General features: G+C 44.1%; 1 protein-coding gene and 1 pseudogene across 1 annotated transcript; both read left to right on the forward strand.

Moving 5' to 3' along the window:
* The first annotated feature begins 32870 nt into the window (after positions 1-32870).
* On the forward strand, positions 32871-118538 carry HIP1 (huntingtin interacting protein 1). The gene is made up of 30 exons (XM_075263823.1): positions 32871-33325; positions 62331-62394; positions 65447-65589; positions 66380-66436; positions 67377-67457; positions 68706-68782; positions 71774-71835; positions 77809-77949; positions 82559-82616; positions 83451-83526; positions 84376-84519; positions 85579-85676; positions 87676-87748; positions 88765-88948; positions 91172-91260; positions 93200-93316; positions 94923-95024; positions 96948-97080; positions 97161-97247; positions 99646-99735; positions 101102-101238; positions 101947-102057; positions 106241-106299; positions 107056-107149; positions 107850-107950; positions 109583-109688; positions 109955-110078; positions 110212-110273; positions 111439-111547; positions 117398-118538. The coding sequence occupies exons 1-30, from the start codon at positions 33308-33310 to the stop codon at positions 117406-117408; spliced, it is 2808 nt and encodes a 935-aa protein (XP_075119924.1). The 5' UTR covers positions 32871-33307; the 3' UTR covers positions 117409-118538.
* LOC142196426 (U2 spliceosomal RNA) lies at positions 39772-39896 on the forward strand (annotated as a pseudogene).
* Positions 118539-144179: the final 25641 nt, after the last annotated feature.

The following is a 144179-nucleotide window of genomic DNA, read 5'->3' on the forward strand; positions in this document are numbered from 1 at the left end:
GCTGCTACCGCTGCTATGGTGGTAGTTACGCCACTGGTTCAGTCATTTCTTGTCAACTGTTAAGTGCAGTCTGCAGTGGTGCATGCCAGCACTGAAACTGGACTTCAGCGTCCGTCCATACAGCCTCTAGGATTGGAGTAGGCAACCTTCAGCACTCCAGCTTTGTAAGACTACAATTCCCAGCATGCATACTTGCTCTGCTGTTCTTGGAACTCCTAGGGAAGTGAATGTAGCATGTTGGGAGTTGTAGTTTGACAGCAGCTGAAGTGTCGAAGGTTCCTGACCAACGCTCTAGGAAAAGAGACTACTTGCCCCAGGCTCATCTAGAGAAAGCCCTGAGAAGGGAGTTCAGCTGTCTGGACTTTTGGAATCCATGCCAGGAGGAGCAGTGGAGAAGTTCACTCAGGTCTAAGCAAAGGTAACCAGTGCCCTGTCAGGACTCTCTGCACTACCATCCCCAGTATCTATAGCTGGGAGTGCAACGACAGTAGGAGTAGTTGGAGGAGCAGTTTTCCATAGAGCTTATAACATTCCTGGGTATCCTACTATAACCAAGGCTGGGGGATTGCACATTGTGGTACTACTACTCCCATTTGGGAAGCTGCCGTTTGTACTTATTCCAGTTGCTGAATAAAGCTGTTCCCTGTTCAGCTGCAATACTGGCCTCCTGAGTTGTGCCTACCGTAACAACAGGGCCCTTCCAAACACCTTCAAACTGGCTCAGAGAGCAGAGGTCCCCTCTCCAACCGGAAGCGGCCCGGGGTAAACTACTACCATAAACATCCAGGTAGTGCTGCAGGCAGGGCCGCCGATAGGGCAGTATTACCGCTACTGGTGTCAGGGGCCCGGCCAAATTGAAAAATGGGGGGGGGCCCGGTTTTGGCCGGCCCCCTGGCGCCCGCAGCAGCAATTGTGCCCTGGGCCGGCGTCACTATAGTATAGTCGGGCAAGTGCCGGGGCCCACAGAGCCTCTTGGGGCCCCCCGGCACTTGCCTGTCCCGATTTCAGCTCATCGGCGTCCGTCGGACGCCGTTGAGCTGAATACACAGGCGATTAAAGCAGGAGCTCAGCTCCTGCTTTAATGCTGCGCCCGGCTTCGGCGTGCGTCACATCATGCGTGACGTCACGACGTCACATCGCGCTTACACCTGTCAGTGGAGTGAGAGGAGCGTCAGAGAGAGGAGCGGTGAGGGAGCGATGAAGGAAGGGTGAGTGTAAATAAGTGTTTGTTTTGTGTTTAACATAATGAAGGGGGCCCATGAAACTGGGGGGCAAATGAAGGGGAGGGGGGGAATGGCATGACACTGTGGAAGATGAAGGGGGTGGGGAGAGAATGGCATGACACTGGGGCAGATGAAAGGGGGGGATGACATTACACTGGGGCAGATGAGGGGGGGAGAATGGCATTACACTGGGGCAGATGAAGGGGGGAGAATGGAATGACACTGGGGCAGATGAAGTGGGAGAATGGCATGACACTGGGGCAGATGAAGTGGGGGAGAATGGCATTACACTGGGGCAGATGAAGGGGGGAGAATGGCATGACACTGGGGCAGATGAAGTGGGAGAATGGCATGACACTGGGGCAGATGAAGTGGGGGAGAATGGCATTACACTGGGGCAGATGAGGGGGGAGAATGGCATTACACTGGGGCAGATGAAGGGGGAGAATGGCATGACACTGGGGCAGATGAAGTGGGAGAATGGCATGACACTGGGGCAGATGAAGGAGGGGGAGAATGGCATTACACTGGGGCAGATGAGGGGGGGAGAATGGCATTACACTGGGACAGATGAGGGGGGGAGAATGGCATTACACTGGGGCAGATGAGGGGGGGAGAATGGCATTACACTGGGGCAGATGAGGGGGGGAGAATGGCATTACACTGGGGCAGATGAGGGGGGAGAATGGCATTACACTGGGGCAGATGAAGTGGGAGAATGGCATGACACTGGGGCAGATGAAGGGGGTGGGGAGAGAATGGCATGGACACTGGGGCAGATGAAGGGGGAGGAATGGCATGACACTGGGGCAGATGAAGGGAGGGAGAATGGCATTACACTGGGGCAGATGAAGTGGGAGAATGGCATGACACTGGGGCAGATGAAGGGGGTGGGGAGAGAATGGCATGGACACTGGGGCAGATGAAGGGGGAGGAATGGCATGACACTGGGGCAGATGAAGGGGGAATGACATGACACTGGGGCAGATGAGGGGGGGAACGGCATGACACTGGGGCAGAGATGGGGGGGACATGAAACTGTGGGCAGTTGAAAGGGGGAGAACAGCATGAAACTGGGGACAGAGATGGAGGGGGGGACATGAAACTGGGGGCAGATGAAGGGTGTATATGAAAGTGGGGGAGAGATAGAGGGGGGACATATAATTTACAGGTAATTTACAGAAAAGCGGGCGGAGCTAAACTTGTTGCGGCGCGCAGAGCGCGCCGCACATTTTCTCCCTCTTTCTATTCTTCAAAAGTTGGGACGTAATTGGTATGTCACAAAATAAAGTGGTGTTAAAATGGGGGGGGCAGACACTTAGGGTGTATGGGGCCCCAAAATTCCTGGCGGCGGCCCTGGCTGCAGGACCCCCCTCAGCATTGTGGGGGTGAGGTCTGTGGTTGAGTGTGCTTAGCCTAGCAGATGACATATCATCCGCCACTACTACTCCCATCCTCTGGTTCCCTCCATCTGGATTGTGGTAGTTCTTCCTATTGTTCACTGGTATTGGGAAATGTTAGAACTTCTTGACTAAATATGCAACCTGGGGGCAACATGGTGGCTCAGTGGTTAGCACTGTAGCCTTGCAGCGCTGGAGTGCTGGAGTTCGAATCCTGCCAGGAACAACATCTGCAAGACATACTGATAGGGAAAAAAATGGGGCTCACAATCTACATAAAATGTAAATAAATATGTAACCTGAACACAATCGAAAGTAAGGATGTGAAACTGAGGTGATGAGTTCCATACACCATTCGGTCCCTTCCATGTTTCAGATGTAGTGACCTACTATGCCAGCAGAGGGAAGCAAAGACATACAGTGTGAACAGCTATAGAATACAGTATAGGATAGATAGATAGATAGATAGATAGATAGATAGATAGATAGATAGATAGATAGATAGATAGATAGATAGATAGATAGATAGATAGATAGATAGATAGATAGTAGAAGGGCTTTAGACTAAGTACTATAGAAAAGTATTTGAGAACAATGCTGCATCCATAATTGTTTTTGGTCTAGTCCATAGACTTGCACAATAAACAGTATATGCAACCCCAATTTGTTTTACTAAAGATAAACCTCATATACAGTACAAGACATGGGACTTTGCATATTCTCAAAATACATCTGAGGAAGTGTAATGTGTTATTAACCTTAGTTTAATGAAGTTTTAACCTTGTCCTGAGGACATTACGCAAGAACACTAGGGACACTTGATGAGTCTGACATTTACCATGTATAGTATAGCAATTCAGTAGTAAACCATTGAAGAATAATGGCAGGAGGGGCGGCGGTGGTGGTGGTAGGTGGAGGTCAGCAGAGACAGCCAGGCTTCTGGATAATCGTCCATTGTCTGTACATGACACTGCTGCAGCCTTTATTGTGGCAAATGTGACTGTAGCTCTAAATGACACTGATAAAATATGGAAACGAAGTAGATAGTCTTTAATATTATTTTTAAGAGGACTTTTCACTTTGTGTCGATTTTTAGTAAAAACTTTTTTTGCACCTCAAAATCGGTGCCAAAATTCCACCATAAACCTGTCTCCAATTACATTCAAGAGACGGAAACAGGCTGCTGAAAAAATAAGTGTCTTGATCCTGCTGCAGATTCCATAGTTGATTCAGTGACAGAACACACAGCACAGCCCCTACGCCGACTAGCCCATTACTAGAAAACTACAACTGCAAAACATATACAGTATGTGCTAATGCATGTTTTAGGAGTTTACAAATGGGGTCAGGTAATGCTTTCATGTAACTGTACAGAGAACTCCTATAATTATCTTTACTTGTGGTCTCTAGGAATTGCAATCCCACATTGCCTAAAATGGTGCCAACTAAAAATACAACTTGCGGGCTGTGTAAAACATAAGTCTTCATTCATCTGACAGCAAAATGAAAAAACATTATACATTCTGAAAGGTGGCGATGGAAAGCATGAAAACAGTAACTGCACTTTAACACCTAACTAATTGTGCCCTTAAGGGGTTAATCTATGGTAGCATGTGTTGTAGTGACCTTTTATTCACTGTTGGGAAGTTAGCTCGGTAGAAGCAGTGGTGCAGACCCAAACAGTCAAGACAGGGACACAAAATGTGCAGCAAACTGGTTTATTCAGAAATAAAAACAGGAACATAAATAAACCTTGAAATCAGGCACAAAATGAGCAAAAGAAAATACTGCCTTAACTTCAGGCAAAAACAAAATAAATGCCTGCTCGTCTGAGCCACTAACAAAACAGAACTGATAACGTAACTATACATGTGCTTTACTTACCAGCCACACAAACAAAACAGGTGCAATATAGTCTCACCTGACTCAGGGTTAAAGGACAGAACCACACACCTCCTTTCACCTCATGGAACTGCACTGGAATGGAGGATCTGCAGCCTTTTTCTGACCCAGTAATGAGCCAAGATGTTAGGAACCAAATACACTATAGAAGGGACAGTTAGTCCCAGGCAACCAGACTCCCCTGCACACCGAGGCAAAACATCACTGAGCATGTAATGCCCTCCAAACCGAAGCAGAACCAGGCCCCAGAGGTTTTCGCCAGAGCTCTTGGTGGTGGAGATGGACGTAAATTCTGGGACCCAGAACCGCAGCCGTCCAGAGGGCGTCACATGCACAGAACACCCCAAGTTACAGCGGGACCAGAAAACCTGAAAACCGCTCACCTAGGTGGGTGAAGTAACAGATGAAGCTGGTCAGTTGAGTTGAGTGCAATAACGGGAGTTCTCCAGGAGATAGCGGAAGCACCACAGAGTAGTCGTACAAGCCTAGTCTGTAGTTAGGAGGTCACGCAGTTTCCAGGGATGAGACAGGATGTAGTTGAACAAGCCGGGTCATACACCGGAGGTCACGTGGTAGAGAAGGGTGATGCAAATGGGTAATCAGACAAGCCAGGTCATACACTGGAGATCACAAGGTACAGAGTCACAGGTCAAGGAGAGGTGGTCTTCAGACAACCTGACACATACACTGGAGGTTACAAGGTTCAGAATTGCAGGTCAAGGAGAGGAGGTCTGGAAGGCAAGCAGGGTCATACACAGGGAGGCAAAGTAGCAGATACACAGTAAGAGGCAGGAAACTGTATCAGGGGCAGACAGGAATGCAGGGTGAGCTGATACCAGGAAGATCTGAATAACCAGCGGCGAGCTGGTGCCAGAGTGAGGTCTAAATTGCCTCTGGCTCACTGCCTGACCTCGGATGTTCGGGTTGTGGTCCCAGGAGGAGACCGGCAATCCCTGATGACTAATGCAGAGGTACCGGTAATCTCCCTGAGGGAACCTGAAACATCGGACTTGGTGCGGCTAGTAGAGAGGGCCAGCAGCCTCCATGCATTGCAGCGGAGGCTCTAGCCCGGCATGAACACAAGGATCTACACCTGGGCTGAGGCCTACTCGAGATTCGTCCTGGACCACACATATGTCGGAAACCTGGGGCTGATATATCTGGACTCCAGCACTCTGCCTGTCACCTTCTCACACCACTTAATGAACATTGAGATTTTTGTATGTTGCTGTGATCTCATCTGTATACACTAAGGGCCTTAAATGTTGGCACCCCTGAAATTTTTCCAGAAAATATATTCTCCCAGACAATTATTGCAATTACACATTTTGTTATACACAAGTTTATTTCTTTTTTGTGTATTTGAACAATACAAAAACAGAGATATTGGACATAATTTCACAAAAAACTGGGCCAGACAAAATTGTTGGCACCTTTTCAAAATTGAGGGTAATTAACTTTTTCTTTCAAGCAGGTGATGCTCTTTCAAGCTCACCAGTGGCAAGTAACAGGTGTGGGCAATGTAAAATTAGAACTGAAACCAGATAAAAAGGAAAAAAGTTGACTCAATCTTTTCATTGTGTGTCTGAGTATGGAGAGCAGATAGAGGAGAACTGTCTGAGGACATGAGAACCAAAATTGTGGAAAAATATCAACAATCTCAAGTTTACAAGACCATCTCCAGAGATCTTGATGTTCCTTTGTCCAGAGTGCGCAACATAATTAAGAAGCTTATTGCACCACCTCCTGAAATCCAGCTTGACTTTAAGACAACCTGGGAACGGAACCTTAACACGACCCTGACCCTGGCCAAATGTATTGACAGTTGTAGATCTATAACTAAAGGCAGTTGGTAGGTCACCCTTATGGAATCCTCATTAAAAATCCTCCATAGGTCCTACTCTTCCCTACAGTCTCTTCCCTTTGTTTTTAGGGGTTGCAATGCCCAAGGTACTACTTTCCCTATGTGGTGGGCCTGGCCACATGCCCAATGCTTCTGGCTCACCATCCAATGAATGGCACAATGCCTTTATGGATAGTCTTTTCCATTCTCGGCCCCCATATTTATTCTTCACCTCAAGCCCACCAGCTTCAAATACGCCCAATTTAAGTTACTTCAATACATTTTGATGGCACCCTTCAAATATGAGAGACCTGGAGTACTTTGTAAAAGAAGAGGAGTCCAACATTCCAGCTGAGAGGTGTAAGGGCCCCTTCACACGGAGTATACGCTCGCTGATTCTGAACGTGTAACACATTCCGTATTAGCGGCGTTAAAACAGATCCCATTGCTTTCTATTGAAAGCTATAGGGAAAAAAGCAGCCCAGTCATTTCTATGGGGAGCGCACGTATACCGGCTCCCATAGAAAGCAATGGGATCTGTTTTAACGCCGCTGATACGGAGTGTGTTACACGTTCAGAATCTGCCAGCGTATACTCCGTATGAAGGGTCCGTAAGAAGCTTCATGATGGTTACAGGAAGTGATTGATTTCAGTTATTTTTTTCCAAAGTGTGTGCAACCAAATACTAAGACGAAGGTGCCAGTAATTCTGTCTGGCCCGTTTTTGTTGTTTTGTGTGAAATTATATCATATTTTTTTGTGTTGTTCCAATTCACACAAAGGAAATAAGCAAGTGTATAATAAAACGTGTAATTGCAATGATTTTCTGGGAGAAATAGTTCATTCTCTTGAAAGATTTCAGGGGTGCCAATACTTATGGCCATGGCTGTATATATACACTTTCTTCTTATTTTGAGTATTGCGTTAACATTTCCTATGATAATATAACAATACTGTATCATACTGTGACAATCTTGCAACATGTCTATTTATTGATACCAAATGTCACTGTGTGCCTGATGCTAATGGGTGCCATTAAATAGTCATTCATCTGTTTTATTATTGACATTCAAACAAATCAAAGTCCATTAAAGAAGGAAATGCAACTTCCGAACAATATATCATAAAAAGCTGATACAAGACAAACAACCTTACTGACTCACTGGAGATTCTGTCAATTCTCTTCATATACAGTAAGAAGCTAAAGATGGACGCATCCTATCAGATCACATTTTCTATTTAGAACCAGGAAATACAAAATCTGTAATGGGGTCTCTGCCGACCTTGTGCATTTGGAATATAGGTATATTATGTGGTAGGGGGATTAGGGCTTGATAGTGACTACTGCCATGGCATCCCCTGTAGTTGCCTACAAATACTGAAACATATTCCGCCTGCAAAAAACTGTGTGTAAGCTTACCCTTAGTACCCCTCACACAGTACACTGCTCCTTAATGCCCCCGCCCCCAGAGAATATAACACTCCTGACTGTCCCATACACTGTAACCCTCCTTCATACCCCCCGCAAAGAAATGATACAACAGCTGTCAAGAGAAACGCTCATCTCCCAACTGCTGCCCCCTTACAATAATGGAAGTCACATGATCCATGCTGCCACTATTATAATGTATCATGGGTGGCGGGACAGACCAAGGTCATACAGTTGAGTGTCCCCGACCTAGTATATTTTAATATTAAATACCCGTTACAGACAAACCAAATACAGTGCAGATATGGAGAAAGAACTAATAAGGTTCTGTTCAGACCTAACATTTTCCTGTCCTTAATGTATACTTCTAGTGAAAAGCTATAATGTATGCCATGCAGTGATACTTATTTTTTACTTACTGCAACAGCCTACACTTTCCTATACAGTGCACGAAAAGCATGCTGATGGATATCTGCCCCAGAGAACGGCAAAATGCTCTTATATTTGTGTATGCTGAGAGCACACCGCACTATATATACATTTAAATGTAATGAAAAAACAAAGTGTGAACAGAGACTTATATTTTGATGCCAGACAAGAAAATAAGTGGCTGAATAATCCAATTGGTTTTATCCCTTATTAAAGCATGAAAACACCAGCTCATGCTGTCAGCGCATCCTGAGGCTCCTGTGACCTCTGCGGTCACATTCTGAGTCAACATTAGGTAATGCAGACCACTGGGACAAGGATAAAAGGCAACAGACGGTGTGTCATCGAGAGTGGGAAAGATATAGCATATCATCATTCTCATGTCACTGAAACAATTGCCGCACTGTGTCCTTTTCTGTGACTAATACTAAGGAATGATTAAAGCCCACAGTTTAGTTGAAATATATATTACCTTTTTTTAAGTTAGTACAGGAAAAAAATTTTTAATTGAAATAATTTTTTTGAAAAAAAAAAAAAAAAGCTTAAATGTGTAAAGGCATGTGTGACCATCAGGACTGGGCACATTAGTTGGATGTTCTGAGACAGAATCAAAAGAACCCCAGGGGGAGCTATAACAACCATGAAATATCTAGACACATCCGTATCTTTTTTATTGTATGAGACTGTCTGAGACAGACGACTGTAACTCTCCATGAGTCTCATTAAAATGAGTAAGGTGGTGGTCGCACATGTCACTACTACTATATTTAGAGGGAACTGGGGTTTTCTATTTTTATCATTGTTGGATTTCCTAGTGGTGGAACTCTTAAGGCAGCTTCACATAGTGGAATTCGGAGAAGAATCTGAGGTAGTCAAAATCCTCTCCAAAAACTGGTTCAACCCAGCCACAGATTTTTGTGTTGTTGTAGATTTTGAGCCCCATATAGGGTTCACAATCTACATTTTTCCAGATCAGTATGTCTTTGGAGTATGGGAGGAAATACACTCCAACATGGTGAGAACGTACAAACTCCTTGCAGATGTTGCCCTAGGCAGGATTCAGACCCAGGTCTCTGGTACTGCAGGGCTGCAGTGCTAACCACTGAGCCACTGTGCTGCCCCCATGACAAAGGTTTCAATCATGGTTAACCTCTACACATAAGGGCTAGTCAAGCACTAAAGCTTGCGCTGCGAGTTTCACAGTGATTCAGCTGCATAAACCCCAACAAGACCAAACATGATCCAATCTTTTTCAGCGCACTAAAGAAAGAAGTGTTCATCACTGTCTCCCTTTGAAAGCAATAGTAGCCAGATTTCAGTGGGTTAGAGTTCTACTGGGGGGCTTTTTTTTGGAGCCTGATTTTGAGGTGGATTAAGCGTCAAAATCCTCACCAAATGGTTTACAATTATAATTGTCAGGTGACTGAAATTGCGGTTTGGTCGGGGTCTCACCTAGGGATTTGATCTGGGGCCTCATTTAGGGATCTACGTTAACAGTCTGGTCTGTCTATCTTAGGGTCCATTCACACGGAGTAAAACGCACGCTCATTTGCGATGAGGGCGTCCCCACCGCTGCCCAAGAACAAGATCCTACGCCGCCTCCATCTTCTGCTGGATCCTCCCCTTCTTTCTTCGGCTTTCTTTGGCGGCTTCACCTCTGTCGGCTCTAACACTTGTAGAGCCGACTGCACATGCGCGGCCATAGCTCCGAGGCCGGAATTGTGCGCATGCGCAGTCGGCTCTACTAGTGTCTCAGTGGCAGAGCCAACTGCGCAGGCGTCAGAAGAAAGCCGAAGAAAGAAGGGGAGGATCCAGCAGAAGATAGAGGCGGCGCAGGATCGTGTTCTCGGGCAGCGGTGGGGACGCCCTTATCGCAATTTCAGCGCTGGGGCCCACCCCCATCGCTGCCAAAGAACTAATTTACATACCGGTAAAAACCGGTATTACTAAGGAACGGCGCGGCGGAGATCCCATCTAAAGGTAGGAGACGAATAGCCTTTCTAAAGGCTATTCCGACGTGTTAGCCACAGAAAAAAGGGTTTTAATGGTAGAATCCCTTTAAAAAAAGATACTTTTGCCGCGGAGACCACAAAACACTCACAGGCAGACACTGTCTGCTGGGTTTTTGTCTCCTTTCGGCAGAAGATGGAAACCTGAAAGCGGAGACTGGGCGCACATGTGAACCCGCCCTTAATGGGGTCCTTTCATCTGTTTTTGTCCCTCATTTTAACTATCCATTGCTGTGCACTCTCTGTTCTTTGGTTCTGAGACAGACCAGAAGAATGGATAGGAGAGTGCAAATGTAAACGCAGCATTGGCTGACAGTTATGGTCTTTGTTTACTTATAATATACTAGCAGTACCCGCGACTTCGTCCATGGAACCCTGACCCCCTTCCTTTGCCTTGTGTCCACAGTGGCTCCCTTTTCCTCATTTCCCCCCTGACGCCCACCAACCCCCTTTTTTCCTACCCACTCCCTCATGTGCTCGCTTCTTTCTCCTACACCGTGCCCCTTTTTCCCCCTAGCTCTGTGTCCCCTTCCCCCCAACCCCATGCCCCCTTCCTCCGTGTTACCTACCCCATGCCCCCTTTTTCCCACCACCCCATGCCCCCTTCCCTGTTTTACCTACCCAGTGACCCCTTCTCCCCCCCCCAGACCCTGTGTCACCTTTCCCCCCACCAACCTGTGCCCACGGCCGCACCAAACCCCGGACTCCCCGTGCACCGATGTTACAGGGGTGCCTATGAGGGCCCCCCTCCCACGGCAAGCCTTGTGCCCCCATTCCATCTGTGGGCGCTGTGGCGGCCCTGTCCCCCTTCCAGGGGCCCCCGGGTTTACCTGCCCAGGCACCCCCATTCCCGCGTCCCCCACTGGACCGGCAACTTCCTCACTCCCAACACCGCACCCCTCTCCCTTCGCAAAGTCCCCTAACTCGCCTGTCGTCACAACCCTTCTCCTGCGGCCGAATGACACTGTAGATAACTTTGAGCAGACATCGGCGACATCCCCGACGGACATGCAGAGTCCAGAGGCTGCAGCTGCCACGGGATAGCAGGCTGAACCGGCGTTCCAGACTGCGGCACAGGCGACCCCCTGTCCGGCCACGGCAGAGCACTGCGGTCCTGTGGTAAGCCCACACAGGCGGGGCAGCGTACGCACTTCTCGCTACCCCAGAGTACGGGTGCTGGTTCAGGACGCTCTGGACCTCTGAGAGCCACCATTTTCTTGTGGACGCCGATAGCTCCGCCCACATAGAGAAGCGGCACCCATCCAGGTGAGCTGCTGATGGGGCTGGGATGACGTCATCCCAGGTCCTACAGCATCCCAGGTCGTGCAGCGAATTCAAAAGTGAAAAGCAACGGTCACGGGAGTGAATTGCGGTGGTGTACAGGAATTCCATGTAGCCTATCGTTCAATCCGGGACCCAAGGTATGTATGTGCGCAATTTCAGGCAAATCCGTTCGTCCGTCTAGATGTCATTGCGTCCCCTTTCCAACCCCCTCCGCCTTTACACCCACCCCCGCAACCCCAGCCTCGGCCTCCTCCCCTGCCTGGGGAGAGGGCAATAGGGAGTTTGTGGCTTGCTATGCTAAAAAGTGTGTGGGATTGCAGAGCTGGTGGTTTGAGTTGTGGTTTTGTGGGGGTCCTGGCAAAAACGTATGTCTGTGATTGTGACGAAAAGTAGCCTATCGTTCAATCCTGCCTGGGAATTATGTTTGTTGAAAATTTGAGCCAAATCGGTTGAGCGTTTTTTGCGTGATTGAGGAACAAACATCCAAACATCTAAACATCCAAATACACAAACATCCAAACATATTAGTAGGATAAAATACCGGTATTTTTGCAAACCATCCAAATTAGGCTTCTTCATAAGTATGATTTCTGCAAAAAGAATTGATAACAGGATATACTGTGGTTAGTTCCTGGTGACTAATGCTTGGCGTATACGGCTTCCTTACTTACCAAGTGCTTTGGTTCTTCCATAGTAATATATTTATGATATGTTAACAGCAGGAAAGTGGAAAACAATATTAATAAAATGAGCCAAGAAATTATATTGAATGTGTTCATAAATAGCCTAGTATTTCTCCTTAAAGGGAACCTGTCACATGGAAAATGTGTATGATCTGCCAGCAGCATGTTACAGAGCAGGAGGAGATGAGCAGGTTGATATAAAGGCCGATCAGATTGTCTTTCCCACGTGATATATTTACTTAAAGGATAAGTTCACACCATAGAATTTGTAGAAGCTGAAAAATTCTGCTTCAGGAATTCAGAAGCAACATTTTTCTGCCAGACCAAATTCAGCACAGAATCCACCATGGAATTTGCAAATCCCACATCATATTCCGCCAGGTCAGGTGGTATTTCTCTTCCTCACATTCATTTCCATAAGAATTCTCAGGTGAATATTGACCATAATGCTTATTGTTTTCCACTAGCTGAAATGAACCGAGGATGATTTCAGGCAGAATTTGGAATTTGTAACATTTTAAGGCTTGGGGTTCCATGTTCCAGAAATGTAGCTTTTTGGCGTTGCAATTTTGACCCAAAGCCAGAAATGGATTGTGAAAAAGGTAAAAGTATAAGAACTTCCTATATATTTCCAATCCTTTTTGGAATCATTTGTGGTTTTGGTACAAAAAAATGATGACAGAATAACATCTTGCATAATATTTCATAATAACTATGAGTGACAAAGGCCTCTATTAGGCAACACCAGTACTACTTGCATAACGGAGCAGTCTAATCTTTCTAAATGTGCAGCATCTCTTATTAAACACAAAGAAGTTGCAAATAACCGGACTTAGGGGACGTTCACACTAACGTCAGTGTCCGACAGTTAGTGTCCGCTGCTAATGTCTGTGAAAAATCTTGTGCGGACATTAGCATCGGACTCTAGCTGTGTCCATGACATTTTGCATTGATTTAAATGGAGATCGGGTGCGTTCTTTTACAGTCCGTGTCTGTCCTTAACTGTCCGTTCCCAAAGATGTCCGACTTTTCAAGCAGACAGAAAAAACCTACATGTTGGGTTTAGCTGTCTGCTTCAAAAGTCGGACATCTTTGGGAACGAACAGTTGAGGACAGACACTGACAGTAAAAGAACGCACCTGATCTCCATTTAAATCAATGCAAAATGTCATGGACACAGCTAGAGTCCGATGCTAATGTCCGCACAAGATTTTGAACGTACATTAGCAGCGGACACTAACTGTCGGACACCGACGGTATTATGAACGCTCCCTTATAGTGATAACATATTAGGGAAACTTTATTTATGCAATTTTCAATGATCCAAGTGGTCTCAAATTAGATCTATACTCTACTCCAGGAAAGGTTCTACAAGCTCAGTCCCATTGACAAAATGTCTTCATTGAGCCCCCATCTTGTACAGTGGCGGCAACAAGGTGCTGTGGTTCTACATTTATAAACTGTGAGTATGACTGAACCGCATTATGTAAAGGGAGTCTGGTAACTAAATTATTTCCCTTTTATAGCGCGGACGCGTGGGAGGGGGGTGCCACGCGGGCAGGGTTTACTGCGCAAATACTGAGATGCAACACAGCCGACGCGCAGGTGCAAGCGCATCACTGCCAGCAGCAATTGTATACCCATGCACAGGTTGGCACCAGCGACAACACGCGGACGAAGTCGCGGGCAAATGCTAGTATGTTTTCATTTTGCAGTGATTCAACAAAATCGCTAAGTCAAGTTTAACTGCAGTTTATGAAAAATCTAAGCAAAGTCTGCAGTAATATCTTATCTATGAACACTTAGGCTGCGGTTCTGTCTCACCGCCACTGCTTTGTACTGGACTTGTTCAGAGAAGCTTCTATGCATACAGCAGTTATAATCAAGATTCTCAGTACATCAGTGCATGGAAATATGATCTTCCTTACAGCAAGGACAAAATGATTTTAACTACTAAAAGCAAAATTGCCATTGAGCAAAAGGAGATTATCAGGCTTTTCATGGCTGAAATGAGAACATCCAAGTCTCTGTCTGCCTGAGGTCGGTTGGGATTACGGAAACAGCCGAAGGTGGTTGTACATTGTTTCTGTAAATCCCATAGAACTAAATGTGAGTTACAAAAAAATTATAGCAAAGCGGGCTCCGTAATTCCTGGCCTGGCAGCTGGGATGTTAAACTGTGTATTCACATCTCAGCTATGACTGGCTAAAATAGGAATACCCCTTTAAGGAGTGGAAAACACTAGGGGTGTAACTTAACAGGGTGCAGATGGTTCAGTCATACCTGGGCCCTGGAGACTTAGTGGGCCCATAAGGTGTCTCTTCAGAAACCAGTACTTTAAATGATTTATTATAATTGGGGGACCTAATACAGATTTTGCACTTGGGCCCAGACACTTTATGTTATACTTCTGGCTAACATGTTATGCTATACCAGCTAAGGTGCCAGTACATGTTATATTTAGTGCATTAGACAGACCTATTGGAGGAAACCCACAGGCTGCAAGTAGTCAGGACCGTTTTAACATATTGGTGGACCCAGTGGAAAAGTTTCCACTTCCTAAAAGTGGCCATCACCAGAACTTAGACACACCTGACCAGCACAAATTCTAATGTACCCAAATAATATACTGCCCCCTCAGTGGTCCCCAGATAGTATAATGCCCCCTCATAGTATAATGCCCCTACAGTGGCATTACATATTAACCGGTCCCCCAAGACAACAACCTGTCCCCTCCCCAGTGGTCCCTCTGATATTAACCTGTCCTACCCTCAGACAGTATATTATAATTTTGAGTTCAGGTGAGCTATTATCATACTCTGGGGTCTCCACAGACCTCACAGTATAATGGCCAGAGGCCAGGGGAATGAGTTAAAGGTCCATTCACACGGAGTAAACATGCGCTCATTTTGGCAAAATACACGTGAAAAGAATACACGTGTAAAAATAAGACTCCCATTGACTTCAATGACATTTTACATGTGTATTTTGACGTGTATTTTGATGTGTGTTTTTACACGTGTAAAAAATTGTCATTGAAGTCAATGGGAGTATTTTGCCAAAATGAGCGTGCGTTTACTCCATGTGAATGGACACTGTTTCCTATGTTTAGTCACTTCACCAGGGTCACCGCTCATTATATGATATGACCCCAGAGTATAATAATAACACTTATGCTTTGGATGTGTTTGGTCTGAACCAAACCAATCTCACAAGATTTGCCCAACAAATACTCTCAGTGCCATCCCCTCAGGAACTCGGAAATCTGCTGCCCGAGGCCTCATGACAGATACAGCCCTGGGACTTCTCAAGGGGCCCCCTGCTTACATAGGGACTGGTGCAAGTGTAAAGTTTGCCCTATGATATGGGAACGGTAGTACTTAAAATAGTCACGGAGACTTGTAGACTCACCCAGTCTGTTCAGCTCACCACTTGGGTTGGTGCAGTGCTAGGGATCTGCAGTGTACCACTGGGTGGTGATAGTCTTCGTTCCCTTCCCTTAAAGAAGAAGATCCCACCATAACTCACCAGCAGCTCCCACCTGACTACCCGACTGCAACATTGTATCAGGGACAATAAATAGACCCAAGAGAATTCCATAAATTGCCTTTAATTTAGAATCTATTCTCCAAGGTGTGAAACTGAAAGTGTGACATCGGGCCAAGATCTATAACAAGGCACTAAACCACCAACTCCTGAAGAATAATCCTTCAGCACTTACGAGAGGAAAAACCCCTGTGGAGGAAACCTCTCGGGAACCATGGCTGACTTCCCCTGGGCTTAGAAAGATGATGCCAAAGATCTAACTCAACATGGTGTTTTGTTTCTTTTTAAAATAGCATATATACAATAGCAGAAAAATAAAGGTATGTAAAAATATAAAATAATATATTAAACAATGCAACGAAACAGACTAAACAATAAAACCAAAAATTATACAACAAGGTACAGGGCGGGAGGGCGTCAAATGTTTCTGCCATTTCTTCTGATGAGAGAAAGAGGAAGAGACAGACAGGACATGACGTTACTTTATATGGCCGACCCTCCCAACAGTAACCCCCATTCACACAGTCTCCTACTGATATAAGGGGAACCTAATAATTACTCTGGGAGTTGTAGGACCCCCAACTCCCAAAGTAATGTTCCCCCTTTGCTTAGTACTTTGGGGAGGGGGGTTCGGTATGTGCCAGCCACAATACAAAAAGGAGCATGGCTGCCAAATTTTTGAGCTTGAGGCCCCCCACAAAGAATGGGCGTGGTATTGTGGGAAGGGAGTGCGGCTGACCCAACTCTCTATATTATCCCAGACAGATGCCAGCAAATATTCACAAGTAAGAATAAAAATTCCAAAGACAACAAGATCCCTGAAATCAAAACCACTTGTTCTTAGTCACACTGACCCACATTATACCACTCCACTCTTAGGCAATGCATCTTAGGAGTTAGGTATCTATCACATAATATATCGAGGCCGCCTTTACAACCAAAGAAGAAAGTATGCTCCCCCTGAAAATAAAGAAGACAGGCAGACTAAGAGCTTCTTAATGGTCCCACCGGACAGACTAAATCCGGCTCATCGAATGTCCTTTAATAATTCATCAGAAGAGCTTAGGCAGCATCCTGTAATAACAATGTATATCAGTGTCTCTATTAATTCTACAATCTCCAGCTCAGCCAGTTCCTTCATTGTTCTGATGGTTTTCCTTTTTCACTCTGTCATTCTATGCTATGAGAGCTGACCTCTCGCGTGGGGAACTCTCCCTGGCACTCAGAAGACAGTTTGGGAGATACAAGCAGCTGCAAGTGAATGGGTTCTTAAAAGTGGGGTAGCCCCCCTCCTCCACCTCCACACACAGCTCCTCAGTATCCAACATGCAGCTGGCAAATTATTATTCAGCTGAATGTAAAGGCCGGAACTGTGGGTTTAAAGCTCCTATTGCCAACAACGGCAGATCTCTTTCCTGACACGTTAACACTGCGCTGCCAAAAAGGAGAGAGCAAGATATTATCCCATGAAATACATTGTGGCGTACCGTCACAGAATGGGTAGTGTACCTGTGGCATTGTAAATTGCATGTGTATTTTTGCAGTGGCATCTTAAAGGGATCCTATCATTGGATACCCTTTTATTCTGACTAACACGTCGGAATAGCCTTAAGAAAGGCTATTCGACACCTACCTTTAGATGTCTTCTCCGCGCCGCCGTTTGGTAAAAAAAACGGGTTTTCTTTGGTATGCAAATGAGTTCTCTCACAGCACTGGGGGCGGGCCCCAGCGCTTAAACAGCACTGGGGGCATCCCCAATGCTGTGAGAGAACTCTCCAGCAACGCCTCCATCTTTTTCAGGAACTTCACGCGTCTTCTTCCATTCAATTTTCTAGGCCTCAGGCCTCGGGCAGAGCCGACTGCGTGTGCCCGGGCCACAAGAAAATGGCCGCTTACATAGCTTACAGTGTAAAGACATCTAAAGGTAGGAGACGAATAGCCTTTCTTAAGGCTATTTCGACGTGTTATCGAGAAAAAAAGGGTATCCAATGATAGGATCCCTTTAAGCAGATATCTGAGGCTGAGCCTCAAGTTTCTGTTGCTGTTTCCAGGTCTGCACTGGCCCAGTTCTAGATTCTGATCTGTCCCATTTATTGGGGCACATCTGTGTGTTTTTTTGGTACTTAAACCACAGTAATAAAGAACATACCACTTTTTCCACTTCAGGGTTTAAAAACCTCATGCAAAAAAAACTTCTACAGCTCCTGAGACAACCTTTTCTATTTTCTTGGCCTTAGTTATTCCTTGTCGACATGACAGGTGACTAATGCCAATAATCACGTGGTAATATCCTCAATGTGGTCGACATGCCATGCCATCACGTAAGCCCAGCAAGACAAGACAGTTAAGAACAAAGAAATCATTGGTATTGGGGCAGGAGGGGATTGATAAGGTAGTAGTCTTTTTATACACAATTGTAAGCAATTTGTAAAAAAAAAAAAAACAAAAAACCATGAGGTTGGAAGGAATGTTGGGTTGCCTATCTGCAAATCCCTATTGGTTTGCAACAATGAGGCAGCAACTGTCTTCCTAATTACATCATGGAAGGCAGATTTGCATATTCTTCCCATAGTTCCTTGCAAAGTGGAGTGCTAAAGGCTTAACAAGTCTCCACACACCTATATGGTGGTCTCTCCCTAAGGAGTGACAATATCCCCCGAACCCTGTCTAAGCCTCTCACCTCTACCAGGTTATAGTCCTCTCTACATCGGGCTGATGAGATCCAACCAGATCGAAACAGCTGTCCTCGATTGAGAGACTATACCTGGTATTAATCCCAGCTTCATTGCTAAACAAAGGCCTCTTGGAAGGTCGGGCATGAGGCTAAAGGGAGCAGCCATTATTGGGTTATTTCACTGGAATTCTGTCTTAAGACAGACTTGCACATTCCAGTGAGTGCTCTCTATTGGTTTGCAACAATGAGGCAGCAACTGTCTTCCTAAGTACATCATGGAAGGCAGATTTGCATATTCTTCCCATAGTTCCTTGCAAAGTGGAGTGCTAAAGGCTTAACAAGTCTCCACACACCTATATGGTGGTCTCTCCCTAAGGAGTGACAATATCCCCCGAACCCTATGAAAACCCAGACAGACTCGGTGTTGACATCAGGGCTCTGCCATCACTTCCAGGACTCCTCCTTTATAGGGTGGTTATACAAAATATTGATGTGATTTCTCTTTTGCTCATTCACTTCATGTTAAGTGACAAAAATAAATAAAAAATGGCCGCTACAATTGTTATGCGGACACATGAAAACGGGCCATGGAAAAAAATTGTAGTAGCGACCTACTACTGGCACATGTAAAGCTGGCCATATATGTCTATTGGCCAGCAGCTTTTTAAGCCAATAACCCATTGTGTGTGTATGCTTGGCTGAATGTGTAATAAAGTGGCAGAATGTCTGCTGACTCATCACAATCAGAACAAGGCCTGCAAACACACAGTAAAGTACCACAGGGATACAGTGTGCAACCAATACACATGCACATAAGCAGTACACACAGCGTGCATAGCCTTATGAGTGAAGACCAAAGGGTATGCACATAAGGGTATGTTCACATGGAAGAAATGAAATAAGAATTTGAAGCAGACTTCCACATTAAATCTCATTTTCACCCTGCTGGTTTTCACATTCATTGAATACAGGCAGAATCGGGGCAGAATTTGGTGCACATTTTGAGGTGGAAAGAAAATCAGGGCTAAATTCTGCTGTGTGAACGTCCCTAACAGTCGCCCAACTCAGGACAAACCTGTGAAATGTGATGTCTTCTACCACCTTACAATCTGATTAAACTTACTGAACTCAGTAATAACACAGAATACAGTAATCTCCTTCTAGTGGTGGTTGCAGCCAGTGAAGAAGACTTGGAGCTGTGTATCACTCCCTTAAAGGGGTTTTTCGGGCAAAAATAATTTTATTAAAAAAAAGGTCTGTTAGTGCTATCAATGGGTTAATAAGTGCACCCATATAACTTTAGCAGAGTTTTGAGTGATTTCTGGGTTTCTCTGGGAGCTCCTGGCATCTTCTGCATTTGTTTACTTGGTGTAGTTTCCTATTACGTTAGTTGATGCAATGAATTCTGGTAGTTGTAGGTTCTAACACTATCTCCTTCTCACTCTTCCCCCTTCCTCTCTAACACCCCTCCCTGTCTCCCTAGCTATTCTTGTCACTGTCAGCACTTCCTAACCCTGACCACCCCCTACCCTATTATACTTTACCTGTCTTCCCCCTATCTTTCTTTTGCAGGAAGCGGCTCTGCCCCTTTTTTGACTGCAAGTGCGCAGCATTGTGCCTTTGCCTTCAATACATCTCTATTGTGCAGGCTCCCAGCTTGGGTATGTATGGTGGAGTGGATGGGGAGGGAGTAGTAGTAACGATCCGTTTTTGGAAATGGGGAAATGGATTGTCACCGGTTAACAGAAAATGTCCCTGGGGCATGCACATGACCGCCCCTGGATATGGGTAACTATGCATTTTTGATTATGTAATTTATAAGGTAGGAAGGTGTTAAGATTAGTGTAAGGTTTTATAGTTATCATGGACAACCCCTTTAAGGTTAAGACCCCCATAGTGGGCTGCAGCAAAAAATTGTATCACAGTGTACAGCTTTCCTCTGCAGACTTTCAGCTTCCATTATACATATAGGGAAATTGCCAGCGTTTCCATAGGTATAATTGACATGCTGCGAATTCCAAATCCACAATGGTTTTGGAAATTGCAGTGTTTCTGCTGTGTGTATCTTTCTGCAGTTTGTATATGTGAGTCGCCATACAGTGGCTCTAAAACACCGCTTTTATTGCTGCAGCGCTTCCTCCCGGCCTAAAACTAGAGCCTTCTCATATAAAGCCAGTCATTTTCCTTGTTAGAGTGGCTATTATTATAAATGGGATTTTGGGTAGGTTATTTCATTGCTTTTTAACAGTACAAGCCTAAGGGCATTAGAAACAGTAAATTTCTGGCGAGAACCAGCAGATCTAGCAAGTCAATGGGGATCATTGAAAGGGCCTTTGACAAGCTCCAATGCAAAATGTATAGGCACAAACTATTGCTAATACAAATCTCTGCCCCATATAGTTTGCATATTATGGTTTACACAAAGAAATGTGCCACCGACAACAACGGATCACTACAAGATCCGTTCTGTCAATATACAAACATCTTTGTTCATGTGTCAGCTAATCGTGGACATTTTACATGGGGCAATGATCAAAATACGGCATTCCTACGAATACTCATTGAACCGATCATCAGTTTGTATAAGGCTACATGTGTGAAGGGGGTTGTGATTAAACAGTGCAGACAGCAAATGGATAACATCTGTGTGCTGCCCATGGCTCCATTCAATGAAGTCAGTCAGCACAAGCCGCCAAACGGACAGGAATAGGACCTGACTCATGTATATGGGGCCATAGAAATGAATGGGTCACACACAGCTAACACACTGATAGTGCATGTGCTCGTGTGCATAAGGCCTAAGGGTGAAGATAACATATGATGAGACCAGCACTGCATACAAAGCGATGCTCCCAACAAGTGGTCAATGGCTGGACACTGAAACTTTGTGACATAAATGACCAATTGCAGATATCTCACCAAATGTTAATGTACTGTACTGTATTGAAATCTGGATAATCATTTGTGCCAAAGTTGGGCACCTCATCCGCAGATGTCTAGTCCTGGTCATGGAGCAGGCAATGATCCATTGTAGGCTGCAATGTCAACCAGGATCAAGATGTTCAGTCCACCTAAAATATCTACTATATGGACAGTTTTATATAGCTGTAGCTTAATACTGCATCGATAAAGACAAAGGACAGCACGGACATCAGCACATAGAGAAATGTTCATATTGTGGGGAATCGCTCAGTAGCAGTGCAGGAAACAAGGACACAGACACTGGGTTGCATACAAGTTCAGGCTTTATTCACTTGTGGTGCATTAACTGCCTTTGCAAAGGCACAAATAACGAAAACAAAAGCCTTCTTGGCTGAGAACTAACTAAACATAAGAAAACTTCCCTAACTATACAGGAGCCTGGCTACCAGACAACAACAACAGGTGGCACCTTGGCAACAACAACAGGTGGCACTGTAACTGCTTTGTAGGTTCAGTCTGGACAGGTGGTGCCACACTTCCTAGTCCTCACACACAGACTATATTAGGCATTAATTACACTGCTGACCTCCCTGGTATGGGTCTTACCATACACCCGGTAGCTGACTGGCTGGGATATACCTGTCCTCCCACACCACACCCTTCACTTTCTCACAATATGTAGAGTTTTACATTCTGTTTTATAGACATTGGGGCGTATTTATCATGCCTACTATATTACAGTAGTTTACTAGAGTACATGGCATGAAAAAGTTTGGAGAGGGGTTGGTGTAAAAATTGCAACTTTTTCATTTTGCGCTTTTCAGAAAAGTGGGTGGAGCAATGTGGGAATCTATGTAAGGGTAAGTTCACATGGGGTTTTTTGGATCGAAACCTGAGGCGGAGGCTGCCTCAGGTTTCGATCCAAGAACCGGATAGCTGCGAATGAAAGTCGGTGCACTGCACTGGCATCCAGCCGCGCACTCTGCTCCGAATTAGGCCCAATGAATGGGCCTAACCCGGAGGAGGGTGTATCTTCAGGCTGAATCGCGAGGTGACTCGGCCTGAAGAATGAGCTTCTTATTTTCGGGAGCCGGAAGTAACAGCTCCCGGAAAAAAGACCTGAGCGGCTCTCATTGATTTCAATGGGAGCCGTCTTTTTGATCAGGGTTTTGAGGCGAATACGGCCTCAAAACCCTGACCAAAAAACTCAGTGTGAACTTACCCTAAGTCACAAAGCCTTGGCCCATCAGATTTGATATAACTCATGCCTGACTGGCATAGGTTTCATTTCTGGCATACGGGAACTGTCACAATATGCCCAAATCATTAAGAGCCTGGAGTCTAATGATAATAATTCCAATACACAAATGTGATTAAGTCCAGCACACAAAGCACTAGTCTTTTAGTGGTTACCCACTTTCTAATATGGATGGCCTATCCTTAGGATAGGTCTTTAATATCAGATCTGCAAGCGTCCAACACTGGGACCCCGCAGATCTGCTGTTTGGGAACATTGTGGCCCCTGGTAATGCTTACATGCTGCAATCCATAAGATTTCCTACGATTTATAGTGACAAGTTTTGGTACTGCAGTGGAGCCCCATATGGGCAGCACTGCACTTCCTAAAGCCATTGCTATAGTTTGTACGGTGAGTGAGCAGCGTGACATCCTGCATGTAAACTTTATTGGGTACCACTAGATAACCAAAATGGATAACCCCTTTAATAAATGAGCCCTGCTGTTTTTGAATGTAACAGATTGCATGTAATATATAGGTGTCCTGCAGCATGGGCCCCATGCGTAGCCTAGCAATTATATATTGCTATATGGATAACTAGAGAAATATCAGAATGGTTTTTGAATCAGAAAAAACTGCAATAATCTTCATTTAACGTGTTGGCTGATCTCATTTCTGTTAGTAAACACAGCGAAGGAGTTTTCCTCAGGCGGCAGATACAAGCACATTTATAGGCTGTATGGAGCATCTGGTGTGAATGTTGAATTATTCATGTCATTCATATTGCTAACTGCACAGCCATTCAGTTCACCATTGTGATGATCCAGACAGGAAGCAGGAACTCTACTTGTGACACAATTCTTGGAATTAGGTAGTATATGGGTTGACTGCTATACTAGTGAAAAATGTTATACAATTACATGAGGATATTACATAATGGCATATAAATGACATAAAATAACAACATAAACATACTAGTAACTCTTATCATTGCATCCTCCTCTTCAGTACCGTGGTTCTGTGCCATATTCCAATCAAAATAATGATTAATAATAGAGATGAGCGAACACTAAAATGTTCGAGGTTCGAAATTCGATTCGAACAGCCGCTCACTGTTCGAGTGTTCGAATGGGTTTCGAACCCCATTATAGTCTATGGGGAACATAAACTCGTTAAGGGGGAAACCCAAATTCGTGTCTGGAGGGTCACCAAGTCCACTATGACACCCCAGGAAATGATACCAACACCCTGGAATGACACTGGGACAGCAGGGGAAGCATGTCTGGGGGCATAAAAGTCACTTTATTTCATGGAAATCCCTGTCAGTTTGCGATTTTCGCAAGCTAACTTTTCCCCATAGAAATGCATTGGCCAGTGCTGATTGGCCAGAGTACGGAACTCGACCAATCAGCGCTGGCTCTGCTGGAGGAGGCGGAGTCTAAGATCGCTCCACACCAGTCTCCATTCAGGTCCGACCTTAGACTCCACCTCCTCCGGCAGAGCCAGCGCTGATTGGCCGAAGGCTGGCCAATGCATTCCTATGCGAATGCAGAGACTTAGCAGTGCTGAGTCAGTTTTGCTCAACTACACATCTGATGCACACTCGGCACTGCTACATCAGATGTAGCAATCTGATGTAGCAGAGCCGAGGGTGCACTAGAACCCCTGTGCAAACTCAGTTCACGCTAATAGAATGCATTGGCCAGCGCTGATTGGCCAATGCATTCTATTAGCCCGATGAAGTAGAGCTGAATGTGTGTGCTAAGCACACACATTCAGCTCTACTTCATCGGGCTAATAGAATGCATTGGCCAGCGCTGATTGGCCAGAGTACGGAACTCGACCAATCAGCGCTGGCTCTGCTGGAGGAGGCGGAGTCTAAGATCGCTCCACACCAGTCTCCATTTAGGTCCGACCTTAGACTCCGCCTCCTCCAGCAGAGCCAGCGCTGATTGGCCGAATTCCGTACTCTGGCCAATCAGCACTGGCTAATGCATTGTATTGGCGTGATGAAGCAGTGCTGAATGTGTGTGCTTAGCACACACATTCAGCTCTACTTCATCGGGCTAATAGAATGCATTGGCCAATCAGCGCTGGCCAATGCATTCTATTAGCTTGATGAAGCAGAGTGTGCACAAGGGTTCAAGCGCACCCTCGGCTCTGATGTAGCAGAGCCGAGGGTGCGCTTGAACCCTTGTGCACCCTCGGCTCTGCTACATCAGAGCCGAGGGTGCGCTTGAACCCTTGTGCAGCCTCGGCTCTGCTACATCAGAGCCGAGGGTGCGCTTGAACCCTTGTGCACACTCTGCTTCATCAAGCTAATAGAATGCATTGGCCAGCGCTGATTGAAGCAGAGCTGAATCTGTGTGCTTAGCCAACTACTCCACCGGTGTAGTTGAGCTAAACACACACATTCAGCACTGCTTCATCACGCCAATAGAATGCACTGGCCAGCACTGATTGGCCAGAGTACGGAATTCGGCCAATCAGCGCTGGCCAATGCATCCCTATGGGAAAAAGTTTATCTCACAAAAATCACAATTACACACCCGATAGAGCCCCAAAAAGTTATTTTTAATAACATTCCCCCCTAAATAAAGGTTATCCCTAGCTATCCCTGCCTGTACAGCTATCCCTGTCTCATAGTCACAAAGTTCACATTCTCATATGACCCGGATTTGAAATCCACTATTCGTCTAAAATGGAGGTCACCTGATTTCGGCAGCCAATGACTTTTTCCAATTTTTTTCAATGCCCCCGGTGTCGTAGTTCCTGTCCCACCTCCCCTGCGCTGTTATTGGTGCAAAAAAGGCACCAGGGAAGGTGGGAGGGGAATCGAATTTTGGCGCACTTTACCACGCGGTGTTCGATTCGATTCGAACATGGCGAACACCCTGATATCCGATCGAACATGTGTTCGATAGAACACTGTTCGCTCATCTCTAATTAATAATGAAAAAATAGGTGAAATGGGGCAAATATATCTAGTTTGTGTTCCATATCTACTCACAGACCTCAGGACAGTGCCCTTTACAGCACCAGAAAAGTGAATGAGATTTTAGTAAATATCACGCACACATTGCGGAATCATGAGTGTTTTCTCTAGACTTAGGCCCCTTGAAGATCACTGTGTGCTAAGTTACTGTTCTATCTGGACATTCATTTTGTGGGCCTGTGCACATAACTGTGCATTATACGGATCAGTGTGCGGGATTGACAGTCTAGGCCGCAAAACTCAGGACAGGTCCTATTCTTTCCCGATTTTGCAGCTTTTTTTCTGCAGCCCCTATTCATTGAATGACTGGGGTTGCAGGAGAAACGGCTGGAGGCAGACACACGGTCTTGTGCAAGGGGTCTTAATAGGCGAACTAAACAATGAGAATGGAGAGGATGAGCAGCAGACTAAACTCTTATGCGACTTTTATTTTATGTGAGGCCTTATTTTGTTAAAATTCGCAAATTTAGATTTTTTTTTCTGCTGCAGTGCTCACTGCATAGGATATTTGGCAAGGATAAATAGTGGGTAAGACTTGTTATGCCTTGTGTGCCAGTTTTCATGTTTTTTTACCAAAAAATGGCAACTTTTTACTTTCTGCTCCACCTTCTCCACTTTGAAAGAAAGGGGGGCGGCGAGGGTGCGATAAGGGCAGGGAAGAAAGCTGTTTACCGTAATACGTGGAAATCTATGCCAGTTATGAACCCACTGTCAGGCTGTGCACCTGTGGGGGAAATCTACATAAAGCCACCTGCGCTGATGTTAAAAACACCATTGTTCATAAATCTGCGCCAGTATAGCTTATTTTTTTTTTTTTTTTATGCATTCTACGAAAAGTGGATGATTTGAAGTTTTTTTAAACTTTTTTTTAGCTACTCATAGGAGGCTTTAACCTGCATTCAGTATCTAACTTGTATATGGTGTCCCACTTTTGAGTACAACTTTAAAAATGCGCGTGTATCATCATGCAACAAGGTTCAAAATATTCCTTATTTAATGAAGCATTGATTCTGTGTCATAAAGAGGCGGGCACTATAGCTGGCGCCGCTACGTCGGCCTGGAGTGACGAAAGCAAGCATACAGTATACAAAGAGTGCTCATTGTGAAGACCTACTGGGTCACCTGGTCAGCAATACTGTGATAGAGAGAATATGTGAAGAAATTTGGAGTGAGAAACCCACCTACCTTCAAAACCATCTTAAAATTGGCCAAAAAGTTGGAGGCGATGCGAAGCCTGGTTGATCAGCATTCTGGAGAATGACCTCAGATATCAGATGAGACTGTGCAAGATGTTACGGACTGTTTGAAAACTTCCCTGTAAATGCTATAGTGCCCGCCTCTTTATGACAAAGAATCAATTCTTTATTAAATAAGGAATATTTTGAACCTTGTTGCATGATGATACATGCACGCCTTGCAGAGTAATTCGCATTTTTAAAGTTGTACTCCCGAGTGGGACAAACAGTGCCGCACCTCCCATGAGGCGACCTGAAGCGAGCGCTTCAGGCGGCACTATGCCAGGGCCTCAGGGAGGGCGGCATTTCTGCTAACCTAAGCCAGTCCAGGACAAGCTGTCCTGGACTGGCTTATCACCGAGCGGTGGTTTGGGGAGGCCACTGGAGCAGTGCTGCTCCAGCAGCCTCCCCTTACGCTAAGGCAGAGAGCAGGCAGTCTCCGGGCCTACTCTCTGCCGGCGAACGGGACTAAGCACCGCCCCTTCACTCGGCCACGCCCCCGATCCACCCGGCCACGCCCCCGATCCGCCCCCTCCTCCCGGCCGGGGGGGGGGGGGGCGGCTTTCTGCAGTTAGCTCGGGCGGCGAAAGGGGAAGGTTCACCCCTGGGGACAAACAAAATGTTAGCAACAAAATGTAAGGGGCAGAAGGAGGAATAAGTGGAAGGGTGAAAATGCAAGCTGTATAAAGAGCTAAAGGGGTTTTCCGAGCAAAAAATGTTTTGTTTTTTTAAGAAAAGGTCTATAAGTGCTATTATTGGGTTAATAAATGCACCCAAATACTATTAGCAGTATTTTGAGTGATTTCTGGGAGCTCCTGGTATCTTCTGCATTTGTTTACAAGGTATAGCTTCCTGCTATGTAACTTCCACACTAGCTGTCGATCACCTCACTACCCTCTTTCCTGTCTCCCTGCCTCCCATACACCCCTCCTTGTTTCTCTTGCTATCCTTCCCACAACTAACCCTTCTAAACTAATTCAGCCGCCCCACACCCCATCATACTTACCTTTCTTCCTTACAGACTTCCTCCTGCAGGACGGCCCCTCCCTCTTTTCTGATTCTATCAGCAAGTGCAATAGTCCCAGCGGTGCTCTGCAGCCAACAATCCACCTCTACTGCGCAGGCGTGGGAGCTGCACCCATACCTGCACAGTACAGGTGGATTAACTTTGCAAAAAAAAAACGCATCGGTGTTCAGAAATGTATAGGGCGTTTTTTTTTTGAGCCAAGTGTACTTTTTAGTTATACCATTTTAGCGAATGTCTATTGCTTTGATAACTTTTTATTCAAATTTTTATCCAAAGCGAATCAGTGAAAAAGCGCGCTATGGAATTTATGATTTTTTTTTCCTGCAGTAAAAGGAACCCATTGAAGTCAATGGGAGGCTTTTTTTTTCAGCGCTGACATTGCACACCAAATTCCTTACCATTTTCCTCTGTGTGAATGGACCCTAAGGCTAAATTCCCATCGGTGCCGCAGAAACCACTGAAAACCGATGGAGAGAAAAGTCCTAGGACTTTTTTCTCTGCCGCTTTAGGCCGGGGCCCCATGGGACGTAAACGCCGCGATTTGCCCGCAGCGGAGACACGCAGCGGCGTTTTACAGTGCAAGCAAAGGGAATGGGATTCATGCGAATCCCATGCCCACTTTGCAGAAAAAAACGCAGTGCGGACACACTGCGATTTGCAAAGCCGTTGAGGCTTTGCAAATCGCAGCATGTCAATTATATCTATGGAAACACCGGTGGCTTTCCCATAGATATAATGGGAAGAGAACATCTGCAGAGGAAAACTCAGAGAACTTTCTCTTCAAAGCGCTGCGGAAAGAACCGCAATGCATTCACATGGGGCCTTAGCCTTAAGGTGTACACCTGGATGACCACTTATAGTCAATGATGATGGAGGGCCTAGAGCTTGTGTGAACCTAGTGTCGGCTATCTGATTTGGGGAGAGCAGCTTAGTAAAAAATAAATACATTTGCTCTGAGTCTGCATATATAACTAAATTCAGACAATCATTCCAAATACCTTTATTTTCATCTGACTGACAGACAAAAATTTCCAACACAAGGAAGGTGACTTTTGCTTGCCGTTCACAAGTGAGCCTAGATTTCCAAGTGTGCTAAACTACTACCCAGGCCAACAAATGTAAGAGACCCTGGGGTCAATATTTCTCTAGTGATGTGTCCTGGCATGCTCCGAACCTTCCGAGGAGTTTTACTCCAGCCAGCTGTTTAGAAAGACACATACACCCAAGTGAAGAGCAATTTATATTTCTCTTTATGCATTGACTTCAGGTTTGCGTGAATTGGGTCAGAAGTGGTTCGCTCTTACAGTGTAGTGTGTAAAGAATATTTAGCAATTTACAGAAAAATCACTGTGAACAGTCAGCTATTGGTCATCTCAGATCAAATACTGGTAGATACAAAACAGTAAGTCACTGTAGGGTAAAGCCAGGGCTACATGGTGCTACTCCAGTCATGCATCCAAAGATCATTGTGTTGCGACTCCTTCACTAATGTAAATTAATTGGAGTTGCATTGCGACCCTAAGGGTGCTACAAGTGCAACTTTTTGCAAAACAATTGATCATGTAGTCCTAGGGTTTGTCAACATGTTAGCAATGGTAGATAGGCCAAGCAATGCCAAAATCTTCAGTGTTGCCTAGCTTTTCATAAATCTTCAGAGCACTGCCTAAATTTTGCTTTATGTATAGGGTAGTGGTCGGTCCCTTCAGATTAAGCCCCCCTTGCACACGGCCGTATGAATTCTCAGTGTGCTGTCTGTATTTTTCCCAGATAGCACACTGACCCATGGGCCCGTGCACATGAACGTGAATTACATGATCAGATATGCAGACTAAACAGCCCGGGGTACAAAATATGGAACAGGTCCTATTCCTGTCCAATTTTGTGGCCCTGCTTCCATGGCTCCTATTCATTAAATGAAAGAGGCCACAGAAACACTGCCGGTGAACGGGTGGCACATGGGTGACATCTGTGTGTTACCCACATGCCGCCCCAGCTTTACTCCTAACCTCCTTTTTTCTTCTCAGGACAGAAACCAGATTGTGAACCCTTAGGGTAAGTTCACACGTAGTTTTCTGGTCCGGAACCTGAGGCGGAGGCCACCTCAGGTTTCGGACTAAGAGCCAGGTACCCGCGATTGAAAATCGATGCACTGCACCAGCATCCAGCCACGCACTCTGCTCCGGATTAGATCCAATGAATGAATGAGCACCTTGCTTCTTTTTATCCCGTTAATTGCATGGATTCACAAGTGTTATGAATCTATGGTCACATACTATATTACACTGTTCTTATCTCAGTTTCTGAGAAAGCCAGGGCTGTTATCTCTTGTGTAAACACATGCTAACCCTCAGTGTACATGCATTAGCATATTATCTGATCTGGTTCAGGCAATGCAGATAAACTGAGGTGGGCAAACCCCTATAATCCAAATTGGCAGTTTCTCAATTTTAAACATGAAAAAGAAAATCTAAATCTAAAACAACAAGAGCTATGGAGACAGGAGTCACAGAGTTCTCCTCAAGCAGAGATGAGGGGAATCATCGACGCCAACAACACATTCATTATGTGGCGTTCCAGTGAGCTGCTGAGATGCCGGAAAAATTACAGGCACAGTGCGAAGAACAACTTCAGTGCCAGGGCAACTTGAGAGCTGCTGAAACGCCGGAGCAGGCGGATCATCAATGACCACAACACGCTGATTATATGGTGTTATATGGTGTATGGTATCCACAGCTGGTGGATCATCAACATCAACAACACGCTCATTATATGGCGTCCCAGCGAGCTGCTGAGATGCCGGAACAATCACAGGCATGGCATGAAGTACAAGTTCAGCAGCAGGACAGCTTAAGTGCTGCCAAAACGCTGGATCAGGCAAACTATCAACGGGAGCAATTTCCTGAATACTCTCATTATATGGCATCCCAGCGAGCTGCTGAGATGCCGGAACAATCACGGGCATGGTGCAAGGAACAACTTCAGTGCCAGGCCAACTTGAGAGCTGCCAAAACGCCAGAGCAGGCGAATCCTCAATGCCAACAACATGCTCATTATATGGCGTCCCAGTGAGCTGCTGACATGCCAGAACAATCACAGGCAGAGTGCAGGATACAAGTTCAGCAGCAGGACAGCTTGAGAGCTGCCGAAACGCCGGAGCACGCAAACCATCGACAGCAGAAATTTGCTAAATTTAGGTGGATCATACACGCCAACAACCCGCAGACGAAGTCGCGGGCAGAGGCTAGTCACTTATAAAACAGGATGCATTCACACACAGCAGATTTATTGTAAAATGTTCTGCAACTGTCCTGTTTATCTGAATGAATTTTGCAGAAATCCACACATGCCATAGGAACCACACCCATCACATGTATAGGATAGATTTCAAGACATTTTTGCAGTGGATCTGCAGCAGACGAACATCACATGAAAGGACAAGGATTTGGGTAAACAAAAAAAAAGCTGTCCCTCCAATAAAAAAAAAGTACATAAGGGAGGTGTGATATCATGGAGGCTTATTATAGGTGGCGTCTCGCTATTTTATGTACCACATTTATTAGCATTATTTTCATCATCCTCAGCTAGGGCCATTTACTTGTGACAATTTGTGTTCGTTTTCTCCACCAATAAACAATACTTTGATTTAATTATTTTGTGCATTTTTAGCACCTAAATCTTATAATGAATGATTTACGTAATTGGCAAAGATAATTGGTATTGATTTAAGCGATCGCTTATTTATATAAGTCATCACTGGTATTACTGAAGTGATTATTGGTATTGATATAAACAATCACTGGTAATGATATAAATGATCACTGGTATTAGCGATCACTGGTATTGATATAAGTAATTATGGGTATTAATATGAATAATCACTGGTATTGATATAAGCGATTATTGGTATTACTATAAACGATCGCTGGCACTGATATAAGCGATCACTGGTATTACTGTAAGCGATTATTTGTATTGATGTAAGTGATCACTGGTATAGATATGAGTGATCATTGGTATTGATATACACAATTATGGGTATTAATATAAATGATCATTGGTATTGATATAAGCGATTATTGGTATGACTATAAGCGATCACTGACACTGATATAAGCGATTATTGGTATTGATATAAGCGATCACTGGTATAGATATGAGTGATCATTGGTATTGATATAAGCAATTATGGGTATTAATACAAATGATCACTGGTATTGATGTAAGCTATTATTGGTATTACTATAAGCGATCGCTGTCACTGATATACGCCATCATTGGTATTGATATAAGCGATCGCTGGCACTGATATAAGTGATTATTGGTATTACTATAAGCGATCGCTGGCACTGATATAAGCAATCACTGGTATTAATATAAATGATCACTGGTACAGATATGAGTGATCATTGGTATTATTATAAGTGATCGCTGGCACTGATATAAGCAATCATTGGTATTGATATAAGCGATCACTGGTATAGATATAAGTAATTATGTGTATTAATATAAATGATCACTGATATTGATATAAGCAATCATTGGTATTACTATAAGCGATCGCTGGCACTGATATATGCCATCATTGGTATTGATATAAACCATCATTGATATTGATATAAGCAATCACTGCTACTGATATAAACCATCATTGGTATCCGTGGCGATTATTGATAACTCTTTTATCGCCATCAATGTTACTCCAAGTTGTAGGTGTAGGAGCCCAGTGAGGGGTTACAAGTGTGTGTGGACATGATGCTGTAGCACTAGCCCCTGCTAATCCCCCCTAATCCCAGGCTGAATGCCCTGGTGCTCGCCCTAATCCCAGTGGTGTGTGATGAGCAGACATGTCGTCCTCCTCCCCCCGCAGCCACAATGGGCGGCTATTCTTATTCTAATGCTGGGGACACATATGCTGGCGCTCCGGCCGGGCTTGGGGGGGCTGCTCTATCCCACAATCCTCTCCATCCCGCGCCCCTCCTCTCCGGGGGCAGTCTCGGCCTCTCCCCCCAGCTCACTCTCAGCAGCAGCAGCGGCAGGAAGAGAGTTGTCCGCCTGATGGCAGGCTGTGTGACTGGAGCACTTCTGGCTGGATGAAGGCAGTGCCAGGCTCCCTCCTCATCCCTCCTGCTGCTGCCTGTGTAGGATCGATCCTCCAGTAGTGTGGCGGCCTCTCCTCCCTCTCTGCAGCACTCCCCGTGTTACTGCCTCAGCACCATCTGCCCATTGCCTGCCACAGTTTGATGCTCTGTCTGCATCCCCCCCATCACTTGTGACTACTTCACCCTTACTTCTGTGCCCCCTCCCCTGTGCTCTGCCCCCTCCCTCCTCAGGGTGACAATGTTGCTGCTCCCAGCATTGTGATAACTCCTAAACTGCATTTTGGGCACTGGAGGTGGAGCTTGTACCCAGCAGCAGCAGCAGCAGCAACAAGGGGGTCTACAAGTGGCCTGCAAGGGATCTCATTGGAAAGATGGACGCAAGCAAAATGGTGAGTGTGATCCAAAAACTGCATCCTGAAGGGGTCTGTGCACACAGTGGGCTGGCAGGGGCACATGAAGTGCAGCAACTTTCTAACATGGGCTGTGCAGACATGCAGTGCACCACAGTGAGCAGGAGGGGGCAGGGATGGCGTCCAGACAGATGGGGTCCCTATAGAAGAACCTATGTAAACAAATGCTCTGTCCAGCACTAGCCTAGAAAGTTACACAACCACACGCGTCCTGCTATCTGACATTAGAGACCCCCTATTCTGCACCTACCTGATGCTGGCTGGACCCCCAGGACTGAAGGTGACGGGTTTATTCATGAGATGGCAGAGTAAAGCTATTACTGTATACAATGAGAATTTCGTATATTAGGATTATCACTATTTAGTTTTTGTCTTTTACTTTGTTGCGTGACTAGTCCGGATTGTCTCACAAATATTGCAGTGTGTAAATTCTTACATTTTGTTATAGATTTTGTTTTATCTGTTGGCGTTTATAGATTGGGGAACCATCATCACCTCTGCGACGCTTTTCTGACATAAATATATGATAATGTGCACCTTTGGCGCCAAAGATATAACGCATCCTCCATTCTGCGTTCCGTGAATGTGCCTGGTGTGGGACGGAGAATGAGGTGGGCCATGGTGGGGACATCTCAACCCGACATATCTATTATAACTCATGCCATTTTTCTAGTGTGAGTTATAAAGGAAATCTATGCCGGTTCCTGACTGGTGTCGATTTTCATTCTGCCGCACATGTATGCGCCTGATTTATTATGAGATCCGCGCTTGCTAAATCAGGTGTGCCATAAACCTGTCAAGTACATAAGACTGGTGTATGAGACACCAGGCCTAACAAATCTGCCGCATTCTGTGCGTTCTTTACTACCTTTCTGGCAGCGTGCTAGTTTTCTGCACCCCTAACCAAAGCAAAAGTCTGACAAACTCATCTCAAGTCAGCGCCTGTGTTCTTCATCTTCACACTTCTGATCAGATCCTCCATCAGAGGTTCACTTACGGTTTCTGTCGCTTTGGACGGAAAATATAATACATCTTGTAGTGTTGAAAATGACAAAAGCTCTGACTGATCCCATTATTACCATCTGAGATGACAGTCCTCATCTACGGTATATGTCGTAACCGGAGGTCTCTGTGCTATATTGTTTCCATGTATATCACATAAAAGTGAATGAGAGTTGCAGCAATAGTGCTGCACTGCCGACTTGGCTGCTTCCATAATCCCACCCACGGCATAAACACGAGAATGACCCTTTAAAAGGATTAGGTCATCAGTATGTGATCGCTGGGGCTCTTGCACCTGGAGCCTGCACAGATCAGCCGTTCCAGCAGCCTCCAGGTGCTAGACACTGGTAAAGAGTGAATAAGGCTGTTGCGCCGCTCTCATTACTTGAATACAAGCAGCCTAGGCATGCTTCCCTTCCACTGCACCCGCTGATCTGTACAGGGCCTGGGTGTCAGACCCCCACAAATTATAAATTGATGACTGATCATCAGTATGAAAACCTCTTTAATGGCAACCTACGTCTGAGATGGCAATACCTCATGAACCGATGAATGACAGATCTCTCACACCATCATAACCTGCTCTAAGCAAAAAGACAAGTGTGAACAGAGCCTAAAGTACAGATAGTGATAGTATGATGTGTATTCTATTCATGATGGCAGACAAAGATCTTTTACTGTTCCTATTGTAGCGAAACTCAATAAGTGCCAATTGCATCTTTTGTCGTGACTACAAGTAAATTTACCTTAAATGCGACAATTGTGGGGATAATGACTGAGAATAATTGTCAAGCATTTCCAAAACAGTAGCATTGTTACCGTTGGCGCTACGTGCTTTGCTTCTGCCACTAAGTCACAATCAGATCGACAGTTATCTAAAAAAGTGTAACAGCCGGGAGTCACGTATCAGAACGCGCATCTCCGTAGTGTCATTATTATCTTGTCATAGAGTTTACTAAGGGTGATGAAACTAAAATACGTTTAAAGGGGAAGTATCACCAGCACACACCCTTTACTTATGGCATATTAGGGCATTTTAACATCACAGAGGGAAATTGGAAGCCACCTGTCCTTGACTGTAACATTCCCTGGGGATAGCGGCTGTTAAAGAGGGGCTTCAGTTCATTTTATAACCCATTTGGAGGCTAAAAGTAACAAGGGCTTAGGGCTGGTTCGGTATTCCGTTCAGGGATTCCACTTGGAGACCCTCCGAACGGAATACCGAACACATTGACAAGCAGTGAGCAATGAAAGCACATGGACCCCATAGACTATAATGGGGTCTGTGTGTTTTCCGAGCAGTGTCTGCACGAATCATGCGGAGAGGAAAGTACCGTAGTTTATGAAATATTTTTCTCTCCCCATGATCGGTGCGGACACCGCATGGAACATGAAAAAAGTTACTAACTTTGGCTTTAAAATAAAATGAATTATTTTTCATAACATTATACAATTCTGAATATTGTATAATTAATTTGATTCTGAGTTTTTTTTACTTTCATAAGGAGCTTTACTGCTTCTAACTGAGCATGTGTATCAGCCATTGTGGAGCTGAGCATTATAGGTTTGGTCTGGTAGCAGTCTGTGACTGTTTCCCCATAGGAAGTAAAATACACGCTCACACAAGATGAGTCAGGGGCTATAGATGCCAGAGAAGTCTAAAAGCTTCCTAGAAATTTTAACATTCCTTCTATGGCCACTACTAGGTTTGGCTACTATTCATTGAATGAAAGGAGTCGCGGAAGCACAGCCAGTGCACGGGCGGCACATGGATGATATCATTCACAGCGGCCAGTTAGCACATGGTCATGCTGGAGATTCAACACTGACACCCCTGTCAATTAACTGTTCTCAGCAGCTCTTAAGCAGAGAATGGAGCAGGAAGCAGACAGCGCTGTTCTTTGTGTAGTGGTTAAATCAAGTCACTGCAGCTTAGCTCCCATTCATGAGTTTCAGCTGACCTGGCCACTATGCAGAAAACACAGCTGTCTGCTTCCTGATCCATTCTCTGTGTATCAGCTCCTGACAACAGCTGATCAATGTGTTTACTGGGTGTCAGACAATATCTGATCTGTTGGCCTTTCTTTAGGATTGGTCATCAATATTTTTAGCTGGAAAATCCCCAAACTTGGCACATCTTTGCCTTCTCCTGCAACAGAAATAGATGGTAGATTTGCACTAAAATTGATGGCCACGGCCCATGCATAATGAGTACTGATATAGCAAGTCAATTGGTGCTATGATAAAAGGCCTTTATATGGCCTGATGCAAACTTTGGGGTGGGAGAGTCATTGTATTAACCCCTAAGCATTCTGCATATTGTCGTGACATCCCTATGGACATGTGCTGCTGATCCTGATGATTTGTGGGCCCACATATAATATATCATTAGCCGACAAAGGCCGTCTTATTTGTCATCTGATTGTCGCCATGTTTACGTGGGCCAATGATTGGGAATGAGCGTTGTTCTGAATGCTTGTTCAGCCAGTTATCGGACCCTGTAAAAGAGCACGGTTGGTTCATTGAGCATCATCCTCTGCATATTTGTACTGCGTGTTTTAGTAAAGGATTTATCTGAGGGTACAGACGGGGTGTTTTCTGTATGGATCAATAGAAATGAAAGTTGCTCTTTTGATCCTTATAAGGACACATTTAGGAAATGTTTCAGAATACAGTCACCAGCATTCTAGAATTCACAGAACATGAGACTTTGTGGGATTTTATAAATTCTTATTTGTGAAGTAGTTGGTATTTCCTGATATAAAAGTCTGCTATTATGTTTTCTGGTGCCAGAGGACTTGTAAGAACAGAACTCACGCCATTCATTTGTCTCATAAAGACAGCCCCTGTCTATACTCCCTATGGAAATCATATAGAGGGGTCACTCCTCTATGAGAAGAAAGAAGGGAGCTCTAGTATAGTGGAGCCATCATCCCTGTATTGCATTGTACAGTTGGCCATTTATTTAGATGTCCAGCATGAAGTCCTACACTACAGATACTGCAAGGGAAATGGACATATAGACACAGCCTTTCCTGGCTACAAGAGCTGCTGGCGGAGGGTTAAGACCCTTGTGATCAGACACATTATCGTTAACTACCGTTCCTAGGATTGACTGGTAATTATTCACTATGGGGACCTAAAATCATTATGTGTAAGGGAGCGTTCACACTACTGTCATTGTCCGACAGCTAATGTCAGATGATAATGTCCATGCAAAATCTTGTGCTGACATTAGCATCGGACACTAGCTGTGTCCGTTACATTTTGCATTGATTCAAAAGGACATCGGGTGTGTTCTTTTACTGTCCGTGGGTGTCCTTAACTGTCCGTTCACAAAGATGTCCGATTTTTCGAGCGGACAGCAAAAACCTACATGTAGTGTGAACGCTCCCTTACTAGAGTGAATAGGCCAACAAATGTAAAGTGTACGGGGAAGAACAATTCACCATACTCACATGGTGTATGATCGATCGAGCATTTATCTGGAACAAACATTCCTAACAACATAGGTTCCCTTCAAACAACATAGGTTCCCAATGGTTGCCCCCTCTGTTGGCCGCAGAGCCAACGAGTAGCTTGATCTGTGGAGATAAACTGACCACCACATTAGATCTGATTCCTGTATGGCTGTATGTGAGAAGCAACACTATTGATGGAACAATAGTCACAAGTGTAAATAGAGAAAGGACTTATATTATAAACTTCACATCTTACAGGTATACTTTACGTAGGCAACAGGACCACCTAATAATAAGAAAACCTCCGATTTCCCTTCTCCTGTATGACAGTTTATAACTATGCTGCATAAGCTTTTTCCAGTTTCTACAGACTTCTGTGGAGGGAGCCCTGCGAATATGCTGCTACCTCTCCATCCATTCTTCTTGCGGCATGTGTCCTGCTTGATGAGGATGAAAATGGGAATATTTCTAGTGTCTGAAGCAAGATTGCCCTTTTACATCTCTGAGGTTTGTTAAGGCTCTGTTCACATAAGCCATATTACAATAGATACTGCTGGACCCGAGCAGAGCCCATTAAATGTCAATGGGGTCTGTTTCATTTTGTCACAGATATACAGGGCTGTGGAGTCAAAACGCCAAACCACCAACTCTGACTCTATTCTTCAACAGCCCAACTCTTATGCTGAGTTCACACAGAGTTTTTTGGACCGGATTTTGACGCGGAATCCGCCTCCAAAAAACGCCTCCCGCGGCTACCCGCGATTGGATGCAGATGCAGTCGGTGCAGTCGCGGCATTCCGCTCCGGATTAGGCCCAAATTAACGGACCTAGTCGGGAGGGAGTCTCACGCTGCGGCTAATTCACCCGCGGAATCCACGGCAATATAGGGCAGCTTGCTTCAAAGTCAATGGGAGGTGTTTTTTGGAGGCGGATTCTGCATCAAAATCTGGTCCAAAAAACTCAGTATTACTCCTGCGCTGATTTCTTGGTCAGTTGTAAAACAGCAAAAGTTCATATCATTCAGGCTAAGGCCCCACTGGGTGGCTTTAGCGCTGCTGGAAGAACTGTGGCTTGAACACATCGCGGTTCTTCCCACAGCGCTTTCAACAGAAAGTTCACAGAGTTTTCCTCTGCAGATTTTCTATTACAATTATATCTGTGGGAAAGCCACCGGCGTTTCCGTAGATATAATTGACATGCTGCGATTTTCAAAACCACAACAGTTTTGGAAATTGCAGTGTGTCTGTGCTGTGAATTTTTTCGCAAAGTGGGCATGGGATTTGCATGAATCCCATCCACTTTGCAAGTACTGTAAAACGCTGCAATTTTTACCAAATCGGCCAAATCGCGGCGTTTCTGGCCAGTGGGGCCCTGGCCTCAGTAGGACCATTCACCATTTCTGCCATGTCCAACTCTTTGCCTTTAATTTTGCTGTGGTTTTTTTAGCTAAAGTCATAAGTGGATTTAACAGAAGGGAAATATTTAAGAACTGACTTTGGCTCAAAAAAACTGCAGCAGAATCTGCAACAGAAAATGCAGCATTTTGCAACGTGGGGCCTCAGCCTAAAAGAGCATTTAAAAAACTACAAGCGGTTAGGCCACGTTTTGCAGTTACATTTTTAAGCAAAAAATGTGAAACAAAAAGTCTGAATCATGGGCAAAGCCATGTCGGAAAGCTGACCCTCAGGTTCTTCATGTGGAAAATATAGAGCGGATTTTAAATTGTGTGAACATAGCCTAATATATGCTATTGGATGGCTGGTAAAATGTTCAAACACTATCAAGTAGCAAATAAACAGGTGGCAGACATGTGAGGGTGTTTGTTTGTAAAGGACGTGGGTAGCAGGAAGGCTAGGATTACAATTAATACACATTAGGAGACAGGAGAGAAAAGGCTGCACAGAGCTGCTCACTCTGTGGACTGAGGGTGGAAAGGGCCATTGTGTCTGTGATATGTAGCCCATCGCTTCTCGGCCTTATGGCTAAGATCAAGTGTAGTATCTGTTCTTATCAGAAGTAGCTAGTAGGCGAAACTGCTGGTGAGCCGGGACCGCGTCCAGTCACAGCAGGAGTAGGCCGAAAACTATGGAGATCTGAACGGAGAACCACTTGAGGCGTTGTCGATGGGGGACGTGGCTAGTACGCCGGCTCCGCCAGTGGAGGTGATGGCACCACTGCAGGGGGCTGGCAGAAGACCACAGACGCTGTCGACACGACCACCAAGGGGGACAGGACGCTCCCTTGGGGATCTTAGCTGGAGGTCGGTGAAGCGCTCGAAGGTCTCTGGTGTCGTGCCCTGGGGGTTGAGTGGCCCCCAGGGTGCCTTAAGTCACTGGGCGTGGGAAACCCACTGATTTAGGCACTATTGCTATGGCACTAGATCACACCTCTTGAGCACCCCACTCTTTAATGCCTGGTTTACCAGCATTGGAGTAATTTTTATAGATCCGGCGGTAAACCAGGCTCTGAAAGGGCACTTTACCACTTATTAAGTGTTTTTCCACGTTTTTTATTTTTCACTCTGTCACCTTTTTGTGTGTCGACGAAGGGATGCTGTACCCTTTTGGGACGCTTCCTGACGGTGTCTGGGGATGAGGCCTGTAATGGGTCTCTCCCCTCTTTCAGCTGACCTGTCCTGGGGAACCAGGGCAGGCGCAGACTTCTTGCCTGAGCCAAGGAGTATCTCTGGTGGTGGCAGCCCGGAGAGAAACTTGGCGACTGGTAATCCTGAGTACCCTTGGTGGTGGCAGCCCGAGGGGAAAACGGATGTGTTGGGTAGGGCCATCCTGCTCCGGCAGATGGCCCTTTCGGATACTCGACCCCACTCGGTCACCTTTTGGTCCTTGTGGGGAAGAGTTTGAGTCAGGAACCTCTCTCCCCTTTAGGAGAAGGGTGCGTTTTTTGGCAAGCATCCTGGGCACGTTTTTTTTTAGTGTGGCACCCACACTTTTTTCGTGCACTTGGTGTTTTTGATTTGGCACAGATGGAGACCTTCAAAAAAAAAAAAAAAAAATGTAGCCCATGACGTTCGGGGAGTGAACAGAGACCAATTTTGGCTACCATATTTTGTTTCAGATCAAATCAGGTTCAAAGTTTAAGAAACATTTTACTCCTAAGGCTGCATGCACATTTGATATCAAGGTACCTATTAAAAAAAACCAAAAAAAAAAACCCTGGGACCACACATGGGACTGTGAAAATCACGGTCATATATACGACCCATAGAAAAGAATGGGTCAGTGTGCTATCCGTGAAATACACGGACAGCACACTTAAGGGCCCGTTCACACGAAGTAAACGCGCGTGTATTTTGGCAAAATACACGTGTAAAAAATAGACATGTAAAAATAAGACTCCCATTGACTTGAGTGGCATTTTACACGTGTATTTTTATGTGTATTTTGACGTTTTTATTTTTACACATCTAAAAAAATGTAATTGAAGTCAATGGGAGTCTTATTTTTACATGTGTATTTTTTACACGTGTATTTTGCGTTTACTCCGTGTGAACGGGCCCTTACCCACACCACAGTCGTCTGCAAGGGGCCTTAGCCTGAGCTGTTTATATCTCAGTTATATCCAGGCTTTGAAGCTGGTTGGCCAAACCATGACTCCTCTACTTTTCCTCCTGACTCAGACTCCTACTCTTGCTCCGACTCTGACTACGTCATAAATAGCACGATAGCCATGGCCAGGCAGAAGCTGTAAAGCTGTAAACTGTTCCTGCCAGTTGTGTATTCCTTTTACATATTGGACCTGTTCTCTCTCAGCCATGCGTAGCGTGTTTGGATGCATCTATACATATTCTAATGTCTACCTAATTTTACTTTTGCGTATGTAAGAACCAGGATATAGTAACAGACATGAGCTAAGAACTAAATATTCAGGAGCTGTTGACTCAGAATGCACGCCTTGCAGCCATTTCTAAGCACTTTACACAACAAAACCCCGATCTTGCAGATTTCTTTGTATTGAGTTTTAGTTGGTGATTTCTTTATTGTTAGTTTATTTAGGGCTGTGGAGCCAAAGTTGTAGTTGTAGTCAGAGACAGAGTCGCCTATTTGAGGGCCTATTTGGTGTAGAGTCGGAGTTGGAAAAGTAAAATGATTAATAATGTATAATTAGATACATAGTTTATTATATTTTTACTTCTATGGGAATCAATCATTGGCTTTTTATTGAATTAGAAGATCTTTACTGCTTCTGACTGACCATGGCTGAAAGAGTTTGGCCTACTGAATCCACAGCCTTGGGGCCCCTTCACACGGCGTAAGCACTCGGCTCATTCCGAGCCGTACACGCGAGCGCTTCTAAACACTTCCCATTCACTTCAATGGGAGCGCACGTAAAGCCGGCTTTACGCGCGCTCCCATTGAAGTGAATGGGAAGTGTTTAGAAGCGCTCGCGTGTACGGCTCGGAATGAGCCGAGCGCTTACGCCGTGTGAAGGGGCCCTTCATGTTATCCACACCTCGTGTTGTATTCTGGTACACTTTCTTGTTTGTCTGTACTTTATGGTTAGTAAGCGGCTGTGCTGAGTCTTATCTATATTTCGCAAAATACTATAGGTTTTTCAGGGCAGCCATGAATGAAGAGGCCTGTGACTAGTACAGGTTCACAAATGTAAATCACATAGCCTGTATACTGTCCTTGCATGTGGACCCTCTGTTTTCCCTTTTCCTCTGCATTTTTAAAGTGGAAGGGGGAAAAGAATCCTAAGGGTAAGTTCAGACAGAGTTTTTTGGTCCAGAACCTGAGGCGGAGGTGGCATGTTACTGCTCACGGAAAAAAGAAGCGAGCTGCCCTTTCTTCCAGCGAATTCCACGGCTGATTCAGCCCAGGCGTCCGCCTTGTGACAGCACTCTCCGGACTAGGCCCATTGATTTGGGCCTACTCCAGAGCGGAAAGCTGCAACTGTCAGAAGCCGCAACAGTCATTTTGGTCCTATTCTGACGTGGCTTCCCGCATCAAAATCAGGACCAAAGTACGCTGTCCCGTGCCCCATGTGAACTAGCCCTAAATGCTTACTATGTCTGAGTAGTAGACATCTGATCTTTGTGTATTGTGGTCTGGGCATTGGTAGTGGTCTCTGTGTCACTGGGTACATACAGTACATTTCCCTACCTTTACTTTGAGTGCCTTGTAATGGAGAAATATTTATTTAAGCATCATGATGATATTTTTAGTTTGGGTGTATTTTGTTTCTGGGACTTTTTCCCCTTGTTTTTACTAAGAATTTTAATGGCTTCTTTTAGAAGTATCTAAAAATAGCAAAAATACTGGATACGATAACGGAAAGTTAAACTGACTCAAAGCAGAAAAGTGGAAGCTGATGTCATAAGGCAATGGGTAACTAAATACACACAGAGCAAATATGAAAACCCAAACATAATATCGTGCTACCTGCAGAGTAACATACCGTCATGGTGCTGATCCTACCATACAGGTGCTGTGACTACCTGCAGTCATAAGGATAACATACCGTCAAAGGGCTGTTGCTGCCTGTATTTATAAGGTTATTATACAGTCATAGTGCTGTAACTACTTGTATTTATAAGGGTAATATACAGTCGTAGTGTTATTGCTCTCTGTGTTCATATAGGTAATATTAGGACTGTGGAGTTGATAGGCCAAACCTCCCACTCCTCTATTTTTCCACAAGCCAAGGCCAGGTTCACACAGAGTTTTTTGGTCCTGAATTTGACGTGGAGGCCGCCTCAGATTCCGGACCAAAAAACTGGTAGCTACGACTGGATGCCGCAGCCGCATCCAGCCGCAGCTACCTGTTTTTTTTTCCGGAATCTGAGGCGGCCTCCTCTTCAAATTGCAGACCAAAAAACCCCGTGTGAACCTGGCCTTAGAAGCCCTAAAGGCCTAATTCATAAAAAAGCTGGTGAATGAATTCCTATGAAATAAATATTCATCAAACTAGATGTCTAATTAATTATACAGTATATGGTAATTATATAATTAAAAATATTTCATCATTTTATTGTGAATCCACCTCCACAGCCCTGGGAAACATATAGTCATAGTGTTGTAAGAAATGGTATGTATAGCGGGAAGCCAGCTGTATTTATAGCTACATAAACACAGATTATAAAGCAATGAATTCAGGCAAACCATACTATTATTACACGCTGGAACATTTAGATCTTAGCACTATTGTGGAGAATTGTATACCGGGAGCAAATGTTATGACTGTCTTGTATCACGTTTCTATAAGTTTAGTAGCACTTATGTTAGCAGTACTTAAAGGGAGTCTACCGCCTCTCACAAGCATATTTGTACACACCACTGTACTACAGTGTACATCACAGTGATAAACAACATACTTTTGTTACATTTGTCACTTTTGTAGATTTGGAGAAAAACAACTTTGAAACCTTATGTGAATGAGGCAAGTTGGTGCTCTGGGTGCGGCTCTTACCACTCAGACTGCTACTATCCCCTGGCTGCGCCACCCCATGCAGTGAGAGTTGATCCTCCCATTGCTATGACATCACCCATCCTACATAAGCAGCGAGAGCAGTGCTCCCAGCACTGAAGGTCCGCCTCCAGTGCACCAAATGTCTCATTTGCATAAACTTCAAACGTGTTTTTCTCCAAGTCTACTAAATTGACATACATAACAGAGGCATGATGTTCATTCATTGAAACATGCTCTATGATGTGGTAGCTGTTGAATGTGCTTGGGGAAAGTGGTAGACTTAAAGGGGTTTCCCCGCAATGTGTGTTCATTACCTATTAACAAGATGGTAAGGTGTCTGATTGCAGGTATCCCCACTGCTAGGTCCTCTATTGGTACAGATACGGGGGTCCTAAGGCCACTGGTCCTCATCATTGTACAACCATGATGTTTGAATAAAACGGTGGTCAAGCATGTGCGGCACCACTCGACTCAAGCCTACAAGATGGTCAGCGACTGCTAAGTACAGCTAAGTACAGCACTCACCCAACTGTACTCTCAACTGGACAACCCCATTTGAAATGTAAACTTCCTTGTATTACTGTAGTTATAGCTACTGAAATGGTTCCGACAGCTTCTACACCTGCCAAAAATAGGAAACCGCACGTCTACTAGGACCAGCAATATGCTCATACTACGGTATATAGCTGAGCTGTCTCGCTCTGAGACAAAGTAGTTCTGCATCAAAGAGGTTTTCGGCATTAGCGTTTTTCAGCACAGTGCCCAGATCAGGAAGCAGACTGCTCTGTACACTGTGTAGTGTGGCTTGGCTGGGCTGTTATGGTATATCTCTTATCCATTACTACTATTAAAAAAGCATGCAGTTCTTAAAAGGGTTTTGATAAGATGTTTTCACGTGGCCTGCAGCTTCGTACACCCGATCTGTGAGGGACACAGGTGTTGGACCCCTGTCGATCTAATATTGATGACCTTTCCTAAGGATAGGTCATCAATATTTTAGTCCCATTAACCTCAACAACAAAAACAACAGAAACATAGTGTGTACATATAGCCTTGAAGTAATACTGAATGATACCAACAAGGTTTTCTTAACTGAATATAAAGCATGATAATTAGTTGGGCCCATTTTGGGTAAAGTAGGAAACAAAGTTGCCATCTCCAGCTTCAAAATAAAATTCTTCTTTTACTTTGAATAATGTCATTATCGATATTGTATAATTAATTAGATGTATAGTTTGTTGCGTATATATTTCTACATGAAATCAATAACTGGCTTTTTCACAAATTAAAGGAAGTTTACCGAGTTTGTCTGACAACAGCCATTTATGAAGGAGTCAGGGCAGGTGTCAGAGCTGGGTTGTAGGAAAATAGAGAAGTCGGAGCTGACTCCACAGCCCCAGCTATAACTAGCTTGTATCATGGTAAAAAAAAAAAAAAAAAAAAAAAAAAAACAGAAAAAAAAGATACTTTTTAGTAGGTCTCCAAATTACTAGAATTACAAAATTCTTAGAATTGAAGATAGAGGCATTTTATCAGTATTTTGTCTAAAGATTGGATCGCCAAGCTGATGAGCTGTAGGAATGCATACGTGGGTGGGGCTTATTAATGGAGGGGAGGGGGGTGACTTGATTTGTTAAACCGTAAGCCAGAAATGGTGCCAAAATTTTTGTCCAAAATTCTGTCATAATGTACGCCATCTAATAAGTGGTGTAAAGTTAGACTAGACAATCTAAAAGTGTGTCAAATTATCAACTAACAGTAGACACTGGGGGAAAATCTGGTGCTGTTTGAGTGTACGTTCACCCGCGGATCTGCTCCGAAACTGCCGAATTGTTTTCAGTGGCAGAGAATGCAGCAGGACCCCTCCAAAAAGGTTCCTGCTAAATATTGCCACAGATTCCACAGCTCAAGATTTCCTGCTGGTTGGGTCCATTCACCTGGGCCTAGTCAGCAGCGGAAAACTCCTGACAGTACAGTACTGTGTGCTCAGCCATGATGCTGAATGTTGAGGAATAGTGTTGAGCGAGTAGTATTCAATTGAATACCTCGCCGCCATAGGAATGCGTGTAAGCGGCCAAACACCAAAGGGTTAAGCACATCGAATATTCGTATGGCGGCGAGGTATTCGATCGAATACTACTCGCTCAACACTATTGAGAAACACCCCCCAGTACTAGTCTATGGACAAGGGAGGGCTGTTCCTCACCGCTCAGCGTTATGGCTGGACGGTAAGGAATGCCCCCATAGCGCTACACACAGTACTGTCTGGAGGGATGTTCCCAGCTGGACTGTTAGGATCACCTTTCTGACCGTGAAGAGCTATCGGTAATTGCACCGATATCTCTTCCCCCAGGGCACATAACTGGAAGCTGACAGTGCACTGAATTCAGAGAACTGTCAGCTTTCTAGCGATATATAAAACCACATGTGCTCGAGGACGTGGAAGGTCCTCTTTAGGACTGATGTGAGTGACATCAGTCTTCATAAATCTGCCCCGCTGTATGAACTTAGTAGATGGCTGTCTAGGGCCAGTCCTGCATTTAAATTTGCATATTGGACATTTGGAGTATATTGGGCACTTTGAGGACTTGAGGGGGATTCTGATACATCAGTGTTGTTCCCTCAGCATTATTTTTGGCTATCTATTTTGAGGCATTGGAACACTTCTGGTTTTCTGTTCCATTCTGTGCCTTCCTGATATAACACTGTGAGCAGTGACAGTGGGTACTCTAAATGAGGAATACCCCATAATGTACACATTGTAAAAGAACATTTTCCTATATACTGTTTTTTAGTAAAGGAACTATAAATCTTTCCGCTTATATTTCATGTTTTGATAACACTTCTGCATTTTTAGAGATTCCCCCCACACACTATAATCTGTGTGTACGTGCCAGCCTGTGACTATCACACTATCTGCTGCTGGCATGGATTGAGCTGAATGAGCGATCTGCACTATGTCATTATGTTCTACAGTATGTGCTGCCGAATAACTTCCTGCACAACACAGGAGATTCATACTTTAGTATCTGACATTTTCATTAGTATTTCCAAACCATCTCCTGGGTTCTCTCTTTATGTATATGTGTATAGTTTATGATGGTGTATATACACTCACCGGCCACTTTATTAGGTACACCATGCTAGTAACGGGTTGGACCCCCTTTTGCCTTCAGAACTGCCTCAATTCTTCGTGGCATAGATTCAACAAGGTGCTGCAAGAATTCCTCAGAGATTTTGGTCCATATTGACATGATGGCATCACACAGTTGCCGCAGGTTTGTCGGCTGCACATCCATGATGCTAATCTCCCGTTCCACCACATCCCAAAGATGCTCTATTGGATTGAGATCTGGTGACTGTGGAGGCCATTGGAGTACAGTGAACTCATTGTCATGTTCAAGAAACCAGTCTGAGATGATTCCAGCTTTATGACATGGCGCATTATCCTGCTGAAAGTAGCCATCAGATGTTGGGTACATTGTGGTCATAAAGGGATGGACATGGTCAGCAACAATACTCAGGTAGGCTTTGGCGTTGCAACGATGCTCAATTGGTACCAAGGGGCCCAAAGAGTGCCAAGAAAATATTCCCCACACCATGACACCACCACCACCAGCCTGAACCGTTGATACAAGGCAGGATGGATCCATGCTTTCATGTTGTTGACGCCAAATTCTGACCCTACCATCCGAATGTCGCAGCAGAAATCGAGACTCATCAGACCAGGCAACGTTTTTCCAATCTTCAATTGTCCAATTTCGATGAGCTTGTGCAAATTGTAGCCTCAGTTTCCTGTTCTTAGCTGAAAGGAGTGGCACCCGGTGTGGTCTTCTGCTGCTGTAGCCCATCTGCCTCAAAGTTCGACGTACTGTGCGTTCAGAGATGCTCTTCTGGCTACCTTGGTTGTAACGGGTGGCTATTTGAGTCACTGTTGCCTTTCTATCAGCTCAAACCAGTCTGGCCATTCTCCTCTGACCTCTGGCATCAACAACGCATTTCCGCCCACAGAACTGCCGCTCACTGGATGTTTTTTCTTTTTCGGACCATTCTCTGTAAACCCTAGAGATGGTTGTGCGTGAAAATCCCAGTAGATCAGCAGTTTCTGAAATACTCAACCAGCCCTTCTGGCACCAACAACCATGCCACGTTCAAAGGCACTCAAATCACCTTTCTTCCCCATACTGATGCTTGGTTTGAACTGCAGGAGATTGTCTTGACCATGTCTACATGCCTAAATGCACTGAGTTGCCGCCATGTGATTGGCTGATTAGAAATTAAGTGTTAACGAGCAGTTGGACAGGTGTACCTAATAAAGTGGACGGTGAGTGTAGTCTTCTACTTTATTATTAGTTGGGAAATAGGAGGATAAAAACAGAAAGTGTCCGCGCTTCCTTTGGCTGGTGAGTAGTCTCCAGGGGATAGGAAGTGAGTTTCGTAGCTTGCTTCTGAAGTACTGGCCACACACTTGAGCCTTTACAGGTGATGAGATGGAAAATTTCAGGGCTATTTTGCCAAGCAGGGGGGTTGCCACACTCTGGATAACAGCTGCTGCTGTGGGGCAAGCTGTTTAAACACCCACAGACTTGTGGGATCTGGATAGATCCACAAATCACCAAAAAGGAATCCTGGTGGGTGCTCACTCCCAACACTGAAGCTGAAATAGCAGGTATGGCATCTTTTATTGAGGGACAGATAACGCTTTTCGAGTTTTTTGGTGTCGAACATGAACACCACTTCTTCGTCAGATCTTTGTCACTTCTGTCTGATAGCATGTAGTATCAGCCAGAAGTGACAAAGATGTGATGAAAAAAATAAATAAACCTTCACTTCAGGTGCAAAATAAAATAAAGGCTTAACTTGAGGCAAAGATGTTAAACAAAACCCTGCTCGTCCGAGCACTAACTATGTATAAAGCTAACTATACATGTGGCTTACTACCAACCACACGAACAGCAAGATAACAGTACAGTCTCAGCAGACTTTGAGTATTTCAGGACAGACCCAGGCGCTTCCTCTCGCTCCCAGGATCTGTCCTGAAGTGCAGCCTTTTCTGGTCCAATAACGACCCCGGGACCCAGACCTGGGGCAGAGGCCTATTCAAGACCCACCCTGGACCACACATATGTCAGAAACCTGGGTCAGATATAACGTTACTCCAACACTCTGCCTGTCACCTTCTCACAATATATATGTAGGGAAGCCATAAGAATATCTGTACAGTACTTGGAAGATACTTGGGTTTATTAGTTTTTCTATCCCTTGGATATGATTTAAAAAAGAACAAAAAAATTGATAATAAAAATAAGAACCTAGAGGACTATGAGGATGGATACATGCCCTTTTACTGGAAGTAATTTTGCTTTCACAGCTTCAAGTAATGTTGAGCTTTACTTATTTGTTACCTGCAAGCTACTTAATGAGATTTCTGATGTCGGTGTGGACTGACGAATCTTAAAGAGTTAAATATTAATAACGAAATATGTCATGGTGACTTGGGACGTGGCTGTCTCCTACTGAGCTGACCTTTCGGAGAACACCTTTCTTTTAATGACATCAGATAAAGATCCTGGACTCCCTCAGGAAAAGAGATCACGCTGAGAGGTGGTGCGGCTGTACTGACTCTCAATGGCTGGCTGCAAGGTGCAGAAATAAGCTGTGCTGGAACTAAGGAGTGGCGCTTCCTGTCTGGAGCGGGAAAGTTTCACATTGCGATCTAAAAATAGACCCCCTAAACACAAACGCCCATACCTCCAGTCAGAGCCTGGACTGTGGAATAGATGGGACATCTCCATCATTGCATTACTGGATAAACAAATCCAAAAAGATCCTGACCATAGGCGGTCGTCCATATTTAGCCCTAGGCTAGATCATGGCACATGTAGAAAAAGAATCACCAAATTTTTAAAATGTATTTAGTAAAATTGATGTAAAATATATCACTTTTTCTCATCTTTTTTTCATTTTTATTTTATAATTGTGGATTTTTTTTATACTACTATCTGTACAGGATCATAAGGCGGCCATCTTGCCGGAGCCTCTGCTTTGCTCTTTTAAAAGCATTTAGCTTTAGCAACAAAAGTCTTCAAACAACTCATTGAGGTCTATGGGAAAGTTTTTAGGCAACGCTCTGCAGGGAGGGCGACATCATCTATTGTCAGTAGTGGATGCAATGATGGGTCAGTGGTGATATTACAAAATATTTACCGTAACATAAAAATGGTTTAATACACAGTCCTGTCATATTAATGTGACCACTGCCTACTTTTGACATCAATGTTAAATAACCAGTCGCAGAAGGCACGTTTCATCAACCATCTGGGTGCACTCATCATTGTGGAAGGCACGATGGATCATCACAAGTATGCATCTATCCTTGCGGACCATGTTCATCCCTACATGCAAATTGTTTTTCCTCAGGATGATGGCATCTACCAGCAGGACAATGAGACATGTCATAAAGCTCACAGTGTATGTGCGTGGTTCGAGGAGCACCAGGATAAGTTTACCATACTCCCTTGGCCAGCAAATTCCCTGGACTTGAACCCAATCAAGAATCTGTAGGACCACCTCAATCGGGTTGTTTGCGCCATGGATGCTCAACCGCGTAAACCTAGCGCAGCTGGCCACGGCACTGGAGTCAGCATGGCTCAACACCCCAGTGAACATCATCACAACATCCTCTCTCTTCCTGCACGTCTCACAGCGGTCTGCTCTGCCAAAGGTGGTTATTCTGGATTTTGACAGGTGGTCACATTAATGTTACTGGACTGTGTAAGTGGCTGATTTTCTGGCGACACCTTCCCTTTAAGTAAAGATGATGTCTGCTGTAGACAGTCCATACTTGATAGAAGAGTGACAATTTGACAATAAGCAGATGGGTCCCCAAGCAATTAGATATAACATGGGGAGCCCCTGTGATAAGCATTCAGTTTCTCCGCAGTACGACCGTAGAGGAAATTAAATTCTGCAAAGTTCCGCTTGACATCAGTGGGCTGTCTATGTAATGTAGGACAGGACAGGTCCTCCAGAGAAAAAGACACTCTTTGTAACCACCTAACACTCAAAGAGATGAAGATCCTCTGAATCCACCTCTATGGTATATGTAAATGTTATTTCTAATGTGAACATCTCCTCCCAGTGACCATATTTCTCTCTTTATGGAGGTTATGCTATGTTTACATCTGCACTTTTGTTAGCGATCTTCTGGTCCATCGGAGTACCAGGAGAACAGAAAATGGAAAACATCAGACCCTGAAAATAACAGAAATGAACAAAGCCTTAGGCACCCCATTGACTATGATGGGTCCGTCAGATGTCTGTTGGGTATCCAGTTTTTTAACATTGTACAGCATTGTACAGTTTCATCTGGTAATTTCTGAAAGAAATGTGAAGAATGGACACCCCGCACATGAAAGTAGACTTAAAGGGGATGTCCAGGATATACAATTTTTGGCAAGGAGGCCAAGGAAGGTGAAAAAAACGAAAAAACCCAAACCCATACTAATGGTGTCTCCCGCTGCCGTCCAGTTCAGCACCCCAGGCTTCCAAGGCCAAGCAGCAGCCTTTCGCTAGAACAAGACCTCAGACTGGACCGCAGTGCAGGGCACCAGAGGACTAGCGTAATTATTTTTTTTCCCCTTTCCAGGACTTCTTGCCAAAAAGCGTGTCCTGGACAACCCCTTTTAATGGAAAAGTTTCATGACATTCCAAAGTGATTTCCTTTGGGACGGAGGACATTCTTGGTTTTGACTCATAAAGACACAACAAAATCGTTTCTGCAACGTGGGGACTCAAGTCTTAAAGAAATTTTAGCCAATAGTAATACAATACAATAACAAAAAAAATACCCCCGAAAGATTCCATAGCTTGTCACTTACTTTTACCTTCTGAGGTTGTCTCCTAGACTTTGTATATAGGAAGTGTTATTGCTATGCCATTCCCTTTCTGAATAAGCGAAAGAAACACCTAAAACTCACTCAAAAGCTCACGGCCATATTCAGGATAGTTCAGACACAGCTTATTTCCTGTGGCATTTGTGTTCTTCTTCAGTCTTTCTTTGATTTACGGTGCATTAATATGGCCACCTGGTCAGATTTCTTCAGCTAGAATAGACTAATATGACTTTTATCACAGTAACAGCCTTGATCCAGATACATCTTCACAGCAGGACATTTGTGCAAGGTTGTGCTGCATAAATATGCATATTTAGGAGTATATCAGTGCTGGAGGGTCAGACTGACCTGTAAGGAGTACATGCTGTATACAGGGAATATGCTGCATGCAACGCTTTATCCAAGATGTGTGAATGGATATTTGGTGCTTCTTGCACTGTATACTGAAGATTCTTAAAGCTGTACATCAGAATTTTCGCACAATATATGTAATATTGATAGGATGTGCCATATATGTCAGGCAATGCAGAGATCCAAACATTGAGACCTTTAACAAAGAGATACCAGGAAAGATTTAAGTATTATTTAGTAGGAATTAGTGTTACAAACGTATGGTATTTGTTTGACACATCAGTAAAATATTTATTACTATGCCATGTCTTAAAGGTAAACATATTTTTAACGAATCTTATTTTTGACTGATTCTCCCCGTCACCATTTGCGGTTTGTTTAAAAAAGTAATAAATCCTGCAGTTTTCAGTATGGCCACTAAGCCTAATAATACACAGTCATTTGCCTATTCTGTAGGGGTTTTATTTTCAGCAGTCGCACAGACAGGATAACACCTCTATAGATAACACCATAGTGAACCATCACTGCATTCACCACTGACAATAGATGCGAATCCCATGTCCACTTTGTGTTTAAAACCGCAACACGGACACAGTGCCGGTTTTGGAAGTCGCAGCATGTCAATTATATCTACAGAAACACTAGCTTTCCTGTAGATAAAATGGTAACAGAAAGTCAGCGGAGGAAAACTCTGTAAACTTTCAGTTCAAAGTGCAGCGGGAAAAACTGCGATGCGTTCCTGCTGTGGTTGTTCCCACAGCGCTTTAGCGCTGTGTATCGTCCGGTGGGGCCTTAGCCTTAAAGGGTTATTTCCCCAAGCCAGAGTCTCCACAAATGTGTTGGGGAACCAGGCAGAGAATGAATGGAGGGTTGGCTGTGAATGTACATGGCTCCAGTTATATCTGTGGGATTGGTGGAGGTAGCTGATCACGGTGAGAGCTTTTCTCATCTACTGTATTCTCTGTGTAATAAAGGCAGGCTACGACCGCCAACATCGCTTCTAAACCCCTTATGTGCTGTTGTAGGGACGGTTAGTGACATAATGAACATACCTTTTTGTGGGAAAGTGCAGTTTTCTGGTGAGAAAATCAACTAATGTATTATACTAAGGTGGAAAAACCGCAGCGTTTTAGAGGACCAGCAAAGTGATTGAGATTGATCTCATCTACACATTGTGGGGGTAAAATGCTATTGAAACGCTGAGCTTTAAAAAAAATCTGGAAAAAAATGTGAAACATGGTGAGGGATTTAGATATAAAGTATGTTTTTAGAGTTGGATCCCTTTTTATTACCCTGTTAACAAGCTGAGACACTGTTATGTCCTCATACTTTTCTTTGTTGGAATGCACAGCGAGAATACCCAGGACTCTGAATGTACTAAAGACCCATAGGCCATAGGCAAACTCCGGTGCAGAGAGAACAAGCGACGAGTCTGACTCCGTACAGGAGTTATTTCAGGGTGTTTTTTGGCCTTTACTTTCTTTAGTAATACAGCGCTTCTGCTTTAGGATGGCTTCATGATACAATGGATATTTTTTCTTCACGTGGACTGTTATGGGGAGGAATCGCTGAATACTCAGTTGTATAAATACATACAAATAAAAATTCTGCCCAACTTATTCCATCAGATTGGTGGGGCCTCTAATCACTTCCATGGCTGTTAAGGTTATTGTATTTCTCAGAGTGTCACATGGACAGATGTCTTGGTTACTTGAGTTTAAAGAGATTCTATCATTAGATTCCCTTTTTTTTTTTTTTTTTTTTAGCTAAGAACATGTCGGAATAGCCTTAAGAAAGGCTATTTTTCTCTTACCTTTCTTTTTTTGATCTGCGCCGCCGTTCCTGAGAATTTTTTTCTTTCTTCCAAATATAAATGAGTTTTCAGACAGCACTGGGGGCATTTCCCTGCGCTCAAACAGGACAAGGGGTGTTCCCTGTGCTATGCGAAAACTCTCCAGTGATGCCTCTGTCTTCTGCCGGCCACCTCTTTGCCGCATCACTGGCCGTGATCTTCATCCAAAAGCTCCAACTGCGCTTGCCCGTCAGCCATGGCCAATGGACATGCACAGTCGGTGCTTTTGGATGAAGATGCAGCCGGTGACGCGGCGAATAGCAATGGAAAATGGATCTCAAAAATAGCAAACATGAAATAGAGTTCAAGTGACCCCATTAATTATAATGGGGTCGATCATGTGTTCCTTTTTTTAAACTGAAATTGCCAAAAAAAAAAGTTGGACTTGCAGCACTTTTCATCCTGTGATTTCCGATGGATCTGCGCTGGACAGACACCTGGTTCTGTAGCTAAAGAATCTGTGCTGTTATGGACCCTTCCCCTTATCAACAGGACAGTGGATAAGTGTCCAATCACTGGGGGGCTATTAGCCACCCACCCCAAGAGATCAGTAGGACGGCTCATTGAGAATGGAGCGCTAGCGCTCTTGTGTTAGCGATACACCATTCACTGATATGGTGTGACCAAGACTAAACACTGGCAGCAATCCGCAGCCCCATAAAAGTGAATGGAGTGTCAGTCATGCAAGCGCACTGGTGATCTATTCTCAAGGAGCCTTGAGGGTCCATTCACACGGAGTAAACACGCGCTCATTTTGGCAAAATACACGTGTAAAGAGTACACGTGTAAAAATAAGACTTCCATTGACTTCAATGACATTTTACATGTGTATTTTGACGTGTTTTTTGACGTGTATTTTGTCGTGTTTTTTTACATGCGTTAAAAATTGTAATTGAAGTCAATGGGAGTCTTAGGATCCGTGCACACGGAGTTAACGTGAGCGCATGTTAGCATAGTACACATGTATAGAATACGCATACGTATTTTGACGCATTTTTTACATGTGTAAAAAATTTCATTGAAGTCAATGGGAGTGTTATTTTTATATGTGTATTATGCTAAAATGCGCTCGCGTTAACTCCGTGTGTATGAACCCTTAGGGGAACTTTCACCCCACCCCCACCCCTGATCGCTGGAGGTTCCATTTGGTTGAGCCGCTATGGATTGGACTCCTATTCCCACCCCATGGATAGGGTATAACTGTCCAGAATGGCACAACCCCTTTAAGGCTTAGTAGTCTGCATTTTTAGCCATTCTGCCTTTGCTGGCATAAGAAGCGTCTCTCCATGCTCTGATTTCCTTGTGAGCTTTTGATAGAGTGGTATTTATACACAGTGGTGAATCTGAGGAGACAGAGCCAGGGAAGGAGAGCGCAGAAGCCAGAAACCAGTGACAAGTGTGCCTTGACTCCCTGTAACATTGTAGATAAACTGTGGGCACAAATCATAGCTCTGCCTTAAGGAAAATTATATGCATACAGTAGGATAGATAGGGTTACAGAATAGAAAAGCACTGATCCTTACCTGCATGCTCCCCTCAGTTCCTGGGCCAACACAGGAACCGAGGGATGGTAAGTGAATGCATTTTTATTTTCTAGTTCTCCCCTGCTGCCTGCATTTATTTTCATGATCCTGGACAATCTCTTTAATGGGGTTAATCTAAAAAAGCAGCCAAAGCATCAAGATCTGAGGAAAGTAATAATCATTACTTATAGATTTTTAGTTATTTATGTATCACTCTAGTAGCAAGTGATAACTCAAAAAACTAAGGCCTGGTTCACATCTGCGTTCACTATTCTATTCGAGGAATCCACTTGGTGACCCTCCCCGAACGGAATACCGAACACATTAAAAAGCGGTGACCAATGAAAGCACATAAACCCCATAGACTATAATGGGGTCTGTGTGTTTTCCGTGCGGTGTCCGCAAGAATCATGCAGACGGGAAAGTAGTTCGTGAAGTACTTCTATCTCCGCATGACTCACCACTCACCATGCTCACCACTTTTTAATGCGTTCGGTATTCCATTCGGGGGGTCCTCAAGTAAACTCCCCATACGGAATAGTGAACGCAGATGTGAGCCAGGCCTCAGATCTAGCAGCAAATATGTTGCATTGACTACCCAGTTTGTGGGATTTGGTGTTGTCATGTACATAGTATGTCGCATATACAGTTATTACCTGTACATCTTGAATCATGAAGACTGTACACTAGTCTTAATGAATAGCCCAACTGGCGCAAGATCCAAGAGATTTCTGAAAAAGCTGTGGCCTCTTTATATCAGAGGTCCTGGCAGTAGAATGAAAACGTATGAAACGTAGGAACTGGCAGAGATTTCGATTCTCACTCTTGCAGGAAACTGTTATAAGTTTTTATAAATCTTTAGCCGGGCCGAGGTGTCCTCTGCTTGCCCAGTCCCGATCCCTGCACTACACTGTCCACATTCACTAAACAAGGGAGACGAGGTGTAGATTTGGTGCTAAAAAGGGCCTTGCGCCAAATATGTGACTGACTATCATCCCTTTACACTAGAAAACAATGTAGGGTTAATGATAAATTCCCGCATTGTGCATCAGACCTCAGTCTTATAGGTTTTGCTAGTGGTCCGTTCACTTGATGTGCTGGCAACATAGACATGAAAGCTTATCTGCAATTGATGTTGCACTGCTTGAAATCAATATCAGATATGAGATACGCCCTGTAGGGAATTTACACCATGAAAGAGCTTTTATATGCCATGCCTGTCATGATCCGGTCCGTGTGGTCCTATTGACCTCGTGACGCCCTAATTACATCTGAATATTATTAAAAAAAATCTCTGGTCTGAATCTGGGTATTATCGTCATCCATATGGTACTGGATCCGCATTGACTTTTAAGGGGATTTTATCCCAGCAGTTAATAATAAACAGCTGTACGACGATACCGAATTGACCTTTATGTGCTGGGAGCCAAACTCTTATATAATCCCAATCCAGGTCACATCATCCAGGCTCATTCGCTACGTAGAATATTATCGTTTCTTTCGCCTACTGGTCTCTTGTGATCTGATTATAGGATTTAAAGATGTTATTGTAGGTTTTTGCTTTCAATTTCTGACCTTTGTGGTATTCATTGTGCAAACTATTTCCTGCCTTACTAATACCGCAATGAAACTAAGTGCAAAGTACAATGGCCCTGTCCCTTCCAGCCATGTCTGCTTATTAGCCTGGTAGAACTGATTCTTGTGTACATGTATATAGCATACATGTATCTATATTATCATGTCCAGATCAGGGATAATGAGTAAATTGCTGCCATTAAATTACAGGGAAAATTGGATTATATAAAGTCGAGCTTCAACTTTGGTGTCTGTGTGTGGAGAGAAGATGCAGACAAATTGCGTCTTGTAGGAACGGGAGGGAAACTGCTTGGAAATAACAGTCTGCCCTGCAACACAGTTTTGTATTGCTGTCTCGGGTTATGGGAGCCGCAGTGAATTGCTATAATTTCTATAATACTATATGCAAATAGCTCCAGTAATGGAGGAAAGAGGTTTTCTGAATTAATGAAACATTTGCAAAAAGAAGGAATTGTGTAAAACAGCAAAGGAAAATATGATAACCTATTTCTTTGCCTGTGGCTCCAGTGCCGCTACTTCGGTCCTCCACTCTGGGCTATATTGTGCTTGTATACCCCACGTGAACACTGCAGCGAATCATTGGCCTTAGTATGACCATTGGTTGACTACAGGGTCATATGAACATATTAGGCGTAGTTCACATCTGCATTTGGGTCATTCCGTTTCCCTCTCCGCTTGAAAAATGCAAAGAGAAAAGCACTACGTGCGGAAACCACACGGACCCCATTGTAGTCTATGCAGTCTATTGTAGTCTATGGGGTCTGTGGGTTTCCTAAGGTAACCACTTTTTTATGCGGACTAGATTTCTGTTCGGGGAAGGGGGGGGGGTTCCCGGTCTACTGCATATAGGGTATCTGCAGTGCTTCACGTTTGTTGGGAAGGGGTTAATAGGAGCACTGCAGATACCCTATATTCAGCCAGACTGGATTCCAAGTGAGGGAAAAAAACCAATCCTCAAGCTCAGGGAAGGGGCAGACAGACAACTAAAACACCCCCTCCCCTTTCCCAGCACCCAGCAACTACTGCACCCAAAAACTCCGACCATTTTATTTTTTAAATTTTCCAGTAGCTGCTGCATTCCAGCCCCCCCGCCCCCCTTTCCAGGCTTATACTGGAGTCAAAAAACTTCCCAGTTTTTTGTGGTAAAATTAGGGGCCTCGGCTTATATTCGGGTTGACTTATACTCGAGTATATATGGTAGTTATATTATTTGCTAATAATATTATTATTTATTGTATGGTCTTTTCTGTATTTTTAGTGCCTACCTTCATATTTATACATAACATAACATACAGCAACCATAACATCATAACATTGACGTGAAGATCATTGATAATCTTGAGATAATGGAATATGTCAAGTTGCAGTGTCAGGGAAAATAGCCAAGGGTAAGGATCGGAATGACTATGACAAGAACTATGACTGAGCATCTCCAAGGGGGGGGGGGGGGGGGGGGGCTAGTTGAGTCTTACAAAAATGTAAGACAGACAACAGTCAACCAAGATTACCCAAGACTCATTGATACACATAGGAAGTGAAAACTAACCTGTCCAATCCAGCCATTTACCTCTGCAGACCAGTCTGATCAAGCATCTGTAAGGTGTGATAGAATAACTAGTCTTATCCCTGGGCGTCTACCTACTGATTCACAAGACTTAAAGGATGTGCAGCTAGCAAAATGCTTTAATGCACATAAAAAAGCGTAATATTAGGCAGGTTGTTTTGATGCTATGTGATCGTGGATGGATGGAGGGAGGGATGGACAGATAGAGAGATAGTGTGACAATTGGGGATAGTTTAGCATCAATGGTAGCAGTTTCCTGGACCTAACAGAGGTGTTGGTGGCGCTGGGTGCCAAATAAACAGCATGGCAAGTAATGGCAATTCAATAGAAACGTCTTTGTTCGGCTTGTAACAGAAATAGCAAAGCTGCCTAGTCCACACACAGGGCGATACATCACTTTTGTACCCTGACCACATTCTGAGGGCAAGATGCTTTACTGAGGTTTCTTCTCAGCAGTTTGGCCCGCATCGAGTATACCAAGTCCCTTCTGGAACCCAGTCCTCTCGGGACAGACCTCCTGTCTGTCTCCTACTGGTCCACGGACCCCCTGCAGGTCACCAGCAGCAGTGCTCTCTCTGGAGTTGGCTCCCAGGTATGGGTGTAGTCAAAGTCCTATTCAACCTTGTTTTTGGGTCGCTCCCCAGCGCCCTTTAGGTTCACGCCCTCACAATAGATAGATAATAGATAAATATGTGTTGATTTATATAGATACGTATGCACTTTGTTCCCTGTAACTTTACAGTTTTCTTGGAAAATTTCACTAAAACTTACAAATTTAGCCATAATAGCGGCGTAAAAAAACAATTTCCACATTTTGAAATGCTAATAATCTGCACATAAGTCAATCTGTACATATGTCAGCGACCTGCGGTAATGCAATGGGCTGAAAAGTGGGAATAAAGTGCAGCAGTGTGACATTTGGCAGGTTGGCAGATATAGCATTTAACCTAAGGTTATATATGCACTGTCTGTCTTAGAAGCAACAAGCTGCTTATTTAGCTGTCAGGCAGAACATGTAGAAAGCCATGAAAATTGCAGCACGCAGGGAGACGTAGACTGTCGGATATACAAATAGTCTATTGATGCATTACATTAGATGGAATCCATGACGGCCGCCTTAGTCTGTAAACATCCTCCACAAGTCTAAACTAATAATGTTGTTTATTACCGCTCCATGTCGTAATGTTAAAGGGGTTCTCTGAGTTTCTAGAAATGTAGTAGAAACAAGCACTTAGAGGAAATGCTGCTGTATAATATTCCAGCATATTGGTTTCAAGGAACTGCACAAGGTACATATGCATAGAGTTGATCTCAACAATCATAATGTTGCATGAGATATATGAGATATGCTTGTAATAAAATGGTGCCACCTACTGTTGGGACCATGTAGCAGTTTGCATGTCCACCTAATGCTGGTGAGCACACGCTAAACCTTCATTCACATGATAATAGTGCAAAATGGCTATGAAAAACCTTAATTTTTCACAGTTGTTTCGAATGGGTGGCTGTTTTCACGGCTCCCTCATACATTACTTTGTAGGATCGGTGAAAATGGACAAAAACGGAGCACAATCTATATTTTAACAGTCTGTGATACCGGATCGTCGAAATATAGGACATTTGAATAGCCCCCATTTACTGACTTTGAAAGTATTATGTCTGTGTCACTTTATACTTGCTACTATCCTGCACAGTGATCCTTTATTCACTGCAGATAAAGGACTACTTTTTTGCCTGGATTGTGATGGCAGGTACATGACCGTATAGCTAAGAAGCCTCCTCCTGCAGAGGATGTACAGCAAAAGGGACTGTATTGTCAGCTGCCAGAGGAGGATGGAGACTGATTCTGCTCACAACCTGCCATATTAACATCAAGGGGGTTTTATTAGAAACACTGCAATGTACTATAAACCAACTATGAAACTGTCTCATGGGATAAACCCTTTAGAGGGAGTCTATCACCTTTCCCAAGCATAGTCCACTTCCACCACCCTGTTATACAGCACGTTACACTAATGAACAATTTACCTTAGATTTGTATGTCACTTTTGTGGATTTGGAGAGATCAGTTTCTTTTGATCGGTAAGCAAAGTTACACACCTGGGGTTCACGTGAAATTTTTCTGCCTCCAGGGGCCACACGGTGGCTCAGTGGTCAGCACTGCAGCCTTGCAGCGCTGGAGTCCTTGTGTTCAAATCCCACCAAGGGCACAAAACCATCTGCAAGGAGTTTGTATGTTCTCCCCGTGTTTGCATGAATTTCCATCCCATATTCCAAAGACATACTGATAGGGAAAAATGTACATTGTGAGCTCTATGTGGGGCTCACAATCTACATTTAAAAAAAAAAAAAAAATATTTCTGCCTCCCAATCAGTGCCTTCTTTTGCAGAAATATTAGCTAATTATATAAGCTGAAATATTTTCCTGATAAGCTAATGAGCTTTTTGGTGCAACCAGGGCATCACCATTGCTCCCATCAGAGCTTTCCAGCACCCAGTCCCTCCCTGCTATGATACATGTCAGCTGCCTGGTCCTGTTCTTTGGTGCAATGAGAGCAATAGTGAGGCCCTCGTTAGACCAAACATCTAATTTACATATTAGAAAAAAAGAAAATCAGACCACACCCACTTTTTGCACAAGCCATAAAAGAATCTATAACATGGCATAAGGCATCTATTTGCCGCAAATTACACCAGAATTCTGGAACATTTTGGTTAGTACCCCTCATTGTATAGAGGATGACTGACTGATCTGTGAGGGCCTGACCACTGGGACCCCTACAGATCATGAGATTGGGGATCCCTTCTTTATGGGCTGCCATAGATAGTGAATTTCATTGCTCAGCTGTCTCTGGCAGTCCATTAAAAGTGAATAAAGTGGTTGTGCATACACAACCAGCCACTTCTTTAATTCCGGGGTACAAGGGACCCATGGGGTTCACAGAGGTCATATCCCCACTGACTAGCAGGTTATCATCAAGTAAGTTGAAATAACTGGAACACCCCTTTAAAATTTTAACCTACTTTCACCTCCTTGTAGTTTGTTTTTGTCATAAGTAATTGTCACAAAGTGCTGATGTATTTGTGTAATAAACATGGCGTGAGGAAATAGTAAATGTGTCAGTGCCATTTTGTTCAGACATACCTGCCCCCCTATTATTTTATACAACAGGTTGTTACATGAATCCGGTCTTTGTAACTATTCAGTCCTCCAGCATTGCAGTAGTTAAGACACAGCTGCCATGTTCAGTGTCGCTGTCTATTGTGTTTCTCGCCGTCTCTCACCCGGCTCTTAATGTTTCCTCTTTCAGACTGTGAGTATAAACAAAGCCATCAACACTCAAGAAGCTGCCGTGAAAGAAAAACATGCAAGAAATATCCTTTGTAAAGATCCAACCAGTGGGATGCCGGGGTCCACGGCCGAAGGTGCTCTGTGAGCGTGCGTGGGAAGAAGGACTCACAATTGCCGCTGAATGGGATTTTACAGCAGGCTGTGTGGCATTGTGACAGTGCTCTATGTGCTACAACATGGGGGTGGTAAAGTAATACCAAATGTTTTAGCACATTAGGATTTCTGTCCCCACAGGGCAGAGTTGGCAGCCTGTCAGGCTATTCTTAGAAAGAGAATTAATATTTGACTATTCATAAAACCTGCAACTTTAACAGAACGGATTATGTGCTCTGAGACCGATCCCATTCTTTAGCGTTCTTTGTTGTAACCCATTTTGGTGAAGATCTTTCACCCAAGAGTCATTGTATGTCACAGGTCAGAACATTGCATTGGTGAGGACAAAAATTTAGAAAAATTGTCTGAGAGTTTAGGCACACTTTAAGGGAGGGTTCACACGGTGTAACGTGCCGCGTGATGTGGCACGTCTACGCCGCGGGACCCTTTGAGGGCCATACATGCTCCCATTGATTTCAATGGGAGCGGGGATCGTATGCGCCGCGCTAGTTTGCGGCCGTGATGTTGCTGCCGCAAAATCACGGCGGCAACCTAGCGCGGCGCATACGATCCCCGCTCCCATTGAAATCAATGGGAGCGTGTACTGCCCGCAAAGGGTCCTGCGGCGTAGACGTGCCACATCACGCGGCACGTTACACCGTGTGAACCCTCCCTAAAGAGGCCCTCTTACCGCCTCCGCCAAGTCCAGCTCTTTGTACTATTTAATAGGTGCTGCGCAACTGATTCTGGTACAGTTGCCCACACCATTCCCAAACAATACGTGCTGTTAGTTTTGGTGCTTGATATACTATTTAGGCTCTGTACTGTCAGGAGGGCGGTGTCAGGCAGGAGCAGACAAGGAGTTTGATTCTGAGCTCTGACATTGGCTGCCTCTGATTGGAGCTCTGAACCACACCCCCAATCCTGCCTGACACCACCCACTTGACAGTACAGAACCTAAGTAGCATTTTGGGAATCAAATCTAACCGTACTGATTGCTCAAGAATGGTGGGGTTAGAGAAAAAATCCAGCTGTGCTCGGATCAGTGGAGCTGCAACTATTAACAGATGTTAAGAACGGGCGTTGGTGGAGGTGTTGAAAGGTCCTCTTTAACTTTGGCCATTATGTTCCGTTTACTTACGGAGTTACTGACATTTTACTATTGCAAAATCGACAACAGGAAGTATGACCACATTGGTTGTCACCTTTCAACTGGCTTCTTGGTAAATTCTAAATTCACACTCAATCACCAGTTTGCGATAAGCAGATTTACAAGTGACAACAAATGTGATTGCAATTCTTGTCACTTTTGCTAAAAAATGCAGGATGGGATCTGCAGTTCCTCTTTTTGTAATGGGGAGTTTTAGGTGACTGGTCTTTTCATAACATGAACATTTGCTGATCTGTTCTAGTGCAGGACTCAGCAGAGGGAGCCATGGTTTTTTCTTGGCCAAGGTCCTTTCTATTCCTTTTTGCTTTTGGATGTTTTTATGCTGTCCGTGCCCTTTTCTCTACATAATAAGAATACTTCCTGAAGATAGCAGTCAGGGCTATCTGTATTCCTGCTTACTTGCATTTTGCCAATTCCCCGCATGTTTTTCATATGCAATGTCAGCAGTTATAAAACTAAGGGAAATCTCATCCTGCTATATGCACTTAAATCCCAGTCATGTAACTTGGTAAAGAATTGCTAAAGCTGTTCACCAAATGTTTCCAAAAATCAAAAGGTTTCTTGGAAGACTCTCAGGAGTGGACCTATAAAGCTAAATGCATCAGCAACTCATGGAAGAATATTGGCTAGTAGTGGACTGAGTGTGCTGGCTGACTGTCTTATGTGTGTAGGGACCTCCTGACGTTCCCTGATAGGTGAAGAAGGATCGACTATATTGAATATCATTCCATGGTCCATCTATTCCAAGCATAAATGTGTCGGGTGGGGTTGGCTGAACAAACACTTGGTTGTCAGTTATCGAAGGTGTAAGAGCATGTTCACATGGAGGTTTTTATCAAGCGAAAGAAAACTGATTCAGGTTTTTGAAGCAGATCTTGACATTTTTTTTGGTTAAGGTCCCACGTAGGGAATTGCTACAAAAAACGCTGCAGAAAAAAATGTATTGAAAACGCATTGCATGTTTTTTCTGCAGCATTTTTCACGGAAAGTGTGCAAAGTTTTTTTCCAGAATTTCTGCCCCTGTTATACCTTATACCATATTTTTTTCTGCAATGTGTGGATGGGAATAGCCAGAATCCCATCCAGTTTGCAGGTACAGTAAACCACTGTGTTTTTTGCCACAACGTGGAGCCTCGGCATAAGGAGGTTTTTTTTTAAGCAGATTTTTTAAGCATTTTTTGCCTAGCACACAGGGTTCTGTTTCCTAAAACCTCAAACTGTTTTTGGCTCCATTCTCACTGAGTAACGCGGCACTCATGTAGACACGTAAACACGTGTCAGAGCGAGGCGCTTCAAAACAGATCCTATTGACTTCAATGGGTGCCGGCTTACGCGCGCTACACATTGAAATCAATGGGAGGCTTTGTAACCCATTACAATGTGTAGCGTGCGTAAGCTGGCACCCATTGAAGTCAATAGGACCTGTTTTGAAGCGCCTCGCTCTGACACGTGTTTACGTGTCTAAATGAGCGGCGCGTTACTCCGTGAGAACGGAGTCTTTAAGTGTTTTTGTAAAAACTGCCTCAAAAAAATTCAGAGTTTTTTCCGGCCTCCAGGTCATTTAGATGAGATTACGATGGAATATTCCTGTCAGTCTATTCAGTGATTGTTTAGCAACTCTAGAAATTAACATAATCACTGTTACGATAGAGATGGCCTTGTCTCGCCATCATATATGGATGGAGTTGTCTTCAGGCTTCATTCTTTACATATGTTCGAAAGACTATGATAGTTTATGGTCATTCTTTGTGAGCATTGTATGTGTTGTATGTTGCAATTTTGGAAGTTTTTTGTCCTTAATTTACTGCTACCTTGTATCCTGGGAACGCACCATGAGAAGGGAGCTCAGACCTTCTGGGCAGCTGTGAATCGACTGCCCCTGTCTAGCAATGCAGTCCTCTGCTGGAAATTTTGCCATGTGTTTCACAAATTGCTCCGAGATGGACACCCAAATGTGAGTCACAAACATTTCAACAAACTTTGCATAAAACAGTAACTTAGTAGCACGGTCATATATAGGTCCATTAAGTCCAACTCATATTCCTCCCAATGGTCTAAATCCCATAAATTCTCATATGATCACTTGCAAGAAAGTCATCCAGGATCAAATAAACGTAAAAATCCTTTGTACTATATGTTATGAAAGGAAAATGACTCTTTCTCCAGTTATTGGGCTTGTCCAGTCCACTCTGAAATTCCTACTATAGGCTCAAAGAGGAATCAAAATGCATTTTCCTACAGAAGTCTGTACAGAGAGGAGGAGGTAGAAGGAAAGAGTAGTCAAATGAATCAGAACAGTAATAAAGGAGAGTTAGGGAGCAGTCTGACTTCTCTATAGGCATGGACGTCATCTGAGCAATGCCTGTGTACTGAACAGAGAGTGGAGAAAGTCACACATCTAACAGTGACTTTTCTATCTATGAACAAACGGGTTGGGCCATTGAACTTCAAATAGACAATAAACAATCGGCCAAATCTAACAAATTTGGCAGGCTCGGTTAACATATATATAATGTGCATAGGTGGTCTTAGATAAGGAAATGCAATGATAATATTTAGTTCTTTTGTATATGGGAAGTAGGACATGACATATACTAGATTTAATATACATAACTTTACATTAGCTTGTATAGATCTTGCTTTCTGTAGAGTATGTTGTTTAGGATGTATGTGTCCTCCATTGCAGATCAATACAATTGTATACATTTATTCTTGCATGTCTTATATAGTGACTTTGTTTTTAGGTTTTGAAGGACTCTTTGCGCTATAAGAATGAATTGATTGACATGAGTCGGATGTGGGTAAGAGGACATTATTATTATTATTATTGTTTATTTATATAGCACTATTAACTCCATGGTGCTTTACATTACAATACACAAAATATACAGGTAGGTATAATACTAACAATGACCGACTGGCACAGTGGGGTAGAGGGCCCTGCCCGCGAGTGCTTTCAATATACTCCGTACATTTTTGTTTACTTTCAGGTCCACATGCTATTAGGATGATATAATGGTTGTTGTGGTGACATGTCTTGTCTTAAGCATAGTACAATGTACTGTATATAGCGTAATATAATTTTGCATTCCAAAGGCTGTATTCACACAGAGTAACGCCAGGCGTTTTTTGTGTGCTTTTTGCACATAGCGCCGCGTTAACGCCGCATAGCGCCGCGTTAACGTTGCGTATACGCGGCGTTAACGCCGCGCTATTTTGCGGTGGCGTTGACCGGCGTTAACGCGGCGCTATGTGCAAAAAACACACAAAAAACGCCTGGCGTTACTCTGTGTGAATACAGCCTTAGGGTGAATTCACACTGAGTAAACGCTAGCTTATTCTGAATGTAAAACACGTTCAGAATAAGCGGCGTCTAAAGCAGCTCCATTCATTTCTATGGGAGCGGGGATACGAGCGCTCCCCATAGAAATGAATGGGCTGCTTCTTTCACTCCGTGCAGTCCCATTGAAGTGAATGGGGAGTGCCGGCGTATACGGCAAGCTCTGCTCATGCCGGAGCGTACACGCCGGCACTCCCCATTCACTTCAATGGGACTGCACGGAGTGAAAGAAGCAGCCCATTCATTTCTATGGGGAGCGCTCGTATCCCCGCTCCCATAGAAATGAATGGAGCTGCTTTAGACGCCGCTTATTCTGAACGTGTTTTACGTTCAGAATAAGCTAGCGTTTACTCAGTGTGAATGCACCCTTACAATGGATTCTCATCTTCTTTCCCTTTCAGGGCCATCTTAGCGATGGTTACGGCCAGCTATGCAGCATCTATCTGAAGCTCCTGAACACCAAGATGGATTTCCACACAAAGGTGAGGAAGACATAAACCTCGCGTCCATTACAGGATATTTACTTTTAGAAACTTCTTCATTGTCAGTTTGCCCTAAAAATTCATATACAGAGTGGCATGCTTGGCATGGAAATGGTCTTATTCCTAATATAAAGATCACAACAACCAGTTAGAGAGCCAAATGTGTGTTCTAAGGAGTTGTAGAAAGTATACGAATACATACTTTGAGGCGTGAGTTCATGAGCTAAGATAATATCAGCCAAACACGCATAGTCCTCAGCTAAGCATTTCTGCTCCTTCTAAAGATCGCTGGAAATCTTAGCACCCGGGCCTTCACGGGTCATAACTTTTGACAAATCTCTATAGCTGTATGTGAACCAGGCTTCCTTTATCTATCTTGTATTTTTTCCTGGAAGTACTACCTAGAAGTGCAGTAGAGAAGAAGCTGAGTAGGACATGTGCTTCTTCTGCATAATGTGGTCAGACTTAAATCTTTACTGTATACACTGAATATACCACTGTAGGTATTATTTCAAGACAAAAGGATGAAATGAATGGTAAGACTTAGTCACACAACCAAATTTATTGATCGTATGGTGACAGTGATCGGTTGAAAAGTACAACATGCTGTATTTTTTTCATGGAGTTTTTCCCTGGGTTGGTTTTCATGGACTTAACTCACCCATTGATGTAAAAGAGTCCGTGAAAAAAAAACAAAACACACCTGCCATGTGCCGAGATTTGGCATGGTCGTGTGAATATGGGATAGGGAATTACAATAAAAAACATGACAGGTTCTCTTTAAAGAGGGGGATTAATGTTACAAAAGCACCTGGGGTACTGCTGATTTTGAGGTGGTATAAAAGGTGTATTGGGCCAGTAGGAAATGGAGCCTGGCTGCCTGTGATGGACATGTTACGGCTTCATAATAGGTATAACTTCCATAGAGGAATGGACTCTTGTGCAGACTCATTGTAGAGATCAGAGAATACTCGCCCGGGTGTTCTAAGCTGTGATGTCCTCTCTATTGCTTTTTCCACAGTGCAGAATACTGATGGGTTATTCCTTAGTTGCTCTAGCAGTGCTAAATACTGAATTTTGCATAGCAGAAAATATGTTGCAGGTATTGCAGGTATCCCTCCCTGTGTCTTGCGATGTAATTTTATACTGTGATGTATTGTAAAGCCCTCCACTATAATATCTCTAATATGGTGCACTACTATTGTTCCTTCCATGTACAGTCATTAACCATTTTTCTCGTACTTCCAGAATCCCCGTTTCCCTGGCAACCTTCAGATGACTGACAGGCAGCTGGATGAAGCCGGAGAGAATGATGTCAATAATTTGTGAGTTTCTGCTCATTATAAAACGTCTTTTCTACTTGGCATAAACCATTACGTAGGAGATCAAGGTGTTATTCCTCAGCGGCGATCCTCTACTTCCTTCTTATATTTGTTCTAATGTGGATATGCACTAGGGGGAATTAAAATAAATTTTTTGGTGCAAAATTAGCAATGAACCATAAATTGTAACTTATTAATAATAATAATAATAAATTTTATTTATATAGCACCAACATATTCCGCGGTTTTGTAATCCTATCATGTCAATTATACCTGTTTTCCCTATAGGTATAATGGAAGCAGAAAGTCTGGAGTCTGTGGACTTTTTGTATAATACTTTGCTGTCGTAGTTTTTCCCACAGCTCACTAGGTGGGGCCTTAACTTTTCGAATTTTTATTTTTTTTGTGACTGCAGATTACAGACAAACTCACTGCTGAATTTAAGCAGCGGAGTCATACTGTGAGGACTTGCCTTTAATTTTAGGGGGAAGATTTTATCTAGAGGTGGGTTGACTCTCACTCCACAGGGAGTGAACTTGGGGCTTCTTTCCTATGAAACCCAGGTCTTCTGCATAAGGAGCTACAGGACTGTTTCTATTAGATCAGGGTTTTTTTGGTCTGGAATTAAGCTGAAGTTTCCGTTTTTGCCTGAAGATAAACTTTAACCTACATAAATGTATGACAGTAATGATTCTAGAAGTATACATTGCACCGTGAATACCATAAGATAAAGCTCCAGAGCTAGTGCAGGTTCGTACAATGTTTCTGCCAGTGGAGGAGCCAAGGAGAATCCCAATAGATCACAGCTACAGTTGAAAGCTCTGAGTGTCATGATTTGCTTCTTATATAATGCCCTAGGGAATGGGTATCTTATATATACATGGTGCCCTAGTTTCAGATTAGCAAATACCAACTTACTATAGCGAGTGCCTTGGCAGCAGATCGCCTCTTTTCCCATCCAGCGCTGTATGACGCTACCGTTCGAGGCGCAGATTGAATGACATTATGACCCAGTCTCAGCTTTGAAATAGTTATCTGCCTATGTGCGCTGAATGCTTTTATGTTTGCTTTTTCAGACGACAAAATCATGATCCATCGCACGTTCCATGCTCTGTGTTTTTGGATAAAGGAGCTACATTGATAAAACTGGTTCATTTCACTCTTGGACACAAACACATTACAGTGTCCTGAGCTGGATAAACTTGCCAGAAATCTGCTTTATCACTTATTACAGCAGTTAGATACCGTTCTAGGGTGTACTGCTATGTAGATGATTATGTAAGCCCACAATGAGTTATATACTGAGTGCAATTGTGCTGCCACCCATAGTAAACATCTGTAAGACCACTTTTACTGTATTGTTGCAAACCACGGGTGATCCCCAGGGCGCTCTCACACCACACTATTAGGCTAAGATCACACAGAGTTTTTTGGTCAGGGTTTTGGCAGAAATCTGCCTCCAAACCCTGAACAAAAAATGCCTCACCATTCAAAGTATAGAAAACGCTTCTGAGTCTTTTCCGCTAGCGTTTTTTTCTGCTAGTGGCAAAAAAGAAGCGAGATGTTCATTCTTTTTTGAAGCCTAAGCGTTTTCCTGCTCACGGCTTCAATGCAAGTCAATGTGAGCTGGTTTTTCCTGCTCACGTTTTTTGGTCAGAAACCTGAAGCGGAACTGGAAGCGTTTTTGGAAAAACCTGATCAGGAAACGCCAGGCGTTTTTTTTTTTTTAAAATATAATTCATAACCACATCCCAGGAGGAAACGGATCAGGAAACTCCTCGAAAATCGCCTCAAAAAACGCTTCCGGAAACGCTTCAAATGGCAAAAAACGCCTCAGGAAATTCCTCACGCGGTTTCCATTCCGGTTTTGACAATGTCAAGACCCTGACCAGAAGACTCAGTGTGAACTTACCCTTATATTCAGTTGATCCTAGGCAGTGAGAAAGCTTTCAGGGGATGTGTTAAACGGATGCCAGCGCAGTATCTGTCCTACATAAGTATCCATGCTTAAAGGGATTGTCCAGGCTAAAATGTTATTTCTAATTAGTCTGGGGGAGGTGAAAAAAACCATACTTACCTGTTCAGGTGCTTGGGTGTCATCACAGCACGGACCAGTCCTGCTGCTCCGCTGTTTTCTTTTGCGGGGGTCCTTGCTGGCTGTGACCAGAGATTTTTTTTAACCTCCACCAGGTCACTGGGAGACTATGGGTGCATTTATAATTTGCATTAGGTGCTATCCCGGCACACATGGTTATCTGAAGGTCTCCATACACATATTCCTTAGATCACCATCTCTAAATAGGTATTGGTCCCACAGGTGAGATCCACCTCTGACAGACATTTATGGCATATCCTATGGATTTGTCATAAATGCCAAGATGGGAATACTTCTTTATGTATTACATAGTACTAGAGATGAGAGAACACTGTTCGGATCAGCCGATCCGAACAGCACGCTCCCACAGAAATGAATGGAAGCACCTGTGACGCCGGCCGCCAGCAAAATCAGCGTCACAGGTGCTTCCATTCATTTCTGTGGGAGCGTGCTGTTCGGATCGGCTGATCCGAACAGTGTTCGGATTGGCTGATCCGAACAGTGTTCGCTCATCTCTACATAGTACCCATTTAAACCAATTGTCTGTGTATTGCAAGACTGGTCCTTCAGATGCTCTTTATAGCCATTCTCCATCCAAGACATGAAAATCTCAATCTCTCCCGTTATTAACCTATTTTTAATAGGATTTGGGTTTTCTAAACCTGACAACTCCTTCGGTAGCTCAGTACATTGTTACATAGGTCATTTCTATATTTAATGTAACAATTGTAAGGTAATTATAACCTCCGTGTACTAATACTCTTAATGTATGTATAGAAAAAATTGCAGCCTGCCATTATTCTCTACAAGTCAATATGTGGAATATTTTGCACAATGGATATTTGTATGTGCCATAATAGCCTGCGTCTCCTAATGACTTGTCCTATAATGTTCTTCAGCTTTCAGCTTACGGTGGAGATATTTGACTACATGGAGTGGGAGCTGAACCTTTTTCATACAGGTCAGTGTTTCGTGTGCTCTCCGACTGATTCATGTAATTCCTGTTTGTTAGTGTTCCCTGCTGATGTACTGGAAGACGGAGACCTGTCATCCCAAGTGTGAAAAGCTGCTCCGCAGGAAGGGCAATTCTGCCACAGACCTAATGATTACTCCGCACAACTAGTGATTACACCCTGGAGGTTAATGATATAGTGCACGTGGCACTCCGTGTCTTCAGTAGCTTTAGTGTGTCGGTAGCGATGGTTGCTATGGGTAACTTAGACGATCCATATAGAATTATATACTTTTAACAAACTATATGAACATGTTTTACAGAACTGAAGGTGTGAGCTAAAACTTTTAGAGGCGTCTATGTTGATGGCCTACATTAATATCAGATCTTAAAGATCCAACTGTTGGGAATTTTGGGCTTTGATAGATCAGATGTAGGAAGGGGCCTCAATACTTGGGTAAGCAATTTACTGCATGCTTCAATAGCGCATGTGTTGGGTATTACAGCTTTGTCCCATTCACCTGACGCTGCAATAAAATTGCACATTACAAACCTGCAGTACCTTGTAGATCCGCTACATTATGTCGGCGGACAGAGCAGTGTGAACGATGAAAAGGCTACAGCACTTGTCCAAACGCTGTGGCCCTGATCATTTGGGGTGCTGAGAGTACTCTTCCCCAAAATCAGTAGTGTAAAGCCAGAAAATCCTTTAAGGCAAATATAAGTGCATTTTACTAGAGGATCCGCAACATAAATTGTAATTCACTTGGGTTACACTTGACTTTTCTATGGAGAGTCTGAAATTGCGAATTTATCTGCTCTTTGTGAGTGTGTTGTGGAAACCCCATTTACTTGGATTAAAGGTGAATTGATAGTAGGGTTGAGCCGATCTTGAGATTTCAAGATCGATTTTAAAATCCGATTTCCGATCATTTTCCAGCCAATCTCGATCCTGATCGTGAAATTTGCTCGATCACCGATCGGAATCCGATCTTTTCCGATCCCGATCCTCAACCCTAATCAATGCTTTTCTATGGGAAAAGTCACTTTCAGGGTTGAGACAATCTTGAGATAACTCCGATGTCGATCCTGCTGGAAAAGATCGGGATCGGAATTCCGATCGCGATCGTGAAATTTACTTGATCGCTGATCGAAATCCGATCTTTTCCAATCCCGATCGCTCAACCCTAATTGATAGTAGAATCGGTGTGGACTCAGTTCTGTAATCCATGTCAAAGTCCTGATTTGTGAACTTAGCTTCACTTTTGACTTCCATTGAAAACAATTAGTGCAGGACGCTGAAAAAAAATTGTCCTTCTGGATCTTGCTGCAGATTTTGCTTCTGATTTGGACTCCGTGGTTTCAGACTCCAAACTGATTAGACTTATTTATTTGGGCCTAGTCAGCAGTGGAAAGCCACAAGGGCCTAGTGATGCTTTATAGCCACCACTGTGAGCCAGTGTCCACCTAAAATTCTTCTTTACTTTCTGATGTCTGAACAGGTTGTATGTACTTGTATGGAATGGACTGTATTACAGGCCGCTCCAGTAGTTCCACCTCAGCAAAAAGACACAGCTATTTGCGCATGGGTTGCTCCAATAGGGGCCCACTGAGGCGCTGTCGCCCAAGGGCCCCAAAAATCTGGAGCCAGCCCTGATAGAGGCCCCCTACTTCTGTAGTAATGCTAACAGCTCCTCCCCAAAATTCACTGTGAAATGTATGTAGGAACTTCTCACTATGCAAGAAACTCGCCAAGAAAAACTGAGAAGTAATGCATATAAGGTATATGGTTAATTCCATTACTTCTCAATTTTTCTCCTACTAAAGCAAAAACTAAAGGATGTGAAATATTAAAGATCAGAATCTTTGCACAAAGAGAGTCCACAATAAAATTGACAGTATGTCACTGCGTCATTCTCACAACCTTACAGAAAGCCAGATATAGACCGGGGTCCCATGGGCCCATGGGATGTAAACGCTGCAATTTGCCCGCAGCGTACACACTGCAGGAAAAATCGTGGCGTTTTACAGTGCAAGCAAAGGGGATGGGATTCATGCGAATCCCATGCCCACTTTGCGGAAAAGATTGCAGCGCGGACACACTGCTATTTGCAAATCCATTGCAGCTTTGCAAATCGTAGCATGTCAGTTATATCTACGGAAACGTCGGCGGCTTTCCCATAGATATAATGTTAAGAGAAAGTCCGTGGAGGAAAACTCTGTGAACTTTCTTTTAAAAGCGCTGCGGAAAGAACTGCAATGCGTTCACACAGCAGTTCTTTCCGCAGCGCTTTAGCGCTGCGATTACGGCCCCTGGAGCCTTAGCCATAAAGCACATTTATACAGATGTCTGACCATTGCATGTTCCTTATATTTTTGCTTTATCTCATTTCCCTTAGAGGCTTGTTACTGTCTTTGTTCCGTTTTTTTTCTATTACTTCAGATCCTGTAGCCATATGCATCCTGAATAAGAGAACAAGTGAAAGCCCCTGACATACACTTTACACAGTAGACCTATTTATTCGATAAGCGTATATTTGCATGTTCCTTTCGTGCAATAACCAGCATTGTGAAGAGTCACTGTGTTACTTTCCATACAGTGTCAGACACACTTCCATATACAGTCAGCTAGTCCAGCACGTACAATGTCTGCATTTACAGTGCACCTGTAGTGGAAAGTATTTACCACCCAGTAACAGTGCTTGGCAATTTGTCAGAGGTCACTTACAATTTGTAACCAGCCATAGTATCACTGAGCAAACATTCCTATGGTATTAAATAGATGTGATGTATCCAGAGCCTGATGCCTCGGAGTTGTAAAAAGTTCACACAGAATCAATAAATCCTAATGAATAACTTTGATGGACTGTTAAAATGTTGGAGATACCGTACATATTATTACACAAAGAACAGAAGGCCTGTGTGGAATATATCATTTATATCTAAGTATATAGAGACAAAATAGCGCCACGTGTACGGTACCGGCTCCCATTGAAAACAATGGGCGCGTATACGGCCCGCAAGAGATCCCGCGGCGTGTACGTACCAAATGACAAGCCACAATACTCCGTGTGAACCCGGCCGGAGTCTTATTTTTACACGTCACACGGAGTAACGCGGTGCTGATTCTGGCACAATAACTCGCGTAAAAATCAGCACTGAAAAAAAGACTCCTATTGATTTCAATGAGTTTCATTTTACGCGCTGATTTTTACGTGAATTATTGTGCCAGAATCAGCGCCGCGTTACTCTGTGTGAATGCGCCCTTAGCCATTCTTGGGTGTTTTTAGCTGTGTGTTTTGGGTCACTATCCCATTGTAAGACCTGCGACTGAGACCAAGCTTTCTGACACTGGGCAACACATTCCTCTCTAGAATCCCTTGATAGCCTTGAGATTTCATTGTACCCTGGACAGATTCAAGACACCCTGTGCCAGATGCAGCAAAGCAGCCCCAGAACATAACAGAGCCTCCTCCATGTTTCACAGTAGGGACAGGGTTCTTTTCATGATATGCTTCATTTTTCCGTCTGAGAACATAGAGTTGATGTGCCTTCACAAAAAGATTGATTTTTTTTAAACAAGGGATACCAACAATTTTGTCCATGTGTGTGTGTGTATGAATGCTGTAAAAACGAAACCTGTAAAAATATGGCGAAATTGTGTTTTTTTCCAATTCCACCTCAGAATTTTTTTCTAGTTTTGCAGTACAACGTACGGCACTTTATATGGTGCCATTATTAAGTACAGCCTATAAAAATAAGCCCTTGTATGTTGGAAGATAAAATATGGCATACATATTTATGGGGAGGAAAAAACAGAAATTATCCAAGCCCTACAGGGTTAGAGAAAAATCTTCTTTCTCCTGATTTTTCCGCAGTTGTTCTCCTGTACTGATCTATTTTTCTGTTCAAATCTATGTATATGGTGGACTCTGGAGACAGCTCAGCTCATTGAATTTTATAGAGAGGGGAAGGGGAGGAGGTGAATGAGGCGACAGAAAGCAGGGTCGTGATGAGGTGCGGCTGTAATTTCTAAAGACAGTTTTATCTTACCACAGAGTGGGATTATCAGGTAAAACATTACTCAACAGCGTGAAGAGACAGTCCCTGAATGGTGCAGCTAAGTATAAACTTCAGAGTAGAGATTTGAACAGAATATATTTAGTTTTAACAGTAATTCAGAAGGAGCAGGCAAGGAAATAAGAGGAGAAAGAAGCATTTTTCTTTAATAAGATATATTACAAAGTTTACTATTATTACCTGTACAGTTCATTTATGAAATTTATCATAAAAGTTAGGTGATGATTTTTTTTCCTCTCCATAATAATGTATAGGTGCGTTATTTCTTATGATACCGGTTTGGCTATATACTTTATTTCTATTTTCGGTTATGACAGCAGTTCTTATGTATGAAAACACAGAAGTAGAGAATGGTGCGAGTTCACGTACATAGTACAGCATGGCCTCGTCTCAGATAGTTTTCTCACAAAGCTGGGAAGTTAGTCATTTAATCACTAGTTAAACACCCACTTCCTTGTTGTTGACCTATACAGAATCTTAATGTGTCATAGGAAGTAACACCATTGTGTCATTGCCCAGTAGTGTAACGTTCTCACTGGCTACATTGTATCACGGCTTCAGTAGAAAAAAATGTTACATTTCTCTGCTTGAGAAAGGCAGCGCACCGCAATGTTCCATCAGAGGAACAGAAAAAGGTAAAAGGCGGAACGCATGTGACAAACACTAGTGGGACCTGACAGATCCCAACAAGTCACCTCTTTGATCTGAGCCACTCTTAGATCTTCACAGAGAATTTTGACCTATACAGGTGTATTCACACAAGGAAGATTTGTTGCACAAATTTCTGCTGCTGTCCTATTCATTTAGATGAATCTTGAAGAAATCTGTGTGTTCTTGACACCAAAACATTCCTATTTAGAAGAATGGAACAGTTGCCGCTAAAAATCTGTATATAAAGGGGCAACACGGTGGCTCAGTGGTTAGCACTGCAGTGCTGGAGTCCTGGGTTCGAATCTCACCAGGAACAACATCTGCAATGAGTTTGTATGTTCTCCCCATGTTTTCGTGGATTTCCTCCCATTTTGGTGATCCTATGCCTTTAGGCTTTGCATTGTTAACGGCCTTCAGCTCTAAAAAAATAACACAATTATATAAAAAAGTATTTTAGATTTTGTCGACTTTTTTCTTTATTTGTAGATTTTGCTCACTTTTGAGGCAGTAAGTGTTCATAGAAAGTGAAGCCTAATCCTCTGCTGTAAGTGGAAGCTTCCTCCTACACGAGCTTGTGTTATCCTGCCATGTAACTGATTGACGTCTGCTGATTAAACAGCATTAAGTTCATTGGATTTGTTACTTTATTTCCTCATTAGTCATTACATTTCATTAACATCAAGTGTTCAGTGTGTAGGCAGCAGTGCAGTAATACAGAATATACAATTGTTACCTTTCGTCCCGTATACAGTGGTCAGAAATAGCTTGGGGTGCCCTAATAGTCTGGAATTTTAAGGCCTGTATGTCAGTGTGAATGTTTGCAGCCTCCATGCATTCCCGCATGTGGTCCCCATAGACTATAATGGGGTCCACAAGGTTTCCGCTTGAAAACGGCGAAAAATGCTTGCAGCGCTTTTCTCACTGCATTTTTCAAGCGGAGAGGGTGTGAACCCAGCCTAAGTTTGCACTTGAAATCAAAATGGCAAACCATGCAAGTGTATACCGGGTTGAAAGGAATATCTATTTCATAGCTATCTAAGCAGGTGTATGACCATCTTTATTGTGTAGTAACTAGTGGTGTATAATAAGAATTGTTAGGCGACCATCACTTTACAGAATTAGCTGGTATTGCTGATATTTGGCAGACTTTCTAACCATTGATGTACCCTGATAGATTATTAACCTGTATACCAGACAGAGTTATGTACTATCATGTGCTATTCTCTAAATTTTTTTCTTGTTTTTCTGCAGTTTTTAAATCATTGGACATGTCCCGTTCTGTGTCTGTCACCGCTGCTGGCCAGTGCCGTCTGTCGCCTCTAATTCAAGTCATACTAGACTGTAGCCACTTGTATGACTACACTGTGAAACTTCTCTTCAAACTTCACTCTTGTGAGTATACTGTGCATTAGGACTTTGCACATGGACAACTGGATTTGGGTCAGTAAATCGAGTCAAGACACTAAGGCTGAGGCTCCACGTTGCGGTAAAGCTGCTTTTTTTTTTGCAGGCTTTACTGCGGTTTTTGAGCCAAACCTAGGAGTGGCTACAAAGGGAATGGGAAATATAAAGGAAGCATTTATAGTTCTCTTTTCTGCTCAACCCACTTCTGGCCTTGGCTCAAAAAAACGCTGAAAAATCTGCAACAAGAAAAGCTGTGTTTCTGCAACGTGCGGCCTTATCCTTAAACTCGGTCATGTCAAATGGGCTTAAGAATAAATCAAAGAAAATTGGGAGAATTTTATTACTTTCGAAATACTGTTGTCCAGAAAATTGTATGTCAGATTCATGTAGTCTGTGTGGTATATTTGTGAATGTGACATTTGTGGACATATAATTGGTAGATAATATAATACATTTAATAAATGTGCCCCATTTTGTTTTATTTGCTTACGACTAGGGTTGAGCGATCGGGATCGGAAAAGACCGGATTCCGATCGGCGATCGAGTAAATTTCACGATCACGATTGGAATTCCGACCTGATCTTTTCCAGCGGGATTGAGATCGGAGGTTATCTCAAGATCGGCTCAACCCTAAAAGTGACTTTTCCCATAGAGAAGCATTGACTAGGGTTGAGGATCGGGATGGGAAAAGATCGGATTCCGATCGGTGATCGAGCAAATTTCACGATCGAGATCAGCTGGAAAATTATTGGAAATTGGATTTTAAAATCGATCTTGAAATCTCAAGATCGACTCAACCCTACTTGCGACTCATGCCAGAGTGGCTGGCTACTTAACTCAGCCCTTGTTCTTATCTGTTTAAAATGTTTTTCTTTCTTTGAATTTTGTCCATCTGCTGTTAAATGCGAATGTTAAATATTTTAAGTGGATGGTAAAATAATAGCGCCACCTAGTGACCAACAGTAGAAAATTGTCATGGAACATAGTGAAGAAATTATTTTCCATTGGCATATAAAATGGACATAAATAGAGATGAGCGAACACTGTTCGGATCAGCCGATCCGAACTGCACGCACCATATATGTATATGGGGCTCACTATCTACATTTAAAAAAAAAAAAAAAAAAGAAGTTTTCCTAGTATGCAATGGCTCTTACATACCAAAAGTGGTCCAACTGATGAACTTACTCCAGTAACAGGCGCATGGAGAATGGTGAATGCCCATCTGGTCCAGTGGCACAGAACACCTACTGTATCACTAATTGCCAAAAAGTTAATGCTAGTTATCATATAAAGACATCCAAACACACAGTGCATGACAGCCTGCAGCGTCTAATCTAGTCACAGTTCCCATGTTTACCTCTGTCCCCTGCCAAAAGCACCTATAAGTCGGTATGTAGAAAGCAGAACTATACTCAAGGAGTAGTAGTAGGAAGAAGATGGCCTGGACTGATAAATCACATTGTCTTTAGTATCCTGTGGATGGCTGGTGCTCTGGACAAAGTTCTGCTTGGAGACCTTGAGTCATGGCAGTTATGTGGAAGTTACTATGGGTTGTGTTGCAGACACTACAAAAGTCGTTGAGCTTATGTGGGATGTAGTGGGAGAACAAGTGCAATCCGTGGAGGCTCCCATTCACAACCCATAGGACTTAAAGGATCTGGTGCTAATGTTTTCGTGCTACATCCTACAATATACCTTCACAAATCCTGTTTCTAGCACATTAAGCTGTCTGTGCATTTATTTTTATAGCTGCCATGTAGTACTATAAATGTGGCTGTTGCAGGGAAACTGTTTGGCTGGTCATGTCTTCACCCTCCAAAGCAAGCTGTTTGCCAGGTACACAAGCCGCGGTAATCAGCTCCTCACTCCAGAGTTAGCATTTTGACTGCAGCTGTTTTTTTGATAAGACAACCCCTTTAAGGTTATATCGCCACAGGGTTCTATGGCGGTATGCTGAAAGTTTATTATTATTATGCTTACTTATATAGCTCCATCATGTTCCGCAGCGCTTTACAGGCAGTAGAATCAAAAAAGAGTCTTGTCCACGATAGATGGATTTTAAATGCTCAAAACATAATAGAGATGTGCATAAAACAATTGTATCAAGGCCGTATTTCTATATGTGTGTGTGTATGTGTATCGCTTGTCACATACTTTCTGTGCCCTCTGTGGGAGTTCTCCTTCAAAATCTTTCACAATATTCCTGCCGTATTGCTCCAGACATTTCTCCTTCTGTATGTGCATGGTTTAGTTATAAAAGAATCCTACAGTGATCTGTGAATTGTCAGAGTGTCAGCAGCAGAGTCACTTGTTTCTGGCACGTCCATGAAACTAAACAGACTTTCTTTTATTAATATTTGGACCTCATAGGGGGAGGTGTGATCCCTTCTGATCACCAGGTCAATTTGTGCCTGAGAATTGATTCTAAGGAAGGCTAACAGGAAAAACTCAGTTCCAAAATGTGTCAATGCAGTAGTCTGCAATTCTCTTCCAGTAAACACCAGTCATACATGACCACAATCAATAGCCAGTCTCTAGATTTAACCCATTTTATGCTGGATCAGATTGCGGGGCTGCCATACCAGCATCAGAGTACAATTATAAAGACAAAAAATCCCCACAGTCATACAGTACTGTGCAAAAAATGCTGCAAAAAAGCAGCTGTGCAAAGTAAGAATGCTGCAAAACCAGACATTTTTTTTTTCAAATGACATGAATGAACTAAAGAGAATGACATCCTCTTTCTAGGGAATCTCCCTATATTACACAACGCTTCCCTGGCTGTAATAGCTAAGACAACCCCTCTTGTACTATTACATAGGAACTGGGGCCTGTGCACTAGGCATACTGTGCCAGAAATATATCTTGAGCTGGAGATTAAATATAATATCGTTTATTATAATTCAGTTCGGATGCTACAGTGTTGGCCAAAAGTATTGGCACCCCTGCAATTCTGTCAGATAATACTCATTTTCTTCCAGAAAATGATTGCAAGCACAAACTCTTTGGTATTATTATCTTCATTTAATTTGTCTTCAATGGAAAACCACAAAAAGAATTGTCAAAAAGCCAAATTGGATATAATTCCACAGCAATCATAGAAAAGGGGGTGGACAAAAGTATTTGCACTGTTTGAAAAATCATGTGATGCTTCTCTAATTTGTGTAATTAACAGCACCTGTTACTTACCTGAGGCACCTAACAGGTGGTGGCAATAACTAAACGACACTTGCAGCCAGTTGAAATGGATTAAAGTTAACTCAACCTCTGTCCTGTGTCCTTGTGTGTACCACATTGAGCATGGAGAAAAGAAAGAAGACCAAAGAACTGTCTGAGGACTTGAGAAGCAAAATTGTGAGGAAGCATGAGCAATCTCAAGGCTACAAGTCCATCTCCAAAGACCTGAATGTTCCTGTGTCTACCGTGCGCAGTGTCATCAAGAAGTTTAAAGCCCATGGCACTGGCTAACCTCCCTAGATGTGGCCGGAAAAGAAAAGTTGACGAGAGATTTCAACGCAAGATTGTTCGGATGGTGGATAAAGAACCTCGACTAACATCCAAACAAGTTCAAGCTGCCCTGCAGTCCGAGGGTACAGCAGTGTCAACCTGTACTATCCGTTGGCGTCTGAATGAAAAGGGACTGTATGGTAGGATACCTAGGAAGACCCCACTTCATACCCAAAAACATAAAAAAGCCAGGCTGGAGTTTGCCAAAACTTACCCGAGAGCCAAAAACGTTTTGGAAGAATGCTCTCTGGTCAGATGAGACAAAAGTAGAGCTTTTTGGGAAAAGGCATCAACATAGAGTTTACAGGAAAAAAAAGAGGCCTTCAAAGAAAAGAACATGGTCCCTACAGTCAGACATGGCGGAGGTTCCCTGATGTTTTGGGGTTGCTTTGCTGCCTCTGGCACTGGACTGCTTGACCGTGTGCATGGCATTATGAAGTCTGAAGACTACCAACAAATTTTGCAGCATAATGTAGGACGCAGTGTGAGAAAGCTGGGTCTCCCTCAGAGGTCATGGGTCTTCCAGCAGGACAATGACCCAAAACACACTTCAAAAAGCACTAGAAAATGGTTTGAGAGAAATCACTGGAGACTTCTAAAGTGGCCAGCAATGAGTCCAGACCTGAATCCCATAGAACACCTGTGGAGAGATCTCTTGATGGCAGTTTGGAGAAGGCCCCCTTCACATCTCAGGGACCTGGAGCAGTTTGCCAAAGAAGAATGGTCTAAAATTCCAGCAGAGCATTGTAAGAAACTCATTGATGGTTACCGGAAGTGGTTGTGCGCAGTTATTTTGTCTAAAGGTTCTGCTACCAAGTATTAGGCTGAGGGTGACAAAACTTTTTTGGAGTTTTGTGTAAAATGATCGATTATTTCACTTTTTTTTTCATTCTCTTATGTGTTTTTTCATTGCAAGCAAAATAAATGCAGATATTAATACCAAAGAGTTTGTGCTTGCAATCATTTTCTGGAAAAAACTGAGTATTATCTGACAGAATTGCAGGGGTGCCAATATTTTTGGCCAACACTGTACATAATAGGTTGCTGTAAGTGAATTAGTGGTGTAGCCATGTTATTTGTCTTTCAGGCCTTCCTACGGATACATTACAGGGTCATCGAGATCGTTTTATGGAACAGTTTCAAAAGTGAGTCTAAGAATGGGAAATTGTGTGAGATTAATGACTAGAATTGTGTGTTCATGTTGCGATGACTGTGCCAACTGCATTAGGATGTGAAGGGGTGCTGCAGAACCTCCTTGGGATTGTGGTGCTCCCACTCCTCTTTTCAAACCCCACTTCCTACCTGCTGTGAGTACAGACACAGGCGCAGATAGTAAACAGGGTGGGAACAGTAATTGCCCCTGTTATCCCCAAAGATGGTGGGGTCCATGATTTTTTTTCTATGGCCTATCCTTAGGAAATAAATATTTTGGCAAGGAGATACGACAACTGATCCGGCAATGTTCCTTGTCCTCCTCCAGCCTCCTGAGTGATGCTAAGGCCTGTCATTTTGTGGCGTTGCGACACAAAGATGCGGTCACAGGTTTCAGCAGCAAGTTACATCATTCAGGAGGCTGAATATGCCTGAAGAAGACCAGGAGCACAGGGAGGTTATTAATACTGTTTTTTTTTTTTAATGTTTGCTCACTTCCCATGGTCTTCTTCTAATTATACTCTGGGATCTTAAGAGACCCCAGAGTATAATAATAGCAGTTCTAGTTTGGACGTGATCAGTCCAAATGAACCATTGGACAAGGTTTGCCCAACATATACTCATACTCCAAAAGGGATGTGATTTTAATAATCGCTATTAATCATGGTCGAGATAAAATACCTGATCAATGGCGATTTTGACTTAATTCATAATTGCCCAGCCCTAATACAGTCTGTATTTCACAATCCAAGAACACCCTTGTAAACAAACCCAAAGTCATTTTCTATTAGTCAGTGATGTACTTATCTGTATACTATATCCCACAGGTTGAAAGATTTGTTTTACCGTTCGAGTAACCTGCAATACTTCAAACGTCTACTGCAGATTCCACAGCTTCCAGAGGTAAGAAGATGTCTCCAGATACTTTATGTCTTACAATTCAGACCGCAGACTGTGAATATGAATACTACATTGAATTATAGAAAGACAATAGACGTCTGAAAATAAAATTAGATTCTCAGTGTAACAGACTACAAGTTTATACTCTCAGTATTAGAAGCTCCAAGGACTGCATGGCTCAGCAGATGTGTGACAATAAATGAGGCTCTTGAGATAATTCTGCTGCTGTAGTGCTTCTTGACAGTGCATTCCTTCCGATATTATAGAATAAGTAGATAAAACTTTCCAGTATGTCCACACGACACTTAAGACATTTTATCTTACATCTGCAATGTTAAACCCCAAAATAGCTGTAAGGACTAAACCGTTACTCCCATGATGTCCCTTCTTCTCCTAATCGTGACATTGATTTTGGTTACATTCGTTAAGTTTAAGTACGGAGTTAAAAAATGTGTTTCATATAGATAGACACAGTGTAGCAGCTGCAATGAATGTATTTCATATATAATACCAGGATTCTGAAGGACTTTGCCTTTACTCACTGTTCCAAGTAGGACTTAAAATCTACATTCCCTATCAGTATGTCAGGGAGCAAACCCACACAAACATGGGAGGGACATACCCACTTGCAGATGTTCTTGGATAGATTCCAACTGAAGACTCCATCAATGCTGACCACTGAGCCACCAGTGCTAACTACTGAGCCACCATGCTGCCCTTATATAGAAGGGTCAAAGTCAATGAATAGGAAGTAATGGTCAGTACAGTGTCAGCGGACTGAAGGTGCTGATCAATGCTCTTTCTTTGTTGGTACTGTATATAATTTTTTTTCTCATACTTATTCTCTTATAGAACCCACCAAACTTCTTGCGAGCTTCTGCCTTATCTGAACACATTAGTCCAGTGGTTCTTATACCTACAGGAAACTCTCCACCCGACAGTGAAACCTTAGTGGAGACTGATGATCTTGTTGGGATGGACTCTTCATCTCACCAGGTAAAAAAATAAAAAGTTTAGAATGAAAGTAAATGTAATGGGACCTTCAATAATATGGAAATATAGCAATATGGATACATGTTACATGCAAATTTTAATGAGAATTTGATGTGGATTGCAGATGAATTTCACAGTTTGCAGTACTATGGATATTCTACATCAAAATCCCTGTTAGATATGAGGTATTTTTGGTAGATTTCTCTGTATGACAAAATTCCAGTATATGTGAAGACGGGCAGATTTATTATCAATTTATTAGCCAAACATGCACCACATAATCACACACATATATGCCAGAAAACTGGTGTAAATGTGTCGATGAATTTCCCCCATACAGTTTTTGTGTGAGGCCTGGTTCACATCTGCATTTGGTATTCTGTTCGGGGAGTCCACTTGGGGACCTCCTGAATGGAATACCAAATGAATTAAAAAGTGGTGAGCAATGAAAGCACACGGACCCCATAATGGGGTCCGTGCATTTTTTGCGCGGTGTCTGCACAACTCATGCGGAGAGAAAAGTAGTTGATGAAGTAATTTCCTCTCCCCATGATTTGTGTGGACACTGTGTGGAAAACACACAGACCCCATTAATAGTCTATGTAGTCCGTTTGCTTTCATTGCTCACTGCTTTTTAATGCATTCGGTACTCCGTGCGGGGGGGGGGGTCCCCAAGCGAAGAATACCAAACGCAGATTTGAACCAGGCCTACTGTAAGTGTCCTTCCTATGAAAATACATTAAACCTTTCTCCTATTAATTTCAATGGAAGTCAGTGACCGATACTCTTTTATCCGCAAGCACTGAAAGAGGAGACTGTCCTTTCTTAAGTTTCAGACGTGTTTTCACTGAATGTAGTTAATCAGCACGCACACCTCTGCAAACTGTGGCGGACACCCGAGGGTGAGCCTCAAATTTCTGCTGTGGGTTCTGTGGAAAGGTTTCATGTGGGAAGTGTATTGGAGAATTGTATAACTCTTCATGTTGTAAAAGGACTACCCCTTTAAGCCCTCTATTCTTCTAGATCTGTCCTTGTTGACCGCGCTTATTGTTTGTATTCCAGAGTATACCTGAAAATAAGTTTGATGATATATTTGGCAGCTCCTTCAGCAACGACCCTTTCAATTTCAGCAGTCAGAATGGCATGACCAGGGATGACAAGTAAGTGACCGATTGCTGTGAGGAAGTAAGGGATGGAAGGCTTGATATTGATAAATAATGTATAGTTGAAGAAATACCAATTGTTACACACCACTAGGAGGATTGATGGGATGTTGTTTCATAACACAAAGTAATCCTATCAAGTGATTTTGTGTAGCCTTGACATGCAGTAATTCATATCTAAAATATTGGGTGGCCGCACACAGACAAATATAGCATATACATCTCATGAAAGAGTATCGAGAAGTCATGTGGTTGTTTTATTTTTTTTAAAGCCGGTTATCTGGAACTACTAGTCTCAGAATATATTGAGCCATGAGGAAAGGTAAAGATAGACACATTGTACCCCTGTAGCAGAAGAAATAAAATAACCCCATGTCAGGATTTATCAACTAAATGCATTGGGGAAAATAGTAACTGACTTTATTGGTCTATTACTTATAAGCCAAATGTAATGTGCTTGGGCACACATGGACACTAGGAGGACAGAAGGTCTCTACTTGGCAACTTAAAGTGAGGTGTGAAACATCCATTAGAAGCTCAATTGCTTGCTCGGAGTCTCCGGACTTTGTATTACTTTGTGTTGTGTTTATGTAGGCTACTTTCACATAGCTTCTTTTTATTTAGAATTAATGGTAGTTCTCCATATGTCATAAGATGAACGCCAACATCACCCAGTAGACCCTACTGCATATAATGGGGTCTATAAGGTTTTCATTAATATTTCCTTCACTGTTTTATTTTGACTATGATTTTTGATGAAATCTCTGACGGAGGCTCCTAATAGACGTCTTAATGTGAACGTAGCCATACATGGTATTACATGTGTCACTGGGATTATTATTGGGATGATCACAGAGCAGGCCTACAAAGAAAAAAACGCCACAAATTGTAGGGGTGAGATCAAATCATTTTCAGCCAACAAGGACACATGGTAGGGCTGGGTCCACGTACATGCAGTGTTGCTACTGTCCACAATTACTATATGTACCTTGCTGAATTGGTGTCTTCTAACAGAGCAGACATTTTTGGTACAGCTGCTGTGTTCTCTTTCCCCAACAGAAATAGTGACTGACTATTTCTGCAGGAAGAGATGGATATAAATACTGTCTATGGCTGTGGCCCCACATTGCAACTTTTTTTTAGTTGCGTTTTTTTGAGCCAAAGTCAGGAGTGGATTGAGCAGAAGGGAGAAGAGTAGGAGATTCCTATGTGTTGCCCATTCCTTTTGTGGTCAATCCGAGGTTTGGCATAAAAAACGCAGCAAAATCTGCAACAAAAGAAGCTGCGTTTCGGCAATGTGGGGCCTCAGCCTTAGGGCAGGTTCCCACGATGTAATACGGCGCTGATTCTGACACATAACTACGTGTCAGAATCAGCGCTTCAAAATAGAATCCCTTTGACTTCAATGGGTTCTGTCTTATGTGCGCTACACATTCAAATCAATGGGAGGCTTTTTAACTCATTGATTTTAATGTGTTATGCGCGTTAAACAGAACCCATTGAAGTCAATGGGATTCTGTTTTGAAGCGCTGACTCTGACACGTGTTTACGTGTCAGAATGAGCACCGCGTTACATCGTGGGAACCAGCCCTTAGACAGCATTTAGCTCAGTGCACCTGACCCAGATTACAAGTTGTAAAACCCAGTCACCCGGACTGATTTCAGTGTCAACCTGGAGACCAGGTTGAGACAAATCCCCTATTAGTGTATGTACATCCCTCATATATACACTGACTGCCAGTCTGTCCCTTTTAGAGAATTTTTTACAGTCTAGTTAAAATCCAAAAACATGCAAATGTTCACGCTCAACTTTGAACCTGCAAAGCAATCGTACCGATCACTGCCACACTGCGCCACCCTATTGTACGCCAATGAACATATAGAATTGAATACAATTGGGGACTCTTCATTTATTAGTCATGCTCATTTATAGATTGTGTGCTACGATTTACATAAGATCTTTTTTATTTCTTCGACTTTCTCTCATTCTCCTCAGAGATCGGCTCATAGAGCAGCTGTATAAAGAAATTGCCATTCTGAGGGATGATCTGGGAAACTTCAAAGCAGAGGTAAAAAATTTCAATGACTACAAAAGCAAGTGTCAAACTAGGAGTCATTTCTTTTCTTTCGCCTCAGAGTGCGCACTTTGATGTCACATTAACCACTAGGAATTGCCTTATAATAGTATTTCTTATGAGACGTGAGGACAACTGTATGGGGCCTTCTGCCTGAATGGGCCAATCTACATGAATGAGGACCACTCCATTCACACAAACTCCTCATGTTATCTGTGTCTAATATTGCACAAGTCATTTAAGAACATATCTTATGTGTCCTTCAGGCTTTTTCTATATAGTGTATATATATACATTTCCAGGATCATATTTAAACTGGTATCTTAAGCTAACTGAAGCATTTTACCCAATATATTACTTTATATATCTTTATCCACTTGCCAGAGACTGCTCATTATGCTTTTTAAGTGTTAGCTTGTTGCTTACACTTCAGACCACCCATGCTATCTAGCAGCAGTGGCCAGGCTGGTGATGTCAGAACGTGCCTGGCCACAGTCTTATTGATGGCTAGTGGAATGTACAATGGGAGCCGTACAGTGAAGTCAATGTGAGCCGGTTTTGGCAGCTGATTTTGAGGCTTATTCCATGTCAAAATCCGCTGCCAAAAAACTCTTTGTGAACTAGGCCTTAGGGAGGGTTCACACAGTGTAACGTGCCGCGTGATGTGGCACGTCTACACCGCGGGACCCTTTGCGGGCCGTACATGCTCCCATTTCAATGGGAGCGGGGATCGTTTGCGCCGCGCTAGTTTGCGGCTGTGATGTTGCAGCCGCAAAATCACGGCCGCAAACTAGCGCGGCGCATACGATCCCCGCTCCCATTGAAATCAATGGGAGCGTGTACAGCCCGCAAAGGGTCCCGCGGCGTAGACGTGCCACATCACGCGGCACGTTACACCGTGTGAACCCTCCCTTATAGGGGTAAACTTTGGTGACAAGTTCTATTAAAGGAATCCAAGAATCGATATTTTCTTACAAAATCATATTGATAAAAAAATATTTACATTCCAGAGTCATCGGTTGGTTAGCAATCTGAAGGGACGAATCCAAGAGCTAGAAGCGGAGTTAGCAGAGCAGAAACATCTGAGGGAGCAGGCGGTGGATGAAAATGAGTTCCTGCGCACAGAGTTGGAAGAACTGAAGAGGAAGAGACAGGATACAGAGAAAGCCCAGAAGAGCCTGACTGAGATAGAAAGTAAGGAGCCGTTACTTAACATTTATGAACAATAATCATCAAAGGATCTTGTAATGTATTTTGTAATGTCAAATTATTATTGGGTCTGTTGTTAGAGACCCAAGTCCTCAGGCTGCACCACTACCAGGGCTATGGAGTTGGAACCAATTTTGGGTGGAGTTGGAGGGAAAAAAGTTGCTTTCCCTGTCTTCATAATAAATGCATTGATTAGATGCATAGTTGGATGTGTATTTTCCTAGGAATTCAGTCACTGGCTTTTTAATGGAATAGAGGATCTTTACTGCTTGTGACTGACTGTATGTGCCAGCTATTTATGAAGGGATCGGAGCAGGAGTCAGAGTCCGGCTGTGATATAGAGGAGTTCTAGTTGGTGGCTTGTCCTGCCAGCTCCACAGCCCTGACCACTGCCAGGTTCTGCTGATAGCATGCTCTTTTCTCATTCTTAAAATAGATCTTATGTGGATCCAAATCACCGTCCATATCAGTGGTCATTCTCTGGCGCCTGTCAAACCACATTACATCTAGACATTGATCTGGATCATTTCATGGTCCCTAGGAAAAGGAAATCTTCCGAGATATGTTTTAATACAAGGTCACTAGATGGGTTTGCAGTTCAAGATTTTAGGAGCACTTGGTGACAATCTGTAAGAAAACTTCAATGGCATCCATGTTATTGTTATCCAATTTTCCAAAAGTAAATTTAACTAGAAAACAACTTAATTGATTTTCCAGCAATTTAACAAAAGAGCAACATCCAATGGCCAGTACTTCAAGTATTTCTTGATACATGCAGATGTTACGCAATTAAATAAATATGTGCATCCATGTTCTGTACTATGCTGTGGATTTGTGCTGCAGATCCCAGCTGAAAAACTACATCATGTGTATTGACCCTAATAATGCATTTTAATATAAATCCACAATGAAAACCCACAGTTTACAAGACATAAAAATCTGCAGAAGGATGTGCAAATACATCCTTCTTGGTGGAAAAGGGGACTTGCTCTAGTGCCACCTTTTGAAAGGTAGCAACCTATAGACAAATGCCTGGTATTCCAGAAACCTAGTGGCATAACCTGGAAATAAAGCCAAACCAGAATATCTCCTACAAAAGGAAGAGAAACCCATCTGCTGGCTGAGTGAAAGGTCATAGACATGGGTTAGAAGGGGTCCATTCCCTAGAATACTTAGGGTCAATTCACATGGAGGAAAATGGTGAGGAATTTGGTGTGGAATTTCAGCGCTGCAAAAATAACCCTTCCATTGACTTCAATGGGTTCCTTTTTCTGCTAGCAAAATTCCCCACCATTTTCCTCCGCGTGACTAGACCCTTAGCAGAGCATGCATGGTCCAATAAGTCCCTGTACACTTTTAGGTGACATCCACTTAAGGAGATAGCACCCATTCTGATCCACATCTATGACTTCTCACACCAGTACATTGCTTTGCAGTGATGAGAGGCAATAACTTGGAAACATCTGTCTGTGGATGGATCCCTCTTAACTTTGGAGGTGTATTGTGGCTTGGCTTTATTCCCAGACTGGGCACCGATCTGTAAGGAGTTACCTTCCAAAAGATGGTGCTAGAGTAAGTTCCTCTTTTTCACCAAGGAGGACATTTTTCTTCCCCTGAATTCTTAGTAGGGTATGCAGGGCCTTGTAAGTCTCTGTACATATCCAGGTGATATTACCTCTTCTGAAACTTGAAAATCTGTAGCAGTCTAATATATGTAGATAGGGTTTTCAAAACCTCATCCATGAGTATTTCTCTGCTGTGGATTTGGGCTGCACATTCCACTTGCTAAACTACATTTTATGTATTGACCCTAATAATGCATTTTAATGTAATATAACCACTATATAGCTATACCTTATGTAATAGTGTATTTCGTATTTGGTCTATTCCATCCGCTTCTGACTTGAGATCTAGTGCATTTGCACAACTATTTACTTAATTCCGTGTTGGTCAAGAAGCAGATGGTGTGTTAGAGAAGACTTGGAGGAGAGAAGCACAGAAGTGACTTTAAGACTGGTGAGGTATCTGTCACATATAGAGTGCTATAACAATGCTGCTGGCTCGGGAGGAAACCACCAGCTGGGTGTAGGCAGTGGTTATCAGAAATGTTAGTGCTGTCCTATGTCTGTGCTGATGGTATATTGTGTGGGCTGCTAATGTGAAGACTGTATAAATAAATGATTACGCTCTTCCCTTTTTCTGTTACAGGGAAATCCATAGCAAATGAGCAGCGATATACCAAACTGAAGGAGAAATATGCAGAGCTTGTTCAGAATCATGCAGACCTTTTGAGAAAGGTGCGTATCTGTAATGGTGGCTCGAGGGTGGCCATTTGTCTGTAGGACACCCCTGATCTTGCTGATCTGCTTGAGAAACAAAGGACAACTCAGGTCCTTGTTACTCCCATTATTATATAGTACATCAGAAAGCTATCTAATGCTGGCCAGAGACATGAGATTTTTGTCCAATCTTACGTTCAGCTGACAATTGTTTTTTTGATAAGCCTGTGGATGTTTATGACATGCTACTCACTGCAGTCAAAAGTTTTCTGTAGGCTAAAGCCCCACATTGCGGAAATGCAGCTTTTTTGTTGCAGATTTTGCTGCAGTTTTTTGAACCAAAGCCTGGGGTGGATTGAGCAAAAAAGAGAAGTATAAGAACTTCCTATTAGAGATGAGCGAACACTGTTCGGATCAGCCGTTCTGAACAGCACGCTCCCATAGAAATGAATCGAAGCACCTGGCACGGCGACTGGCCGCCGGCAAAGTGTACGTGCCAGGTGCTTCCATTCATTTCTATGGGAGCGTGCTGTTCGGAACAGCTGATCTGAACAGTGTTCGCTCATCTCTACTTCCTATATATTTCTTATTCCTTTAGTAGACATTCTTGGCTTTGGCTCAAAAAAACACAGCAGAATCTGGAACAAAAAAAGCCACTTTTCCACAACATGGGGCCTCAGCCTTTAAAGAGGACCTTTTAGCCTTCACCAGCTAGAGTCCTTTTCACATTTTAATATGCCCTAATCCATTGAGGACAACACAGTTGGAATTTATTCTCTAACCACACCGTTCCCAAGCAATCAGTGCAGTCAGTTTTGATACCTAATATACTAACTATATTATCCTCACCCTATCATCAGGCTTAGTGGTCAGGTTCAGAACTGCACAATTTTTACGTTTTTTTTTAAATATAGATAATAACATGGAAGATTTTTAAAAACCTCACCAAAAGTTCTTTATTAAAAATTTTAATGTAAAACTTGTTTAAAAATTAGGTCATTCTCTGGTGACAGAGTCCCTTTAAAGATAGTCACAAATATTAGATTTTTTTTTTTTTTTTTAATTAAAGTTAAGCTAGGTTCACAACTTTGTTGGGGTTTCCATTCTTCAGGTGTATGTGTCCGGGACTCCAGGCAAAGTGCAATCTGGGAAATATGTCCATTATATGGACTGTATTTTCTGAACCATAATGGCCAAGTGCAGCAAGCATTGTAGTGAATGAGGCCAAACAGCAATAGCATAGTGTATGAAATAAAGCAGACCAGACATTGGCTTTACCCTCTTTTTTAGGCCTATAAAAAGTGGTTATATACAGTAAATATACAGTACTGTGAGGAGAATCAGCCCCTTCCCTCTCTACTCACTATGTGAAGAGAGAACAGACCCTCCCATTCCACTCACTGTGAATCCATCTTGCTTCGGTGGAGGCTACTTCCCTAGTAACAGGGAGTGAACTGCAAATTAGCTAGGGTGACACCTAGTGGCATGAACTTTAGACAGATTTTAAAAGAATTAAAGTGCATTACATTTTTATCCAGAATCACATGCTCTATTAAATGAGACTTAAGTTGTCCAAACAGTTAGCAACAATATAAGGCTGACATGAGGATACCCATGTGTACAGCCGCTGAGGTGACGGGGAGTTACAGAAGCAGCTCACATCTGTTCTACACTGTCTCTGTAAGTGCCATAGAAGTAGATAGGAATTACGGAAGCAGCATAGCACATGAAACTACACTCTTTCTGTACTGTAGCTCCTCTATAGCTATTCTGTGTTATTTTGTAATGCCTGCTTACATCTATGTGTTTAACTCTAGCTGCAAATTTCCAACTTTGCCATAATGGACATCAATAGGAGTACCCCTTTAAGATCTATTTGAAACCACTTGAATTCATATTGCGTAGGGAGAATTTTTGTGCCTGTGGTAACTTAATCTATACCTATTTGATTTGTTAGAATGCTGAAGTCACAAAGCAGATGACCTTGGCTCGAGAAGCTCTGGGTGACGTGGAACGCTCCAAAAAAGAACTTGAAGATTCATACCAACGTGTGAATGAGCATACACAGAGGAAGGTAGGCTGTACGTGAGCAGCCATTAGGGGGGCTGTCCAAGGAGCAAGAATTAGTCCCTATCTACAGGATAGAAAACAAGTGTCTGATGAGTAGCTCAGAGATCTCCACCGATCAGGAGAATGATGGTCCCTGTCCTTTATTCAGGCATGTGCAGTTCGACTTCTTTCAACCCTATGGGACTTCAGGACATACTCAAGTCCTGTACTTGGGTATCTCCACCAAATGAAGTACCACACAAATGCTCCACAGAAGGATGGAACTAGGACCTCTTTCCTCCTGATCGTTGAGGTTGTCAGCAGCGGAACCTCCTGTGATCAGACATTTATCCTCTGTCCCTTGACTAGCGGATAAATTGTGTTCATTTATCATGAAGACAAACCCTTATCCTTATGCCCTGCTTTATTCTCCCATTTAAGACCTGATTGCTTGAGCAAGAACGGAAAGCTGCTCTGTGTGATCTGCTCCCATTCTGGTAGTCTTCATCTGTCCCTGTATTACATAGCTGACCATTTCCCTGCAACAGCCATTGATCAATTGATCACTGTATGACTGCAGTTTCATTGAGGTTTTGTCTCTGAAAAGTTAACCCATTTTACTAGCTCTACATTCACATCTGTGCCGGGAAGTCTGTTCTTCTGATCCATCGGAGAACCAGAAGATTGGAAAAACGTATAATAATGGACCTTAAAGATTGTGGACTTGAATATAATGAGATGCATCAGGTCTTTGTTTTTTTAAACTGACATCAGCAGAAGAAAAACGTGACCTTAACCCCATGTCACGCGTGAGCGTCCTTACATGCAGTCCCCTACAATCTGCATAGACATGCACATAGTAAGCAATGTAAATAGGGTGCTCCTGTCATATGCTCTATGAACACTAAAGTCTAATTTGTCATCATAGAGTCCTCCAATATCATCTTGTTTCAGCTTTGAGAGTTTTTTTATATGGAACGTTCAGCCTTTTCTCAGTTTCTCTGCAAGCAGCTAGTAACAATAAAGTAGTTCCTTTAGTGAACACCCCCACAATGATCAGTGATGCCTGCCAGGGAAAGGTAATGTAAATGCTTGTATTGTGGTTATTGGGAAAACAAGATACGACAGGCCATTCAAATCAGTAAAAACAATGTATGCCACAGAGGCTGGATGACACTTTTGTCTGTAATGCCTTCTCATTGCAGCATGGCCTAATAGGACTTACAAAATGGCATAGGACATTGTCTGAAGATGTCTCCTCTCCCATTGGATGTGGAATAATGGAAGTTACCATTGTATCGTCTGCTAAATTGGAAAATAAGCAAGTAAACAAAGTAGGCAGGAGAATAGCGTAATGAAGTGCGAAGCAAGATGTTACATCTCCAGATTACCATTCTCAGGGGAGGTTTAAGGCAAAGCAATTCATTTGTAAGCCATTTATAATGTTCCATCTGAATACAAAGCTGAAGACTTTATTATAGCCTCTTATTGGAAGTGTTGAGCAGGCAATCTCCATTAAATATGGAAAGGTCCTTTGTATCTTGCTGTGTCAGTGAATACACTTTAAAGGATGTAATGGAAGAATGAAGGTAAATAATCTACTCTCTGTTTAATCTGTTGTTAATTTATAGGCACAGGAGCAGATACATCAGATGGATGAGTTACAGGGGGCGCTAGAGAGCAGCAAACAGGACGTCCAGCTGCTTCAGAGCAGTTTAGAAACTTCTAAACAGGTGAGATGTCCAAAGAACGGAGCAGTAATGGTAGTCACCTATCACACTGATAATATTCTTGTTCTATACTGGATAATGACATTGAGTGATGGAGGACATAACATTAATATCAGTTAAAAGTGATCCCCCCATTGTGAGTTGATGCCACCATTATCAATACATCGCAGATTAACTCTTTGGAGCAAGAGAATAAGCACTAATGCTCCATTGCTCCAAAGAATTCAATCCTGATCAAGCCTTTCCAGGACAAGGTACTTGACACCACGGATAGGATCTGTTCCATGACCATACCCCGCAAACTGGAACATGTCTTGCTCTGGCTTCCGCATGAAGCCTTTTATCCACATAGGGAAAACCTAGCTATATTCCTCTTAGCTGCAGCTAAACTCTTGATTCCATTACATCGGAGAGATATATTTCACCCTCCTTCTCTCAATGGGTTGAAAAGGTAAATAACATCTGTAGGATGGAGGAACTAGCACATTGGACTACCACGTCCAGGCCGACCTACCTCAACACATTGTAAACCAAAATTTGAAGGGAAAGGGGGGGAGGGGGAAAAATACAGCCTCCAAGGCAAAAACTTGATCAATGTAGTGTCCATTTACAACTTGCAAAATATATAATTGTAAAGTACTGACCCGAATCAAGTACGTTTTACGTTTTTTAACCAAGGACGCGCTAGATGTCTTTCTTTTTCGTACCTGACATACCTCAACACAACCCAACCCTTTTTTCCCCCTTTCACTTCCACTACAACGAGTTTGCTTCTTATTATTGTTTGGTTTATTTTTATGCCTTTGTTACTTCTTTTTGCTCTGTATACCAAAAATGGAATAGAATGCATTTATTTTTTTATGTATGTATTCTTCTTTGCTTTCTATGCTGTACTCAATAAAAACAGTTTTCAAACAAAGAGTTCGGTTGCATATTGCCAAAAACAGCAATATCCTGGCAACAGAGGTACAGTATCTATTCACACACCTCTGTACATTACAAATTTAACCTGTGATATGCCCTAACTAACAGTCTAACTAACAATTGTGAAGGCATTTTGTCAGTTCCTACAATTACATAGATGGGGCGAACAGGATAAAGGCCCTACACTGCCACTGGTACTGGTCAAGGGGCTTCAGGGCTTACTGTATTTTACTGGGATTCCAGAACTTAGTGCAGGAATGTCATTGTCAATCACTGCCACACTCCCACTCCTGACTGCGGGGGAACAGCTCTTGTCCCTGCACCATCAGGGTTGACTTGCATGTACAGTATTCTGAAAGTCATATTATAAGGTTTGCATAGAGAGTCAAGGAAAAAAAATCAGCAAATATAGCAGAGTATATAGACATTAAAGGGTTCGTTCAACTAATTTTTGATAAACAGTGTTGCGTGCCAGTTGCCTTTATGCATCCAGGCAGCCCATTCATAACTCTGCAAGGGCATATATATATTTATCTGTATACATACCACTCAATGAGTGCTGTGTACACAGCTACGGAAACCACCATGTTGCAGTTACCCTTCCAGCCTGGCGATCAAGTGATGGTGCCAGGAGCTGCTTGAGGGCTCAGATCAACTGAGCACTGTAGCTCAGAAGACTGTAGTCTTCCTGTACCTGGGGCTACTGTGCAAAAAAAATAAAAATAAATAAAGAAATGTTAAAAAGTCTCCAAAAGTCTATTATGATCTTAATGGGACACAATGTATAACATAAAAAAAATAAAAAACATCCACATTATAACCCCACTCCTGGGCAAAACAATATTATGTGTTACCTAAATAAAAACTAACGTAACAATTGGAAATGGAACAGACATCTCCATTTTTATCTTCTGTATCCTTGATTACAATCTTTGTGCCTATTCCTGAATTGATCTAGTGCCTAAAGTCTTACATAACTGATGGTCTCTTATGTCCTCCCAGGATTGTCTCACACAACTCAAAAACCTTGAAGATGGTTTTCTACAGCGCCTGATGCAGGAGGTGGAAGGAATCATCCATGGTGCACTGCGGGAGTTAGAAGAACCTCTGTACACCAGTGGCAGTGTATCTACAGGTGAGGGCACAGTCCAAGCACATGGATCTACTGTGTCAGGATCTGGCTACCAAATCCACTAATCCTGTATTATTTTTCAGACTTTCTAATCTCCAGAACGGTGGCGGCAGTAGACAGCACTGAGAAACTAGACCAGGCATGGAAGAGACACATGTCTGACACCTCAGGTGAGAAGAAAAGATGGGAGAGGACCAAAAGCTGTAAAGAGTGTAGCAGGCAAGTGGAGGAAATGCATGGTAGCTAGACTCAAGGGTTTAGAAGAGAGCAAGGGAAGATGAAGGCTTAGTAGTAGTAGGGACCTGAAGAGCTATGCAAACTAGGCATGCTAAGTCATCACATTTTACAATAGGCTCTGTGTAGCCATTCTGCATCTGCAAGCCCATCTCACGTACCATGTGTACAGTTGCTTCTTCCTGAGTGACACTAGCCAGAACTAATTGCATGGTGGTCATACCCCTTCCCTAATATTAGTGGACCAATTGACCTAAAGTGTATGGGGCTCTCCCAACCCACAGACTGCAAATGTTGAGGGACAGTAGAATTGGGCTGTTGGATTTTAACATGCTGATCCTTCTGTTCTCAGGGAGATAACCTGCTGCTCGAGGTATCTGACAGTCACTCTCTTCCTTCTCCCAGTTAAAGGGACTGTCTAGATGCAAACCAAATGTTTGAAACTGGACAACTCCAGTGGGCAAAAATTAGTCTATGGTCATGTGATGAGCACACAGGTGCACAGCTTGTTATCAGACAGATGTCTGTGACCATAACGAACTGTGTATCGATTACATGATCATGGGCTATATATCACATGACCATGGGCTGTATATCGCATGACCATGGGCTGCATATCACATGACCGTGAACTGATTTTTACCCACTGGAGGTAAACAGAATGAATGACAGCAAGCAGAGATCGAGAAAATTGTGAGGAATTGATAAAGAAAGTATATTGGAAAATTGTGGAACTTAAAAAATAACGTTTGTCTCTCAATATTTGTCTGAAACTGGACAACCCCTTTAAGAACAAGTATATGTCAAAATACTTGTTTATGGAGAAGTCGGTACTATAGCTGTCAGCCAAACAAACATTCATCCAACAGCTTTCTAATGTATATTCTTGTGAAGAATCCCTTGAACACTTAAAGGGGTTGTCCCATTATGGACACTTATCCCCAGGACCATGCTGGCTAGTTTATCAGCGGAAGGAACAGTAGGTGACTGGAAGACACTTTTATTAGTACACAGTTAGTTGAGTCTTAGTTTGGCTTTTTGTCCCATGATACAAGAGAATCTAACATGTCTACTCGTCTCCAATAATCCATTGAGGTTGCATTATACAAGGAGCAGACAAAATATTCTGGGGTACTTCAACCACAGTGGAATTGGCGCATTGGCAGAAGTTTCATTCTCTTTATAGAGAGTCTGTCAGCAGTAAATTTGTTATAAACCTAATACTAGCACTCCAGATATTTCTCTATTATTCAGCTTTAGGGTCCATTCACACGGAGTAACGCGAGGCGTTTTTTGTGCTTATTTTGTGCTTATTTTTACGGCCGTAAAAAGACGTTTCCATTGAGTTCTATAGTAAAATATGCCTGTATTTTTACGTCTGTAAAATAATGGACGTAAAATTACGGACGTAAAAATACAGGCGTATTTTACTACAGAACTCAATGGAAACGTCTTTTTACGGACGTAAAAATAAGCACAAAATAAGCACAAAAAAACGCCTCACATTACTCCGTGTGAATGGACCCTTAAAGCTACATTTTCATGTAAATCATTTATTCATGTACAAATGATGTTAAAGGCACTTTGGGGAAGTGTATAAGCGTGCCTGGGCTTTGGACTCAGCCCTAGATTCCCAGGCAAAGCACTTTTTCTCTATAGTTGCATAAAATGGTGATTAACATGAAAATGGGATTGCAAAGCAGAGTAACAGAGGCATATTTGGAAACTGTAGAATGACCTCTACAAGGTTCTGAGGATTAGACGTCTATCCAATTTACTGCTTGCTGAAGCCCTATAAAGGGATGATCTCTAAAGCACAGCTCAGAAAGATGCCCTGATCAATGTAGATCAAGTAACACCAGCTGATGTGACATGAAGCTTCACCTTTTCTACTACATAACATCCTTATGCCTTGTTATGGCCTATAGAGAGGGGTTATTGTTAAAAGACAGCCCTGTTAAGGGCAACAGGCCACCCATGAGTCTATGACACTTCATGTTGTTTTGGAAGGGCAGATTATTTGACATAATTATAAATGGAGGTATCTTTTACCACAACTGGCTCTTGTGTGTGTTTATATACATATACAATGTTAGTATATCCCATGTCCTCTATAACTGTCCCTAAAGATTACTTTGTTAATTTTCAGTAACTAATTTAAGCCACATGGTGGCGGTAGTGTCCGCATGCAGAAGTCATTATACACTAACAAGAAGCCTACAGACTGTATACATGTAGTTATGTAGAGGCAGGTCTACACATCCAGAGAGAATTAGCACATAATTCAGGATCCATATCTTCAATACAGTAAACAGTATTTTATTTCTTTCATAGATATAAATTCCTTGATGCCAAACTTGGTCCAGTTTGCACATAGAATAAGTGATGTGATCATGCAAGGAGCCCAGACCAGGACGTCTGACAGTAAGTAATGCTGATGTAATTCATGTTGGGTCTTCACTAAATGCCATACACTTTTCATGCATAGGCTCCTGAACATGGGCTTTGTTAGTGCGCTCACCATGTTTTTAATGGCTAGCACACTAAAGCATTATTTTCTCATGACTCTATACACACAATAATGTATTATCAAAACTCAGGACAAATCCTGTTCTTGTCTATTTTGTGACCTGGGCCTCAGTGCTTCATAGACATCATTGACTACTGTGGAGTCCGTTGGGTTTCCATCATGATGTCCATCAGACATGGCGTGGAGGCTCCTTGTACTTCACACATTGATCTGGCATGATGAAGGTCATTGGACCGAAACGTCCCTGCTTAACATTGAATCAATTCTTCATGTATACCTACATACCGTTTTTCCATCGCACATCAACCTATCTTACGTTCACAATAAATGTATTTGTTTATTCATCACTGAATCAAGAGTGTGCAGCAGATAATTTCTTTTTTGGATACTGACAGGGTCGGAGGACCCATTTTCTGCTTGCACCTCAATCCAATATATGAGTGTGCGGTTCCACTGTTTTCTTACATTTGGCTGTGAGTTATAGGCACAGGTGGTGCACGGGGGACACGGGGATGTTTCCCATGTGTCGACCGTGCTCTGGCCATGCTTGAATAGAAGCAGGGCTGCAGAATAGGAATAGGACCTGTTCTATATTTTGCTTCCCTGTCTGTTGGCCTACACACATGACCGTGTAATTCATGGTCATGTGTACGGGCCCATATAAATGAATGGGTCATTGTGCTATCCGCAAAATACATGACTAGCACACTGATCACGGCCATGGCCATTTCCAAGGGCCTTATTCTGTAGCTTTTTATTATGTTTTATACATTAACTATCATGTTTGAAGTGTATGGGAGAAGATTTATTATAGCTTGTATGCCAGTTTTCTGGTGTTCAAGCAGTCGGTCACTGGCACTGGGCAGTACTGTCAGTGACCGACTGCTTCACACCAAGTGTGAGAAGGAGCGCTATCGGAGATCCTTCCTCTCAACCGTGGTCAGGCTGTATAATCTACATCAGGCTAAGCGAAGATCACGCTCAGCCCTAGCAGTTTTATTATCATTTACACCAGAAATCTGGCATAAATGATGAAGGAAATTTACACCAGCTATGAGCAGAGGGTATATGTCATTATGAGCCGCACCCTCTGCCTGCTATGGGGTTATGAAGACTGACGTTGATAACTCACATAAGTGAGTAAATTGAACATTGGAGACTGTTTGGGCTGGGTCCTTTATACCTCTATGACCGTTAAAACATTTCCCCAATTTTTACAGTGGTCAGTTCCAGTATCCTTGTCTTTATCTTTCTTCTCAGAGCTATGTGATAGCTGTCGTACTTGCGGCACTGAAGCTTTGAACTATATCTCCTCCCTGAAGGACAAAGCCTTACAGAGCAGTGCTGACTGTACACAGATCACTGCCACGCTAAAGCACATTGCTGACATTGCTCAGGTAACCCATACTGTCACTTCCATCGTCCACAGAGTATCTGCGGTGTTTCTGTTTAAGAGGGAGGGTATCGAAGTTTTAGCATAAAAGTGAAAAACCTAGTGATATATCCTTTTAGAATAGCATTGATTGAGTAATAAAAAATAATACATTTTATTTATATAGCACCAACATATTCTGCAGCACTGTACAATTTGTAGGGTTCAAGTACAGACAAAAAGATACATTACAAAGAAATAGTCATTCAGTTGACGATAGCAGTGGTTTCTAGAACTGTACGTATAGCATTAGCTATAGATCTGATCCTACAGGGATATAAAAGATTGATTAAGCGTCTGCACAGCCATTAATCGTCGTCTTTAGTTACACAATGGTCCTCTGCTGACGTGACCTACATTGAATCTGTGAGCCAAAAGCTTGAGGTCCCGACTGCAATTATATTTTGCATTAATTGTGAAATTTCCATAATTTTTTGGCCTGGCCTCCCTAGCCGTGTTGAGTTTACAGGAATAGAAGCAATTTGCAAGTTCTCAGCAATGCCAAGGGAACATAGTGAACGTGAAATTGCTGGTTTCATGCCATATCCAAATAGTTAAGGTCCTCATTGCTATTCCATCAGCAAGAGATGCACCTGCATACTTGTGGTGGATGGGGAGGGGGGTATTGATATGGAGTAATCTGAGCAAGTGACATTATTTTATTGTTATTCAGGAGCTGCGGCCCCCATCGCTCGATATCAAAGAGGAAGAGCTGGGAGACCTGGTGGAGAAGGAGATGACAGCCACCGCAGCAGCTGTTGAAACAGCTGCCACCAGGATTGAGGTGAGAAGCACAAACATGAGGAATATAGTAGGTGTGATCAAGTCTTATATGAAACAAAAGAAACGCAAAATGTAGAACACAGGAGAAGGCGTAAACAGCGTCATTAGCAGGTGAATTGATGGATGTACAAGTCCAAAAAGGGGCAACAAAGAACATAGTGATAGAACAGATAGAGCGCGCTTATGATGAAAGAAGACCTGTCACTACTTCTCACAGGTCCTCTGCATCTGTTTTAATTTTAAAGGGGTTATCCACTTTCTAATATTGATCACCTATGCTTAAGATTCTATTAGATTATATGTGCAATTGCAATAATTACATGGGAGAAATACTTAATTTTCTGGAAAAATTTCAGGGTTGCCAACACTTACGACCGTGACTGGATATGTATGTGTGTGTGTTAAAATATTCAGATAGGAGGAGGCTGTCTATAAAAGCTCTGACACTCCCACAACCAGGAAGTATTACATAGGCCTGAAAATATGAGGAATGGTAAAAAGGGTCCAAATACACATAAAGGTTGTCTGTTATGTATGTTTATTCATGTAACAAGTATTTCATGCCTTTCGTCACATTTTCCTAGACCCAGAAAACCCCTTTAATGAAGCGTTGACATACATCAGTTTATCTGTAGGTTGTACTGTATATCATGCGGGTACATACGTGTTTACTTTAACTTAGGTCTGTGTCACATCAGGTGATGGTTAGCATCACGTTACAGCCGTGTCGTAATGGCCTGGAGAAAGTAAGAAGGCATACGATGTGTCTGCCACTATAAGCGTCCTGATAAATGTATTACAGAGGGAAACTCCATGGGACAGATTGATTAACCCCTTAACAGTCACATTAAAATGACAAAATTTTTTATTTATTGCAGGTTTTGACTTTATAGCTCACTGATATATAATTCTGGTGTATTATGGTCATTGTAACCCTTTGGCGATCTATCACATTTTGGCCATAAACCAGTAACATTTTATCTCTTTCTTTATTTCGGCGTTCATAACTTTGTAAAAAAAAAGTTTTACAGGACCTTGTATTGTGTGGCTACATAAGACTATCTGATCAGTTTGTATTACACAGTTCCCCCGAGACCATTGTATTCCCATAGAGTAAATAGCTCACATGTCATGGCATCTCGTGATGGGTTTTAGTGATCACCACATACATTTTTATTAGAGATGAGCGAACACTAAAATGTTCGAGGTTCGAAATTCGATTCGAACAGCCGCTCACTGTTCGAGTGTTCGAATGGGTTTCGAACCCCATTATAGTCTATGGGGAACATAAACTCGTTAAGGGGGAAACCCAAATTCGTGTCTGGAGGGTCACCAAGTCCACTATGACACCCCAGGAAATGATACCAACACCCTGGAATGACACTGGGACAGCAGGGGAAGCATGTCTGGGGGCATAAAAGTCACTTTATTTCATGGAAATCCCTGTCAGTTTGCGATTTTCGCAAGCTAACTTTTCCCCATAGAAATGCATTGGCCAGTGCTGATTGGCCAGAGTACGGAACTCGACCAATCAGCGCTGGCTCTGCTGGAGGAGGCGGAGTCTAAGATCGCTCCACACCAGTCTCCATTCAGGTCCGACCTTAGACTCCGCCTCCTCCGGCAGAGCCAGCGCTGATTGGCCGAAGGCTGGCCAATGCATTCCTATGCGAATGCAGACTTAGCAGTGCTGAGTCAGTTTTGCTCAACTACACATCTGATGCACACTCGGCACTGCTACATCAGATGTAGCAATCTGATGTAGCAGAGCCGAGGGTGCACTAGAACCCCTGTGCAAACTCAGTTCACGCTAATAGAATGCATTGGCCAGCGCTGATTGGCCAATGCATTTTATTAGCCCGATGAAGTAGAGCTGAATGTGTGTGCTAAGCACACACATTCAGCACTGCTTCATCACGCCAATACAATGCATTAGCCAGTGCTGATTGGCCAGAGTACGGAATTCGGCCAATCAGTGCTGGCTCTGCTGGAGGAGGCGGAGTCTAAGGTCGGACCTGAATGGAGACTGGTGTGGAGCGATCTTAGACTCCGCCTCCTCCAGCAGAGCCAGCGCTGATTGGTCGAGTTCCGTACTCTGGCCAATCAGCGCTGGCCAATGCATTCTATTAGCCCGATGAAGTAGAGCTGAATGTGTGTGCTTAGCACACACATTCAGCTCTACTTCATCAGGCTAATAGAATACATTGGCCAATCAGCGCTGGCCAATGCATTCTATTAGCTTGATGAAGCAGAGTGTGCACAAGGGTTCAAGCGCACCCTCGGCTCTGATGTAGCAGAGCTGAGGGTGCACAAGGGTTCAAGTGCACCCTCGGCTCTCCTACATCAGAGCCGAGGGTGCGCTTGAACCCTTGTGCAGCCTCAGCTCTGCTACATCAGAGCCGAGGGTGCGCTTGAACCCTTGTGCACACTCTGCTTCATCAAGCTAATAGAATGCATTGGCCAGCACTGATTGGCCAGAGTACGGAATTCGGCCAATCAGCGCTGGCCAATGCATTCTATTAGCCCGATGAAGTAGAGCTGAATGTGTGTGCTAAGCACACACATTCAGCACTGCTTCATCACGCCAATACAATGCATTAGCCAGTGCTGATTGGCCGGAGTACGGAATTCGGCCAATCAGCGCTGGCTCTGCTGGAGGAGGCGGAGTCTAAGATCGCTCCACACCAGTCTCCATTCAGGTCCGACCTTAGACTCCGCCTCCTCCAGCAGAGCCAGCGCTGATTGGCCGAATTCCGTACTCTGGCCAATCAGCACTGGCTAATGCATTGTATTGGCGTGATGAAGCAGTGCTGAATGTGTGTGCTTAGCACACACATTCAGCTCTACTTCATCGGGCTAATAGAATGCATTGGCCAATCAGCGCTGGCCAATGCATTCTATTAGCGTGAACTGAGTTTGCACAGGGGTTCTAGTGCACCCTCGGCTCTGCTACATCAGATTGCTACATCTGATGTAGCAGTGCCGAGTGTGCATCAGATGTGTAGTTGAGCAAAACTGACTCAGCACTGCTAAGTCTGCATTCGCATAGGAATGCATTGGCCAGCCTTCGGCCAATCAGCGCTGGCTCTGCCGGAGGAGGCGGAGTCTAAGGTCGGACCTGAATGGAGACTGGTGTGGAGCGATCTTAGACTCCGCCTCCTCCAGCAGAGCCAGCGCTGATTGGTCGAGTTCCGTACTCTGGCCAATCAGCGCTGGCCAATGCATTCTATTAGCCCGATGAAGTAGAGCTGAATGTGTGTGCTTAGCACACACATTCAGCTCTACTTCATCAGGCTAATAGAATACATTGGCCAATCAGCGCTGGCCAATGCATTCTATTAGCTTGATGAAGCAGAGTGTGCACAAGGGTTCAAGCGCACCCTCGGCTCTGATGTAGCAGAGCCGAGGCTGCACAAGGGTTCAAGCGCACCCTCGGCTCTGATGTAGGAGAGCCGAGGGTGCACTTGAACCCTTGTGCACCCTCGGCTCTGCTACATCAGAGCCGAGGGTGCGCTTGAACCCTTGTGCACACTCTGCTTCATCAAGCTAATAGAATGCATTGGCCAGCGCTGATTGGCCAATGTATTCTATTAGCCTGATGAAGTAGAGCTGAATGTGTGTGCTAAGCACACACATTCAGCTCTACTTCATCGGGCTAATAGAATGCATTGGCCAGCGCTGATTGGCCAGAGTACGGAATTCGGCCAATCAGCGCTGGCCAATGCATCCCTATGGGAAAAAGTTTATCTCACAAAAATCACAATTACACACCCGATAGAGCCCCAAAAAGTTATTTTTAATAACATTCCCCCCTAAATAAAGGTTATCCCTAGCTATCCCTGCCTGTACAGCTATCCCTGTCTCATAGTCACAAAGTTCACATTCTCATATGACCCGGATTTGAAATCCACTATTCGTCTAAAATGGAGGTCACCTGATTTCGGCAGCCAATGACTTTTTCCAATTTTTTTCAATGCCCCCGGTGTCGTAGTTCCTGTCCCACCTCCCCTGCGCTGTTATTGGTGCAAAAAAGGCGCCAGGGAAGGTGGGAGGGGAATCGAATTTTGGCGCACTTTACCACGTGGTGTTCGATTCGATTCGAACATGGCGAACACCCTGATATCCGATCGAACATGTGTTCGATAGAACACTGTTCGCTCATCTCTAATTTTTATCTCTGTTTGCAGGAAATGCTCAAAAAGTCACGGACAGATGATACAGGACTAAAATTACAAGTCAATGAACAGTAAGTAAAGCGATAAAGTGTCCACTGCTCCAGCTATTGTAGACATGACAATGATTCCTTCAGAAGCTGCTATAGGGCAGGACATGATACCAAATTGGGTTATCTGTAGTTTTATCTATCAGTGCCAAAAAACCTACACAATGTTTCTAAAGAGGTTTAAGGAACCTGTCACCCATCTGCAGACAGCATGTTTTAGAGCAGAGGGAGCGGATCAGATTGATATATTGCTTTATAGGAAAAAAAATCCAATACAGCTTATTTATTCATTAACATCTCTGCCGATTCTGGGTCCAGTGGGCGATTCTACTTAGTGACTGACAACTTTCCCAGAATTAGTGTACATACGTATATAGTTGTCAATTACTAAATAAATAATAAGCAGAGTACATGGATTAAAAAAAACAGGATATAGTGGTTAACACTGCAGTCTTGCAGCGCTGGGGACCTGAGTTCGAATCCTTCCTAGGACAAAAAAAAAAAACATCTGCAAAGAGTTTGTATGTTCTCCCCGTGTTTTTGTGGATTTCTTCTCATACTCCAAAGACAACGATAAGGAAAAAGGTACATTGTGAGCTGTATATGCGGCTCACAATCTACATTTAAAAAGAAGAAAAAACTATACATCAATCTGCTCAGCTTCTCCTTCTCTATAACATGTCACATGCAGACTGGACTGCATTTTTATTGTGGCTGGTTCCCTTTAAGTGATCGTCTACTCTGTATATTACTTTGCTTATCTATGTTTGTTCTTTGCAGGATTCTAGGCTCATGTACAGATCTCATGCAAGCGATTCAAGCCTTGATACTGGCCTCAAAGGACCTCCAGAAGGAAATTGTGGAGAGCGGAGGGGTCAGTCAATCCATTGGTTTTGTCTAATAAAAACTAAAACATCTCAGTTAGGGAGCGTTCACACTACCGTCGGTGTCCGACATGTAGTGTCCGCTCCTGGTGTCCGCTCAAAATCTGTCACGGACACTAGGAGCGGACACTAGATGTGTCTGTGACACCTGTCATTCACTTGAATGGGCATCGGGTGCGTTCTTTTGCACTCCGTGCCCGTCCTTCCCTGTCCGCAAGAGAAGATGTCCGACTTCTCAAGCGGACAGAGGAACCCTGCATGCACCCGATGCCCATTCAAGTGAATGACAGGTGTCACGGACACATCTAGTTTCTGCTCCTAGTGTCCGTGACAGATTTTGAGCGGACACCAGGAGCGGACACTACATGTCGGACACCGACGGTAGTGTGAACGCCCCCTTAGAATAATTTTTAGGTTTGACAAGTCTTTGCTATTTCAGCTTCATCAGCAGAACATAATATGAGACTAGTCAAAAATACTGGGTCAGAATTGCCATTGTTTTCTGCCAATCCAATCATAATATTAGCAATGATGTTTTTGCCTGTATCTAGTTTTACAAGGTGATCTCACTTTTGTATTGACGTTCCTAAAGCTGTGCCACCAAATATACCTGAGATGGTTCTGCAGTTCATAAATCTGTAGAATACCTACCTTATAATTAACATTTCTATTATCTTCATCTTTCTGTAGGGTGCAGCATCTCCAAAAGAGTTTTATGCCAGAAACTCAAGGTGGACAGAAGGGTTAATCTCAGCTTCTAAGGCAGTAGGTTGGGGCGCTACTGTGATGGTGTAAGTAAGAATTCATACATCCTTAGCCCTAGCAGTTCTAATGCTTAACTTCCTGTTCAATATTCACCATATACATACTTATTATGGAGGACACGAAAGATATTTAAATGACCAGTTTGATTAAGGCAGTCATTGCATAAGCCCACTAGCCACTTCATATATCCTCTGTATAGTGGATCCCTACTGTACTGGGTACGGTGCTGCACAGCGACCACCACCACCGCAATGCAGCAACACCCTTGCCACCAGGCCAAGCACCGAGCCTCTGGGTCACACCACCCCACAGACAAAGCACCACACCATTTGAACATTGTACGTATATCTATATCAGGAGAACTGACTGATCTTGACAAGACTGACCCGCCATTTAAGGCGTATGAGGACTTTCTGACTCTACTCTGTCGACATATGTTGGGGGAGATGAGTGTCAAGTAGATGGATTTCTACTGTCCTTTCCTTTTCTTCTTGTAGAAATAAGCCGTTGCTAGACAGCAACTTCCAGTTCAAGATGCAAGCACCGCTTAACTAAGCCAAGTGTGCCTGCTCCTCGGGTTGTCAAAGTAGCAATTCTTGAATGATCGCTCATCCATCAGCTATTTTATGTTTATGGCCAGGTTAAAGGGAGTCTATCACCTCTGCCAAGAATATTCAACTGCAACCACCGTGTCACAGAGAACATGACAGTGATAAACAACATACCTATGTTATATATGTGACTTTTGTAGATTTGGAGCAAAACAACTTTGAAGACTTACACAAATGAGGCATTTGGTGCACTGGGGGTGGGCCTTCAGCTTCCTGGAGGAAGCTTACTGGATGAATTTTCCTATGACATTTTTTGTTATCAAACTTCACTTTGCTGCAACAGAAAGATAACAAAGGAACAGCAATGGAAAGGGAGTTACTTCCTTCTGCACATGATGGGGCCAGTATTTGGTGGAAAAACCACCTGACAGATTCCCTTTAAATTCAGTAAAATGTATAGTAGCCTGATAAGTGTACGTGTGATTGCTTAAAGAGGTTTTCTGAGACCCAAACATAATGGATCCTGGGGACTTATCCACAGGATAGGCCATCAGATTCTGATTGATGGTGATCCAACACTTGGACTCTGCCTCGATCGATTGATTGATTTTGATTTGTCTGCCATAAGCCCTATACAAGGTGTATGACTGGAAGCAGCTCTATTCAGATGAATGAGAGCTGAGGTACAGTAACACAATCCAATGCTTCATCGTACGCAGACTAGGCTGAGTTCACACAGAGTTTTTTGGTCAGGAATCCGCCTCAAAATCAGTCTCCAAAAAAGCCTCCCAATAGAGTTCTATTTGGAGGCTGATTTTGAGGCAGATTCCTGACCAAATTCCTGACCAAAAAACTCTGTGTGAACTCAGGCTTACAATGTAGCAGCGGCAGCGGGCACTCTGATTAACATTGGACAAACTGACTGATTTTGGTGGAACAAGTCAACCATCTAATGTATGTGAAGGTGTTCCAATTGCTCAGCCATAATGTATGGTATCTTCCAATGCAATAAACTTACTAGCAAACATGTTCTTTTGCCTTTCTATTGTCATTTCTGTACAATATCTACCTATGGTTTTCTCCTGACCATCTCCTTCCTCCTCACAGAGATGCTGCAGATCTCGTGGTCCAAGGACAAGGGAAATTTGAAGATCTTATAGTTTGTTCCCATGAAATTGCTGCCAGTACTGCCCAATTGGTAGCAGCCTCCAAGGTATAATTCACTTATGAGATCAGATTACTACATTGACTCTTGAGTTAGCTTGAGCTTTGTGAAGTTTTTTTATTTCATAGCTTTCTCCAAAATTATATTGGCCTGGGAGCAAATAGATATTGATGGTGCTATTAACTTGGTATATTCATACCGTACATTCCACTATGACCCTCATAGTTACGAAGAAATGCATTTTGTGAGGATTTTCAGTCATCCTTGGTCTCATCATAATGAATGTCATGATATATCCACCCTTCTTTCCGTAGGTAAAGGCAGAGAAGAACAGTTCTAATTTGTCCAGACTACAACAAGCCTCCAAAGTTGTAAATCACAATGCTGCCGGGGTGGTGGCCTCTACAAAGTCAGTCAAGTCCCAGATTGAAGAAGTAGGTAAGTAGAATCTTGTCTCTTCCAAAGACTTACTTTAAGGAAAACCCTTGTCACTATGAAAGAAGTATTACTAATAACTTACCAAGCTTTAGAGAGTGTTGATCTATAATGTCTTATTTCCTTCTTTGAACAGATACAATGGACTTCTCTAGTTTGACCCTAACACAGATCAAGCGTCAAGAAATGGACTCACAGGTAAATAAGCTTTCCTTAATCTGCAGCTTATTGCACCATTTCTCTCTATGATCGAGCTCCCTAGTGGTAAAAAAAAACTTTAGGGGAAGTAAAACAAATAAAATAAAATAAAATGAATAAAATATTCCAAAAAACCACACACACACAAATGAAAAAAGCGTACACATATTTGGCATTGCCACATCCGTAACAACCTGATATATAATAATATTACACTATTTCATCCACATGATGAATGGCATAAAAAATGCCCAAATCACCATTTTTGTTTATCCCACCATCTAAAAACAGAATAGACAGAACAAAGGTACCAATAAGTAGCTTGAATCTCAAAATTATTCCAATGATAACTTTAGGTTATCCCCCACAAAAAAAGCCATCACACGGCTCCTTTGATGGAAAAATAAAAAGTTATTTGTAGTGCAAAAATCAATGGCAAAATCAGTTGTTTTTTTTCTATTTTCTCCCAGAAAGATTTCTAAAAAAAAAGTTAATTATTAAATGATGTGTGCTGTAAAAATTACACTGTTGAAAAATCCAAAAAATCCTGGAAAAAACTAGCCCACATATGACTATGTTAACATAAGTAAGTTCATCTCTGTTTAACCTCCTCCCCCACTGCAGTGATGAGGACCAGGGAGTACGCAAAATCACGGCCGCAAAATAACGCGGCGTTTACGATCCACACTCCCATTGAAATCAGTGGGAGTGAATATGGCCCGCAAAATCTCACACGGCGTATACGTGCCAGGTCACGCGGCATGTTACTCCATGTGAATGGGCCCTTAACCTAATAATAATTGATATCTTAATACATCTATTGTAAAAATCTGGAGTGCTCACCAGCGTATTGTGTTTGCATATATTATTTTGCATACCTATTATAGGAAAAGATGTGAGAAAACCGTTTCCCATTGGAGTGGTTTGTTCATAGAAAATAGTGGTACAAATGGTAATAGGGTAATAAATAAAATCCTCTCCAGCGCTATATAGTGTCTTTATATTGCATTCAGTTTGAGGTTATTTCAGAAAGTCCACAGATATTGGGATCTCTTGCAAGACACCTACAAATTTTCCATAAGGGGATTGTAGCACTTGAATGTAATTGTGATGGCTAGTCTAAAATGTTTGTCCGAAAAACTAATCGAATCCTTTAATTTGATAGGTGCGAGTCCTGGAGTTGGAAAGTCAGCTGCAAAAAGAGAGAGAGAAACTGGGAGAGTTAAGGAAGAAGCACTATGATTTAGCTGGAGTATCGGAAGGGTGGGGAGATGGTAAGTATAGCATGCTGTATTGTATAACTCCAAATGAGTGTAACATGATGTCTCATTTAATATGGCACAGAAATCCTAAAAATATTTCAGTACTGTATTTCCACACACAGTGAATAAACATAAATTTAAGGTGCAGTAACATCTGCAATCAGTAGCGTAACTAAAGTCTTGTGGGCCCCGGTGCAAAATTTTGTCTGGAGCCCCCTACCCCTCCCTAGAGCGAATTCTTGATAGTGATGGTTACGGGTGCTGCAGCAGTATCTCAGATACTTGAAAGGGATACAGCTGTAGTACCAAAAACTGCAGTTATCAATAATACATTGAGTGAGTAGTGCAATGCCCGGTATATAAACAATACTGGGACAGTATAACATGCTACAGAGTGGCCCCCACACAGTATTACATGCTCCACAGTGGTCCCCACACAGTATAATATACTCCAGAGTGGCCCCAAACAGTATTATATTCTCGGCAGTGGCCCCTGTACAGTATTATATGCTGCGTAGTTGCCTCAACACAGTATTCTATGCTCTGCAGTGGCCCCTACTCAGTATTATATGCTCCACAGTGGCACAGTGGTTTTCCCACCACATATTTGTCTCAATAAGTGACAGATGATTTGTGTCTGCTTATGTTATGCCAAGAATTGTAGGGTCTTTGAAGCTAGTGCCAAATATTTGTTCCTTACAGCCTGCAAGTTAAGATTTTTGTCTACACATTTTGTTTACAGATATTGCACCAAATATTTGTCTCCATTTTAAAGCCAACTATTTGTCTCACGGTGAGCCAGAACTTCTAGAAACTCTCCATATTTATGGAGGACTGTAGGACAGATTCATAAAAATTAGAGATGAGCGAACACTAAAATGTTCGAGGTTCGAAATTCGATTCGAACAGCCGCTCACTGTTCGAGTGTTCGAATGGGTTTCGAACCCCATTATAGTCTATGGGGAACATAAACTCGTTAAGGGGGAAACCCAAATTCGTGTCTGGAGGGTCACCAAGTCCACTATGACACCCCAGGAAATGATACCAACACCCTGGAATGACACTGGGACAGCAGGGGAAGCATGTCTGGGGGCATAAAAGTCACTTTATTTCATGGAAATCCCTGTCAGTTTGCGATTTTCGCAAGCTAACTTTTCCCCATAGAAATGCATTGGCCAGTGCTGATTGGCCAGAGTACGGAACTCGACCAATCAGCGCTGGCTCTGCTGGAGGAGGCGGAGTCTAAGATAGCTCCACACCAGTCTCCATTCAGGTCCGACCTTAGACTCCGCCTCCTCCGGCAGAGCCAGCGCTGATTGGCCGAAGGCTGGCCAATGCATTCCTATGCGAATGCAGACTTAGCAGTGCTGAGTCAGTTTTGCTCAACTACACATCTGATGCACACTCGGCACTGCTACATCAGATGTAGCAATCTGATGTAGCAGAGCCGAGGGTGCACTAGAACCCCTGTGCAAACTCAGTTCACGCTAATAGAATGCATTGGCCAGCGCTGATTGGCCAATGCATTCTATTAGCCCGATGAAGTAGAGCTGAATGTGTGTGCTAAGCACACACATTCAGCACTGCTTCATCAAGCCAATACAATGCATTAGCCAGTGCTGATTGGCCAGAGTACGGAATTCGGCCAATCAGCGCTGGCCAATGCATTCTATTAGCCCGATGAAGTAGAGCTGAATGTGTGTGCTAAGCACACACATTCAGCACTGCTTCATCAAGCCAATACAATGCATTAGCCAGTGCTGATTGGCCAGAGTACGGAATTCGGCCAATCAGCGCTGGCTCTGCTGGAGGAGGCGGAGTCTAAGATCGCTCCACACCAGTCTCCATTCAGGTCCGACCTTAGACTCCGCCTCCTCCGGCAGAGCCAGCGCTGATTGGCCGAAGGCTGGCCAATGCATTCCTATGCGAATGCAGACTTAGCAGTGCTGAGTCAGTTTTGCTCAACTACACATCTGATGCACACTCGGCACTGCTACATCAGATGTAGCAATCTGATGTAGCAGAGCCGAGGGTGCACTAGAACCCCTGTGCAAACTCAGTTCACGCTAATAGAATGCATTGGCCAGCGCTGATTGGCCAATGCATTCTATTAGCCCGATGAAGTAGAGCTGAATGTGTGTGCTAAGCACACACATTCAGCACTGCTTCATCAAGCCAATACAATGCATTAGCCAGTGCTGATTGGCCAGAGTACGGAATTCGGCCAATCAGCGCTGGCCAATGCATTCTATTAGCCCGATGAAGTAGAGCTGAATGTGTGTGCTAAGCACACACATTCAGCACTGCTTCATCAAGCCAATACAATGCATTAGCCAGTGCTGATTGGCCAGAGTACGGAATTCGGCCAATCAGCGCTGGCCAATGCATTCTATTAGCCCGATGAAGTAGAGCTGAATGTGTGTGCTAAGCACACACATTCAGCACTGCTTCATCAAGCCAATACAATGCATTAGCCAGTGCTGATTGGCCAGAGTACGGAATTCGGCCAATCAGCGCTGGCTCTGCTGGAGGAGGCGGAGTCTAAGGTCGGACCTGAATGGAGACTGGTGTGGAGCGATCTTAGACTCCGCCTCCTCCAGCAGAGCCAGCGCTGATTGGCCGAATTCCGTACTCTGGCCAATCAGCACTGGCTAATGCATTGTATTGGCGTGATGAAGCAGTGCTGAATGTGTGTGCTTAGCACACACATTCAGCTCTACTTCATCGGGCTAATAGAATGCATTGGCCAGCGCTGATTGGCCGAATTCCGTACTCTGGCCAATCAGTGCTGGCCAATGCATTCTATTAGCTTGATGAAGCAGAGTGTGCACAAGGGTTCAAGCGCACCCTCGGCTCTGATGTAGCAGAGCCGAGGCTGCACAAGGGTTCAAGCGCACCCTCGGCTCTGATGTAGGAGAGCCGAGGGTGCACTTGAACCCTTGTGCAGCCTCGGCTCTGCTACATCAGAGCCGAGGGTGCGCTTGAACCCTTGTGCACACTCTGCTTCATCAAGCTAATAGAATGCATTGGCCAGCGCTGATTGGCCAATGTATTCTATTAGCCTGATGAAGTAGAGCTGAATGTGTGTGCTAAGCACACACATTCAGCTCTACTTCATCGGGCTAATAGAATGCATTGGCCAGCGCTGATTGGCCAGAGTACGGAACTCGACCAATCAGCGCTGGCTCTGCTGGAGGAGGCGGAGTCTAAGATCGCTCCACACCAGTCTCCATTCAGGTCCGACCTTAGACTCCGCCTCCTCCAGCAGAGCCAGCGCTGATTGGCCGAATTCCGTACTCTGGCCAATCAGCACTGGCTAATGCATTGTATTGGCGTGATGAAGCAGTGCTGAATGTGTGTGCTTAGCACACACATTCAGCTCTACTTCATCGGGCTAATAGAATGCATTGGCCAGCGCTGATTGGCCGAATTCCGTACTCTGGCCAATCAGTGCTGGCCAATGCATTCTATTAGCTTGATGAAGCAGAGTGTGCACAAGGGTTCAAGCGCACCCTCGGCTCTGATGTAGCAGAGCCGAGGCTGCACAAGGGTTCAAGCGCACCCTCGGCTCTGATGTAGGAGAGCCGAGGGTGCACTTGAACCCTTGTGCAGCCTCGGCTCTGCTACATCAGAGCCGAGGGTGCGCTTGAACCCTTGTGCACACTCTGCTTCATCAAGCTAATAGAATGCATTGGCCAGCGCTGATTGGCCAATGTATTCTATTAGCCTGATGAAGTAGAGCTGAATGTGTGTGCTAAGCACACACATTCAGCTCTACTTCATCGGGCTAATAGAATGCATTGGCCAGCGCTGATTGGCCGAATTCCGTACTCTGGCCAATCAGTGCTGGCCAATGCATTCTATTAGCTTGATGAAGCAGAGTGTGCACAAGGGTTCAAGCGCACCCTCGGCTCTGATGTAGCAGAGCCGAGGCTGCACAAGGGTTCAAGCGCACCCTCGGCTCTGATGTAGGAGAGCCGAGGGTGCACTTGAACCCTTGTGCAGCCTCGGCTCTGCTACATCAGAGCCGAGGGTGCGCTTGAACCCTTGTGCACACTCTGCTTCATCAAGCTAATAGAATGCATTGGCCAGCGCTGATTGGCCAATGTATTCTATTAGCCTGATGAAGTAGAGCTGAATGTGTGTGCTAAGCACACACATTCAGCTCTACTTCATCGGGCTAATAGAATGCATTGGCCAGCGCTGATTGGCCAGAGTACGGAACTCGACCAATCAGCGCTGGCTCTGCTGGAGGAGGCGGAGTCTAAGATCGCTCCACACCAGTCTCCATTCAGGTCCGACCTTAGACTCCGCCTCCTCCAGCAGAGCCAGCGCTGATTGGCCGAATTCCGTACTCTGGCCAATCAGCACTGGCTAATGCATTGTATTGGCGTGATGAAGCAGTGCTGAATGTGTGTGCTTAGCACACACATTCAGCTCTACTTCATCGGGCTAATAGAATGCATTGGCCAATCAGCGCTGGCCAATGCATTCTATTAGCGTGAACTGAGTTTGCACAGGGGTTCTAGTGCACCCTCGGCTCTGCTACATCAGATTGCTACATCTGATGTAGCAGTGCCGAGTGTGCATCAGATGTGTAGTTGAGCAAAACTGACTCAGCACTGCTAAGTCTCTGCATTCGCATAGGAATGCATTGGCCAGCCTTCGGCCAATCAGCGCTGGCTCTGCCGGAGGAGGCGGAGTCTAAGGTCGGACCTGAATGGAGACTGGTGTGGAGCGATCTTAGACTCCGCCTCCTCCAGCAGAGCCAGCGCTGATTGGTCGAGTTCCGTACTCTGGCCAATCAGCGCTGGCCAATGCATTCTATTAGCCCGATGAAGTAGAGCTGAATGTGTGTGCTTAGCACACACATTCAGCTCTACTTCATCAGGCTAATAGAATACATTGGCCAATCAGCGCTGGCCAATGCATTCTATTAGCTTGATGAAGCAGAGTGTGCACAAGGGTTCAAGCGCACCCTCGGCTCTGATGTAGCAGAGCTGAGGGTGCACAAGGGTTCAAGTGCACCCTCGGCTCTCCTACATCAGAGCCGAGGGTGCGCTTGAACCCTTGTGCAGCCTCGGCTCTGCTACATCAGAGCCGAGGGTGCGCTTGAACCCTTGTGCACACTCTGCTTCATCAAGCTAATAGAATGCATTGGCCAGCACTGATTGGCCAGAGTACGGAATTCGGCCAATCAGCGCTGGCCAATGCATCCCTATGGGAAAAAGTTTATCTCACAAAAATCACAATTACACACCCGATAGAGCCCCAAAAAGTTATTTTTAATAACATTCCCCCCTAAATAAAGGTTATCCCTAGCTATCCCTGCCTGTACAGCTATCCCTGTCTCATAGTCACAAAGTTCACATTCTCATATGACCCGGATTTGAAATCCACTATTCGTCTAAAATGGAGGTCACCTGATTTCGGCAGCCAATGACTTTTTCCAATTTTTTTCAATGCCCCCAGTGTCGTAGTTCCTGTCCCACCTCCCCTGCGCTGTTATTGGTGCAAAAAAGGCGCCAGGGAAGGTGGGAGGGGAATCGAATTTTGGCGCACTTTACCACGTGGTGTTCGATTCGATTCGAACATGGCGAACACCCTGATATCCGATCGAACATGTGTTCGATAGAACACTGTTCGCTCATCTCTAATAAAAATGTATAAAATTACGAATGGGATTCATAGTTTTAGGACAGTGGGATAGACAATATTGATAAATATATCCTATTGAGTGCTCATCACGAACCAAGGTCCCAAAAACTGCTTAAACACTTCATTTGGATTCTTATAATTAAAATATATTGATAACTTGACTGCAGAAATCTAATCTGTCCATTCTCACGATTTTCCCCACAGCTGCTGAATAAGCTGTATTACAGTTTGCACTCAACATACAGAACGCACACAGCAGATACCTTTGAAAGCACACGTCTATGGCATTCAATTCAGATCTTCTCAACACAGCCTGGACTGGCCACGTCTAAACTGGTTCTGAGTATTCCCAATGGGCTACAGAATGGCAGAAAGGAAGATGAAGATTATCGATGGTGCAAAGGAATGGATTCAGGAACCTTTATACTGCCTGCCACGCTCAACTACCACTCACCTTCAATGCTTGGGAGACAAATGTATTCCATTTCTCGATATATATGTTAGTTCAGGATCACATGAAGGGGGCCAGAAAAACTCAACAAGGTGTGAAGTAAAAGCTCTAGCCTTTGATGTCAGACAGCCCATAAGAGTCTGGCATCTAACAGAGACAACTAGGTGCTTGATAGCAACATTGGGTTGAATCCAATTCCAATCCAATCCAATTCATTACATAGTGTGGAGGGACCAGGAGCACAATTAAGCCCCTAGGGGGCGTATGAGAGACCTGCAGGTATTATTGTTCAGTCATATTTAAATTAGCTGGCGAAGAGAATGGACTACAACTTTTGCCTTATAGGTTACTGGACAATAATATAGTTACAGAAAGAGAGGATTACTTGATATTACTGGTGCTGTAAGCAAAAACTTGCGGCAAGGTTCTCGGGAGACGTAAGAAATATATATTGGTTTTAACTAAACACATAGGATTGTTTGGGAGGACCTCAGTATTATATATTGTATAAATGTACAGTGGGATTTGTGACCATAATTCGAGGAAACAATAGCGCTCATGACCTAAGATCACTCAGTATAATTAAGACCCCGACACAGATCTGTATCCGTGAAATTTCACATTTTCAACATAGATCCTGTGTGAATTCGTTCCACTGGTAGGTGCTATATGGGTCTTTTCCCAGGGTCCTGTCATATCCTGCACGGCCATCGACGTTTACAGCAGGAAGAGAGATGTGGAGGAATTTAGGCCATGGATTCTGAACACACTGTGACAGTAAGAGAAAACATTATATAGGCCATGGTGTTATAATGTTTTCACCTGTGTGCCATAAGGCTTGGCACTAGTAGATGTCACCATTGCATTTACACAAATAAATCCATCTTCATTTTTCCTGATTCTTTTTTTTTTTTCTCCTGTAATGTAAATGCCTTATTATCTCTCTCGCTCTGATATTGTACATTCATTGAATAGCCAGTATGTCCGGTCCTATTGTATGTCCCTTCACATGACTGACCAATGAAAACAGGCAGGTTCATTGAAAAGGAACTTCCTAAGGCCTCATGCACACAGACCTACTGTATTGCTTTCATTGTGGCTATAATTCCTTCTTATTGCCCCAATGCACACGGCCATGATTTCCACACTTCTGTTTTGGGGCCTCCAGACTGGGCTGCAAAACTCATTGCAGGTCCTATTCTTATCCATTTTGCAGTTCAACCAAATGCTAAGGTCTGTGAAAAACAAGGATGGAACACAGATACCATTTGAGCGCTGTCTCTTTCCTTTTTCACAAACCTATACACAACAGTGGAGTGCGTGTGCACGCAGGTGTGCATCCTTAGGCTGCATGCACACGGAGTTACGCCGGGCTTGTAAAAATACTCATTCACAGCCGTACACGCGAGCGCTGCGGACGGCTACTGAACACTTCCCATTCACTTCAATGGGAGAGCTCGTAACGCCGGTGCTCGCGTGTACGGCTGCGAATGAGTATTTTTACAAGCCCGGCGTAACTCGTGTGCATGCAGTTTTAAAGGGGTTGTCTGGCATAACTTGAAATCCCTACACTAATCTAAATACCCTCTCCCTCCTACTTTTTAAATAACATAATAAAAAAAAAAATGTATATTTACCCATATTCATGGGGCAGTCATTTTCTGATTATCTGGTGACGATCCTTTTCCCCATTTCCGGAAACAGATCGTTACTACTTCCCCCCTCATCCGCCCCATTATACTTAACATCCATGGTTTCTTCTGGCAAAACTGCTCCACCCATTGTAATGATGCGCCAGGTTGCGCGCTCTTCTCCCCTGTAGCATCACTTCAATTCAGGGTTACATAAAATGAGTACATCAACATATAGAATGCCATGAAGAGCACATTTTACACTAACAAAGAAAGTGTTTCTTGCTGTGTGAAGACTGGAGAGGCATCTGATAGCGGTTAATCCACAATGGTCTACCAAGCGATGCTAACATAATTTGGTCAAATGACTAGACACTTATGCAGAGCTGACAAGGGAAAGCAGCTGTATACACCGACGAACAAAAGGGTAACAATGTTTTGAACTTTTGACTTTCCGGCTCCATATTTCACCATCCACTACAGTTTCAAACCTGAGACTACCAGCAAATATCCAGGGATTTATTCCAATTGTCATATTTGGGGTCAGAAAGATTTTTTTTCCCCTCAACTGAGGACACATCTATCATTGGTCCTAAGGGAGTATTTTTGCCTTCCTCTGGATCAACATAGCAAATAATTATTAGGTTGAAAATGAAGGACTTACTTCAACCATACTTGCTATGTAACCGTCTGGAAATTTCATCTACAAATTTTGCTGAGTGAGTTCGGACAGGCTAACAGTGGAAGGAATAGCTAGGGAGACAGGGAGGGGGTGTAAGGGTGCATTCACACGGAGTAAAATGGAGTGTAATTTGGAGTGTAATTTTTACACGTGTAAAAAATTTATGTGCGTATTTTGGAGCGTTTTTTTTACACGTGGTGTTTACGGAGCGTTTTTGGAGCATTTACGGAGCGTGTTTTTCTACACGCGTAAAAAAACAAAAAAACGTTCCGTAAACGCCACATGTAAAAAAAACGCTCCAAAATACACATGTACATTTTTTACACGTGTAAAAATTACACTCCAAATTACACTCCATTTTACTCCGTGTGAATGCACCCTTAGGGCTCGTTCACATGGAGTAAACGCGACGCGCATTGTGGCGCGTTTACGGCGCATGTACGCCGCGTTTTTTACGGTGCGCGATTACGCCGCACTCCAGTGAGCTGGATTACTAATTAGTGGATTAGTAATCCAGTGAGCTGGATTACTCCAGTGAGCTGGAGATAGTGTGAGAGCCTACAACTAACAGAATGCCTTGCAGCAGGAAGCTACACACCCTGTAAACAAATGCAGGAGGTACTAGGCCTTCCCAGAGAACCCAGAAATCACTCAAAACAATGGTAAAGTTATTTGGGTTCACTTATTATCCCATTAATAACACTAACAACCCTTTTTTTAAAAAATATATTTTTGTCTGGAAAACCCTTTAAGGCCGGGTTCACACGGAGTATTCTGGCTCGTCATTTGGTACGTAGATGCCGCGGGAGGATTTGCGGGCCGTATACGCTCCCATTGTTTTCAATGGGAGCCAGTACCGTACACGCGGCGCTATTTTGCGGCCGCCGCAAAATCACGGCCGCAAAATAGCGCCGCGTGTACGGGAACAATGAAAACAATGGGAGCGTATACGGCCCGCAAATCCAACCGCGGCGTCTACGTACCAAATGACGAGCCAGAATACTCCGTGTGAACCCGGCTTAAAGGGATTCTACACATTTTTTTCTCATTGACACATAGGAATAGCCTTAAGAAAGGCTATTCTTCTCCTACCTTTAGATGTCTTCTCCGCACTACTTTCGATAGAAATCCCGGTTTTCGTCGGTATGCAAATGAGTTCTCTTGCAGCACTGGGGGCGGGCCCAAGCGCTCAAACAGCATTGTGGGCGTCCCCAATGCTGCCAGCGAACTCTCCAGTGCTGCCACCATTTTCTTCGCTTGGCGGCCAAACTTGTAACTGCGCATGCCCACGGCCACAAGCAGGGCCGGCTCCAGGTTTTTCTGGGCCCTTGGGCGACAGAGCCTCAGTGGGCCCCCTTGTAAAGGAGGCGGGGGAGTCGAGACACTGTGCATCGCAGATGAAGCGAGTGACGTCATGCAGGAGTGTGGCGTCACCAACGCCATACCTCCCAATTTTTAAAGAGAAGAAAGAGGAGCAAAATGTGCGGCGCGCTCTGCGCGCTGCAGCAAATTTGGCTCCACCCACTTTTGTTGATTCCACCCATTCTCATTCATTTATCATGTGCTCCCACACAGTACAATCCTCCTACAGTCACCCGTAAATTATATGCCCCCCCTCCATCTCTCCCCCAGTTTCATATACACCCTTCCTTTGCCCCCAGTTTCATGTCCCCCCCTCCATCTCTGTCCCCAGTTTCATCACGTTCTCCCCCTTCATCTGCCCACAGTTTCATGTCCCCCGTCTCTGCCCCAGTGTCATGCCGTTCCCCCCTCCCCTTCATTTGCCCCCCAGTTTCATTGGGCCCCCTTCATTCTCTGTCCCCAGTTTCATGCCGTTCTCTCCCCACAACCTTCATGTTCTCCAGTGTCATGCCGTTCCCCCCCCTCCCCTTCATTTGCCCCCCAGTTTCATGGGCCCCCTTCATTATGTTCCACCTTTATATTTAATACAAAACAAACACACTCACCTTCCATCACTCACCTTCCATCACTCACCTTCCATCGATCCCCCGACGCTCCTCTCTCCAGTCACATACGCGATTAAAGCAGGAGCTGTGAGTTCAGCTCCTGCTTAGCTGCAGCCCGGCTTGCGTGTGTAGGCGTGATGACGTCATCGCGCCTACACACGCAAGCCGGGCCGGAGCTTTAAAGTAGGAGCTGAACTCACAGCTCCTGCTTTAATCGCGTATGTATTCCAGCTCATCGGCGGACGGACGCCGATGAGCTGAAATCGTGACAGGCAAGTGCCGGGGGGCCCCCAGAGGCTCTGTGGGCCCCGGCACTTGCCCGACTATGCCGTGCGCTGACGCCGGCCCTGGCCACAAGAAAGATGGCTGTTTACACAGTAAGTAAGCGGCCATTTTCTTGTGGCTTCTGGGCATGCGCAGTCGGCGAGGCACCTTCCACTGTCAAATGAACGGTAATTAATCACTTCCCACCGGTGACATTTTTCGATCTTCATTTTTTTGTTTCTGACTTCCTGCCTCCCAAACGCCATAACTTTTTTATTTTTATGTTCACAGAGCCACATGAGGGCTTAATGTTTGCGGACAGATTGTTCTTCATAGTGGGACCGTTTATTATCCTGTACAATGTACTGGGAAGCTGGAGAAAACTTCCAGATCACCTTTTTAAAAAATTTTTATCAGAGCAATGAAAGAAATGGCAGTTTAGCACTTTTGATTTTTTTCGCACTACAGCTTTCACCATACAGGAAAAATATAATTATAGATGTATAGATCTACACATGTATTACAGTGCATGGAGAAAGTCATCCTATGCAGGCGCATACTAGGTGCACTTGGCAGCCCGGAGTCACTGGCCAAACCCCGAGCTGCAGAAAATTCATATCGGCACCCCCAATCTTGTCATGGCCTCAAAGGAGTTAGGTTGTGTTGTGTTGCAGGGTGTTAGCTGTCAGTTGCAGCTAACACTCGCTCCAAATGCCACTCGCTCAGATAGTGAGCGGGCAGGTGGCCAGGGATGTAATAATACAGTGGCAGCCATGACATTCTATTAGGTCCGAAGTCATTAAGACCTGCACTCCAAAAGCTCCTCATGTACCCATACAGCAGATTAGGATAACATATGAGGTATTGCTGTGTTTGTGAGCAATTGTTTAAAAATTATGGGGTGCTTTTTATTTACATCTCCCATTGTTAATAAAAATCTGTGATAGGTATCAGCTACAGTAGACTATATGACTATATGATACTACCGGTAATCTTCTAAGGACAATACTGGTGACCATTAGAGGGAAAAGCAGGTATGGTCAGGAGACATCTCTGTTGAAAGCACCAATAGAAGAGAGTTTTATCTTGGAGTACTCAGCCTTGTTTGAGAAGATCTGGGACAAGTATAATATGTGAGTCTTTCATACAGAGGAGACCTATGGTTTCCAGATTGTCAATAACTAAAGGATGCTCAGCAATTCTGGAGTCCTGACCCACTACAAGTCAGACATGAGTTATGAGTTATTACAGGACGTTTCTAGGCAATGTGCTTAGGACGTTTTGGATTGTGCCTGGTTGACCTTTTTGGCAGGTTGGTCCACTTGACATGTAATTTGGAAAACAACACATGGAAGTAGGAGGGCTACTCAGTTGATGGAGACAAACAGTGGATCATGAAACACGCCTGTGGGGCTAAAGTGACTAAAACATAGGAACTGTGTGAAGAGCCATATCCACAAGAGGTGGGCCTGCTAAGAGACTGGAGGAAATATTCAAATCCGAGTCTACTGACAAGTCACAAAGAAGCAAATCGCTGGGGGTGGTAGCGGAGGAAGAATATGCATCCAAGGGGGAGAACTTGTGGGTAACATTGGTGCACCCTGGCAGACAACGAGCTTCTGGTGTTGTGTAGACTGCAGAGTAAAGTGTTCACTAGACCCACCTTCCTCTAGTGTGGCTAAGACTGGTGGTTTTATGACTCTGTTCACTTGTGTTGGCCACACCTTCTGCCAATTTGGGCTACCTACACCTTGTGGTCACTTATAGAGTTTTGTCCAGAAAGAGAGAAATTTATACCACAAAAATACCCATTTATATTAATAATGAAGTAAAAAAAACATTTTAGACAGTTCTATGATATTGTGCAAACTGTTCAGTTATGACTGTGCCCAGTGCACAAAGCTTAAGCTAGGTTCACACTAGGTTTGCATTTCCTATTTTGAGTTCGTCAGTGGTCTCAAACAATGCAATGATGCAAACCGCTAAAAAAGCAGAGCCTGGTGGACCCCATTGACTATAATGGGTTCCATCAGGTGTCCTTCTAACCATGCTGCTTGCTCAGCCTTTCTAGCCTCATAGTGAGAAAGATAGCATTAAACAACACTGCAAGAGTAAAGATAGTGTCCCTAGTGCAGGCCTAGATGGAGATCCTGTCCATATAGATCCCACAACATCGCCAACAGGTAACAGACGGGTAGGCAGCACTCAGGAGATGAGTGAATTCCTCAGTATTCCAATCTATGTCTTTATTGACATACATACATGTACCGGCCAAAATATGATACATTCTTTTATTGGCCAAAAAGTTGATGCACCGAGCATACTTGGCCCTGCCTATCCTTCTGTTACTTGTTTTATAGCCTCATATACCACTGCTATGTTTATATAGATACCATGTAAGCAATGCACCAATGATATTTTATGCAGTATACTTCACATAAAAGAAGCATTTTGTGAAAATTATATGAGAATCAGTGGCATAACTAAAGTCTTGTGGGTTTCTGTGCAAACTTTGGGGTCCCCTACCTTTTACTACAGCATATTCTTGATGATAATGGTTATGGGTGCTACAGCAGTGTCTCAGATACTTCAAAGGGATACAACTTTACTACTCACGACTGCAGTTATGAAGAATAAGGTGAGTGAGCAGTGCAGCGCCCGACATGTAAACAATATTGGGGGCTGCTTGTTCTGGTAAACATCTGATCTGACAGGTTATAACATTCCAAGAGATCTAAGAGATCAGTGGGGGTCCAATATCCAGGGTTCTTGCTGATAGACTGAAGGTACTGTGGTGCTTTTGCAAGCGTTTTGACCCCTTCACCATAAACATTTCACAATATCTCTTTTATAATGATCATGCATGTAATTTCAGTCACCACTACTATAAAACACATGGGGTGTAATATAAATAGTGAAGGGGCCCCACACAGTATAAAATGCTCCACAAAGACCTTCTACCTAGTATAACATGCTCCACAGTGTCCCCCACACAGTATAATATGCTCCACAGTGTCCCACACACAGTATAATATGTTCCACAGTGGCCCCCACACAGTATAATATGCTCCACAGTGGCCCCTGAAAAGTATAATATACTCCACAGTGGCCCTCACACAGTATAATAGGCTCTACAGCATCCCCACACAATATAATATGCATCCCACAGTGGCCCCACACAGTGCAAAATGCCCCCAAGAGCCCCCCCACAAACTGTTTCTGGTTTGTTTCATGCTATTATTATACTCTGGGGTCTCCTCAGGCGAGGCGAGTAAAAATAGCAAACACCTTGCCTCACCTGTCATGGGCATCCGACTCTCTCCAGCATCATCTTTGATCCTCTTCTGCCTGCATGCTCCCCAAAGGTGGGCCCTTGATTGGTCCTCAATGGTCATGTGAGGCCCACTAACATAATTATGCTGGAGTCATGGAGCTGGAGGTACTATTTAGATTTGCAGCTTTAGGGTGCCTTCACACGGAGTTACGCCCCGTGCTTTTTGCTACATTTTACACGTGTAAAATGTAGTAAGCCATTGAGTTCAATGTTTTTTTTTCGTATAACGCGCATTTTTTTGCGCGTGTCTTTTTGCGGACGCAAAAAGACTCGCGTAAAAAAAGCTATTGAACTCAATGGCTAACTACATTTTACACGTGTAAAATGGACAAAAATCACGGAGCATAACTCCGTGTGAAGGCACCCTTACATTCGGATTTATTAGGGTATGTTCATATGGCAGAATTCACGTTGATTTGGGGGTGGATTCCTCTTCATTTTCCACTGTATGAACATACCCTTAAACAGCCAAGGCCTGGGACTAGCCGCTGGAGTCTGACTCTAGTAGATTAACACCCTGGATGCCGAGATCAATAGCGATCACGACATCCAAGAAGTCCAGGGACAAGATTGCCCCACTGCCACCTGAGGGTCCAAGGGATTGCCATGGCAGCTGGGAGAAGTTATGTGCGATGTGCTGCAATACTATCTATTACAGTACATTGCACTGGGGATCAAAGATCCCATGTTCACGTCCCTCTGTGGAATAGGAAAAAAGTAAAAAAAAAAGTTTAAAACTAAAAATAAATAATAAAAAGTTAAAAAACCCAGCTTTCCATTTAAAAAAAATAAAAAAATAAGCAAACATGTAAGGTATCCCCATGTGCATATACACCCCCACTGTCCGAAAATGCTGTTATTTATACTTTATATTTTTTATACTTTATATTTTTAAAGCATGGGGCATGAGCACTGCAGCACACACCAGCATGGGGAAACAGCTGATCTGCGGAGGTCCCAGTACTGATCTAATATCTTATGGATTTTATTTTGAAAAATTGTATAATCACTTTAAGTATTATTTATGTAAAGCCATAGACTAATTTCCGTAGATCTGGTGTCTTGTCTTTCAGTTGGACTTACACATTTGGAAATAGTCATGTTGTCACACTTCAGTATTTTTTACTTCTTCCTTCTTTGACAGTTTCTTCTGTTAAATTCCTGACTTTCTCAATCTGAGGTTGACCAAAATACAGTTTTTTTTCCTAATGGACCTGTGTTATTGCAATGGTATTTCTCAAGCCTCACAACTAACTGCAGTTACATGGTGTCCATGGATATACGCAATACCCATTAGGCAAAACACACAAGCAGAACCTTCAATGACATTCAATCAAAGTAATCTAAAAGTAATCTACGGCTATTACAATTTTGATTTTAGTCTTTTTTCTATAAAACTGAATAGATAGAGATGATTTTCAGTATGTGCTGTATACAGACAGCTTAATATAAGTAAAAGCATAAAGATATACAACAGATTATTGTTAAATAGTTACATAAATGATCTCACTAAATCCATAGGGCATCCGCTTAGCATCCGCTTATTATGGGTACATTTTAGAAAGTATACATAAATGAACTATTCTTTTATGATAGGTCATACTATGCTTCATTTTTACAAATCTGGTGAAACGTAATTTTAATGTTTTTTTTTTTTTTGCATCTACTGTGGGGAGGTTAGCTCGGTAGAAGCAGTGGTGCGGAACCAAACAGTTGAGACAGGGACACAAAATGTGCAGCAAACTGATTTATTTAGAAAAAAAAACAGGAAAATAAATAAACCTTGACTTCAGGCGCAAAATAAACAAAACAAAATACAGCCTTAGCTTCAGGTAAAAACAAAATAAATACCTGCTCATCTGAGCAACTAACTAAACAGAACTGATAACCTAACTATACATGAGGCTTACTTCCAGTCACACGAACAAAACAGATGCAATATAGTCTCACCGGACTCGGGGTTACAAGACAGAACCACACACCTCCTTTCATTCCATGGAACTGCACTGCAATGCAAGATCTGCAGCCTTTTCTGGCCCAGTAATGAGTCAAGGATCTACACCTGGGCTGAGGCCTACTCCAGATCTGCCCTGGACCACACATATGTCAGAAACCTGGGGCTGATATATCTGGACTCCAGCACTCTGCCTGTCACCTTCTCACACTATGTAAGGAAAGATTATTAAAGGGGCTCGATCAGCAAAATTTTGCTTTATGAGCCCCACATACGCGTGAATAGCCTTTAAAAAGGCCATTCAGGCACCGCTAATCTTATTTTAAACTCCCGTCTCGTTTTAAAATAAAACTAAAAAAACATATAAGTAAATCATACTTGAACGTGCATCTTCTGGCACGTCTACCTCTTCTTTCTTCTTCTTTCAGCGACGCCCTCCGGTCCTGGCTCTTCCCCAGCTTCATCTGCATCCTCTTCCAGCAGTTCAAATCCGATTGGTTGAAATCCGGTGCGTGCACAGTAGCGCTCCCTCCGGAACTATTGCACAGACTCCGGTGGCATTGCCATTGAGAAAAATGGAATTCACGCATATTTGGGGTTTATACAGCAAAATTTTGCTGATAGAGCCCCTTTAAGATATGACTGACTGATTTTCTATGGCGGCAAATAATGTGCCATTAGGATACAACAAAGACCATCTTCCAGGAGTGTAACTAAAAAGGTGTCCATGTACCTTCAATGGCTTCTTAGGCCAGCAGCTATACCTCCTGACTCCCATACACGTATGGTTCCTATTTTTATATATATTGTATTCATTTCCTATTCTGGTCGATATTAACATAGCAAGACCCTGTGTAACAGTATATGCCCATAACGCCCATATATAATTGTAAGATTAATCATGACACACCAGAAGATAGGTACAGTAATGGTGCTCTGAAAGGGTTTCACCCCAGATCCAGATCAATTATTCAATTCAGGCACTCAATAACGTAGCTTTAGGTGAAGACTTTATTCTCACTCTTATGTAATTGTGTTATGTAATTGTTATGTAATTGTACATCAAAGAAATGCAATCCAATAAAATGTTAACGTTTTCGGTACAAAAAGGACCTTCATCAGAAGGATTGCCAATGAATTTAGGAGAAGAAGCTGGAGACAGATGAAGAAAATGTGCGGGTATACCGCTATAGGAAATATCTGCCCATATATAATGACTGCTCCACAACTTCTTCCTATACAGTAGTGTGCCCTATACAGTAGTGTGCAATCACGTAGCAATGTACCTTTGTCCATACTCAACAATGGAGATAACAGAAGTGAAGACCATATGGATCCCTGGTTTCTATGTTGTGCAGTCTAAATTGTAAAGCTATTGTTAGGGAATTGCTTAGATGACAATAACCCAGTAGCTGCTGGAGAACCCTGGAGGAAGGGGCACAAGAGACAGTGAGCCCTAAGCTGAAGCCCCCCACTCAGCGCCGCACCTCCCATGAGGCGACCTGAAGCGACTGCTTCAGGCGGCGCTATGTCAGGGCCCCAGGTAGGGTGGCATTTTTGCTTCCCTAAGTCAGTCCAGGACAAGCTGTCCTGGACTGGCTTAGCACCTCACGCTCAGGCAAAGAGCAGATCATCTCCGTGCCTGCTCTCTGCCGGCGAACGACGCTAAGCCCCACCCCCTCCGCTCGGCCACGCCCCCTCCTCCGGGGGGGGGGGGCGGCTTTCTGTAGTTCGCCTCGGGGAACTACAAGGAAGGGGAAGGTTCACCCCTGCCCCCACTGTCCCTTCCTCTTGCCAGGCCCTATCCTATGTGATAGGCAGCAACTTGGAGACGATCCCTTCCTATATATGTGACACACAAAACGCAATGCAGTGCCAAATCGAAGTCCAAAAGAATAGTCAATAGGAAAAGCCAAGGTCAGGATTAAGAACACAAGTAACAAAACAGCAAGAGAAAACGCCAGCAAGCACGGGGCAATAACAGGCACCAGTGTGAATATGAGCCAAGACTAAATAGGGGAGGATGAACCCGCCCTGGACCTGACAGGAAGGCAGGCTGTCAATCACAGGGCAAGACCAAATTTAACTACTTAATAGACAGAGGCAGACAAGACGGGTGTGGTGCAAATTCAATTAAAGAACTAGAGCTGTGTTCACACAGTGCAACCAAAAACTCTAAGCAAGGAACTAAACTGCACACGCCTCCTGCACCGCTGCATGCGAGCAGAGGGTGGCGCAGTGACTTGACAAGACAGAAATGTTACAGTACCCCCCCGTTTTATGAGGGGCCACCGGACCCTCACTAGATAAACCAGTTCTAGAGGGATTCTGAACTTTCTCTGCCTTGTATTTTAAATCTGCTTGAACAACAGAAACTTGAGGACCAGGCAAACGTTTTTTTATTCACCTGGCATTTCTGATACCACCAGGTTTTAATACCGGAGGGGCGTTCCCAACTTTTAGTAGTTGAGACCTTCTCCTCACTGACACAATCTAAGGAATGCAAAGCAATACAGTGGGATGAGCACTGATCTCCCCACTTTACCAACTCCTTTTTATCCCAATCAAAAATAGGGTTATGGAGGTTCAACGAAGGGAGCCCCAAAATAACATCAGAAGACAAATTTTCCATAACAAAGAAACTTATGACTTCAGTGTGTGTCGATCCCACTTGCAAAGAGATCAAGGGGGTTTTAAAACTGACTTTACCCCTGGCCAGTGGAGTAAAATCCGCTCCAGTAACAGACTGAGGCGTGTCAAGTGGCAAAAGCTCAATGCCCAAAGATTCAACAACTGAATATTTAATAAAGTTTGCTGCAGACCCAGAGTCATCTAGGGCCTTGACAGAAACAGATCTGTCCCCAGAGGACAGAGACACAGATAACATCATCTTATTGTTATTCCCCCCAAATACCTGGTTACCTGAGTGGTTCTTCTGATTACCACTCAGGCACTGAAGTTTTTTCGCTGGAGTCAGGGGTTTGATAGAGCAGTCTCGGATGACATGACCAGAGGAACCACAGTACAGGCACAGGTTATTCCTGAGACGATGCTCTCGTCGTGTCTTGGCGTCCATAGCTCCCAGTTGCATGGGTTCCTCACCAGAAGTGATGGGAGGAAAGGTAAGTTTTTCAGGAGAAAGAGGAAGAGACAGAAAATTTGGAGGAAACAAGTCCTACTCTCTCTTTTAAATTTTCCCGGATCTCACGGTCAATACGGACCGCCAAAGTCATGGCCTGTTCAAAAGTAGGGGTGTGGTAACCAGGGGCAACGGGCAATGTAGTGTTGTCACGTTTGGGCAGAGTGGGGTCCCGGTGTATCCCTGATTATCCACAACCCTTTCCACTCTTCCATTCACCCAGGTGCGATGTGCAGGATAACAGTCGACCACACAGGGTTAAGGTGAACAGGTTAACTTTACTGAAGAAACCGACAGTCTTACAGTGCTTTGCAGCAGCAGGTTCACAGTGCAATGTGACAAAGTCCAGTACAGGCACTGAAGAGTTAAGTGAGGCACCAATCACCAATCCTTATGTCCCTTAGCAGTAGTTGGGAGGACGGTTGCTATTAGCAATGTGAAGGTGTACAAATACAGTAGGAAGGTAGATGATAGGACAGGCCAGCCCTTGTGGGAGACAACGATAACTGCGGCTTCGTAACTTGGCTCGTTACGGATAAAGACTCACGTTTGGTGATGTCGGGGTGCAGTGGCTCGGGGACCGATGAAAGGCCACTAGCAAGGCAGGAGGGTCCTTGAAGTAGTTGCCCCTCCTGGCAAACAGTATGCACAATACTTTAGGGAGGTAGGAGACCTTGTAGAGTTTCCGCAGCTCGCGGGGCTCTGTCCAGAGAGGTAGAAGGTGCAGGAGTTGATTTCAGGGGTGCAGGCACTTCAGCCCAGCTGTACCGGCGGGCTATATCTTCCAGACCCGGATTTCAGCTTGTCAGGGGTCTCGGCTGAGACTTGCAGTGTCACTGCAACTTCAGAGAAAACAAGTAGGCCTAGACCTCAGGCTTGAGGCCTACACAGGAGCTAAGAGCTGGTGGCAGGTATGTCTGCCTCACCTAGACTCTAGGTCTAGACTGCAGGCCTGAGAGGAAGGAAGCTCCTCCCAGGGAGAGGACTGGATAGGGATTGGTGCTCACAACTCACATGTTTAGCAGACACAGGAAACTTAAAGTGACAGTACATAACAATACATTTATAATGCAGAGTACATCAGAACCTATATAAAAGAGATACATCTGCCTAAATACTGACAGGGGTGCCACAGAGGTGCTGGGGAGCAGTGCCCAGGAGTAAGCTACTGGCCACAGGCGCACAAGGGCCCTAACTCACTATCAGTGGCCGCTCTGGGTCACTGCACACCCCCGGGCTTTGACAAAAGCCGGCCTCGGCGCAGGGCTCGAGGGCGACTGGTGGACAGTCTAGTCCCCAAACTAGAAGGCAGGGGTTCTGGGTCACCTCGGCTCAGGATTTACTGCAACCATCAGGCCCCTAGGGGTCCTGCAGGCTAGGCCTAAGAGAACCTGAGGAAGGAAGAAGTTAGGCACTCCAATACATGTAAACAGTTGTAGTGCAAACAAGGTATACATCTTTAAATATCAAAAATATACCTATTGGCATAGATGTGTAAACAATAGAAAAATACATAAAAGCATAAAAATCAAAGTGCCGATCCAAGGGGGCTCATAGTCTTTAGAGTCCATGTAAAAGGGGGCAAGGTAAGTAGATGTATGACGTTCATGGCAGAGCCAGGCACACAGCTTAAACGTTGCATAACAAAGAAACAGTCCATAACAAGGGCAAGTCTTTGCAGGCTCAGATGCATTAGAGTCCGTGCAGGAGATAAAGAATTTAATCCTTGTAGCGGGCAGGAGGCACACCTCTTGTGCTTCTCTCAGACCTCCTGAGAGCAATCTCCGCAGCAGGGGGAAGTCCGTGAGGTTCTGCAGCAGGCAGAAGTGGCTGTGTAGCCGGCAAGGTTGGTGCAGCTGGAGGCATGGCTGCAGGCTGTAGAACAGATGGGTAGTACCCTGTCAGGAGAAAAGGGGTTTCCTGACACAGCTCACTGATGGGAATGATAGTTCTGAAGGTGGTAGAAGGAGGATGAGGAGGAGGTACCTCTGGAGCAGGAAGAGGGTACCTGATAGGAGCTTCACTCGGTGGCAGCACCGGTGCAATGTACAGTTCTTCCCTGTGACAGGGCTTTAGCCGGTTTCGGTGAACGACTTGGGGAGCTCTTCCTTCTTTAAAGATCTCACATACATCAGGGTAAGGCACAGCTGTGAGGATATATGGTTCTGGTTCCCACAGAGGTTCTAGCTTGTGGCTACGGTGCTCCTTCTTCAGCCAGACCTTGTCTCCAATCTGGAGGGGAACAGCATGCGCTCGCTGGTTGAAATCTTCCTCCTGACGTCGGCGAGCTTCTTCCATTCGGAGATTAACAATTTCTTGTGCCTCTGTTATTCTCCTCTGATGTTCCGTAACCCAGTCATCCCTTGGCAGGGGATTTGTAGAGTCGGGTATCTGTATCCCAAGAGCTCGGTCTTTTGGGAGTTGTCCTTGTCGCCCAAACATCAGGTAGAAGGGCGTGAAGCCAGTGGAACAGTGGATGGTGTTGTTATAGATTTCCATCAGCTCAGCAAGGAGATTAGGCCACTCTTGTTGTTTCGCCACTGAGGCAGTGCGCAGCATGTTGATGAACACCTGGTTAACCTTTTCGCACAGCCCATTGCCTTGGGGATGGTAGGCAGTTGTCCGCAACTTCTTGCACTCATGGTACTGGCATAACTCCTGGAACAGCTGGGATTCGAAGGCAGAACCACGATCTGTCAGGACTTTCTCCGGGCAGCCATAGTGCTTCACGTACTCATGGTAGAAGACAGCAGCTGTTGTGCGGGCGGTAAGGTCTTTGACAGGGACAACTGCAGTCCATTTGGAGAAGTGGTCTACCATTGTGAGAGCGTAGGAGTAGCCAGACCTAGTAGGGGCCAATTTTACATGGTCCAGGGCAACAAGTTCATTAGGCCTTTGAGTCTGGATGGGGTGAAGTGGTGCACGCTGGTCTCTTCTTCCTGCCTTGGTCAAGTTGCAGGCGGTGCACTCCTGGCACCACTTCTCGATGTCGAATCTCATCCCAATCCAATAGAATCGGCGGCGGATTGTAGCTTCGGTCTTATAGACCCCGAAGTGACCAGACTGGTCATGGTAGGCATCCAGCACCATGTTGGCGTCTCTCCTGGGGATAATAATTTGATGAAGTCGTTGGTTGGACACTGGATCTAGGGTGTTTCGGAGGATCAGCCCCTTTTGGAGGAAGAGACGCTTTCTTTGCCGCCACAAACGAAGGAGTTCGAGGTCTGGACAAGATTGACGTAGGCGGACAGGAGTTCTTCCGGTGAGTAGGTAGTCGTGTATCTCACCTAGGCTGCGGCTCTCTTGCTGCAACAGCAGCCACTTGGAAGGTTCCTGTAGAGGATCAATTGAGTTAGATGGTGACGTTTCTGCTTCTACAGCAGCGGTAATGACGTTTTGCTGGGCGAATCTGTTATAGAAAGGTGGCATCTCGACTTCTTCCCATTCATCTGGGACAGCAGACTGTTCTCCATTTTGGAGTCGTGACAGGGCATCTGCGTTTGTGTTCGTCTTTCCGCTTCTATATTTTATAGTGAAGGAGTAGTTTGCCAGCCTAGAAGCCCATCTTTGTTCAAGTGCACCAAGCCGTGCGGTGTTCAGGTGCGCCAGGGGATTGTTGTCAGTGTAGACTACGAAGGACGATGCAGCAAGATAGTCCTTGAATTTTTCAGTGATAGCCCACACAAGAGCCAGGAGTTCGAGCTTGAAGGAGCTATAATTGTTATCGTTTTTCTCAGCTCCTCGGAGACTTCGACTGGCATAGCCGATCACCCTTTCACGGTTGTCTTGCACCTGAGACAGCACAGCACCAAGTCCTTGGAAACTAGCATCAGTATACAGCCGGAAGGGTTGACTGTAGTCTGGGTAAGCTAGGATAGGAGGCTGGGTGAGCAAGGCCTTCAGCGCCTGGAAGGCGGTTTCTTGTCTCTGGGACCACTCTACTGGCAGCTTTCTGTTGTAACTTTCTTTTGGGCACCCCCGAAGCAGTTCTGTCAGAGGCTCAGCAATCTGTGCGAAGTGGGGGATGAAGCGGCGATAATAGCCAGCGAAACCCAGAAAACTTCTGACTTCTTTGACAGTAGAGGGTGTCTTCCAATCCGTGACAGCGGAGACTTTGTCCGGGTCAGGTGATACGCCTTCTGCGCTGACGATATGGCCTAGGTAATTGACACGAGGTTTCAGGAGGTGACACTTGGAGGGTTTGATCTTGAGACCGTGCTCTGTGAGCACGTGGAACACTTCAGCAAGGTGGTGTAGATGGTCTTTGTAACACTTGGAATAGATGATGACGTCATCCAAGTAGAGCAACACATGTTGGAAGTTCACATGCCCTAAGCATCTCTCCATCAGTCTCTGGAAGGTGGCTGGTGCGTTGCAAAGCCCGAATGGCATGCTATTAAACTCATACAGGCCCATGGGAGTAGTAAAGGCAGTCTTTTCGCGGTCCTCCGGAGCCATGGGGACCTGCCAGTAGCCACTTGTCAAGTCCAGAGTGGAAAAGTAAGCAGCAGAGCCCAGTGCAGTCAAGGATTCCTCTATACGTGGCAGAGGGTACGCATCTTTGTGGGTCACAGCATTCAATTTTCTATAGTCCACACAAAATCGGATAGTCCCATCCTTCTTTTTGACTAGCACAAGAGGAGCGGCCCAGGGGCTCTGACTTTCTCGGATGACATTGGCCTCTTTCATTTCCCGCAACAGCTGCTTGACAGGTTGGTACATTGCAGGAGGAACAGGCCGGTGCCTCTCTTTGATGGGAGGATGATCGCCAGTGATGATGCGATGCTGAATTAAGGAGGTCTTTCCATAATCAGAGGGGTGTTTGCTGAAAGCGTGGTGATGACGTTTGGCCAGGTTGATGACACCATTGATGTATTCTGGAGGTGTGTTAGCGTCCCCCACGTTAAGCTCCATCCACCAGGGTGAAGGGCTGGTCCTATCTGTGTAAGGTGTGGTGGTAGCAGCCCGTTGTTTTGCCGTAGCTGTGTCAGCAAGGATATCTGCAGGGCACAGCTGGTGCAATTGGCCAACCGGTGTGAATTTGTAAAGGCTCACAGGTGTGTCACTCATGTTGATGAGGCGTACTGGAATCTTACCGTTGGTGACAGTCACAAGACTGCGTGCAGCTTTAACCAGAGGTTGAGTCTCCAGCTGGATGGGTTCCAGAAGAGCCTGATAATCTTCGTTCTTTACACCAGGGCGTGCGTGGCACCAGACGATCGTCTCAGAGTTGGCAGACAGAGTCACAGGGTGAGTGTCCCGGATCCGGACACGGCAGATCTCTCCGTTGCGGTTAGCGAACCGTTGATGTGCCACCAGCACCTTGACATGGTGTTGTATGGCTTTCCTGTGGGAAGAAGAAGCAGTGGAGAGAGACACGTGCAAGGCACTGATTATTTCATCAAAACAGTTCTTAAGGACATTCATGCCTAGCACTAAAGCAGCGGAGCCCTCTTCTTCTACCCCTGTGACAATGACACCTTGTTGAGGGAGACGGCAGTCGCCAATCTGGATGGTGGGTTCCCAATAACCCACTTGAGGAATAGGCTGACCGTTACTTGCTAAGAGATCAAATCCTTGGCTGCCAATGTCTTTGGATAGGTCTCTGAGGTCCCAGTGTTGAACATAAGCAAACTTCTTTAGGGTAGTGACTTGAGAGCCAGTGTCTATAAGGGCCTCGAATGGGACTCCATTGATTCGGACAGTGATGTACGGACAGGGCGCAATGAATTTGGGCGCCTTGGAGGGACCTCTGTATATTCCTCCCGAGGGTTGGTCCTCTGCCTCGGGGGCATCCCGTTTAACTGAAAGCATTGGTTGCGATGGTGGCCAAATTTCTTACAATAAGAGCAAACAGTTCTATTAGCAGGTGGTGGCCTGTCAGGTGGAGGACGCCTGGGACGTGGATAGTACTGTCGTGGCTCAGGTGAGGAAGAGCGGGACAGGGAAGGCTCCCTGGAGGGAGGCGCGGCTGGCACTGTCAGTCCCTCTAATCTTTTAACAGCACTTTCAACTATTCTGTCCATGCAATCTTTCAGACAGGCCACCAGATCAGGTGTAGAAACTTGGGCAGCCTGAGTAACAGCAGGAACAGCTGGAGCGGCAGGTAACAGAGGTGTAGGTGCGACAACCGGTCCACTTTCTAAGTTGGAAGGGTGAGAGTACAGGAGGGGGCTGTAAGGTGACTCGGTCCCTAAGACTTGGATGGCTAGCGACTTGAAATCTGCAAATGAAACGTCCTGATTCTGCACCGCTAGCATGCGGAGTTGGCTTTGCACTAGCCGGGAGTCTACGCCTTCAATAAATCTGTCCTTGAGCATCTTATCAGCTTCAACCGCACTAATGGAATCAATTTGCTGTACAGCCCGGAAAGCAGTTTGCAGGGCTAAGGCATAGTCTCTCAATGTCTCACCTGGTTGTTGTCTTCTATTGAAGAATCCCAGTCTCACCTCTGTAGAAGATTTTGGTTCAAATTCCCGCTTGAGCCGGGTGAAGATCTTTTCAACAGAGTCTTTATCAGCTGTGGGCCAGGAGCGAGCTTCTTGGAAGGCGACTCCTTCCAGCTGGCCCAGCAGTACGTTCACCTGCTGCACTGGGGATAAAGGTAACAAGTGAAAAGCCCGGAGTATTTGTTCCTTAAAGTCTGTTAAAGTGTGGGGGTCCCCCCGATAACTGGGTAGGTGCGGAGCCCCCAGAAGAATGTTCACTCTGGTAGCTGCAGCAGCTGGTCCATCATCAGGAATAACATTTAATTGAGCATTGTCCGCGTCAGACATGATAGTAGGATAATGTGGTACTGTCTCTTTAAATTTTTCTCGTGCTTGCGGCACTGCGCCGGGTGGTCAACCAATTCACGCTTTCACCCTCTCGCCAGCGCTGCTGGCGTACTCACTGCGCGGCTGCAGAGGCAGATGTGGACGCTCCGTTGCGGTCCCTGTAGCTGGGCAGAGCTCCGAAGCCGTCGGCGGCTGGTCGTGACGTCACTCCTTTCCCAGGAGTGCACTGTGGCGAGCTGAGATGAAGGCACACCTCCCAACACTAGAGGGGAAGCCCAGGGCTTCAGCAAGAGGGCGGCCGGAGCGGAGGCCACAAGAGGAGGAGTCAGCAGAAAGCAAGTACACAGTCTGTGGAGGGGGCGGCGACACTCCGGGGCTTTTGGCACCAATCCAGGGGGCGGTTCTGGCGCAGCCTGAGGATTTTGGCGCCCGCGGCAATACAGTCCACAGACACGCCGGCCACACAGCAATGGCGGCGGTTTTAAAAGCACAGTACCCCTTTATACACAACAGTTCGTTACTCACTCTGAGATGGCTGGTAGTCCACAGGAGGGGTAGCGAAGATGGAGTATAATGTCCAGCAATAAATTGGGGCCCAATTTTCACAAAGTTCAAATCCTGTTCGTGACGCCAGAAAAAGGGGTCTTGTGGTAACCAGGGGCAACGGGCAATGTAGTGTTGTCACGTTTGGGCAGAGTGGGGTCCCGGTGTATCCCTGATTATCCACAACCCTTTCCACTCTTCCATTCACCCAGGTGCGATGTGCAGGATAACAGTCGACCACACAGGGTTAAGGTGAACAGGTTAACTTTACTGAAGAAACCGACAGTCTTACAGTGCTTTGCAGCAGCAGGTTCACAGTGCAATGTGACAAAGTCCAGTACAGGCACTGAAGAGTTAAGTGAGGCACCAATCACCAATCCTTATGTCCCTTAGCAGTAGTTGGGAGGACGGTTGCTATTAGCAATGTGAAGGTGTACAAATACAGTAGGAAGGTAGATGATAGGACAGGCCAGCCCTTGTGGGAGACAACGATAACTGCGGCTTCGTAACTTGGCTCGTTACGGATAAAGACTCACGTTTGGTGATGTCGGGGTGCAGTGGCTCGGGGACCGATGAAAGGCCACTAGCAAGGCAGGAGGGTCCTTGAAGTAGTTGCCCCTCCTGGCAAACAGTATGCACAATACTTTAGGGAGGTAGGAGACCTTGTAGAGTTTCCGCAGCTCGCGGGGCTCTGTCCAGAGAGGTAGAAGGTGCAGGAGTTGATTTCAGGGGTGCAGGCACTTCAGCCCAGCTGTACCGGCGGGCTATATCTTCCAGACCCGGATTTCAGCTTGTCAGGGGTCTCGGCTGAGACTTGCAGTGTCACTGCAACTTCAGAGAAAACAAGTAGGCCTAGACCTCAGGCTTGAGGCCTACACAGGAGCTAAGAGCTGGTGGCAGGTATGTCTGCCTCACCTAGACTCTAGGTCTAGACTGCAGGCCTGAGAGGAAGGAAGCTCCTCCCAGGGAGAGGACTGGATAGGGATTGGTGCTCACAACTCACATGTTTAGCAGACACAGGAAACTTAAAGTGACAGTACATAACAATACATTTATAATGCAAAGTACATCAGAACCTATATAAAAGAGATACATCTGCCTAAATACTGACAGGGGTGCCACAGAGGTGCTGGGGAGCAGTGCCCAGGAGTAAGCTACTGGCCACAGGCGCACAAGGGCCCTAACTCACTATCAGTGGCCGCTCTGGGTCACTGCAGGGGGATCTGGGTGACCAACCCGATCACACAAACCTTGTTTAAAGTGAGCTTTTAGAGCTGACTCACACCAACCTGCCGTTACACTGCAGTTACGGAACTCTGCGCAATACTCCTCTGCAGAGCGTTTTCCCTGCCGCATGGTGAAGAGTTGAGATTCTGCAAGCGCAATGTGGTCTGGTTCAGCATAAATAGAGCCCAGGGACTTAAATTTTTTTCCAGGTTAGACCACTCCTCAGCCTCAGGAGGGAGTTGAAGGGCCCAAGCTGGTGGATCCCCCTGTAGAAAAGATATAACCACTCCCACCATTTGGGCCTGAGTCACATGTGGATTAACACGAAAGTACAAGCAACAAGACTCCCTGCAAGTCTCAAATTTTTCACGGTCCCCTGAGAAACGATCCAGTAGTAACATCTTGACCTTGTAAGGTGATTAAACAGCTGGGGATGATGCAGCCACCTCAGTAAGGATCTGAACCTATTTAGCTAGCTCATCCACCAGGCCTGTTAATCCCTCCAACTTGGCTGCAAGGCCCTGAATAGGATCCATGGTGAACTGGAGGGAAGCAATGGTAGTAGGTTTTTGGGCCTGTTATTATGTTAAGGAATTGCTTAGATGACAATTCCCCAGTAGTTGCTGGAGAACCCTGGAGGAAGGGGCACAAGAGACAGTGAGCCCTAAGCTGAAGCCCCCCACTGTCCCTTCCTCTTTCCAGGCCCTATCCTATGTAATAGGTGGCAACTTGGAGACAAGCCCTTCCTATATATGTGACACATAAAACGCAGACAAGACAAACAACAACAAAGGGAGGTCAGCTAGCCAGGGTTTGGTAACAGTCGAGCAATGCAGTGCCAAATCGAAATCCAAAAGAATAGTCAATAGGAAAAGCCAAGGTCACGATTAAGAATACAAGTAACTGAACAACAAGAGAAAGCCAGCAAGCACGAGGCAATAACAGGCACCAGTGTGAATGTGAGCCAACACTAAATAGGGGATGATGAACCCGCCCTGTACCTGACAGGAAGGCAGGCTGTCAATCACAGGGTAAGACCAAATTTAACTACTTCATGGACAGAGGCAGTCAAGAGCAGAAGACGGGTGTGGTGCAAATTCAATTAAAGAACTAGAGCCGTGTCCACACAGTGCAACCAAAAACTCTAAGCAAGGAACTAAACTGCCCACGCCTCCTGCACCGCTGCATGCGAGCAGAGGGTGGCGCAGTGACCTGAACAGGCAGAGATGTTACAGCTATCCTGCAGGTTGACTCTGGTGTAACTAGAACCATGGCAACATATTAGGACAGAGCAGGAAAAGATAGCCCAGAACCATGGAGTAAGGCCTTGTTCACATCTCTGTTGGTATTCCATCTGGAGGAGTCCATATGAGGACCCCCCGAATGGAATACCAAACGCAACTGCAAGCGGTACAAACTGAACACCTTACCGATCCCATACTCAAGGAATGGTGTGTTGACACAAAATGTGACCACTCCAGCCAATCACTTGCTACAGCATTGACCATAGTGAGGTGGGCACGTGTTGTCAGCACATCATCTTTGGAGTCCAGTGAGCAGAGTCTGGTGAAGGGTCCAGGAAATGATGTCATAGGGGACAGTAAGATGGTTATAACTTTTTAAGCTTTTGGGTAAAAAATTAAAGGAGCTGGACAACCCCTTTAATGAAAATGGCTGCCTGCTTTTGTATTCACAAACTGTATTTTTATTTTATTATGTGACTGAACACTCATTGTATGTAGTTTATATATGTGCCTTATACAGTGTTGGCCAAAAGTATTGGCACCCCTGCAATTCTGTCAGATAATACTCATTTTGTTCCAGAAAATGATTGCAATCACAAATTCTTTGGTATTATTATCTTCATTTAATTTTTTTTCAATGGAAAACCACAAAAAGAATTGTCAAAAAGCCAAATTGGATATAATTCCACACCAAACATAAAAACGGGGGTGGACAAAAGTATTGGCAGTGTTTGAAAAATCATGTGATGCTTCTCTAATTTGTGTAATTAACAGCACCTGTTACTTACCTGAGGCACCTAACAGGTGGTGGCAATAACTAAATCACACTTGCAGCCAGTTGAAATTAGTTAAAGTTAACTCAACCTCTGTCCTGTGTCCTTGTGTGTACCACATTGAGCATGGAGAAAAGAAAGAAGACCAAAGAACTGTCTGAGGACTTGAGAAGCAAAATTGTGAGGAAGCATGAGCAATCTCAAGGCTACAAGTCCATCTCCAAAGATCTGAATGTTCCTGTGTCTACTGTGCGCAGTGTCATCAAGAAGTTTAAAGCCCATGGCACTGTGGCTAACCTCCCTAGATGTGGACGGAAAAGAAAAATTGATGAGAGATTTCAACGCAAGATTGTGCGGATGGTGGATAAAGAACCTCGACTAACATCCAAACAAGTTCAAGCTGCCCTGCAGTCCGAGGGTACAATAGTGTCAACCCGTACTATCCGTCGACGTCTGAATGAAAAGGGACTGTATGGTAGGATACCCAGGAAGACCCCACTTCTTACCCAGAGACATAAAAATGCCAGGCTGGAGTTTGCCAAAACTTACCTGAGAAAGCCAAAAACATTTTGGAAGAATGTTCTCTGGTCAGATGAGACAAAAGTAGAGCTTTTTGGGAAAAGGCATCAACATAGAGTTTACAGGAAAAAAAAAAAGAGGCCTTCAAAGAAAAGAACACGATCCCTACAGTCAGACATGGCGGAGGTTCCCTGATGTTTTGGGGTTGCTTTGCTGCCTCTGGCACTGGACTGCTTGACCGTGTACATGGCATTATGAAGTCTGAAGACTACCAACAAATTTTGCAGCATAATGTAGGGCCCAGTGTGAGAAAGCCGGTTCTCCCTCAGAGGTCATGGGTCTTCCAGCAGGACAATGACCCAAAACACACTTCAAAAAGCACTAGAAAATGGTTTAAGAGAAAGCACTGGAGACTTCTAAAGTGGCCAGCAATGAGTCCAGACCTGAATCCCATAGAACACCTGTGGAGAGATCTTAAAATGGCAGTTTGGAGAAGGCCCGCTTCACATCTCAGGGACCTGGAGCAGTTTGCCAAAGAAGAATGATCTAAAATTCCATTTGTGCATTTATTCACGGCCACAAACTAGCGTGGTGCATACGATCCCCGCTCCCATTGAAATCAATGGGAGCGTGTACGGCCCGCAAAGGGTCCCGCGGCATCTACGTGCCACATCATGCGGCACGTAACTCCGTGTGAACTCCCCCTTAGGCTGAGGGTGCCAATACTTTTGTCCGACCCATTTTTGGAGTTTTGTGTAAAATGATCAATGATTTGACTTTTTTAAATTCTCTTTTGTGTTTTTTTCATTGCAAGCAAAATAAATGAAGATATTAACCCCTTCCCGACATGCGCCGTAATAGTACGGCGCGTGTCGGGTCTGTAACTATGGCGACCGCCCGGGAGCCGGGCGGCCGTCATAGCCGCCGGGTGTCTACTGCTTTAAGCAGTAGACAACCGGCTCTAATGCCTCCGATCGGTCCCTGGACCGATCGGAGGCATTAACCCCTCCGGCGCTGCTGTCAAAGGCGCCGGAGGCGCCATTTTCCCGGCGGCGCATGGGCGCCGCCATTTTGGCAGGGATCGCCGGCTCCTGGAGCATGCTCCAGGGCCGACCCCCCGTTGCCATGACAGCCGGGAGCCTTGTTAAAGGCTCCCAGCCGGTCTGCAAATTCTCTCTTTTGCAGGCTGGTGTATACAGCCTGCAAAAGAGATGATGCTTTTTTGCAATGCATTGCAATGCATTAGCATTGTAATGCATTGCATTAGTGATCAGACCCCCTGGGGTTCAACACCCCTAGGGGGTCTAATAAATGCAGAAATTTTTTTTAAAAAAAAGTAAAAAAAAATATAAAAAAATATAAAAAGTATTAAAAGTTCAAATCACCCCCCTTTCCCTAGAACAAATATAAAAGTAGTTAAAAACTGTGAAACATATACATGTTAGGTATCCCCGCGTCCGAAATCGCCCGCTCTACAAATCTATAAAAATATTTTTCCTGTTCGGTAAACGCCGTAGCAGGAAAAATAGTCAAAAGTGCCAAACCGCCGTTTTTTCACTGTTTTAATTCTGATAAAAATTTGAATAAAAAGTGATCAAAGCAATAACATTTCCCGAGAATGGTAGAACTAAAAAGTACACCCGGCCCCGCAAAAAAAGACACCCTATGCATCCCCGTACACCTATGTATAAAAAAGTTACGGCCGTCGGAATATGGCGACTTTTAGAAAAAAAATTTTTTAACACCATTTTGGAATTTTTTTTAGGGGTCAAAATGTAAATAAAACCATATAAATTTGGTATCCCTGGAACCGTACCGAAACACAGAATATAGGGGACATGTCATTTTGGCTGCACAGTGAACGCCGTAAAACCAAAGCCCGTAAGAAAGTCGCAGAAATGCATTTTTTCTTCAAATCCACCCCATTCTGAATTTTTTTCCTGCTTCCCAGTACATTATATAGAATAATTAATGGTGGCATCATGAAGAAAAAATTGTCCCGCAAAAATTAAGACCTCATATGGCTCTGGGAGCGGAGAAATAAAAAAGTTATGGGGTTTAGAAGGAGGGGAGTCAAAAACGAAAATCAAAAAATGCCATCGGCGGGAAGGGGTTAATACCAAAGAGTTTGTGCTTGCAATCATTTTCTGGAAGACAATGAGTATTATCTGACAGAATTGCAGGGGTGCCAATACTTTTGGCCAACACTGTATATGTGAGTTCATTTTATGTACAGCAGATCTGGCTCCCCATTTATGCCGGGTTCACGTGGAGTATTCTGGCTCGTCATTTGGTATGTAGACGCCGTGGGAGGATTTGCGGGCCATATACGCTCCAATTGTTTTCAATGGGAGCCGGTACTGTACACCCGGCGCTATTTTGCGGCCGCCGCAAAATCACGGCTGCAAAATAGCGCCGCGTGTACGGTACCGGCACTGGCTCGTCTAAGTTCCAAATGACGAGCCAGAACACTCCGTGTGAA

This window comes from Leptodactylus fuscus, chromosome 2, assembly GCF_031893055.1.
Source record: "Leptodactylus fuscus isolate aLepFus1 chromosome 2, aLepFus1.hap2, whole genome shotgun sequence".
NCBI classification, from domain to species: Eukaryota; Metazoa; Chordata; class Amphibia; order Anura; family Leptodactylidae; genus Leptodactylus; species Leptodactylus fuscus.

Excerpts from the sequence above, each read along its gene's own strand:
- HIP1 (XM_075263823.1), top strand. Across the intron at positions 83,527-84,375 it reads AGATTCCACAGCTTCCAGAG|AACCCACCAAACTTCTTGCG; the intron begins GTAAGAAGATGT and ends ATTCTCTTATAG. Across the intron at positions 106,300-107,055 it reads AAATTACAAGTCAATGAACA|GATTCTAGGCTCATGTACAG; the intron begins GTAAGTAAAGCG and ends TGTTCTTTGCAG.